Source organism: Dunckerocampus dactyliophorus, chromosome 3, assembly GCF_027744805.1.
Source record: "Dunckerocampus dactyliophorus isolate RoL2022-P2 chromosome 3, RoL_Ddac_1.1, whole genome shotgun sequence".
In the NCBI taxonomy this organism is placed as follows: Eukaryota; Metazoa; Chordata; class Actinopteri; order Syngnathiformes; family Syngnathidae; genus Dunckerocampus; species Dunckerocampus dactyliophorus.
Window position 1 is genome coordinate 25,327,854 of NC_072821.1, and position 121,896 is coordinate 25,449,749.

At 40.7% G+C, this 121,896-nt stretch overlaps 5 protein-coding genes across 14 annotated transcripts; 2 read left to right on the forward strand and 3 right to left on the reverse strand.

Annotated features, from left to right (window-relative positions):
* The first annotated feature begins 9,403 nt into the window (after positions 1-9,403).
* On the forward strand, positions 9,404-20,943 carry rbpms2a (RNA binding protein, mRNA processing factor 2a). 4 transcript variants are annotated; one of them, XM_054771528.1, is made up of 8 exons: positions 9,405-9,868; positions 13,366-13,443; positions 14,884-14,922; positions 15,101-15,163; positions 16,045-16,195; positions 16,587-16,750; positions 17,887-17,959; positions 19,913-20,943. In XM_054771528.1, exons 1-7 carry the CDS (start codon positions 9,815-9,817, stop codon positions 17,950-17,952), a joined length of 615 nt encoding a protein of 204 aa, XP_054627503.1. In that variant the 5' UTR covers positions 9,405-9,814; the 3' UTR covers positions 17,953-17,959; positions 19,913-20,943. The 4 variants fall into 4 exon arrangements, with proteins under 4 accessions (XP_054627505.1, XP_054627503.1, XP_054627506.1 ...); XM_054771529.1 differs by having other exon boundaries at positions 9,409-9,868; positions 16,587-16,735; XM_054771530.1 differs by lacking the exon at positions 17,887-17,959 and having other exon boundaries at positions 9,404-9,868.
* A 7,133-nt stretch (positions 20,944-28,076) lies between these two features.
* On the forward strand, positions 28,077-46,407 carry LOC129178956 (cytoplasmic polyadenylation element-binding protein 1-like). 4 transcript variants are annotated; one of them, XM_054771667.1, is made up of 12 exons: positions 28,077-28,253; positions 28,372-28,543; positions 35,764-35,985; positions 37,444-37,673; positions 38,911-39,163; positions 39,273-39,386; positions 39,832-39,936; positions 41,235-41,371; positions 41,939-42,137; positions 42,426-42,520; positions 42,599-42,679; positions 44,884-46,401. In XM_054771667.1, the coding sequence occupies exons 1-12, from the start codon at positions 28,239-28,241 to the stop codon at positions 44,992-44,994; spliced, it is 1,734 nt and encodes a 577-aa protein (XP_054627642.1). In that variant the 5' UTR covers positions 28,077-28,238; the 3' UTR covers positions 44,995-46,401. The 4 variants fall into 4 exon arrangements, with proteins under 4 accessions (XP_054627642.1, XP_054627643.1, XP_054627644.1 ...); XM_054771668.1 differs by having other exon boundaries at positions 28,078-28,253; positions 39,832-39,921; positions 44,884-46,398; XM_054771669.1 differs by lacking the exons at positions 28,077-28,253; positions 28,372-28,543 and adding an exon at positions 35,226-35,663 and having other exon boundaries at positions 44,884-46,407.
* Positions 46,408-48,373: 1,966 nt separating this feature from the next.
* On the reverse strand, positions 48,374-53,038 carry rps17 (ribosomal protein S17). Its single transcript, XM_054771960.1, has 5 exons — positions 52,962-53,038; positions 52,304-52,455; positions 49,489-49,594; positions 49,153-49,218; positions 48,374-49,005 (listed from the first exon to the last, which is right to left on the reverse strand). The coding sequence occupies exons 1-5, from the start codon at positions 52,962-52,964 to the stop codon at positions 48,928-48,930; spliced, it is 405 nt and encodes a 134-aa protein (XP_054627935.1). The 5' UTR covers positions 52,965-53,038; the 3' UTR covers positions 48,374-48,927.
* Positions 53,039-53,406: 368 nt separating this feature from the next.
* csnk1g1 (casein kinase 1, gamma 1) lies at positions 53,407-103,080 on the reverse strand. Of its 4 annotated transcripts, XM_054770457.1 has the most exons (14): positions 102,850-103,080; positions 84,887-85,276; positions 84,597-84,637; positions 80,354-80,423; positions 71,344-71,495; positions 69,791-70,025; positions 69,591-69,676; positions 68,616-68,700; positions 68,288-68,436; positions 68,110-68,217; positions 65,843-65,953; positions 62,959-63,065; positions 59,613-59,636; positions 53,407-56,768 (listed from the first exon to the last, which is right to left on the reverse strand). In XM_054770457.1, exons 2-14 carry the CDS (start codon positions 85,071-85,073, stop codon positions 56,714-56,716), a joined length of 1,410 nt encoding a protein of 469 aa, XP_054626432.1. In that variant the 5' UTR covers positions 85,074-85,276; positions 102,850-103,080; the 3' UTR covers positions 53,407-56,713. The 4 variants fall into 4 exon arrangements, with proteins under 4 accessions (XP_054626432.1, XP_054626434.1, XP_054626433.1 ...); XM_054770459.1 differs by lacking the exon at positions 65,843-65,953; XM_054770458.1 differs by lacking the exon at positions 59,613-59,636 and having other exon boundaries at positions 53,408-56,768; positions 102,850-103,079.
* Positions 103,081-103,921: 841 nt separating this feature from the next.
* On the reverse strand, positions 103,922-120,781 carry LOC129178930 (sorting nexin-1-like). The gene is made up of 15 exons (XM_054771628.1): positions 120,638-120,781; positions 120,128-120,254; positions 116,435-116,556; positions 116,267-116,333; positions 116,059-116,102; positions 115,827-115,968; positions 114,398-114,476; positions 111,887-111,962; positions 111,621-111,734; positions 109,705-109,798; positions 109,360-109,565; positions 108,585-108,728; positions 105,230-105,310; positions 105,016-105,087; positions 103,922-104,915 (listed from the first exon to the last, which is right to left on the reverse strand). The coding sequence occupies exons 1-15, from the start codon at positions 120,755-120,757 to the stop codon at positions 104,865-104,867; spliced, it is 1,539 nt and encodes a 512-aa protein (XP_054627603.1). The 5' UTR covers positions 120,758-120,781; the 3' UTR covers positions 103,922-104,864.
* Between the last annotated feature and the right edge of the window lie 1,115 nt (positions 120,782-121,896).

The following is a 121,896-nucleotide window of genomic DNA, read 5'->3' on the forward strand; positions in this document are numbered from 1 at the left end:
AAGGCTTCAGAAAACTCCAAACTTCTAGACCAGAACATCATCTGGAGCAGTTTATCTAAAAACATGATAAAAATGTAAAACAAAAATGCATTTACTCACCACAGATGTCAATTTCTCCTCCTCCCGTTTTAACTTCATTTACCTTGACAATATTCTTATTTTCTTTGCCTCCCTGGAGGGGCATATCCAGCATGTCCGCCTGGTCCTCCAAAGGCTACTGGTCAAAGCCGAAAAATGTTTGTTCCACTCGACCCCCATTCTCTTCCTGGGGTTCATAGTGGAAAAAGGCCAGCTCAGAGCCGACCCTGCCAAGATTCATTCAGGCTGTGGTCGACTGGCCTGCTCCTACATCAAGGAAGTATTTACAAAGGTTTCTGGGATTCGCTAACTTCTATCACCGTTTCATCCGGAACTTCAGTCGAGTCGCAGAACCTTTGACTAAGCTCACATCCCCTAAAATCCCTTTTTCCTGGACCCCAGAGTCCGCTTTCACCAAACTCAAATTCCTCTTCACTTCCACACCTGTCCTAATTCACCCTAACCCCTCTGTCCCATTCTTTGTCGAGGTGGACGCCTCCGATACCGACGTGGGGGCCGTCCTTTCCCAGCGTTCGGCCACCGACCAGAAGCTGGCCGCCTGCGCGGTCTGTGCCCGAATCAAGGCCTCCTACCAACCCCCATCCCATCCCAGCCTTGGTCCCACATTGCCCTAGACTTCATAACTGGCCTGCCCCCCTCCGGGGGAAACTCCACCATCCTGACGGTCGTAGACAGGTTTTCCAAGATGGCACACTTTGTGGCCCCGCCAAAATTACCATCAGCCTTGGAGACCGCACAACTCCTTGTCTGCCATGTGTTCCGCCTCCACGGCATCCTCATGGAGGTGGTGTCCGACAGGGGCCCACAGTTCACGTCGGCGGTTTGAGGGGCTTTTTGCAAGACCTTGGGCGCAAGCCCTTGCTTATCCACCCCCAGAGAAACGGACAGACGGAGCGAACCAACCAGGACCTGGAGGCAGCCATCCGGTGCGTGTGCCACCAACAGCCCACCAGGGTCATCAGATCTTCCCTGGGTAGAATACGCACACAATTGCCTCATCAGCTCCGCCACAGGACTATCCCCCTTCCACGCTGCTTACGGCTTCCTGCCACCTGCATTTCCCTCCCGGAATCCAGAGTTCCTTCAGTTACAGCACACCTACGCCGAGCTCGTCTGGCCTGGCACAACACAAGGGCCTCCCTCTCTAGGACATCCGAGCCAACCGCCACCACACACCCGCACCTCGCTACCAGGTGGGCCAGAAGGTGTGGCTTTCCTCTCGCGACCTCCCCCTGATGGTGGATTCCAAAAAAACTCTCTAAAAAACAAAACCCAGATTTGTCGGCTCATACCTCATAACAAGGATTTTCAACCGTGTAGCAGTCAAATTGCGCCTCCCGTACTCCCTCCATTGCAAACCCGGTCTTCCACATCTCCCGCATCAAGCCGGTCACCCTCAGCCCCCTTAGTCCCCCGGAGGTGCCTCCTCCTCCCCCTCGGCTGGTCGACGGTCATCCGGCTTTTACGGTCAAGAAAGTTTTGGACGAGAGAAGGAGGCGCAGGGGTTTCCAGTACCTGGTGGACTGGGAAGTGTACGGCCCCGAGGAGCGTTCTTTGTTCTCGAGGGCGCTCATCCTCGACCCACATCTCCGCACCGATTTCTATCTCCGGTTCCCTGACAAACCAGGTAAGCGGTCAGGAGACGCACGTTAAGGTGGGGGGATACTGTTACGGTCACCTGCTGCTGCGCCCTGTTCACTCGCTCTCTCTCTCTTCCACAGCTGGGCGTGCAGCAGGAGCTGGGACAAGTGGACACACCGGCAGCTAATTGATCCTACCCCCTACTTAACTCGGAGTAGGAGCAGCTGTGACAGCCTACTCGCGGCTCGCCAAATTGCTTAAGCCTTTCAAGATTCGCCGTCTCCATAGCTGGGTGTTCCAGTTGTCCCTTGACCTATCCTTTTGCAAGTTTTTGTGTTTAGGACCTTTTTTCCTGGGGCTCCGTAAGCTTTCTGTTCACTCCTGTGATTACCTCCACGCTGAAAGTCAATTAAAGAACTGTCATCCGCTCACCTTGCTTAAGGCACGCTGGACCAAGGACTTCTTCGGGGAGAATAACATCACTCTTTTGGACCATCCTGCATATTCCCCTCATTTAAATTCCATAGAGAGCATTTGGGGATGGATGGCAAGGGAAGTTTATAAAAATGGCCATCAGTTCCAGACAGTTGATGCCCTTCGTGAAGCCATCTTCACCACTTGGAGCAATGTTCCCACTAGCCTCCTGGAAACACTCGCATCAAGCATGCCCAAACCAATTTTTGAAGTGATGAACAAGAGCGGTGGAGCTACTCATTACTGAGTCCTACTGAGAACATTTTTTGTTCTGGTTTGGAGAGTTTTTTGTTATTTTTTGAGCGATGGTCTTCAACTTTTGATCAGCTGATAAACAGCCTATTTCAGTTGAATTGTTGTTTTCAATAAATTACTTTTTCACAGTGTTTTTTGTCTCACTCCCACTTCTTGTTTTTGCATATTGTAGCTCTACTTAAAACCTCATTAAGATCCAAATGTGATAAATCCAAATTCTAGCAATTTTGCAACTGGTCTTAAGATTCTGATCAGGTCTGTATGTGATGTATTCCAATGTAACCTGTATGCATGTTCAAAATAAAATGAAAACATTACCATTACCATTACTTCATACATTGAATTTGGTGTCATACAAATGTATAAATAAGTTGTCCAGTAAAAGTAAACATACGAAAAAAACAGCGCTTTGAAATGATGACGGTGCAGAGGGCTAATTATTGCACATGGCTGGGAGTTGAGTCTCTTCGCATTACCCTGATACCCTCCTAAACACAGCTGACTTACAGTGTACATTTCCATCTTCCTTTATTAATGTCGTTGATTTATTGTCGTCTTAGCCATATTGTACTAAACAGACAGGACAATGATATCTGTACCTCTTTCCCAATGCCGTAATAATAACTTCCAATTCCATGTTTATGGTCATCATCATATTTTTTGTCTTTGCCATAACTGTTACTCTTCTTTGGTGCAGTCACAAAAAAGAAGAAAAAGATCAAGAAAAAGTAAAGCACGTCCTTTATATAAGTGACTGACAAAGCTGCACATGATCCAATTTCCCCTAATTGGTCCAAAAATGATGATTAATTTAGTACAAATAATGTATCTTTGTTCATCTAGCAAAATTCCAGCGACGTAGCGTGACAAGCAGAAGTAAATCCTCTTCCACGAAATGACAGGCTTTATGTACTTTTATGGGAAACACTGCTTTAAATATCTTACAAGATATGTTTATTTGCTAATGTCTTTTTACTGTTGTGGGCTATTTCACAGAAAGTTTTTGTACTGTACTCCAAATTGCACAACATGCGCCTAAGCAAAGTTATAAATTGTGCTAATTACATATTCTCTAAGTCATTTAAACAGAAAGATTTTTTGTGAATGCGATGATATCACACTATTTACATAGCAATTATCCTGCTTACACAACCAGTGGTGGAGACACAAACCATGTCAGTTTACCGTTCCAAATCGGACTGAACTATATCGCTTGGTGGAAACATTGCTTTGGAGATTTGCAAAGCAGAGGCAGGATTAACGAAAAGAAAGAGGAACATTTTTAGTGTGCTGTCCATTGACTTGAAGCAGAAGTCATCCTCCTGAGGTGTGACAGTGTCTGACAAGTGGTATCCCAGCAGCCCCCCGATAAAAGGCCAGCATCACTGTGGTATTGATTAAAAGCCCTTCTATGAATCCATTACACCGAGACATCTGATTGTGAAGATATCAGATGGTTGAGGCTCAGCGCTTCACACACCAACGCTGATCAGCTTTAATGTATTCATGAGGACGGCGACTTATAGGCCCAACCATTGCCCAAACGTCACTAATGCTTCCTAGCTTCCCAGGCCTCCCTGGCTCTGTGTTGGGGTGAAAAGCTTCAAAGTTTCCCAGGACCTCCAAATGGATGTTTGGCCGTACCACAGAGGACACGGGGAACACAAGCTAAGTGCTTTAGCTGCTGGTGACGCTAACTCAGTGGGACAAGCTCAGTGTGGCGTGAAGAGGAAGAGTGCTGTGTGAGGTGACTTATGGGACAATGGGCCCACTTCTCACAAATAAAACATGAACCTCATCCAGAGTTTCTCGACTGTACACTCTTGGCTTCTGTCAGGTGTTTGGCTGGAAAGAAGGCGAGCCTATATCTGATTTTATGTTCCTGTACTGGTTTAATGACATATTGGAGACAATAAACGGCATTGAGTTTTTATAGCATATTCATTTGGCCTCATTTGGCATCGTCTGACATTATTTATCACGTTACATGCCCCTAAAATCAAAATGATATGCGAAATCTGTGGCATTCTGCTGTGTGATAAAACTGTACATTTTGGAGGGACCTTTTATTGTGGCTGCAATAATGATGCTGTCTAATCCGCATCTTATTATGCCACACCTGTGAGGTGGATGTATTATCTCGGCAAAGGAGAAGTGTTCACTAACACAGATTTATGAACAATGTTTGAGTGAAATTAGCTTTTTGTGTACACAGAAAAAGTTTGACATTTTTGCGTTGCGCTCAGAACAGAAGTTTTGCATTAATGTTTTTGTTGAGTGTATGTTCTGGGGCAATCAATTTAAGTTCTGAAACATAAATATTTTTGGATGATTTTAAGGGTAGGAGATTCAAATGTGCAAAAATCCTGTGCCAATAAACAACAGAAGACAGACTTTTGCGTCAAACAACCCCTCAATTCGTGCAGAGGCACATAAATAATATATACTGCAGTGTGCAAGCTGGGTGCATGTTGATGGAAACAATTTCAGCAGATTACACGTACACATACCACCCAGAGTGTAGTTTTTACTAATACTACTTCAAAAGACACTGTCATGTTTGGCATGACATGAAATGGCAAAAGAAACAGTGGCGACTGCATACGTTCATGTTTTTTTTAATATTTTGAGCTAATGTTTGACCTAATGACGATGATATTTCACTAAGATGTTCATGCAGCTTCATCTATTTGTTACTGAAATAGGCGGTCCTTTGATGGCCTTGCTTCACATGAAAACTTCTGTGCGAGTTGTACTTCCTGAATAAATTCATGATTGTGCTGCAGCAGAGTTAATTTTTCATACGTTGCGAGTGTTGTTGAAATGACAAACAGAGCGTAATATATGGTGCTCCCCCTCATTCTCCAACCAAGCAGCTGCCGACTGCAAGACATCTCTGGGTTTTCTCATGTACACAGAGACATAACTTACATTTTCATGTCTTATTTCTCAAATAGTTTTGATCAAATGGTGGGTCGGGACTAGGGATGCTCCAATGGATCGATCACCAATTAGTATCGGACAATTTCCGTTAAAAAACATGTGATCGGCATATGCCGATAAATGCCTTTGATCACAAAAACAGATCATCGTGCGGCAGCGACATGACAATTAATGTCATGACAACACAAACATGACATGAATGTACGTGTGTGCTGAGTCACACAGGGTTCCCAACATCCGTATTGAGTCGACAAGGGACGCACATTGTCCCGTATTGCCGCGAGAATGAACACTAGTCTGTAAAACCTCAATGGTTTCTGTTTGGCAGCTTGCCACAGGCTACGCCAATCGATGCCAGTGTGTGTGATCACTCCCTTGACAAACGTATTGGTGTTCGACTTCTCTTGCATCTTTCTTTACCAGCTTTGCCTCGCTGGTCACGACCGCAACTAACTAGTTAGCTAACTAGCTAGCTAGAATTATCTGCCTAGCATCTCGTCTTCGTACTCCAAATGTGACTTTTTACCATAGTGACATTTTGGTTTTAAAACAAACAAGCAATGTGGTTAGTTTGGAGCTCGTTTTTGTCCCAAAGTGAAGTGAAGTGGATATTACGTCCATCAGGTACGTACTAACTTGTCTAAAGTACGTACTAAAGTGTCTATTGTTGTCATTATCCTAATTATGTCCTGTCCTCCAAACACTATTTGTGTGTTGTTGGTTAACAAACATTACCTTTTCGCCAAGACCCTGGCCAATACCAGTCATCGTAAATAAATTGAGAAATGTACAGTTAATCCATGTGATTGGTATGGGCCGATCTCACTCATGGATGATTGGTATCGGAATCGGCAGCATAAAACCCTGATCGGAGCATCCGTAGTCGGGACCCATAAGGGCATCGCAGACCCATACTGGGTGGTTTTGGAAAACAAGTCAAAAATTACATTTAAATATTTAATGTACAGTAATTGTCTGATAGTCACCAGTCCAGGGTGTACCCCGCCTGTCGCCCAAAGTCAGCTGGGATAGGCTCCAGCATACCCCCCGCGACCCTAAAGAGGAGAAGCGGCATAGAATGGATGGATGGATGTCTGATAGTCTGGAGGTTTTTTTAACTACAAATATTTTGATCATTTGGAGGATGAGACCATTTGAGAATCCCTGCTGTATATAATATACAAAAAAATAGAAAAGAATACAAAGGTGCACTGAAAAGCACATTCTAGAGAAAACCTGACATAATGCTTAGTTTGAACTGACATTGTCAGAGAAATGATCAATTAAAAAAAATACAGTACTGCAAAAGCCCTTGGCAGCCATTAAATATGTTTCTTTTAGCAGTACTTTAGAGACCGATATTGTTGGGCAAATTACTTTAAAAAATTTAAACAATCTCATAAAAGTGATTGCACCACTCACATTTCTGCAAATATTTTCGATCCTTTCATGCGACAACACTAAAGAAACAAGACTTTGATGCAGTGTAAAGAAGTCCATGTGCAGCTTGGACAACACTGTCAACTTGCTGTCCCCTCAAAATAACTCAACACGCAACCGTTGATGTCTAAACCGCTAGCAACAAAAGTGAAAAAACATACAACAAAATGAAGGGATGTGGCGGCCAATTTTGTACATTAAAGATGCTAAAAACAATCTTTATGTTATTGTTGACAAAGCAAATTAGTGTGATATCTAATAATTAGGGGTGTCAAATCAGTGCATTAATTGCAATTAATTAATTACAGTCATATTTAGTGCATTTTTACATCACGTTAATCAAATTTTTAATCTCCAACTTTACAGTTTCTGGCTTTTTTTTTGCCTTTTTATAAAAATCAGTTTTTATGCGTTGGACTTCTTGTGCTTGAGCGGTTGGGGTTGGAACACAATGGTCAGTCATTCCCTGAAGTGGACATTATTTGGCTGTCACTGGGCTTGTTTAACCTAAGCTGATAGGCTCCCTTTGTAGTCGGGAGGGCAAGGTGAGGAGCGGGAGTAGGAGCAGAGGAGACATGAAAATGGAATAGCATGTCTGAGTTGTCAGTCCAATACATGGGAAATTTACATTTCAAAAACGCCCAGACCAGTGATGTGTCTTCTTTGTAAGGAGTTTGCTTACCACCGACGCAGCTCAAGTTTAGCCTACCACATCAACACAATGCAACCAGTCGCAAGTGCATCCACAGCTACCATTAGCAGCAAAGACGTTAACAATTTAGTGGTGAGACACAAAGCTGTTTTGCCAAACTAAACTCGAGGAGAACACCCCACATACGAGCATGTGTGCGACCACAAACTGCGTCCAGTGACCCATCATACAAGCCACCGTGCAGGACTACCCTGATGACCAAAAACAGCAAGATGTACTGTACGACTGCAAAAAAAAAAATCAACTTACAATTTTGGTAGAGGATTTGCCCAACAGTGTTGCTACATTACGGATACTATATTATGTATGCTATGATTATATTAGCTATATTGTGCATAATATCATTATATTATGTTTTATTTTATTTAGATTTGAAAGGAAATACCACAAGGTGAGGGCTTTTCTCAACAATTTTTAGGTGACATAAAAAAAGAGATGATTTAGACCAATTAATTACAGATCATAATTAACTAATGTCTCATTTTTGTAAACTCTTGACAGCACGGTTAATAATATGTCTCAAAAATAATACATTTTATTTTTACAATATACTGATGTCTGATAAAAGGCTACAAATGGCCCCCAAGCCACAATTTGGACACCACTGTAATAGCTCATCTTATATTATGTTCAGAGCTGACATTTATTTGTTATTAAATTGTACAGACCTTTATGTGAAACGTAAAATAATAGACAATTTAAGAAAATGTTGAAGCAAAAATAGTTTTTGTAGGGATGTTGTATCCCAAAGTCTTATGTGAACCAAATGACTATTATTAGTAGTGTTTTTTATTCAGCACTGAGTGCACTAAAGAGTTGATAGAAAATGTGCACACCTCTCCTCTGGTGAGATTGAATTGATCTGTCTGCAGTGGATATACGCACCCTTCTACATTAAACACACGACTTACTTATCCTATTTTTAGTTGAGATGACTGCAGAGGGCCAGCAACATTATGTAGAGCCTTTCTGCAGCCCCCTCCTCATCCTGCACGTTTGATTGTGTTTCTATACAAAGTCAGGAAGCTGTCTGGCCTTTGAGAGCTGCTTGTTGTGAGGAAACACACATGCATGCTGGGAACATGTCCACGTCCAAGTCCTGGGTCTCCACACTTCACTTTTAGGCAATGCTCTCCACCCACATCCATCCATACTGTAAAACGCATACCGGCAGCATTGTTACCGTGCAAATGCACTGACACCTCAGCCCGTGTACTGTAGTTCATGAACAATAAGTCTAATGGGACAAATTAATTGAATCATTTCATCAAATAATTAAAAAAAAATCATTTTATTTTCCTGTCCAGGATATAACATATTCAAGAATATACGGAGATAATAAAATGACACATATATTCTGTAATTTTCTGCATATGTGTGATGTTATTATTGCTGTATTATTAGTTATAGTTTCATTTGTATATAAATAATAAGTCCTGAATTCCTCATTTAGGTAAGTAACAACTATGACGTGATAAATTGGCTGATAAATCTGTTCTAAGAAATTGTGATATAATATTATTAATTATATACGGTATCAGACACAAACATGCCTTTTTTGTTGAGAAAATGAAAATACTACACTAAAAATTTGATCTCAATTCTATTAAAATTCAGTGTTTTTTTCTATTTGTTTATAGATGATTCATTATTGTCCTTTTAATTGTTTTTTCTTTATGACAAAATAAGCGATGGCGACGGTAAAAACAAGCAAGACAGAGTGAGTGCGTAAGTATTTACAGTTAGCATTTTGAGTGTGTAAGTGCGTTAACTGACTTGCTAAGTGTAAGTACGGAAGTGCGCGACTTGAGGCTGTGAGGTAAGGCCGGAGGAGGGCCGGGTCTTCCTGGCACAGCTGAGGCGGATCTCCAGCCTGATTACGTCCACAGCGGACTGCCACATAATTGATGACCTAATTGAGGAGTGGGAGGAGATGAAGAGGAGGAGGAGAAAAGTTAACTTGTTCCTCCTGCTCACAGTCCCACAGCTGAGGGCATTGATGTGATCGCAGAGGTTTCCAGCTTTTTACTTTCACTTCTTTCCCCCCATCTTTCACCCTCACACACGGAGCACAAATCCACCTTCTCACCTTAGCTGCGTTTCCTTTTTCTCTCACCCCTTTCCCTCCCCTTTTTGGGAACATTTACTCTATCGAAGCACCATTCTCTTCTGAAAATAACTTCACTGCCTCACTTCGCCACCTCAAGTTGAACGACCTTCACCGGACTGTCACCGCAGCCGCAGCCCACTTTGGGGCACTCTCACCCGGCCAGCACGCGCGGCAGCAGCAGCAATAGAAGCATCTTCAACATGAGCCTCAAAACGGACGCGGAGCCCAACAACAACGTCTCCATGGAGGAGGAGGTCAGCTTCAACTTTTTTTTCCCCCCTATCCGCACATTCAGTATATTTTTATACATTTATTCTTTAAGAGTACAATTCCATTTTAGTAAACGGCTCTTTAAACATTTAAGTTTATTTTTTAAATGTCTTTTAAAAATGTTAAACTGTTACCTAAAGGAGTTTAAGAAAGAAATGCTACCTTTTTATATGCTTATGTATACAACAGGATTACCAAAGTGTGGCCCGGGGGTCTTTTTTTGTTTGCCCCTCAGCACAAATAATATACAGCACTGTGGCCTACAGTGATTAGCATGTTGCCACACAGTCAGGACATCTGGAAGATGGACATCTGTGTTTGGACTTTGCATGTCCTCCCCGTGCATGCGTTCTCCGGGTATTCCAGCTTCCTACCGCATTCCAAAAATATGCATGTTGGGTTAATTGACGACTCTAAATTGTCTATTGGTGTGAATGTGTGAAAGGTTGTGTTTTTTTGTTTTTTTTTTTGTCTAAATGTGTCCTGCGATTGGCTGGCGACCAGTCCAGGGTGTACCCTGCCTCTCGCCCAAAGTCACCTGGCATAGGCTCCAGCAACCCTGATGGTTAAGCGGCATAAAAAAAGAATGAACTTTTTTATGAAAGCTAAATGTGGATGCTCTGTTGGTAGCTTGACATATAGATTTTAGCATCTTTTTAATGTACAAAATGCATCAAAATGGCCTCCCAAATCCTTAAATTGTTCTGGATGCGGCCCTCAGTTGAAAAAGTTTGGACACCTTTGGTACACAATATTTATAGTCCCTCATACAATGCAAAGCAAAATTCAAGATAGTTGGAATGCCAACTACAAAATCTACAAGTTAAATGCTTCATTTACTGTATATACAGAAATGAATGACCTTTTTTTGTATTAGATTTGAATTTTTTTTCTTATTTTTTGCGCAAGGTTTGTCATTATTTTAACTCCTTTTTGCTTTTGATCTATTTTAACACACACCTTTCTTACACAGAACGAGAGCAAAATGTAGATGACAAAATGTAAGCAAGTGAAATATTGCAAGTGTCAACATGTAAAATCTTTGATAATTATCAGTAATATAGAGTAGGTGTATAGGATTTAAATAAGCTCCGCTTCTTCCTACTTTTCAGACATGTTGAATTGGGCCAATGTAACAGTGATGTTCCTTAATGTAACTTAAGCATGCCTGAAACAAACATAACGTACATTAAAATATGATGTTTTCAGCAATTACATCCATGGTTTTTTTGTTTTTAAAAAGTTGACATTTCTAAAGAACAGTGTTGTCCAAGGTGCGGCCTGGGGGCCCTTTCTTGACGGGAGCTCTTTTTTTTTTTTTTTTTTTTTTTTATTGCCCTGCAGCATATTCTGAAAAATTAAGATTTTATTAGATATTAATTACACTAATTTGCTGGTTTACATTGGACTGATTTTAGCATCTTCAGTGTATCAAAGTGGCCCCGCATCCTTTTTATTTTTCTGTATGCGTTCCTCCCTGGAAAAACACCCTGGTATGAAGCATATTTCTAGCCACTTATATGATTTTAAAATAAGTGTTTCCCAACTTTGTCAAGAACTTCAGTCTGAAAATGTTTTTGGTTTGTTTTTAAAGATAACTGTTTTTAAAAATGTGTTATTTTTCATGTTGCTTTAAGAGTGAGCATGTTGCCCGTTTGCAGCTGCCATGATTTGTCTTTGTGGCCAGCAAAGTTTTCTTGACTGACTCCTTAAGAAGACACAGGAGGGGGACACTGCACTCTTTTGTTGCTCCTTTGTTCATTATCTCCATCAAAGGTTGTATACTCGCTCGCCTCCTCAGCCTAATTTCCTCAAGACTAAAGCTCAAGCGTCACGCCTGAAATGAGAGAATAAAAAGTAAGCTGCTTTTGTAAATCAATCTTTGAAAACCACTATCATCCGCCAGTTGAGTTGTTCAATATCGCGTCCTTCTCCCTAGTTAAGAAGGGAGACTTTCTTCATGTTGAGTTTTACACCAGGAAAAAAGGCTGACTGGCGGCAGGGTGGGGGCTGTGGGTCAGAGGAAGGAAATGGTGTCACGCTGTGCACTCTTGTCCAGCGCTGTTCCTCTGGCAGCCCCATTGTAGCCACGGCCTCCCCACCAGCTGAGAACTAATGGGTCCCGGCCTGCTCTGTTTGTTTCCACGGCCGTACCGGGCTGCACACAGTATTGGCCCTCACTGAGCAAGTCATGCACAACCAGGGGTCCCCAGCAGGATGAGAGTCATCTTGTTTTTCTTTGCTCATTTTTCTTTTTAGGGTTTATGGATGACCAACTTGTGAACATGTGCGTGTTTTAGCCGCAGTTTCTAACTGTAGCTAATTAGGGTGGAACTTACCAAGTACAGTAAATTCTGGTGTATAAGCCGCACCCACTAAATTTAAAGGGAAAAAACAAATTTGTACATATAAGCCGCACGTGTCCATGTCAAATGGCATAATTTGGCGTGCACGAGTCCGTGAGGACCAGGCAGTTCTTTAGTTGATAGGAGCCAATCATGAGCTATGAAGAAAAAAAAAAAAAAAAACTCACAAGCTTGTCAACTCATTGGAAATCGCTCGAGGTCATATAACAGTCTGACTCACGGTGTCATCTTTCAAAGCAAACTAAATTCATCACACAGCAAATGAACACCCAAAAGGTATACCTAATATACAAGCATGTATCAATACGAGTTTAAAATAAACAAGTTTTCCCATAATGCATTTGGTGTGATCAAAGCATTTTATTGGAGGACAAGCAGCATAGAACATAGATGGATGGCACTGCAATGCTGCCTCTGCCCACCAGAGGAACCCTCCCAGAGTGAGCATGACGTCACTGCAGTGCCCTATGTATGCGTTGCTCAGACACAATGCATTATGAGAACTGTGTTTTTCCATTTTGAACTCATGTTGGTACATGTTTGTATATTATACCTTTTTGAGTGTTCAGTTGCTGTGTGATGAGTTTGGTGCTTATAAAATGACAGTGAGTCACTGTTTTTTTATATGACCACCAATGGGTTGACAAGCTTGTTGTGACTGCAATGATTGGCTCCTGCCAAAGAGCGAGCTATCTTTTCCTGACTTGTGAGCGGCACAATATTTAAACTATTAGTTCTGAAGTAAAGTTTGGCTTGTACACCGGAATTTATGGTATTTTACTGGACACAGCTGCCAGACATCACCATATATAAATGGAGCAAAGAGTAGAGAAGCAACCAAATGTTAACACAAAATGTTTTCATTTGTATATGAAGTTGTGTTGCTACTGTTATGTTTTCGCTGTCACCTAGTTCAAAGGTCACAAAATTACAATAAGAATAGCGTGGGAAAAGTCCCATTTTTCTGTGCATATTTTCTTTAGTGGGTAATCCAAAAAAATGGGGTTAATCAACGTGTAAATTAAGATGCCACTTTAGGCGGTGGTGAAATAAAAAAATAAAGGTGTTAAAAATTGACATTTATGGGGAAAATTAACAGAGTAAACTGTTTTCAGGTACGAACGCTGTTCGTCAGTGGCCTCCCAGTCGATATCAAACCACGGGAGCTGTACCTTCTCTTCAGGCCATTTAAGGTATGTTACAGCATTGTAGGATTTATAAGGGAAAATGTGTGTGCTGTGGAAAAGTGTGGTGAAGAACTTGCAGTTTCCCCATCCTTAAAAGCCAATGTAGCTTCGTGGTGCAAGTGTATCAACAGTTTCTGTGCTTATCACTTGCAGTACATGGCAAACATTTTGGGCCTGTTTAATTTCAGCACCAATTGTGCATTCTTTTCCAGTTTCTAGTCTCCCACAAAGAATGAATCAAGCCCCTTTTTGAACATTGTAGCTGAAATCAAACAATCTTCGTTAATGAGTTCAAATATTTGCATATGGAAATGAGGCCACATCATTGTTCATCCATGGCTGTGGACTCTAAGCTTTATAAACACCCATCCCACTTGTGTCCTAACTAACCAAATTGGAAGTGGTATCCCTTGCACATGGATGACCCTGTGGAATGTGTAAATGAGTAGCCCTCGCCACTGACCAACCAACCGTGCATGCGACCTAACTCGCCCACCGTGGAGGGAAATATTGGAGCGTTCAGACATTGTATAAAAAAAAAAAGGCCTGAAATGTTTTGTTACTCATGCTGACCTGTTGCTGTACGCTCGCTACCTGGCAGGAACGTTGTGAGGAGAGCTTTTTTTGTGTGACACACTCAGCAACGTCCTAACACTCCTAACACAAATGATCCGAAAGCACAAACACCATAAAACACATGCATGACAGCAAATGCTGCAAATTCACAGAACAAAACGAGAGTTAGCCAGGCTACCAGGGGCTCCAGACCTGAGGCACATCAGTCTTGAAAGACATCAGCAGGATCCCCAGAGCAAAGTTGGCAGAATAACATGTATATGTTCGTTTTGTTAAACACTTGGATGCAAACTTTGGTTGCTCAAATACTGTAAAATAGTACATATTAAGTCTAAAGATTTAATGCGCAAGTGTCCCTCAAGTCTGGCACATGTGGTAGCCTGGCTAACGTTTTTGTTCCATGAAATTGCAGCATTTCTCTTATGCAGTTTGAGGTTCGTCTTTTGGGCATTTGCAACTTTCTTTGCATTTGATTTTGATCCTGCACCTTTCGTGAGTGCAGCTTTTTCCCATTGCAAGTGTTTATTTGGGTTTGATTTAGGATAATTTTTGTATTTGGAGCGTTTGATGTAGCTGTGCGTTTGCCTACTAATAGATTTTTAAGTATTTGTTCATCCTTAATTAAAACCCGCATTTTATTTGTACATAAATTTGGTCCATAATCTGCTAGATCTCAGTTAAGACACTGCGATAAATACAGCACACAGTAGCTTTGGTGAGGTAAAACGTTTGACTTAATTTTAGCATAAGAAATGCAACAGGCGTCATGCTGGCTGCCGACTGATCTCCAGCTGATGCCGAGAGGAGTTTATGCCTGACTTCCTGCATGTGACTACACGGTGGATAATTGGCTGTCTTTCTTCTCCGCAGGGTTATGAAGGGTCACTGATTAAGTTAACATCAAAACAGGTGAGATTCTCCCGTCCAAACTAGAAACTGTTGCTGAAACATTGGTTAGAATGTGCGTGTGATGCCAGTGGAGGATGCATCATTTTTAATGGTGATTTCTTGTATGTTTTGATTTTTATTTTTTTCTTCAGCTGTGTGGTTGACTGTCGGGTTTTTTTTTTTTCCTTTTGTCTTCCAGCCTGTTGGGTTTGTAACCTTTGACAGCCGATCTGGAGCTGAAGCTGCAAAAAATGCTCTAAATGTAAGCATTTATTTCTGATGAATGCACATGTTTTGCCATCCCCTTTTAAAATTGTGCTCTTGTTTTAACATAGATATAAAAACATTGGGAATGTTCTCTGAAAAATCCTCCCTCCCGTCAATTACCACCAAGTCAACTCTTTCTGTCTTCTCATAATTCAATGGCAGGGACTTTTTTGGAAAGAGACGACAATCCTGTAGCATTACGGTAGTTTACTTTGACCTTGATACACATCCATTTCTAGTCTGGTGTAGCTTTCCTCATTTTGCATATCACTGCTTTACTATGATACTTGTGCTATAGCCACGTTTTTTTAGTGTTCTTTGGACACATCTTCAGTAGTGTAACCTTATTTTTTCACCAGTAGGCCTAACACACTCTTATAGCCTAGACTTCCTTATGAGCATCACTTCTTAGGCACACCAGCAGCACACACAAACACACACACTCAAATACTTCTCACTTGCATGTGGGCACAGCGCTTAGGGCACAAGAACACAAGCAAGGTAAAACCACCCAAAAAATGCCACTCAAGTCTTGTCATCGGCCCTTTTCCTCGTCTCGCTCTCCTCCTGGCTCGTTGCGGTAGGATGAACTCCTGTCGCATGGGCTTATTGTGAGGGAAAAGAGATGTAACTATGTTGAAATACTTGAGTCTTGTATCCTTTTTTGCTTTTTCTTTTTCTGAAGTCCTGAACTGTTTTGCGGGAGGAAGTGGGTGTATTCTTCCGGTCCACAGGACAGAACGGCTCAAAGGATACATCCCGAGTATTGAAACATGGCTATAGGAAAGGAGACGGTGCGAGACTAAGTACAGCCCCTCAAACGTAGCCCACCTCCCTTACGATTCAATGTCCCCCACCCCTCCGTCTCTCCCTCAGGGCATCCGTTTTGACCCCGAAAGCCCCCAGACCCTGCGCTTAGAGTTTGCTAAAGCCAACACGAAGATGGCAAAGAGTAAGCTGATGGCCACACCGAACCCCACAAATATCCACCCCGCTCTAGGAGCACACTTCATTGCACGGGACCCATGTAAGTTGTACGGCTGCACCACTCTAGGCTCTCTCTCATTCACCCTCACTTGGACAGTGCCAGAATAAATCCATCCTGTATGTTATGGAATTACTGAGGTTAAAGGGTATCTAACAAAAATCTAACCCACCCCGCACATGCATGCATCATCTCGATTCTTCAGCCACTTTGCTTCCTTCCAGAGGGTAATTAACTTTCTCCTGGCACCTTGTAGTAGACATTCACATGTTGAGGGTTATAATGTGGTCAGTTACATTAAGTCCATTTCATGTCAATAAGATTACTTACTGATTGAATGTTTGTACCTGAAACTTATTTTTCGCGGTTCGTTACAAATGCCAATCAAAGATAGGCGAGTCAGCTTTCTTTCCACATGCCCTGTAATTCCCAGATGACCTGACAGGGGCAGCACTGATCCCGGCCTCTCCGGATGCGTGGACCCCTTATCCACTCTACACAACCGAGCTGACCCCCGGCCTCCCTCATGCGGCCTTCACTTACCCGGCGGCGGCAGCCGCTGCCGCAGCCCTCCACGCCCAGGTGAGGGACCAACCGGTGTGTGTATCTTCTATCTTACATGTTTCTTTCTTTTTTAAATACATTCACTGTTCTATCAAGCTGTACACTACAGTAAACAGTAGATTCCCCCAGTAATTGATACGGCCATAAAAATGTCTGACACACAGCCCCCCACCAACGTCCACTAGCTTGACGTTGACGTTCAACATTTGCAATAAAAGTGACGGAAATTATCCCTAAATGTACACAGAACACATGGTCATAAAATAAGTAAAATTATATACAAGAATGAAATGCAACCGTAATAAAAAAAACCTTTTATCCCTGTAGTTGTCCAACTTTTTGATTTATTGAATATACTGCATGTTCAGTTTCTTATTCAGACTATTTTTAGAATAAGCTTCACACATTGCATTCTTATTCGTATTCTTCGGGGGGCGTGTGCTATAGTTCTCGTGAGTTATGGGCCAAAATTTGTTTTTTTAAACCAAATTATGGGAATGCGTAACACTTGAAATGATTTGTGCTGAGTGTACTCTATCTACAAGTCAGTTTCAAAGAACACAACCTATCAACTGTAAGGAGAGCTTTGTAAATGCTTTAGAAATACAGTCATAGGCAGACATTTAGTTAACAATGGAAATGGAAATCACCTCTTTGGGTCATTTCAAGTTCATTGTGTGAACTCTTCATTGTAAGAGCACAAGAATGCTACATCACCAAGCATTGTGACATGGGCCTTTTTGCCTGGAACTTGTGGCACAGGAATGCAAGGTATTTGCTTGGAGAAATACTCCTGACCTAATGTAGCCAAGTGTGTGTAGGGGGGGTGAGGGGCTTTTTAATTAGAATCTGAGAAATTCCTCAAGTGTTTGCACCAATTCCCTGCTATGAGACTTGAGTGGCCAAATGGCTGCTAACCTTTTCGGGTATATGAAGTTGTCTGGTTATGTCACAGCTTCTGCCTTTTTGTGGAAGGAAAAAAGAGACCTCATTCTGTCACGGCTTTGGAAAGGTACTGGGTGGAAATGTTTATCTTCACATTTCCGTGCCTGTTCATTAGTGCAAAAGGTCAAAGTAGATATGTAAATAATTATGGACAAAATCCCCAGAATTAACTGTTTTAAGCACCAAGCCTCATTTTGGTCATGACTATGTTTGTGTTTCTTTAGATGCGCTGGTACCCTACTCCTTCTGAGACTTCCCAGCCCGGATGGAAGTCCCGGCAGTTTTGTTAGATATTTAGTGAGTAACCTTTTGGTCCAATGAGTGTTTAGACTTCCCTAACACTATCCACCTTCCGGTCATTGCTAACTTGATCTGGTGCACACTGGAACTGCAAAATGTGTCGATACAATTCTGAATGAGGGCGAAGACTGAGCTTGGTATTAATGCAACTTTTGGAGAATTTGTCTTGAAAGCTTTACATTTTTATTCTTTTCTTATAGTACACAAGCTGGGACTTGAGCTGAGCCTTTTGGTTTCTCTCAAAACAATTTTTCCCATGTGTATGTCTTTTTATAATTTAAAACCTAAAAATGAAAATATTTGTGACCAATTGACCGTGTAGATGCCATCAGGAACAAATTAGAGCAGGGTTAAGCTGTAGACAAAGGTCGAAAGTTTAACACATGTAATAAACTTAGGAATATTGTTCTTTCGGGTGACATTTCAGGATGAAGGTAAAATGCACTGACTAGGGATGGGGACATCCCTAGTCATAGTGCTGACATTGGCAGAAAAATTAGATCTGTTCATATCAGTATGTTTATCTGTGCACCAGTGAGATGCGCCATAGCAACAAGCTTGCTCCCGTGACCTGAAATCATTTCCAAGTTTCGTCTTTGAATTGTAAATGTGTAATTGAGTCTTAAGATGGCCGCTGCCGTTGTGCAAGATAAGCATGACAAAAGGACGACAGCCATGAAGATTCAAGGCACCTTTTTATTAGCACGTAGCTGTCACGCCAATCAGTCACAACAGCCATCGTGCGCAAAGGCAAAACGACACATTCCGGCCTTGACAAACGCTGCCCTGTCTAACAAAAGGGTCTCAGTAGCGTCACTTCACAATAAAAGTGCTGGTTATGTGATGGGAGTAAGACGTCTCCCTTTAATTGGTCATATTTTTTTTTTTTCAAATGTTTTGTTGCGACAAAATGTTTAAAAGATTATAGGGCACTTTTTCTAGAACTTACTTCATATTGCAGGGTTTGTCTTATTTTGCAGAAAGTGTTTTTGTGAAATGCTCCCAGTAGCCCAATGTTGACATTACGCAAGATGTAACGTGACAATTAGTTTGAGGGAAGAGCAGCTTCCGGTATCGGAAAGTCAATGCTGGACAGGTGAGCTTAATTTGACCCTACTAAACCAATGGTTCTCAACTCTTGGTTAGGACCCAGAAGTGCATTTTGGAGCAGTTGTCAGTGGGGTGGGGGCGCAGAATAATGTAATGAGACAATGTCTGTGAATGCACCTCACATTCTTGTCTGTGCTGTTCGCTTGCTACACTGCCGCGAGGTGCATTGGCATTGGCGAGTTTGTCAAGTTTGAGTTGGAGACTTAACGTGCTGTCCTTCCGACACACAGCTGCAGATATTTGCTGGAGAAGAGCATAAAGAGACAGCGTCTCGGCAGTGCAGCTCACATTGTGTTAGTCCCTTTTTTTTTTTTTTTTTTAAATATGAGAAACCAGTTGAGAACCATTCAACTTTTGAATACACGTGTCCAACTGTTAAGTGTTTCAGTACTTTTTGCACAACTTGCACAAGGAGCGGAATATACAATTTTTAGAATTTTCACAAATGTGTACAGTATGCTCCCTCCTCCAGTCTCTGTATCTGACACGCTAAGCTCAGTGGCCACTTTTGAGAACATTCTGTTTTGAAGCTTGGTAAAGGTGAAGTAATCTTGATCAATTAGGTGTCGTCTTAGTCTCGAACAGCATGACGGAAAGTAAATTGCTCACTTGTGAATTTTATATTCAGTTCTTTGAACAGCAAGTTGTGCAAAAAGTAGTGAAACAATGAACAGTTGGACATGCGCATTCTATAGCTTACAGATCAAATGAAGTTAGTCGGTTCATCCTGAAATTTCATCAGAAAGCTCAACATCCCTACCTTTTTTGAGTAGTGTATCTTTTATCTTGTCTTGTTTTACTCCAGTCATTGGAATAACAATGTTTCCCTGTTTTCTACAGGCCTCTGGAAACCACACCTTTGTCCAGTTGAAGTGAGGTTTGCCAAGCTATTAATTTAATCAGGTTTATTTAATGGACAAATGTGCATTAGAAACAGTATTTATATCTCCTCCCAATTGTGTCTGGGGGGGGGGGGGGGGGAGTTAAACCATCTTTGCTGTCGACAATCACCCATGTGCTACTATTGTGGTACCATCTCAGCACTTGATAGAAACTTGTGTTAGACTTGTCAAAGCTCCATGGACCATCGTTTATGAGGAAAATGAACACCTTGAAGTTATTGTAAAGCTAGTCTCTGTGGCTTACCACTGGCCCGGAAGGTTTAGATGCGTGAGTCGTTGCATGTTAAGTCTTTCTGGCATGAATTTAGAACAGAGTTCTGTTTATCCTGTTTTTGTTTTGTTTTTTTGTTAGTGTTTGTGTTGCCTCTTTCCTTTTTTGGTCTAGACAGCGAAATGTTTTGTTTTTCCCCTGTAGCTCCTTGGTCTTACCTCCTGTCAAAGCGTTGTCTCGCATGGACCTTGTGTAGGCATCCCCACGTTCATGACGACCCCAGTCCCTACGCTCTCATCAGTGTCATTATTTCAGCAAAATAAAGTACAAGTATTTTTGTACTTTTTGCGTAATGTTGTATATTTATGCATTTTTGTGCAACTAAATGAACATGTATAAGTTGGATGTTTAGTCGTCTGTTGTATTTTGGTGTTAAGTTTTGATCCTATAATCCTGTTTAAATAGTTTTAGAGGAAGAAAAGTGCAATTTGTTTAAATGGGAAGTGGGTGTCTGTCAAAATATTCAGAACGTGGCGTGTGCCATTCTGCTAAAATGAGATTGCTGTAAAACGATCTTTCAGAATGTGAAACTGGACTACAAACGTAAAGGGTTGCTTTTTGGGTGCCATTTTGAAATGGGGATGCAGGATTCGAGTGAGGAATTTAGTTTGTGGTTTAGAAACAAGTTTGTCTTCGTATCTGCTGTGCATAAGATGTAAACAAAAAATCCCATCTTATGAATAAAAGAAGTGAATGCATTTTTCTGGTTTATTTCTCCAACTGAAAGTTTGGAAATGCTTTAAAAATGTACACTAACACAAAAAAATGGACTGCATGGTCAGATGTTCACATCAATAATGCATCCCTACTATTCATTTGTAATGCACAGATGCATTAGTGTCTCTCTGCATCATGTGTAGCGTTGACCTCCACACTTGTGGGCTCGTATGCTGGCAAGACTGTTCAACCAACCATGATGGATTCCCACGGGACAGTGTGGACTCTTCTCAATGTGGCAGCTGCCTATAATTGTCGTGCTTAACTGTAAACATTTCCCTCACTGTGCCCTTGTAACATACACAGGCAGAAACAGAAGACTTGAACACTCAAGCAACATCCTACATATACCAGCCATAAAATTAGGTACACTTACACACACTCAACTTCTATCATGGCAGATGTAGGGGTGAGTGATGCCGTACAAACGGGTAAAATATTGCTGTATTACGTAGTTGTTTGAGCAAAATAAAGTCCATAGTGCAAAATAAGTAAACAAAAGCAAAAAAAATACTGTTGGCTCTCATTCAAATCCTTTGGCTTCTTGCCCCCATAGTGTGCCCAATAACTTGTTCCTAGAGTTTTCAACCTATCAATGCAACACACACATTTGAAACTAGAGTTGAAAAATATCACTCATCACACTAGTATTGATGTACTACAAAACTTCCCGCTAGCTTGACGTTGACTTCTGATTTTGGAACATTTGCAATAAAACTGACTGTAAATAGATTTTGCTGCAATGACCCTGTTTCGTGGTCACTCGTGACCCTTTATTTTATGCTACGTGGGTGTTTGCTAAGGTAATACAGCTTGAGTTTTGCATCTTCATCACGGTTTTTCAACAATATATTAAGTCATGCTGTTTGTGGTTGAATACACAGCCTAAACATATGCATATTTAAGTTGTGTTTGCCTAAAGTAAGCATTTTCCAGCATAAAAATATCTAAATGAATGAATACAAATATAAGCCATTCAAAAGAGACGTTGACACTCGTTCTACACTCGGCACGAGTTGTCAGTAATGTTACTATGTTTGCGACACAATCACCAGACTTGATCGCTGGATTAACAGGCTTTTATTGCAGGTTTGAATTATCTCAAAACAGGCACAATAACCCCTAAAAAAAAAAAAATTGAGCCACTCCTACTCCTGACCACCACTCACTCTGCTCCCCAAGGGGATAGTTGTCTTTATGGCTTATTTACTCGTATGTCTACTATACTGTAAAGATGACTATAGGGGTGTTATTTCATGTCAATAGGTGCGGTAATGTAAAAAAAAAAAAAAACATAGGTCGGAAACGGGTTTTCTATGCTCTAACAATGCAAATATTCCAGTTATAAATAAGGAATCCTACTTTGCGGAAATTCACTTACCACGGGTCGAACCAATTGACGAGAGATAAATTGTGTAAGCAAATAAATGGGCACTTTCTTGAAAGCAAGTTTACATTTGACTCTGACTTTTGCCTGTGCCACGCTAGCTCGTTACGATACAGAAGGACACAGATTAACATACTGTAGTTTCAGTACAATACATGCTCATTGGTCGTTTGTATGTACCATACAATCAACATCCTAAAACAACACACGGTGCAGTAATATGCAGTACATAATGCACGATACAAAACACCTTCAAGTATAACCAGGACAAGCAGAGTTCTTGCGTACAACTTTTTTTTTTTTTTTCCTTAAACCAACACTTAACCTTTGTTGCAAACACTTTGATATCAACATCTTCAATAACCTAACATGCATGTTTTTGGTCTGGGGAAGAAGCTGGAGTACCTGAGGAGAACCCACACAAGAAAAGGGAGAACATGTAGACTTTAAACAGCTGCAGAGACCTTGCTGTGAGGATATAGTGCTAACCACTTGTTCACTGGTTTGGATTTTAAATGAGAATATTTTAAAACAAGCTGAACCACAGGCAGTGCCATGGAAGCATATTTTCTGAGAGAACTTGCCTGTGTGTGCTCCTGGTGGAAATCTAAGTGGTTCATTTAACTTCATTTTGACACATATGTGGATTGACTTGAAATCAATACTGAGTGCAAAGATGGAAAGCACCAAGAAGAAGAGCATTTTCTTCTTGCAGATACAGCCTATTTAAGCCTATAAACACAAAAGAGAAAATATGCTTTCTGTAACAACTTCTATATTTAAATATGTATGTTATTTTTATACTGTATTTGTATATAAATACAATTTAAAAAAATCCCTCTGTTTTCATTAATTTTGAAAATATACATTCTATTCATGCACATTGAACAACTTTATATTGCACTACCTGGGCAACAAAGTCTTTTTTTTAATGTATTTCTGGTTTGTCAGGTTTTTGGTAAACAGCAAAAAGAAAGGTTACATCAAACTAGGCAGAAGCTTGTCACACACAAATGCTAATGAAATGGCATTGGAAAGTTAGCTAATTAAATTAAAATTCAAACAGTAAAAAATACAGGGTGTCTCATGTCAATGTGCCACAGCTGTGTGTAAACTGTGCCACATGGTTTAACGCAAGAAAAAAATGTAATAAATAAAAGCCCATGACGGTGAATGACGTGGCGTACATCTTAGAATGCAGAACACTGTTGCCCTCTCCTGGTTCCACACTTGCATGACCATCTGTCAACACATTTTTGGAGGCACTTGGCTGACTCCTGCTGGACTTAATTGCATGTGCACAGGTGGCAACCAAGGTTGCCAGTTTGGAAAATTAATTACAACAAAATGACATTGTTCAGTGTTCCTTTCTACAAAGTACATCTCTTATGCCAATCATATCTAAATGTACCTCCTAGGGTAGCAGAAGATGAAGATACGCTAAGAAGTTATATTTATTTAAAGGAAAAAACTGCCAGCATGTCAACTATGTGCTATACAGTATGTGACAATGTATTATTAGTGTTTTATCAATACTATTAACTGTTCAACTTTTTGTTATGCCTTTTTTCTCTTTTTAAACTGTTGCTATTATTTTTTGTAGTTTTCTTGTTTAATTGAATTTTTGGAATAAAAAAACAAGCACGGGCCTTACTGTGGTCTAGTGGTTAGCATGTTGGGAATTTCATGGTTTGAATCTTCGTTGGGGCCGCACGGTGGTCTAGTTCAGTGTTTTTCAACCTTTATTGCGCCAAGGCACATTTTTTTTATTGAAAAAACCCTGAGGCACACCACCAGCCGAAAATGCGAACAAATGAACTCTGTAGCCTACATTGACAATATAAAGTTGTTCTCATCACAGTGTCAGTGTAGGAATCAAATAAAAGTATTTTAGAACCATTCACAGTAAATAATATTGACATTTTTATGCACTCAGTGTGGACGACACACACAACGCTCTTCCTCAACAACTCTCAGTCTCTTTTGGAGATGTTTAAGCTTACTTGTGACCAGAGCATTGTTGGGTATCTTTTCACCACACACGTAGTTGTTTCCTTGCATCCCCAGTGAAAGTAAATCCAAATGAAAGCCAGCTAGTATTGCCTCGTGGAAGAGATTTTGCTTCAGTTATCCGTCTTTGCTTTCTTTTGACCTCCACTCATACTTGGGCCTTCATCTGGGTCCGATTTTTTTCCAGGGTGCAGTTCAGAGTTGGCATCTTTCCTTTTCAAAAACTAGTCCATCACTGTCATCGCCATCTGACGCATCCATGCATTGATTATTTTGCCTGTACAAAGCAATTAGCTACCTGCTGCCACCTACTGATATGGAAGTGTATTACATGGTTACGCTGCCGATCACTACTAGACAGCACAGACACTCGGCAACTCGGCAACGGCACATTATTTGCGGATAATAATGAGGTGAAATTGGATGCTTTCCCACGGCACACCAGAGAATCCCTAGTGGCTAGTGGTTAGCATGTCGGCCAACACAGTAACAGTCTGGAAATTGGGAAGACCTGGGTTCAATTCTCCCTTGGGCATTTCTGTGTGGAGTTTGCATGTTCTCCCCTTGCGTGGGTTTTCTCCGGGTACTCCGGTTTCCTCCCACATTACAAAAACATGCATGTTAGATTAACTGGCGACTCTAAATTGTCCATAGGTATGAATGTGAGTGTGAATGGTTGATTGTCTATATGTGCCCTGCGATTGGCTGGTGACCAGTCCAGGGTGTAGCCCGCCTGTCGCCCGTAGTCAGCTGGGATAGGCTCCAGCATGCCCCCGCGACCCTGATGAGGAAAAGTGGTACAGAAAATGGATGGATGGATGAATCTTCGTTGGATATCATGTTTTGGCACAACTGGCCCACCAGGCGCAGTTTGGACAACCCTGATATTTCTACACTGTCTGTAGTTGCTGGTACATTCCACTGACAAATCATGTACCTCACTCTGGCGGTCTGTTAAGCTTTGCCGTTCCCCTTTTAAAGTCAACACAATATTAGAGTATTTAATCATTAGTGTTTCTAGAATTATCTTTTGATCATTAAATTATGCCCTTTTTGCTAAACTTTTGCTGTAGTTTTTTGTAGTTTTCTCCTTTAATTGTATTTTTAGAATGTGCCAAGAGCCAATAAAACAGCTGCAGTCCGCAAATGCCCCCTGGGCTGCAGTTTGGACACCCCTGATTTACAGTACATTTGGTATTTCTACATTGACTGTAGTTGCTGGAACATTTTGTTTGTCCCATTCCACTGACAAATCCTGTACACCTCACTCTCAAACCCTATTCAACAAAAGAGCGTTGCTAATTTCACCTTTAAAACTATTGTTTGTTTGTCAGGATTATCTTATCAATCACAAAATATCAGAGCACCACTGGCTATCATATATGGTTTAAAAGAACAGACTGCATAAAAAATGTCAATATTATTTACAATTAATTGAATTTAAACACATAAAAATTGTGGTCATTTGTTGTTTGGCCTGAATAATATGACTGGTCGTCTCATTCTGTCTGGTATTCACATACATGTCCGTAGTGGGTGTTAACAGACACAAAAGCTGTCTCAGAGGAGCGATCAATAATTTGCAGTCATGGTGCTGTTATGATCATATGATAGCTCACATTAGAAGCTAAACTTTGCCAAACTGCTATCATTAGCTGACAACAAACATAAGTAGTACACGTGCGTGTGTTACATAGGGCATCGTTTACGGAGAACATGCAAACAGAGATACCCAACGGAGATTCGAACCCATGTCTTCCCAATCTCCTGACTGTGTAAAATAAAAGCATAATGCTTAGGTCATGCACCAAAGTTATAAAACATTGCAAAATGTACCTGCATTATTTTGTGACTCAGTTAAATAAAAAAGTCAGTTTGTCCAGTTCTATATTTTGTCATTGTAGTTGAATTAAAATAATGTTCAAATATCGTCTTGTCTCATTCTAGTGAAACCAGTATCGTGTATCGTCTTGTCCCATTCTAGTGAAACCAGTATCGTGTATCGTCTCGTCTCATTCTAGTGAAACCAGTATCGTGTATCGTCTTGTCTCATTCTAATGAAACCAGTATTGTGTATCGTCTCGTCTCATTCTAATGAAACCAGTATCGTGTATCGTCTTGTCTCATTCTAATGAAACCAGTATCGTGTATCGTCTCGTCTCATTCTAATGAAACCAGTATCGTGTATCGTCTTGTCTCGTGAGCCAAGCCTATCGTGACACCACTAGTTATTAGTATTAACTTTTTCTTGTTACATAATGCATTTGATGTTCTTTTTTAAACTTTTGCTATTGTTTTTGTAGTCCATCCATTTTCTATACCGCTTCTCCTCTTTAGGGTCGCGGGGGCACTGGTCTGGTCTGGTCGCCAGCCAATCGCAGGGCACATATAGACAAACAACCATTCACACTCACATCCATACCTATGGACAATTTTTAGAGTCACAAATTAACCTAACATGCATGTTTTTGGATGAAACCGGAGTACCCGGAGAAAACCCACGCACGCACCGGGAGAACATGCAAACTCCACAAAGAAATGCCCAAGGGAGAATCGAACCCAGGTCTTCCCGATCTCCAGACTGTTACTGTGTTGGCCAACATGCTAACCACCGTGCGGCCCTGTTTTTGTAGTCATCTAATTAATTGAATTTTTAGAAAGCGCCGCAGGCCAATAAAAAAGCTTTGGGCTGTAGTTTGCAGTATATCTGTTTGTTTTTTTTACATTGATTTTAGTTTGTGGTACATTTTTTTTTGTCCCATTCCACTGACAAATCATGTACCTCACTCTCAAACTCTATGTAACTGATGTTTTTTCCACCAGGTTTGATTTATGATGCACACCAAGGTTGCTTCAGAGTCCCACTTTTTTATATTGCAGGACCTTTACGGAGATCAGGAACAAAAGGGGAAGTACTAAGGTGTGCCTCGTACTTATAATGTGGATGTGTCACATTGATTAGAGCAGTAGGGGTACAAGTTGTCATTGACGTTTCACATATATACATAGGAGAAGGTACATTTGTGAAATTCCAAGTCACATTTGTGAAATTACATACAAAAATTAACAGGACAATACAATGCAACAATAACAATACAAGGTTTTTATAATGGCTAAACTGACCTTGTGACACCTATTTAACAAAAGAGCATTCCTTTTAAAAGGCAAAAAAGAACATTATTTAAGAATAACTTATTCTCCTTACATTTTTCCTTTTTTCTTGTTATCTTGTTTAATTAAATTTTTAAGATGATTAAAAACAAGTTGCATGCCATAATGGCCCAGGGCCACACTTTGGACACCCCTGGTCTACCCCCGTCTATAGACAATAATTGTGGTACATTTGCTATGTATTGAAAATATAATAAAATTGATTATTCTAAACATGAACAGTACATAAGCAAGTTTATTTTTTTTTTGGTATTTTTACATTTGCTTTGAGGGATAAACTAACCTGTCTCACGACGGTCTAAACCCAGCTCACGTTCCCTATTAGTGGGTGAACAATCCAACGCTTGGTGAATTCTGCTTCACAGGAATAGTCGACATCGAAGGATCAAAAAGCGACGTCGCTATGAACGTCGTATGAACGTGATTTAAAATTCTCATACTCTAAAATAATCGTAAAAAATGAAAAATAATATAATATTCTATACTAAGAACAAGGCGATGTATTACATTGATGTGAAAACGTGATTTATTTGCGCGGCGGCAGCTTTGAAGATGACCACGTGAGAAGACGGAGGCTCTCGAGGGCCAGCCATTAGCTGAGCACACGTTCACTGCATTGACGCTAATTAGCAGGCCATCATAAGTATGGCCTTTCATTCCACACAGCCGTTCTTAGCGCTCCTTTTGGCTTAACTCTGTCCACACATCATGGCTTTTTCCTTGGTGAGTGACAAACGTGTCATTAACAATTCAAGCCATCTCACAAAGCGTCGTCTTCACTGTCTTCGTGTTGACTTTTAGTCACTATTGGTGTTAATGACGGTGACTTGTGTTGGCTCAGAGAAACGACCCTCGCAGGCCTGACAGCCCAGACGCAGAGTCTCCGGCCTTGTCGACTTGCATCAACGCAGACATCTTCCGGAGGATGAACACCATGCTGGGGAACTCTCTGGATCTGACTGGTGTGTGTACCACCCCCACCAACGCCAAGAGCAAGACGGACTTGCTTTCTGGTACAGTCTCATTACAATCTTCAACACTTAAAACACGAAGATAGTCCTTGTTCTCCAGGCACCTAAATAACATTGTGTGGAAAGGTGGCCATTTTCTTGTCAGGGCGGGTGATGTGCTGCTACTTTGCCTTGTTCACTTATTTTCATAAGCATTGCATTTCCCCTTTTATTGTAACAGATTTCCTGTATGCACTATTTAGAATTGAAGATGCACTATAAAAAGGCAGGTATCCAGACATACTACTTGAGAAATATCCAATCAGTAGTTTGACGTTTTATTTGATCATATTTGCTTTCAAAGACTTTTTGTATGTCTTGAGTTTTGAGACATTTTGTGCCCAAGTGCACAAAGCAAGGTACATTAAAGGGACAGTGTGCCCCTGGCTCAAGGGTATATATTATTTTCCCCAACCAGTAAGAACACCAACAGCTAGTATATTAACAATTGTGGATTATAAGAACAGCTTGTACAAAATTTTAGTTAAAAAAATGAATGAATGAATGAATGAATAAATAAAATAACAAAATGGTGTCATTTGGCCTGAATAAGGTTGTGCTCGGGCCGCACAGTAGTCTAGTGGTTAGCATGTTGACCTCACAGTCAGATCGGGAAGACCTGGGTTCGAATGAGCATTCGTTGAGCATTTCTGTGTGGAGTTTGCATGTTCGTGCATGCGTGGGTTTTCTCCGGGAGCATGTTCTCCCCGTGCGTGTGTGGGTTTTTCTGTGGGTACTCCGGTTTCCTCCCACACTCCAAAAACATGCATGTTGGATTAATTGGCAACTCTAAAATGTCCATGGGTATGAATGTTTTTGTCTATGTGCCCTGCGATTGGCTGGTGACCAGTCCAGGGTGTACCCCGCCTGTTGCCCGAACTCTGCTGGAATAGGCTCTAGCATACCCCTGTGACCCTAATGAGAAGCAGCATAGAAAATGGATGGATGGAAGGTTGCTCTCTGCGGTTGCTCACCGCTGTCTAGTCAAATTCTTTGTCCACACACAAAAGCAGTCTCAGAGGCCTGTCAACAGTTCACTCATGTTACGGCTGTCATTCAATGATTGCTAACATTAGTAGGTAATAGGGGTTTCCGATACAACTTTGACTTTCAATATGATAATGGTATAGCCTTGAATATTGGCCGATATGATATGGTCCAATATCAATACACATATGTACTTTTATATTTTAGCCTGTACTAGGGGTGTAGCGTAGCCCCCCTAGTTTCGCTTCAGTTGAGATGGGAGATGGGAGGGTCTTCCAGCTCACCACCGACAGGGGTGAATCTCTTCTGTTGGCTCCATTTCTTGTCATCCTGTGGGAGTTTCCTGTGTGGTGATGCTTCAAATGCGCAAGGGGGTTGGTCGTATTAAAATATCCCTGCTTCTGTGCCACCACAGGAAACTTGTACATGACGTGTTTGGACTTTAACAAAAAACACTGGCACATGGCTGACATCATTCCTACACCTTGAAGTTAGCACAGTTGGCACACGGTGTTGCGATTACATGGGCTCAATCCGGCTGGTACTGGATTGAAGTGCTGGAGCAAAGTATGGAATAAACTGCTTATATCGGCGTGCCTACCGGAGATTTTATCTGCAGGCAGATTTTATAATCCGATATTTTTCTTTTTGTGGATATCTGCTCTGGACACCAATTCTAAGCCAAATTGCTATGAGCGAAAACAAACATAACTAGTGCAAGCATTATATCAGGCTTGGTTTATGTAGACAAAGCGGGAAGAGGGTGTGACATGGTGCTTGCAGTATGTTCAATCACCAGCACCCTCTGGGCAGCTGGGGAACTTGCTCTACATGGTCCCTTTTTTTTTAAGGGTGCATTCACTTACCATGTTTGGTCAAAACTAACTAGTCTGCTTGCTCTGCTAGTATGTTTAATTTGGTCAATTGTGAAGTCAGTCAGGACCGAGAGAACCTGAGATGGGTTTTGGGGCGTTTGCCTCTGGACTCTACTGTGAGTGCCGACTGAGCAAAAACAGGCGGTGCATAGCAACGCCCAACAAAATTGAGTGAATCATCCAAAAATAAGATTTGAAGGGATAGTCAAGTTTTTGTCAGGGCGGGTGATGTGGGCGCAAATGGCCCACAAGTTTGAGACCCCTGTATTAGTCTTTTGAATGTAGTTATCCCTCGTTCCAGACCAGACTGCAAAAAATGAATTCCCACGATATAGGATTCTACATACATGGAATATTTTTGTAAATGGAGCATAGAACACCTGTGACTTTCTAAATATAGTTTTAACATTTTAGAGCCCTGTAGATGTGAAATAACACCACATAGTCACCTTTACATTGCTATTTACACCACATTGCGCAACAGTTATGCTGCAGGGACTAGCTAGCGAGCTAACCAGTAGCCTCAAATTTATTTCTTAACTTAAGAAGCAAAGAACTTGCCAATCCACACAGAATGGGAGAACTTCATTCATGTCATGGCTGACTTCATGACCTCATGCAGTGTTAAGGTAATATACTGTAGTATACATGAAAAACGCAATGTAGCACTTGAATATTTTGTGTCATGAGAATATTAAAACATCAAGTTGTCCTATTTCTATAGTTTACAAGACACAGCTACTGTCAGTGCTTGCTTTTCTTTGGACAATTTATCAAACTATGGTAATTCTTTGGCGACGTTTACACTGCAGGGTATGATGCCCAATTTGGATTTTTGTTTAATCCATTTTTTTTTATGTGGTCATTCACATTACTAAACAAATGAGGCTTGTTAATGTGAAGAACACAAAGCATCTGGAAAGTGACATGCATGAAAGTGACTCGCATTTCCGTGTGTTTATGGAAGTAAAGATTGCTGCAGTGTGCTCTAGGGATGAGCAATGCCATTGATTTAATTTCCAATCCTGGGTAAAATTTAGGCTGGTATGCCATGTGCAAATTCACCTAATGTGTCTGCTAAATTTTACAAAGTAGTGTACAGTATTTCATAGCATAAATGATACAAAACATGGTAATTCTATTGATTTTAAACAATGAAGTGTACAGTACATGATAGTGGATGTGCTGCCACTGCTGTCATCAAAAATGATCAAAACTGTTTGCCCCATTTCTGTAAGTTTGCTTCATCCTCATCTTCCCAACAGCTTCATGACAGCAGCCATTGTAACAATGCAACCAAGGCTCTTTTTAAATATGGATGCCACATTCATGAGTCATTTCAGAATTTTATAGACGAGACCCCAGAACTCTACTCATGGGCCTGTGTACGTGTGCGTCTGTCCGTACATCACTTTTAAATGAAAGCCTGTGACTGTAAAAACATACCTGGATTTTTTTTTTTGTTGTGGTCTCCTTGTAGCACATCTATGGGAAAACTTTGTCTTTTATGCAATTCATATCATACAAAAAATAAATAAATAAATCTGCCATAAGAACTTCAGTCTTTGTAGCCTGGCAGGCATGTTTTGGGTGTTTATTTTGCTCTGGACCAGTGTACTGGACTAAGTGTGAACGAACTCTAAAGGCAGTGATTCCCAACCAGTGTGCTGCAGGAAATTAATGAATTTCACTTAACTGGCCTGGAAATAAATGAATATTCATCTCTGTATGCCAGTGACTCATAGTGACAGGCAGAACCATGAAATGCTCTTCCACTAGATGGCAGTATGCATATCACTTCTTGCCATCCATGCTTGGCTTGCTTGGTGATGTTTTTGGATATGTTTCTAATCCTTGCTTCAAAGGTTGGGGTTACTCCCACATTAAGACTTGCTTGGATGAGTTTGGTGTGAATCCAGTACAGAACCCTGACATGAAGCCAATGAAATGCCTTGCTCTAGACCAGGGGTGCTCACACTTTTTTAGCTTGCGAGCTACTTTTAAAATGACCAAGTCCCAAAGATCTACCTACTACTATAAATATAGAAAGTATATATTTACTATTTATTTTAATAAAATGAGTGAGTAGGTATTTATATAAATTATACATGTATATCTAGAGTGCACGCACTTTCTCAGCATGCAAGTACAAGTGAAAATGATGTACCTCTTTCTATAAAACATATACAAAATGTAACCAGTAAACTCTGAAATTCTATTGTAAATATTAATGATTAGTATCACATTCACATTTTCAAAGTTTACAGGTAATCGAAGTAGTTGCTATCATAATTCACTTCAATATGGAAATTTTAATTACACACGACTCAAATGGTTGTGTACATAACCTGAGTATGTCAGTCAAATTTGCGATGTAACGTTCATTAGGGCACACAGTTCATGTATTACATCCAGTTAGCATTTGCTATCAAATATGACCCATATACAAGAATTTTAAAATGATTATGCAAAAGACAATGCAGCCGAAGTCAAGGCAACATATTGAAAAGGTTTCACCAATGGGCACATTTTTAATTTCATCATGAAATAATAGTTTAACAAGCGAATGTGTGGGAAAACACTGATTTCTGTAGTCGTTCATGACGCCAAGCAAAGCCAGTAAACCGTACACTTCACATGACAACTACAAAGTGACGTTTACGCGATCTACCCAAACTATCAGATCTACCTTGCGATCGATGACCACCCCTGCTCAAGAACATTAGCCAGCATCAGTAATGTCAAACTTTTTATTTTTTTTTTTTTATCCTGTGAACAAAGTCCCACTAATCTAATTTCTTGTAGAAAGTCTTGTATAGATTTTTTTTTTTATTATTTCAATTATTAGTGTAACTCCCACTTGCATGACATTTAAAACACAACCAAATGATCGTTGCAGCTTGGTCATTTTGACACCCCCCCCCCCCCCCCCCCCCCCCAAAAAAAAAAAAAAAAATAGAAAACATTCATAATTAATAAGCACTTCAAAATTCACGATTAGACATTAAAAAAAAATCCATAATTTTCCTAAACCCAATTTTTTTCTTTAAAGTTTCACGGTCCACATTTCTCAACCGATTCATGCCATTCCAACATCAAACCGTTCAACAAAGTCAGGACAATCATGCTGAGCCACAGTAATCTTTACCCTTTTTCCTAATGCTGCTTTGTTTCAATGGGCCTCTTCCAATGGACGGCCGATTCAATTTCTCAACCCAATCAAGCTATTCCAACTTCAAACTGTTCAACACGTTCAAGACATTCAGGCTTTCAATATCTATACTGAACAAAAATGATAAATTTTTCCCAAAATTCATACTTTTCAACAAAATTCCCACATTTTTTCCTTGAACGCAAAATGCCTTTTGATCTAAAGACTCCTAAATACTTCCACATTTCTCACCCCCATTCAAAGCGTTAATCAAACCAAACTAATTCAGGACATTCTTGCTAAAATACGCTCATTCTTTTCAATGAAAATTCAAAATGTTCCCCCCAAATTCCACATTTCTGTAAAGTAGTTACTACTACTACTACTACTACTACTACATTTCTCAACCGAATCACGTCATTCCAACATCAACTCATTCAGCGAAGTCAGGGCAGTCGTGCTATTAGTCACAGCTAATCTAGATCTTCCAGACTCTGCGCACCTTCCTGCAGTGATTTTAATTGTTGTAATTTACTACACCCCCGGCCCTCCTCCAGGTACGCCTCCTGCCGAGCCCACTCCGCTGTGATTCCCAAGTGTTCTCGAGGACTTCTAGACAGCTGCCCCTTTTCAGATTACTTACACAAAATAAACAGGACACTGATAAATTGGCTGTTGTGACTCTTCAATGTGATCAGTAACGTTGGAAAGGCGTCTGACTTCAACAGTTTGGTGGATTGTCCACCTTTGTATTGGCCCATGTTCACAAGTCCCGTGTGAAGTGGTGTTGACAGATGAGCATATTTTTCTCTTGCTGCCCGGGAATCAGCAACTCCAACCACTTCTGCCTGATGCTTGCCTCTTTAGGCACACTCGAACAAACATTTCCTGGGAGCAGTACGTGCTAACACGGTGAGCAGAGCGGGCCTCCAGCATTCGCCTGGGCATGCCCATATAAGAAGTCCAGATTGCATTGACATCAATGGAACTCTGTTTTTAAAAAAACAAAAAATTGTAAAACAGCGTGCAGAGCCGTCCAACCCTGCTTTCAGGTCTCCCTTCCAAATGCGCAAACCTTATTATCTGACGCGTTGGCATCGTTTAACAGAATTCAACATCCAATCCAACATCGTAACATTTAGTTATGAAAAGGGGAAAAGCATAATTGGTCTTTTTTATCAAATCTTGCATTTCAACAAGAATTGCCAACTGTTAAAACTTCACATGTCATAACTTGCCATGAGTGCCAGCAGCTGATTCATGCTGCATCACTGGTTTGTAGCATTGCAGCACTGGATTTTTTTGGGGGGGGGAGAATTGGGAGAATTGTAGTTTCTTTGATCAGCACAATTCTTGTTTCTGTTCTTGGAATGTATGCACCTTTTTTTTGTAAATGAGTCTGGTTAAATAAACCATGTGCTTCATGTAATTTTAATGATGTCAAATGACCGTTTGGTTTTTAATAAAAAAAAAAAAAAAAGTGACAAAACTAAAGTGAATTGGGAGCAGAGTCCCAGCTCGTCAGTTGCTGAATCAGGGCTGTAGCTGGTTTTTGGAAGCTTTCCAGGCACTGGAGAGAAAGGAGCTGATGCACATTGGTCTGTTTTTTTTTTTTTTTTAACATCTGATCAGTCAGCTGCTTCCTTACAGCCGGGCTGGGTCGCCCTGTTCCTCCATGCTGCAGTGTGTATACAGACCTTTTATAAACAATTGTCTGACTGGACATTTTCTGGTATGTTTTTGAAGAATCCTCAAGTCTGAATATTTAAGCCTGCTGAGTCATTCACACTGGTATGATGCCGCTGTAGCTGCCTCCCCCTCCCTCACTGGCTCAGGAAACGGGCTAGACAGTAAGCAGCAGCAGCAGCAGCAGCAGCACCATCGGCCGTCCTCTACTGCCTACTGATACCAACTAGCTGATAGCTCTGGCAGGGTTTGTAGTTGTTGGGCAAGGAAGCGGGAGGTGGGGGAAGCTGATGTCAATATCAGGAGTTTGTGAGCGCATCAGCAGTCATGTCACATGCTGCTAGGTGGGTCAGCCATGCAGACGGAGATGCATGGCACATTCAACGGGCGCAGAGGCAGCAGGTTAGCTCCCCCTTCGTCCAGGGTAGGGTTGAAAATGGATTGCTCTTATTGTGACTGTGAATTCTTTGTGGCAGTCTAACACTTTTTCCTTTCTCTTTGAACTGGATCCTTGCACCACCAAGAGTCAGACCTGGCTGCAGTGGGCAGCAGGAGGATGCTCTTTGCCAACTGTGGCGGCATGCCCAGCTCCCAGGAGATTCAGTCGTCCAGGCTCCAGACGAGCATGGCAGACCTTGGCCTGGGCCTGCAGTCTCTCCGTTTGTCTGGCTGGGACAGATCCTGGAGCAGCCAAGAGACGGAGTCCCTCGCTTCTCCCTCCCAGGTTCAGACAAGCTCACAGTCAAGTAAGTACCAGCTTGGTTTACCGCTTTAGTCGAATCATTCGCACTCCCAGCAAAACCCGACACTTTGCCCTTGTCAGGTCTCAACACAGTAACATTTCAGTAAAAGTGTGACAGTCAGACTAGCATATGTCACCAAGATGTAGCATCACCACTAAGGATGATGTGGCAGTTTTGCTTTGTTTCGTCTAGCAGTCCAGCGAGGCAAACAATCCAGTGAAGGCTCATTATTTCCCATCAAAATGTAATTACCATTGTCTCTTAGCTTGTGATTAATAGATACACACAGATGCTAAGTTTGCTGCCTAGTTGCACACTGATTTGAGTGGTTTGAAGCAGCCCATGGAACATGAAATTTTTAGTTTTGTGTTACATTGAGTTGTTGTTTTTTTTTTTTTTTTTTTTTTTGTTCTGACCCACTTGTAGTTCTGAAATGGCATCGCTGCTTGTCTGAATCCACCCAGCATAACTCCATAGAGGTTGCTAAACTGGGCCTACAACAAAGTGGGACAGCGCTTTGAATGCGGCCTGTAGTTGAATATCCCTGCTCCCTGTCCCGACAAAGCCTCATGCACCTCCATGGAGTGCAGTTGATTAGATGGTTGTGCTATGAAGAAACCTGCTGTAATACTTTGAAATAGTTCCCACTCGTGTTTATTTTTGATTCTTGGAATGATATTATGAATAACATGATTTTAAATTAGTATTTGATGGATGAATTCACTCTTTAGAAAGCTGTGCTTATAACTGCTTCCCTTAAACATTGGCAGTGTAAGTTTAACTGAGCGTAAATGCTGTTGCAAATTGATAGATAGCAGCCTGTAACGCTTGACTGTGGCACATTCAGCATTCTTTTGGTTTTTTGGCTGCTTATCCGAGATCGGGGCGCCGGGGCAGCAGCCTAAGCAGGGAGGCCCAGATTTTCTTCTCCCCGGCCACTTCGTCCAGCTCTCCTTGCAGATCCCGAGGCGTTCCCAGGCCAGTTGGGAGACAGTCTCTCCGTGTCCTGGGTCTTCCCGAGGCCTTTTACCGGTCGGACTTGCCCTGAACACCTCCCCATATGCCCAAGCCACCTCATCTGGCTCCTCTCAATGTGGAGGAGTAGTGGCTCTACTCAGTCTCTCCCTGTGCTTCTCACCTTATCTCTAAGGGAGAGCCCAGCCACCCTACGCAGAACTCATTTTGGCCGATTGTACTGGCCATTTTGTCCTTTCGGTCACTACCCAAAGCTCAAGACCATAGGTGAGGGTAGGACCGTAGATCGACCGGTAAATTGAGAGAATCTGCCTTTCGGCTTAGCTCTCTTCACCACGACAGACCGATGTAGAGTCCGCATCACTGCAGACTGCGCAGTGTACCAACAGTTTCAATTTATCTTCAGCTTCTGAAATTTTACCTCCTGACAAATTTATGGTAAATGTTCCTAACCAAGGTTGGCTTATGGCAAATGTTTCTCTGCAGTGCTGGGCATCCTGAACAGTCCCTTTAGTAGCCTCCTTGGAAAGACGCCAGCCTGTCTGCCCACAGAGTCCATGAGCATGACTGCTGACTTCCTGGAGAAGTTCCCCAGCATGGCTCGCATGGCTAACCGTCTGGACTCCAGCTCTTTCTTGGACTCGCGCTCCAGCAGTCCCGAAGACTCTGAGACTAGTGGCTTCAGCTCTGGTTCCGACCACCTCTGTGACATGCTGGTATGTTGAACCACACGTCCTTGCCAAGTAAGGTGGTAAAGTCTCAAACATTTCACAATTAAGCTTTGGATTGACTTGAAGCTAAAAGGCTTTTCCTTTTTTAGCTTCAATTCAGTCCAATTACACAGCTGGAAATGGTCCTCATTTATTGCAGTTAATCGGTTGTAGACCCTCTTGCAATAGATTAATTTCTGCAAAGTAGAATATTTAATTATTTTTATTAAGACTGAAAATGGAACATTTTGTAGTTATAGCATAGAAAACCTGTTTATGACCAAATTTTTCATAAAAATAAAAAATTAAACAGTAGCGCTCTCGATGTGAAAACATCCATAGTCACGCGTGTGTTTGTTAAATAAATAAATAAATAAAATCAGACTTATTGGACATAACGCACTTCCTGCAGTGGCTGTTTTGTTTATTGTAATGGCGGCTTTAAATGGATTTGCACTCTTATTACCCAATATAAACTGTTCAAAAAATAAAGAACACATAATCACGTCAGTCACACTTCTGTGAAATCAAACTGTCCACTTAGGAAGCAGCACATATTGTCAATCGATTTCACATGCTGTTGTGGAAATTGAATAGACAGGTGGACAGCAAAACACCTATACAATAGATTTGATTTCAATGGGGTTTTTTTTTTAGATTGTCAGCACATTCAACTATGTAAAAGTATTTAAGATTTCATTCAGATCTAGTGTTCTGTTAATTTTATTTTTTTTAGCAGTATAGTAGTAAAAAAAATTAAAAAAGCTTGTCACAGCAAATGTGTGCACGAGAGGACCTTAGTGGCAGATGAACAGATGTGAGGGGACAAGATGTAATGTAGGTGGTTCAGAGTTGCGTTTTAGCTTGTCGTGGGTTATGGCCCCAGTAGTTTATTAGTGCCTGAGAATTGAAACTGCAATAAATGCCTGTTCTGGCAATCATGTCTGGTGCTTCTCACGGAACAATTACTGGCACCTAGAGTCCAATGTAGAATACTAAATTCACAATTAGAATGCTTCTTCTGCCTATTTGTTATTTCAGTTCACGGAGACATTTTTAGGCTTAAATTTGCTTTACTATACATTTACAAAAAATATTTTGTATTAAATGACTTTTTTTTGGAAAAAACACGATAGTGAGGTTGCAATGTTCTGACTATAATGTAGCGAGGGATGACTGTACATTTGGAAAAAGTATGGCTTGTCTATCAGTTTTTGTTTTATTATTTTTCCCCATACTCCAGTCTACTCTGCGGATTTCTCCTCCCCTGCCTTACCTTGCATCAAACATGCAGAAGGATCTGCTGCGAATGGGCTCCCGTCTGGACCCCCAGGACACCAGCTCCCCTCTGACCCCACCATCCAGTGCCAGCCCGACCTCTGCCCTTTCCCGCCGCTGGCGCACGGGCTCTCCATGGCCTGGTACAGACATGCTGGACCAACCTGATGATTCATTTAGTATTGAGAGGGAGGCACGTCTGCACAGACAGGCTGCAGGTATTATTATTATTATTATTATCCATAAATCACAATATTGGCATGTTAATCTCGGGCAGATCAAGGGTCAAAGTTTTTGTCTTTCATCTTTTTTTTAAACTGTTCTTAGCTGTGAATGAAGCTACTTTCACCTGGAGTGGTCAGCTGCCGCCCAGAAACAACAAGGATCCCCTTTACTCCTGCAAGGTCTTTCTTGGTGGTGTGCCCTGGGACATCACAGAAGGTAATTGCTGCTTTCAGAACCAGGGTTTAATTGCTCTTGAGACACTTACCAGCCTTTTAGAGTGAGATGGTTAGCCATGCATGAACTAAGTTAAAGTACTTACTAGCTTCTGAAAGTCAAATATGCTTGGTCCTCGAACAGGTCTACAAGAAAAGCTTTGTTGATTTGAGTGCCGCATTTTATAACATTTATCTAAATTGTTTGGTCATGTTTCATAAATCAGTCTTTCAGTCTCGCAGTATGTCTAACAGTCAACAGACCAAAGACCACTGGTACAGACCAGTGGTCTTTGGTCTTCAGGAATCAAACTGTCATTAGTTTCAATAGCATTATCATGTGATCATGAGCTGTTAGTGCTGTCGTGGTGATTTTTATCAGCATATTTGCCATGAAAGTAATGTACTTAAGTGGCATGTCTCTTTCCTCACATCCATCGTTGTTGCAGCTGGGCTCATCAACACCTTTAGTGGCTACGGTCCTCTGACTGTGGAGTGGCCTGGTAAGGATGGAAAACATCCTCGCTGTCCTCCCAAAGGTAATGTGGCCAAAGGTAATGACAAGCTGGTAGGCTGGTATTTTTTTCTTACATTGTTTCAGGGTTGCACTATGGTGGACACACTGGCATGCTGGTGAGTTTAGTGTGAACATAGAGTAAGCTGCCAACAGAAGGCAAACTTTAATATAACCCTCCTGACAAGTTGGTGGAAGCTCTTGTGCACTGGTGTTCCGTCATTTGTTACAATTTGTTGGACACAGTTGCAGTGTTGATAAAACTCTCCACTATCTCTGAAAAGTCATATTGACATCTGCAATATCTGAAAGGGATAGTTCGGATTTTTTGACATGAAGGTCCCATCAGCATATTTCTGTGAAGAACGTAGTTCCACTTAGTTGCTGGGGACAATTAAGTAAAGACTTTGGCTTCTCAAAACAATATGCGTTCAAAAGATTAATAAATTTGCATTACAAAAATGCCTTCTCAAAAAATCTGACCTCACAAAACGCATACACAGATGGGGCTGTGCTGGGAGTATGGCGGGAAATAAATATATAAATTTGTCTCCCGCCGTATTCCCGCCTGTGCATTGGTGTATGTGATGAAGACACTTGCATCTACTTCCGTGATGGAGCGCCGTGGCCATTTGTTACGTATGTGTTCCACAGCAGAAGATGCGAGCGTCTTCATCGCATTCACATGAACGCACATTGAACGCAATGCTTTTTTTTTTTTTTTTTTTAAGGCATTTTTGTGACGCAAATGTTTATCTTTTGAAAGCATATTGTTAGAAGCCAAAGTCTTTATGTGATGGTCCCCAGCAACTAAGCAGAACTACATTCTTCATCACATAAATCTGACCAGAACTGGACTAAAGAGACCAAGTGGGGGTAAGCCACTGTTATTGGACTATAATGCTGATCAACTTGTCAAAATCCGAACTATCCCTTTAACGCTCTGTATGGTAAATTTGAGATCGACTTAACAAGTAGAGCACATGTCGGAAAAGGAGTAGGAAGAAGCAGTGCTTATTTAGCTCTACCTCTTATCACTGTTAATTCCCACCAAATTTTCCCAGATGCATTCGTTTGGTCAATTTCACTTCCTGTGCTTAGTTTGCTTTTCTCAAGACAAATGGAATGGATAGATGGCTTATGCAGTTATGAAGGAAAAGGTGTTGGTAAAAAATGAAATGTAAATTTCAAACTTAATGGTTCAGATCTGGTTTTGTTACACATAATAGAACTGATATTTTTTCGTAAATGTTAGTTGTTGCATAATTGACTAAGGTGTTTCAAAGTGTGTCCAGAGTTGTTGTTTGAACCAAGTAAGGTGTTGTGTTGTCCTCGTAGGCTATGTCTACCTGGTTTTTGAAAATGAGAAGTCCGTACGGGCCTTGCTCCATGCCTGCTCCCAGGACCCATTTCACCCTGAGGATAACAGGGAGTACTACTTCAAGATGTCTAGCCGCAGAATGCGCTGCAAGGATGTGAGTAGTCAAGTATTACTACTTGTGGTGTTGGGTTATGCTTTTGTATAATGTTGTGGCAAATGAGAATGTACAAAGTAGCAGATTAAGATAAGTACTACAATGGAACAATAGAGTGCAGTGTTTCCCACAGGACTGCAAAATACACTCTTGATCACATTTTAAGACTAGTTGAAAAATTGCAAGTAGGGATGTCCCAATCCACATTTTTATTTATTTTATTTATTTATCTTTTGTTACAAACGTGAAAATGGATCTTCAAAGCATTAAAAAATGCCACCAAAGTATTGAATTTACTTTATTACACAGCATGACCAACAATATTGTTTGGCTTTTGTAACAAACCTGAGTCAAGTCCCTAATCCAATCAGAGAAAACTGGGGGGAAAAAGTGGGTGTGCAAAATACTTTTAGGTAGGACTAATTTGAAATGGTTATCAATTTGTGGTGTAATTTTAGAATGACTGACTTTTTTTCTCTCCACCCCCAGTTTGCTTCAGCATACAACTGTCCTGCCAACAACTGTCCAAAATGCACATTAATACATGTTATGCTCCTGTGATTTCAGGTGCAGGTTATTCCCTGGGTGATTTCTGACAGTAACTATGTGCGCTTCCCTGCTCAGCGTTTGGACCCCAGCAAAACTGTGTTTGTGGGTGCACTGCATGGCATGCTAAACGCTGAAGCACTGGCCAGCATCATGAATGACCTGTTTGGAGGTGTCATGTATGCAGGCATTGACACAGACAAACACAAATATCCTATAGGTAGGGACCTGGGATTCTTACTTCAGTTCTTTCAAATGTAAAACATCTAAGAGGTGTTCCATACATGAGCTCAATGAAAAACTCATTTTCCTCAGTGCATGCTCCTTTTGAGGGTTTTTAAAATATTTAAATTTTTTTAGATGCTGCTGAATGGAATAGTTTTGGAATAAGCACTAGGCATAAAAAGCAAAGGGGTGCTAGTGGCTCCCCAGCTGGACTTTGGGACACCCCTGTTATGAGAATGCAAGCTGAGTCCAACACTTGAACCCCTATGGTGTTTGTGTACAGGCTCTGGGCGTGTGACTTTTAACAATCAGCGCAGTTACCTGAAGGCTGTGTGTGCAGCCTTTGTGGAGATTAAAACACCAAAGTTTACAAAGAAGGTATGTTATTGCTAATTTACTTGTTTGGGATTTGCACAAAATGACTCGACATAAAACAAGTTTTGCCTCTCCCTTTAGGTCCAGATTGATCCTTACCTGGAAGACTCAATGTGTCAAGTTTGCCTTCGCCAACCTGGGCCTTTCTTCTGCAGAGACCAGGTGAGTGCAGTCTGCAGTCATTGGAAAGAGTTGATGCACATTCAGGGGCTATCCCCATGGAAACATGTTCAGGTCAAAACCTCAATGCATTGTTTCAGCCTCTCATCCACACGAAACGGCGTTCTGGGTGTCCTGAAACAGTATTTTGGAAAAACTGCTTCCTGAGTGGTGGTGGGGGGGGAATCTGAAAACTCCGGCTTGTCATTACAGTGTAGGCAGCTGATCCACTGTTTTACAGAAACTATGACATCTACCTGTCGCCGTCATGTGACCAGAAGCGAGCTTTGACAACAAACAGAATATTTTGATAGACATGCCTCACCACAGTTGACATTCTTCTGATATTGTCTTATACTATACAACATGACTCGGAGAAATAATTCCACTTCCTAAGTCTCGATGAGCCTTGGAAACCAGAAGACAATGCATTCCTTCTGCTATAGTTGGGTGTGTAACATGGTTCTACCTGTCTGTTTTCCTGATCTGAAAACCTTGTTCAGCAAAGTTCCACGATCATGCATCATAGTTTCTTAAAGAAAAATCCCTTATTAGGTTTTAGATAATGGAAACAGGCCATTTTATTCAGTATCTAGTCTTACAGAGGAGACTAAGCCACACCATTTGCACATTAAAAAACCTACTTTTCTGTTCGAAAAGAGTAGGGAATCTTACAAGCTCTACTTCCTAATTAAATTGATAGATTACACTCCTGAGAAACTGGTTTTGTCATTAACTTGACATATGAAGGTCCAGACACTTGCATGACACTTTGATAGTGTCGTTAAACTTTAATCAATGAATCCATCTGTCTTACAGCGCAACACGTAGGTGTGCCTTGTGTATTACATAGTTTTCACGCAGTGATCCGATGCATCTATTCACTAATCCGGCAAAGTTGATGCATTTTATTTTTTTCCCCCTCCCCCTCAACCACCAAAAAAAATTCCAAGAACGTTCCTGTGTGGACAGGGCCTTAGAGGCTATCCACACGGAAATGTTTTCAGGTCAAAACGGCAAAGTATTATCACATCAGCCTCTCGTCCACACAAACTGTGTTCTGGGTACCCTGAAACGTTTAAGTGCTTCCAGAGTGGGGGAAAACGCCGGCTCGTTTCTGTATGGACTAGCAATCCACTGATCTTTTTAAAACATTGACATCAGAAGTCGCGTGAGCTTTGACAAGCCAACATAATATTTTGAGTGTCTCACCGCAGTTGACATTCTCCTATTTTCTTGTCTTACGCTCAAATAATTTCATTGGTAATTCCATTTGTCGTTAGTCTAGATGAGCCTTGGAAAGCGGAAGAGGACGGACTTTGGCACATGCGTACTTTATTCTTTTATGGTTTGGGTGTCACATGGTTCCGTCTGCATGTCTGTTCACTGCGCCACATATAGGTGTGCCTTGTGTATTACATCGCTTTCACTCGATGATCCGTTCCTATTTACTAATCTGGGACAATGAATTCAAATTGTTTTCAACCCGCCCAAAGTGAGGATCGTTCCCGTGTGGACAGGGCCTTAGTTGCTCTTACCTTTAACACTGGTTAGGAGGCAGGTTGTCATTTTCCATTATCAACGAGAGGTGCTTTATTTTAACACCTGGCTCCAAAAGTTTGATCTGCTTGCATGATGAATTGGAGACGTTGCTTCAAGTAAATGCCAGTCGAGACCTGCCAAATTAACGTAAAATGAACAAGCTTGGGCCCAAACTGGCCTCATTGCTACACTTTGTACACTTCCTGAGTAAGGAGGTGCTTGGCTTGAAATCTTTTTTTTTTAAAAAAACCTTATGTCACACTTAAGTATTTGGTCTTTGTCTCAGTGGTGTTTCACATTTGTACTTCGAGTGCCTTGGTCTCTGAACAGATGAAACATTCTAGCGTTTGTGCTTCTGGAGGGAACATGAACATTCTGAGTATTCTGGGTTAAAGCTAATATTTTGCGGTCCACTTTTTAGAGTACCATGTGTATTTTTGTCTTCTCTGCTTATTTGAATCTTCATATTCTTTCCTCATATCACTACTTTTCCTGTGTCACTCGCTTCTGTCCTTTCATCTCCAGATGGCAATATTTAGCACCACTGCACAGATTTAATTGGCTATGTAGTTTCAGGTGGAATGGTTTAATTGGCATGCAATTGGTCAACCTGATCAACAGTCTAAAGTGGAAATGTGTACTGTGATGACGGTTTTTGCGTGCAGGCCTGCTTCAAGTACTACTGCCGCTCCTGTTGGCACTGGCAGCACTCCATGGACATCCTGAGCAACCACCGCCCCCTCATGCGCAACCAGAAGAACAGGGATTCCAGCTAGATGTCATGGATGGGCTGGAGAAAGTTCCCCCTTTTGGCGAGGCTGCCGATGACCAAGGAGAGCACGTGCCAGACATCCCTCGGCGTGATGGGCGGGGCACTCCACCAGGCACTGGGATATCACTGTAGGAAATGTTCACTTTTTGCACTTGCTACATTTTTGCTGTTCACAGTTGGCACTATGCACCGTGACCTTGTCAGGAGAGACAAGGGACCGTTCACTTTGAAGCATTTTCTCAGCCCTTGTGGCCAGACACACCCTCAAGGGTCAGCAAAAGGTTAGGAAGCAGATGAAAATGCCTTTTTTCTTTTTTCTTTTTTTTGACATATGTTGCATAGTGAAGAGCAATCACGCAAGTCTCATTGCCGTTCATTGGCTAATGCCATACAGTGCCTTTAACTTTTTAGTTTTTCCCTCCTCCCCCTTCCCCCGGTTGGCATGTTTTTCCAGTCTGAGCCAACTGGCGTTTCTTACTTTGGGAGTTGAACGTTGGGCTTCATTTAACCAGTCGCATTTCAGACTTTTACGCAGTTTTTTACTCATTTGTACACACAGCGGTTTTAAGTCAGAACATGAAAAATTTGAACAGAATTCTACCTGGTGGCTGTTTGAGAAAACCCCTTTTTATTTTTTTCCCCCCATTTTTCAGACTTTTTTTTTTTTTTTTTAATTTGCCCTCCCAAATTTCAAGGTGATGGGCAGAAAGTTGCAAGTCCCACCTAACTTGCTTTGTTGCAGTTGTATTAAATGCTTGTTACAATACTGCTTCACTTGCTCATTCATCACGTTTCTATCAACTGATGGATCTTAAAGTGAGTTTTTTTTTTTGTTTTTTTGCACTTTTTAATTTGCACTTGTGGAAAGGTGGCATTGGTTTTAATCACATTTGTACATCAGCAGGGGAACATGCCCATGTCAGCTGCTTGGTTCCTGTTGAGTGTAAGAACTTCCATGTTGCTGATAAATTAGTCCAGCCAGACCTTGAGTAGACAGCCCCCCCCCCCCCCCCCCAGTAAAGCATCCACATTTTCAAAGCCTTCTTTGCCTTCCTGTTGGACATGATCACATCAGCTGTGTGCCAAAGACTTTCTTTTTCCATTCAGTTGATCATGCTGAGCTTATTGTCCTTTTAGGCCAGCTGCTTTTTAGAGTTTTCAAAGTCTACCTCATTGTGGTCTGCTTACAGTTGTGGAGTATGTTCAGATTGGGCACAATAAAGGTGTTTAAGCATTACTCTGTCTGGACTTCATTCAAAGCCTTTTTAAATCTAGTTAGTCCTTGATGTATTATGAATTTGGCAGAGATGGTGTTTGAAGACCAGTGGTAGTCTTTTGGGTGGCTCAATTATTGGACAGTAAAAAGTAGTTTCCTGTCCAACGGGCTGCAATGGATGTCTTCAAGCCAAGTGAGAAATTAGCAAATGTTTGGCCTGGCGATAATGTCTGCCCTTATTTTTCCCCTTTTGCTTTGAGAAATAACTGAAGGTTGATAAACCTACAGTATGTATAGCCTTGATCCTATTGGCCAGTTTTACAGAAATGTAAACCTTGGCTGATAGCTGACAAGATGGTCAAGGTAACCAAGAACTCCACTGGTTACATTTATAAAATAAACAATTCTGATACTATTTGGAAGACACAAACTGGCGTTTCCTCTGTTAAGGATGCCCGTGATGAGCACCTCCCAGCCCACGCATGCCCTCACCTCTTCAGGACGCATCAATACTGCAAGTGCCTCGCTAATGGCATTTCTATGTATTTTATTGTCCGAGTGAGACTGTGGTAACTTGCATTAGAGATTAAACTGTAGGAAGTCATGGTGTTTTGTTTCTGCAACATATTGGCAACACTCACGGTAGCTTTGCCTGAGGCTTCTTCCCTGTATTTGATCAGGAAATGGCAAATTCAGCCTTTTTGTTTTTAAGATGTTAAATGATTGGAATTATACAGAAATGCATTTAATAATTCAATTGATAAATGTTTTGTATTATTCATGTGCCTCCCCCCCAGTTCATGTCACTGGAAGTAGTTAAACACAATTTAAAAGCTTTCAATTAAAAAAAAAAACAAAAAAAAAACTATTTGGTTTCAGTGCTGGACTCAGATGTGCAGTCAGGGGATGCAGAACCGCACCAGTCATGAAAACTAAAAACCTGTCTTCAACTGAGTCAAATTTTAATTTTCAGTAAAAATCACTGAATTTGCAAATTTCCTAATCAAGTGAGGCTGCTGCAAGCACACTGAGTTGGACCATGGCTCCTGCCTGCTTGTCAGCTTGTGGCCCACATGTTGCAGAAGCATTTATTATACACCATGGCTTTCTTCAGCCTGTGTAATGTCGTCATTCTTGCTAACCAGAAAATAAAATGCATAGAAATGTCATTCGGGAGGCACTTCCAGTCCTGAGGGGTCAGGCATGTGTGAGCTGGAAGGTGCTTGTCATTGCTGTTCTTCCACAAAGGAAAAACCAGCAGAAAATCAAATGCATTTGATTATACCCAAACTCACCAGGATGTAAATCATTTCCTGGAAAAGGAAAGGCTTCTGTACTAAATGTACAGCTAAAAGGTAAGGCCACATTTTTCAGTTACAAAGTTAAATTAATGGGACTTAAGTATTTGAAAACAATTGGAAGATTTTTTTTAAACTAAAGTGAATGATCCTGTTGAGAAACCTGTATTAACTCAATTACAGTGGCGCTCATCACATAAGACAATTCTGCATGTTCAAGAAGGAAGAAGCAAAGCTTATTTAATCCTACCCCTCATCAGTTTCACATCACTTGCTATAACACATTGATAATAGCTGATGAAATAGTTGACACAGACTCAGTTTGATGGTGATTACAATCTACCTACCGAAAATGATTTGGTAGTCAGTGTAAGACTGGTTAGATATAGCATTATGTGCACTGTAGCACATGGTGGCCAAGGTGAGACCATTGCTCACATAGGAATGGCAATAAATTGATACCTGACATATCGCGATTGCCAGTGAGGTGGCTGGAGGGTAACTAGGAGTGGCCACGGCCACTGCTGCCACCCCCTACCTCTGCCACTGCTTTTGGACAGTCTATTAGAGCAATTAATAGCTGAGCAGTGGTTTACGTGCCCACTCATGCTGCTACAGAGAATATTAAGATTTATGTGCTGAATAACGCTTCAGAATTTAAGTCATTTAATCAACAGTGAGACAACTCAACCGACCAAAGTACGCAATCCTGGAAAACTTACCTAACACTTGCAGTTAATTTGTCAAGATTGTCCCCCAGCCGTGGGGGTGGCCACCCTGGAGCTCTGCCACTGCTCACCTTGAGAGCCTCACAGCGCGTCACTGGCTACTTCATTATCTACACGGTGTAAAGAACCAGGAAGCAAGGCTCAAAAGTAAACTTTACTTGTGCATACAAGATGCTAGTTGTGTTGACATTTTACAGTATCAGTGTGAAATGTGTTCAGTGGGAGACAAAAAGGGGCTGAATTTTACAAAATAGCACTGATGTATGAAGTGTTTGAGTTAGTCAAAACTAATTCCAAAAAATGGGTTTAAGCCAGAGAATTCGTTTCATAGCATGAATGGACTTCAGCAGTGTTTTAGCTTAGGTGTTTTACCAAGAAGCTCAAAGCTTTAACATTTTTAAATGATATCCAAGATGCTTGTGATGGCTGATGTCAAAGGTCATAATGGAAAATATTACTATCATTTGTGGCCGCACGGTGGCCTAGTGGTTAGCATATTGGCCACACAGTCAGATCTGGGTTTGAATCTGTGTTTGGAGTTTGCATGTTCTCCACTTGTGGGCTTCCTCCCACATCCGACGACTACTTTGGTAAAACTGGGATGGCGTACCTAATAAAGTGGCCTGTGAGTGTAGCGTAAGAGACACTTGTTTGATGAAAAGACTTCTATGACTTTATTTAGGAAGTATGAGGTTCTACAGTCCTCGTGGGGTTTTGAAGTTCATGCCAATAATTGGCTGAGTCACTTGAAGTTTGGAAAGTCCACCAAAGTCCTGGAAAGAGAACAAGCAAGCGATGAACACCTGACCCAAGGCAGGTAGCACACAATTCAGGGTTTAGAGCTTGGGATCACATGCTTGAACGGAACATATGAACATCGCGTGAACCGTTTAGTCAACGTGTGCGCGCTGGACACTTACCAGCATCTTCAGCATGTCTTTAGTCTCTGGGTCCACTTCTATGATCTCCTGGTCCAGAGCAGAGATCTAAAGACGGAGAAAGACAAGCCATTAGCATCACAACCTAAACAGTGCTCACTTTCACTTTACCCCCTCAAAATACTATGAAATAAATCCCAACGTGCACACAATGAAATGACATTAAAAGCTTTTCCTGACCAAAGTTGCTGTTGCATTGTCGTCATCAGTGATTCATTTCATGGATTCATTTTGTCTGTCATTGTCTTTAACAGCTGCTGTGTGTGTAAAATCAATCTTACTGAGGCGAACACAAGAAAACGCGAGTAAAGTTCAGACCTCAGGCACGTAGTTGTCCCTCCTCTCCCTCTCCTCCTCCTGCAGCTTGATGGAGATGCCTCGCACTGGACCACGCTGGATGCGTTTCATCAAGTGGGTCACATAACTGCAACACAAAACACAACTTACAGGCTTTGCTTTGGCCAACTGAAATAATGCTGTTGAAGCCACAACGCTATCAACAATTATTATGACTTAGTCAGAGACGTATACTTTACTACATTATCTGTGTAAAAGACCTCGTGTGGGAACACGTCCCTCATGTAAGCAGTATATAGTCAAACAAATGAATGTTTTGCAGCTTAAATCACAATCATCCAATCATTCATTCATTCATGTCCGCTGAGCTGGCAGAAGACACACAAAAGAATATTTGAATAAAACACAAAAAATGACCAACACTGTTCAGCCAATGATGAGATCCCGTTTGGCTGCGTAAGTAAAGACGCACAATCAATTCATTAACAGCGCGCTACGTGGTACGTGCCACTGTTGTGCAGGTTAGCCGAGTTAAGAGAGCTACTTGCTACTTGCTAACCCTGTAATGTGGCGAAACGAACGGGCAGTGCCACATCCACCCACCAAGCCAACGTAATCACCAAGCGGTGGTTCTTTGAAGGTGGACTGCTAATGGCTGCTCTGGAAAAACCTGCTGCAAAGCCATTCAGTTCGAGTCAGACCTTCCGGAACAAATGAATGACGCTAACCAAGGTTCCACTGCACGAATATGCACACAGCCTTCCATCCATACACTGTGTTCACTTGGCCTGAAGGATGTGCAGTCTTTCCCATACATTCATTCATTCATTCATTCGCAACAGATAGATTTGGGTTTTTTATTTGGTTATAAGGTATTTTAGTGTGACCTGTTTCCCACAGGTGTGAGAGGGTGTGCTCTCATCTCATTCAGCCTCTGTGGAGGCGGGGCTACTAGCTGCTACCCTAGCAGCATACACATGAACAACAGCACAAAAGAGATTTTTAAGGCGGATGCCACAGCCACAGTGTGGGAATATTTCGGTTCTAAACAGAACACGGTGAGCGCATGAACACCGACAGTTTTCTCAACTGGGGAAAAAACCCCTCCAGATGTAGGTGCTCGGGCAGGGGAGCCTTCGTCCTGACGGTCAACGCTCACTGAGGCGCTCGGTCGGCAAATCTAAACAAAACAGTGCTAAGGGGGCGCACTCACAGACGGCGTCGCTGGCTACACTGCGACATGCGTACAGGCAACGTGTGTGGCAAGCTAATGTCTCGGAGTACCACCGAGTGGTTCAAATGTGAATTACAAAAAAATCAACATCCACGATGATTAGAAGCACAGTTATCGAGCAGGAAAATGCGTTATTGTGACAGATGCCATCGTTCTTAACACAACAGACTCACTGTGAGGCATCTGTCCATCGATATAGTGACATACTGGACAACGATGAGTACAGTATCTTTCAAATCGGCGTACACTTACACGGAGCCCACAAAACATCACACTCGAAGAGCGCAGACCTCCGCCAAGCGCCATAGTACCCCCCCCCACACTCCAGACTCCACAGCGTCTTGGCTACTGTATCAGGCGCTTTGTTGCATGTTTATAGCGTCATGTGTTATCTTCCTATGAGGACAATCCCAAAGGTCCCCTATGTTTTCATATTCTGGATCACAGCATCCACAATGATTCCGTTAACTGGATCAGGCTTTGATATTTTGAAGAACCTGTTGGAAACGTGTCCTGTATTTTTTTTCTCTGACCATGACTGGCGACCAGTCCAGGGTGTGCCCCGCCCGTCGCCCCAAGTCAGCAGGGATAGGCTCCAGCATACCCCCGCCACCCTAGTGAGGATAAGTGACATTGAAAATGGATGGATGAATGAATGGATGCTCTGACTATTTTTTGTGGAGTTTTACGCACAAATGCCGAAAATGGTCCTCTCTCGCAATGTTAAAGGATCCTTTAAAAAAAATTCCTAGATCCAGACGGTAATCACTTCTTCCATCCCCCATTTCCATTTCCGACAAGTCCTGAAAATGTCATCCAAATCCCTTCTGTCTGAGAAAAGTGTATGGTGAGGGGTTTGACAGCCTTAAAACTTATATCATCCATCCGTTTTGTATGCCGCTTCTCCTCGCTCTGGTCGCGGGGACAAAATCATTGCAAAAAAAGAAGTTGGCTACTTTGCGGATTTCACTTATTGTGGGCTATTTTGGGAACCTATCCCCAGCGATAAACGAGGGAACATTGTATGTGCAAATTTTATAAAGTAGTGTATTTGGTATCATAGCACAAAGAATAAAAGACATTGAATTGATGAAATAAATTATTAATTGAAATAAATGACTCATTTATTTTAAACCCTGAAGTCTACTGAGGTAGCGGGGTGATAGCCAAGCAACAGAAACAAGACAGAATCATATAAAGTATGTGACACTTGTATTTTACACAATAAAAAACTGGTATTATTATTAAGGACTACTATAAGAATGAAAACTTTATTCACAATTCACACCAGTCACCGTTTCAACAGACAAAATAGTATACAAAAGTATACAAAATACCGATATTTTGATTTGAGAATCGATTTTAGAGCATGAAGAGCTAGTAAGGGAAGCGTCAATATTTCAGCATCGACCCGCACATCACTATCATTTGGTCAAGTGTGAACGCTGTCATCCCGCAGCAGCAGCAAAAAGCATGCAGGAATGACACATGTCGAACAGTAACACATACGGAAGTGTCAGTACGGAATTCTCTTATTAAGCACTGCTGGTGGAAGGAAGGACTGAGACTTGACGTCTCACGAAGCAAAGCTGCCAAACTCACCCGGCGATTTTGTTGCGAAGAGGTTTGCTGGGAATGATGGCTATCTCCTCACACACCCTCTTGTTGGTGTGGAAGTCGTTGCCCAGGCGTGTGTAGTACTTCTCGATGATGACCCTGGCGGCCTTCTTGACCGTCTTCGTCCTGACTCGTCCCTTGGGAGACCAAAACACAAACAAGTGGATCAATGCAAACTTATTTATTCCAGCTGGCTCATCATTGACTTAAACTTTGCACCACCACCTCAGAACTGTGATCAGTAGAACAACATTCATTAGCTTAACTGGTATTAACTGGTATCTGCGTGCCTATCTTCTGACAAGAACGCCCTCCCAGACATTCACGTTGTAGCAAACTACTCTGATGGTGCACATTTAATACAAGAGGCGATAGTTGCCAAAAGTGCTAAAGTAAACGTGCAATTGTGGATGCCAGTGAAAAGCTCCACACGATAACGACTGTTCTGGCAGCGCTAACTTCAACTTGTTTTTTTAAATATTCCATCGCTGTTTGTAGTAGGCCAAAATATCAATAATAATAATTGATATGACATTATATATGCGGTTTGTGTGATAAATGATGCTTTAGACTGCTAAATGATCTCACAAAAGGCGAGGATTGAGACGGATTGTTAAAGCCATGGTGCGTCCTCGATACCCACCATGTTGACCCAAGCCGGTAAAAGAGGATCCAGTCAATCTCATACCGGAAGTTTATGCTTACACTCCACGACGTCACAGCACACGCTAAGAAAAACAGCACCCCCCAGCGGTCGGAGGAGATAACAGCTGTGGGGCGAATGTGAAAATACCAAATGCTGCATTTCTATTCATTTTGATAAAATATACATACAATAAAAGGCATGCATGCGAATTATCATTGCCGAATGATAAAATATCAAATGAAGTAACAGTCTGTGCAACAATTAAAAAAAAAAGTCTGCAAATTATAAAAAACACTTTAAAGTGCCGTTCAGTGCACACAAAGTTTTATTATTATTATTCATATTACCATTTGGAAAAACTATGTTAAATCCTTCCTCTTGTACATCATTTGCATACATCAATTTATATCATGGATTTGAAGTAACACTCGTTACTTCAATGAGTGTATAATGATATCAGAGGTGATAAGATGCTAATTACACGCGCTCGCACACACAAAAAACACTCCCAAAAGGTGAAGAGATCTTTTATTTTACATAAAAAAGGGTGCAAACTGGACTTCCCTTTAGGCATGGAGGGAATAAAAAGTGATTTTTCATGTGACGTATCATATAACATGAATCCAATGAGGGCAAAAACAGGCAACTCAGATTAAAAAGGATCCTTTTCATCAAGTTAAAAAAAATATGAAAATAAAAACTTGAAATGTGGGTCCTTCACGCTTGAAGCCCTTGACTAACTCAAAAAAATACATTTTTGAAGTTGACATTCATATTTCAACACAATATTTATATACAGTTTTAAGATTTCTCTTAATCATAGCTCTGGGGGGGGGGAAGAAAGAATTGTGCAGAGGAGAATTCATTCCTGGAGCTGTACAATTTCATTTTCCACAGTCTGTAAGGGGACAAAAAAAGAGATAAAAATAGAGTACGGCTTTATATGGAATCCCAACAGAAAGAACAGAGACTACGATGGGGAAGTCTGTACAATTTTCAAATAAGCATCACAATATTGCAGTAAATGTCACCCTCTTCTTCAAAGAAAAATATACAGTAAGTCCAAGGTAATTCTACAGTACAGCAACAAGGAAAAGTGCCAGAGAACTCAAAAAGGACAAAAGCCATTCATTGCCACTTGAACTGTCCTCAGCTCTGGATGTCACATACAACCTGAAGTCCAACAGAACTAAATCTAATGTGAGCTCTAGTAGAAGTGGAATGGAACGATGTTGGGTTTTTTTCTCTCCATATTTTACATGAGGACTGGAAGCCATAACGTCTCACAGAGCCGACAATAGACATGTTCCACGGGAGACTGGGGTAAGCCATGCACATACGCACTAACCATATAGTCGCACTGCGGGAGGCCCACAGGTGCACAGAAAATAAAGAAGTATAAGAGGTATACCAGCCGTCAACTTTACAGCACACCCTTAAAGGAAGAAGCGGGTGCAAAGATAAAAAGCTGCAAAGTTTACTTTTGGAGATGTGAACACTTTTCCTGGCTCTCCTCCAACACTTCCTGGTACTGAATTCAACCAATGTGTGCTGTGATTTTTCTAGACGACGTCAAGGACATGAGGTGGAATGAGATGGCCAACAAAAATAAAAAACATTCAACTTTTCCTGGCACGGGTCAAAGGCATGGACTTGTAGTAGTCTCAGGAATGGCACTCTGGGAATTCAGGGGACACATTAAAGGCTATTTAGTCTGGATATCCACCTCACTAATAGGGAGCCGGAATGACACGGTCATGCTGTCACTCAGACCTCATGTCACAGCCCGTCTCCGACCTCGGAGACAACAGGAACGTAGGGCTGACAAACATCACTTGTCCGGTACAGTCAGGACGCACAAAGATGTCCCCAAAGGAATGAATACCTGTCATTCAAATAGCCTTCCCCCCGCCCCCACCATTCCCCTCAAGGACTGTAATAATGATGGCTGAAACGATTAAAAAAGGTCCCGTAGATGTTCATATTCAAGTACTTTCAATAACACAACTTAGGCCCTGGAGTTACTCATGAGAGTAGTGAGGAGGGCTAAGAACAAACCAAAAGCTATACAGTGTAAATACACGCAACACGCATATGGAATCAGTGAAATAGTTAGCGACATCTACAATATTGTATTCGGAAAGATGAGGGCGCAGGTCCACTAAACGCCACGTCTGACCCTCCAGTGAGCGTGTGGATTCACCTACTGTACGTGTGCATGCTTGTGTGTGTGTGTGTGTGTGGAGCAGGGCCAGGGCATGGTACTAAACAAGGAGAAAATGAAAGTGTTTTCCCTGCACCCCACGGGGGACGCCTGGCACATGAAGCAGACACACTTAAAGTAAAAGCACATTTAAAGTATCAACAAGGCGGGAAAGCCGGGGTCAACAAATGTAGTGCAGTCATGGTCTCAAGCTTCTTTTCACATGTTGCTACCCTCTCCTTCCCCTTAAAGCCATGGCTATTTGGATTGAACAAACACATTGCATTTCAAAAAAAGTTCACATTAGCAAGACGTCAAATAAAAAAATAAAAAGGAATTCACTGTGTTAGGAGGATAGGCAAGGTGACGTACTGAGGATATTGTTTCAAGGCAGCCCTCCGTGACACCAAGTAAAAACACTTAACCACATGGGCACGATGCCAACACAATGTCGACAACAGTCAGCATCATCAAGCAATGCTTTGCAGTGCGGGGCTTCAGACTGGACCTTCCGTTTCATCACAGAGTTGCACACAGTCCACAACTTTGGGCTTTTGTATTGTTATCTCTTAACCCCCTCCAACTGTCGCTATCACAAAGCCTTCTTTATGCCAGTAGAGTGAGGTGGTTGTTTGGGGTTAAGGCAGTGAACAGTAGTGTTGACGAGCTAAGGAGTTTGTCTACGCTCCAAAGCAACTACTGGTGGAGAGTCGATTATTTACCGTCTCAATAAGAGCATTGCCCCACATCGACTCCGACTCTTTCCTTACCATGCACAGGACAAATGATATAAATGCTCCAGAGTCATTTACTTTTCTGTCCATACATTCAGTGTGTATGTTGGAGAATTAGTAAGAAAACTGGTTGCAACCAAGAGATAAATATCATAAATACTTTCTTCTTTCAGCCCAACTACAAGTGTTCAGTTCGTAGAATGAAAGAGGACAAGAGTCTGGAGGGATTGTAGTGTGTCGAGAGGGGGGGAGCGAGGGTTAGAAATCCTCCTGTGAGAACACAGTGCAGGAGGTGTGTGGGTGTGGCCTCCTGTGCTCTCTGGTCCCACGGCTCGTCTCTTTGGAGGCAGAAAGTGCAGGAGCCCATGTAGGCCGATTACGCTCCTGGCTCCTCGTGTGTCAACAGTTTACATTCAGTCCCACGTCAGGAATACCCAAAAACTCAACGACGGGGAAATGAAAAGATGACTTAGCGAGTCAAAAGAAACAATCATAAACCACAGTGGGGGGGATGCCAAAAGGATAAAAAAACAACCAAAAAGCATCTTGGAGGGTGGGGTTTACCCCCAAAAATTTATCCTCTGGAAAAGTTCCAACTAAATTTTCACCCCCTCATCCTGGAGGAAAAAAAAAAAAACGTACTCCCGTCAAATGAGAAATCTTCAAAGTTAAAAAAGAAACAAAACGGTCCTTTCAGAGAAGACTGGAATCCAGACCTCAGTTTTCGCTCACTTGTATTCTGAATGGAACCTCGCAGATTTCTGTGGGCAAAAATCAACGGAGCCAGAATGTTTCGGGCTGCTTCTGGATGATCATTTGTGTCGCGGTGTGTTCTTCTTCCGTTTTCGCTTGAAGAAGCAGCAGCACCTGCAGACAAGAGATGCACATTAAACTGCTTAGCACCTTACAAAGAAATGACAACACAAGCAGCTGGCTTGAACTTCCACACAACATGGACCAAAGTGTTGGTGTACCTCTGAGGTTGGGATAGACCCCAGACTTACTCCTGAATCTTACTACTTTTGTCCATAAACTGTGTAAATGTTCAGTGCCACGCTTAAAAGGGGCCATATCCTGCTCATAAATAGATCCCACTGGTGCACTATGGTAATCTGTAAGGGTTGAATGGAGGCAACCGGACGTATCATGTTGTATCCAAAAGGCTTCTTCAGTTCTACATTTTGGATGTGTCCCCTTAGCATGGTCACAACAGAGTTTTGATTTTGTCCAACCCGGCATGGCTGGTGAACGACCATCTTGTATAAGAATGGATCGTTGGCCTGCCTGGTGGCAAAACAGCTCTTTCCGTGGAATGAGATGTGAGGAGATTGTCGTAGGCAGACGACAAGCGAGGGCGCAAACCTCCTCCTCTGTTTAGAGAGGACATTTCTAATTTGACAAAGGTTTCTTTCAAACCAGCAGTGCTCCCTATCCAGAATTTGCACGTCATCCTCAAAGGAATGTCCCTGCTCTCTGAAATGCAAATGAACTGCCGAACTGGACCCAAATAAACGGAAATAACCTCTAATGTTGTGCCATTGGTTTGTATAAGTGGTGTTTGGTCTCGCTAACGTAAAGGCCATTGCACTCCCCGCTACATTGCACTGCATCATCACCAAGTTTGTTGGCGGGATTTCGTCCTTGGGGTGAAGCAGCTTGTGTCAGAGGGTGTTATGTTAGTTATGTTTGGACCAACCACATTCCTGTTTCTATCCTCAGGCTCAAAGGCAGTGGCCCTTCTTCTCCTGGTAGGTTTGACAAAGGTTAGGATACGCCGAGCTAGAAAGAGAATTTGTGATGTGTGTCTGTTCCATCTGTTTTCTCTGCTCTATCCTATCAGACTCCTATCAGCCTCCTTCCACACCTTCCACCACACCTACAGTGCTGCTCTACTCTAACTTCATCTCAACCGGTTGTGTGCTATTGGTTATCAGAAAACAAAGAAGAATTGGATATTGGATACAATTGGATAATTATTGGAGAAACCGGTATCGAACTCTGCTTTTTATTTAGGGGTATCCCGATACAACTTTTCCCCTTCTGGTACGATACCGATATTGCAGCCTTACATATTGGCTGATACCGATATCAGCATGATTCATACATACTTTTATGATTTAGTTTGTAGCGTGGAATGTCACAAAAGGCGTGATCAAGTGATATTACTCACACAGAACAATAGTCTGCAACAATAGGTATGAGAAAAACCGACCCACTTACTTCTTTATGCATCTATAAACCAAATAGTGGTGGCTACGCATTATGCAAGGCATAACGTGCTCAATGAAGCGTTTAAGCCTGACTTCACTCACCACTGATTGGGCTGGTCATCAAGCACAATACATTTCTGTTATGGCTAATGACTTTTTGGCATCCCGTGGTCGTAATGCTGCTTCAAATGTGCAATGAGGTTGGTGGTATTAAACTTCCTTGGTTCTGTGTCACCACAGGAAACTTGTGCATGACAAGTTTTGCACTCAGCTGCAACATCTTTTTTGGACTTTAACATACAAGACTGCCATCCGGCCGACAACTCTTACTGCTTGCTACTTTGTTGCATGTTAGCATACGCCGTTGTTGTGATCACGTGGGCTCTATGCGAGCGCTGCTGAATAGATGTGCTAAGGCAGAGTCTGGAATAATTGCTTGTATCATAATACTTATATCAGAGATCTTAGATGCAGGCCGATATTATCTGATACTCTTTTTTGTTTTTTTTTGTTGGATATCCAATATTATTATCAAATTAAGACACCTCGAGCTTTGTTCATGAAACAGCTGCCCAGGAAGTATTGAGAGTAGAGGGGCAGTGGCCGTGATGTAGGTCCTTAGCTCCCCCTACAAGAAAAAATGATTCCATTGCTGCCTTAGTCTGGTTTAGACCAAAAAAACACTTTCTGGCTGCCCTTTTCAAGAAAAAGGCACCGAGCAATGATCGCTGATTACCACTAAACACCAGGTAAATTGTCATACATTGGGCTTCGTAAAGTTTGGATGTAAGAAATGTAGAAGATTTCGTGTAAATCTCGTGAAATTCTTGTACCAGACAGGCCACAAGATTTAGGAGCAGCCTAAAAATGAAACCAGGGATACCTTATAAAACACACCAACATCATGATATGGCACTTCCACATCATGTACAACATTTTAAACATACACACATGTCTGAAAAGTTAGAAATCTAGGATAGGGCCCCTTTAATTTGGCACTTCAGATTGTTTAAGACCCTTCATGTTAATAACTGCAAGAAAAAGGGGGAAAAGGGTTTTGGATGATTGAAACAGCAGCACCAGAGGTTGAAAAATACGGTGCAACAACACAAACTGCAAAATTAGGTAGACACACAAAAAATGGAGCACACACAAAGTGCAAAGACATGATGAGCCAGAGTAGTCAATAAAACAACAAAGACAACAATGCTGTAGATTACGACATAGGACAGTGACTGGGTCCTCTTATCCATTTTTCAAGATTCAAGATTCAAGAGAGTTTTATTGTCATGTGTGAAGGCAAAACCTATAAAGACTATGTCTGTTGGTTTACTTAGTGCCTGCTTTGAATGATTATTTGGATATATGACATAGTCCACATGTCAAAGTGTTCGAATAGTTGTCTTTTACGATTCAAACCCAACGAGTGGCTTGTACCCAGCCTAGGCTGATCCACTCCCTGTCCCATGAGTCTGAAGTGGACGAGCAGAGAGGGACTCACCACAGGTTGAGCATTTTCACGCAGCTACAGAAGAGAGAGGAAAGAGTGTAAAGAGAAAAGAAAGATAGATTAATACAGCAAGACCCAGATGATGAGGACGGCCACGTGCAACACACACATGCACATATGGACACATTAACAGACACAAGTAAACAGAGGGGAGCTTTGAGCAAGAAAATGATTGTTTCTCAGATTTTCTTGGCACTTTGACACCAAAATGAGTAATTTGTACCTTTTAGTGTACTGACCACAGTGGGACAATACCTAAAGTTAGGTTAGGTAGTCGACAGACTGGTCAATTTCCGTATTAAGGGAATGAAATGGTGATAACACCTTGAACCATACAAAGCAAGTCATCTTATACTAAAGAACAACAAAGGTGCAATATCATTCACTGCTATTCTGTGTTGTGTTGTATTTACTTTGTCACTTGCCTTGCTGAATTCATTGGCAGGATAGGCTACTGCTGACGCAGTTATCACCCTGCCACCTACACACCCTGTGTTAGAAAATGCAAACCAATTCAGGCTTTACCAATTCAAATGGTATTTAAGACGACTTTAAATGACAGATGATCAAACATCTGCACGACTCCTCTGGATTGAAGCACCTGCATTTATTTACTATCCAGACAGTCAATACATGCTACACTCCTTCAAAAAACCTTTGTGGATTAAAAAAAAAACATGTCCCCATCTAAGTGTGCACTAATTTTGAAGATAACGTACGTGTCATTGTACATCTACTATCTCACTATATTGATAAACAGAGGCGTTATAATGTGCAACCAAGTCAGCTGTGGTTAATTATACAGGCTGATTGTGGTGGTGGGTGAATGTGTTTTAATGTGTTAAGATGCTGAGTTTACAATGCCTTCTACTGTACAGGGATGGAACAACAACAGACAGACAGTCCCAAGACAAGACATCGCTTTTGGCGTTATGATCACTTATTAACAGAACTTCACAAGCAAGATCCAAGAGGCAACAGAAATTATTTGAGAATTCCTCCCGACTTGCTCCAAGAGGTGCGGGAAAAGTTAACCCATTCATGAGACACACTTTGATACGCACCACCCGCATTGTTTGCACATTGTTTGCGGCGTATTTATGTTTCATTCACGACTAGTTCACGGAAATTATGCCTGCCACAAATATCAAAATGTTCTTTGTGCACTGGCACACAACTCCGCACAGCTTACACATACGGTTTACCACCGATTGACTCATTGGCACGCAAAATTGGGTACCACTGAGAGGACAACGTGAGTGCAAACGTGTAAACAAGGCTTATGTTTGGCTCCTATTTTTCTTGTGATGTAAATGACGATGTAAATTGGCGACACAGAAGTGGTGAGTGACGCTTCAGCGGGCTTGTGTAGTTGCTTTTCAGCACCTCAGCGCTGTCCACGCTGGGGGAGTTAACTGGTTATGTGAATAAGGCGATGCGGTGATGTTTCAGTGGCAGCTGGCTGCGTTTTTTTTTTTTCATGCGATCAGAATGTTTAGAATGCTGTTGGGAATACCATAAGAATATTCAGAATACAGTAAGAATGTTTGGAATGCAGTCAGAGTGCAGTTAGAATACCTTTCGTTTGAAATTTTTCGCCTTCAAATCCACCTCGAAAGTTTTTAACATTCTAAAAACCTTCAGTCCGGCCACAAGAATGGGCCCTGATATTTTGAATGCACTTAAAATGCATTCAGAATTTTTAGAATGCACTTTGAATATCCAAAAATAAACTACGAATTTTAATTGCGACAACATTGTGGCCTATTCTGCCTCTAAAGTGACGAGAATATAAAGCGGCATTTACACTTGCACACATTTTGCCTCTGCATTGTACTGCAATTTGCAGAGGTAATGCATGTCATTTAGTTATGTCACGACTAAAACGCGCACAGTTTGCGATCTGTTTACCCATAAATTACACACTTGGCATGGAATTTGTGACCGAAAATGCGCAATGGCATGAAATGACCACGCTCCCGCACGACTTTACACCTTGTCAAGTACTGTTTACGTTTAGTGCACGACAACAGTACGCATTGTTCTCGCATGGCTATGCATTGTCACACCACTTCCTGCATCCGTGAAGCAGTCGTGGCATTACTTGGTCTTGCTGTGTCCCGTGTGAGGCCATGCAACAGCAGGCATCACTCCTAGCTTCATTATTCCTCCATTTGCAAGGGACCTACAAGATGTTGAACCCCAGAGAAGAAGCTCTCATTGCAGAAAAGAAAGGCAGGTCTATATTACCTCGCAGCATCAGAAAGAGAATGCGCAAAGAGCAGGAAGCAGGCATAACTTGACAATATCATCAAAGACTTGCAACTCAACGTGGACTTGGACATCCATTGACTCGGGACTGCCTTGAAAAAACTTGAGATTTTCAGTGAGGGTGTTGAGTAAAATGTGTCCCCATCCAAAGTACTCAACTAACGTGATCTTTATTGGGGCATTTGAAGTAGTCACACTAGGTCATATGGGAACTTCTAAAATATACCTTTACTCAAAAGTAGGTCTATTTGACAAAACTGATGCCAAGAGTGTAAAACACGTCAGCAAAGACGCCAATCATCATATCAAACAGGTGCGTGAATGGACACCAATGGATGACGAATCATCATTGGGTAAAAATAGAAACAAGTGCAAAATGACTGTGATTCATAAGGGAACAATCTTTCATTGCATCTCTGACATTCCGTTCGGAAAAGCTGAAACACTACAGTATGTGTACTGCACTGATACAGAGACACTAACAGTTAACCTTTGAGGCTGATTTGACAGTAGATGTAATTAAAGTATCTTGTGTACCAGTGCATCTAATAGCCACTTGTTTTTTTTCCACTGAGCTTCAACGTGAGCTCACCACAACCTGAGCAAGAGTTGCTGCCTGCTGCAGATTGGCAGTTAAAAACCAATGTTAGGTCAATATCAACCAATCAATAATGACTCACTTGTCACCTTGTATGCATTTCAATTCAGTGAATCTGACGTTTTCTGAAATGTTTCTCATATTCTTTTGATCAGCCGGGCCACGTGATATTCTGCAAACAGAGCACTTTGCCGAGGAGGTGGTGACCCATGCTCGATGGCGTCATGGTTGCTCGAGGCGCCACAGAGCGAGTGTGTGTGTGTGTGTGTGGGGTGGGGGCAACAGGCTCCAAATCAAAACCTCAATGGACAATCAAATGGAGTCACTCAAACAGGAATTAAAAGCTCACAATTCCACAGCACAGCAAAAGACAGCAACAGAGAGGCAAAAAGAGGTGGAGAGGAACAGCAGGAAAGAGAAGAGGCAGCTTAGGGACATGGAGAAGAGGTGCGGCTGCATGACACATACTTGGCCTCGTCCACCACTTCCACCTCTGCCTGGGCGGTGATCGGTGCATTAGAATGTGCTGCAAGTGGATCGTCAGCATTCAGCTCGCCGTTGGTTGAGCTGACCACCTGTGGCATACACACACACACACACATCTTAATTTAAAATCTGTTTGCTTGTATTCAACCACGCAACAACTCAGATGTCAACATATTGGCCAGCATCAAATGTGAGCACGGCAGTGACTTTAGTGCGTGACAAAAACGCTGAATTTGTGAGCATGCTACTTTCAATGTATGGATGTGTGTCGAGTCTCACAGTAACAATCCATAACACAGAAAACAATGAATGGGCTGTATTATGTAGCGTGGGCGTGGTGAGACCACGGAAAGTGATACCGTTTCAATTCGTACCTACGGCCTCTCTGACCACCACCGAACATTCATTCGCATTCATACATCAGTGTGGGCAGCACTGGAGGCAAGGCGGGTGTAGTGTCCTGCCCAGAAACACAACAACCATGATTGGGTGAAGGCGGGCGAGGAACAAAACGGCAACCTTCCGGTTTCTGGACGACCTGCTCTACCTCCTGAGCCAGGTTTCCGTCAGACTACCCCAGGGCAGCTGTGGAAACAGATGTAGAATACCACCACCAGTGTGTGGCTGAGGAGTGAATAATGGGTTCACCTCACTGTGAAGCGCTTTGGATGCCTTGAAAAGTGCTATAAAATGTAAAGAAGTACTACTACGACTATTATTGTTATTATTATTATTGTTTCAGCAGTAGTTTGAGTTTATGACAACAAGCAATGGCAATCTGGTTTGTCTCCTATAAGGAAGAAGTGTACAAAACATATACAGTATACATATACAGTACTAAATAAATAATTGCATTCGACTATCTCTGGCTTCTCCTTCAGTAGAGGACAACAACTTTTTTCATCTTGGGTTTTTGGAAACCACAAAGTACTCATTGCTAAGTTGCAGCCCTCAACTGTGTCAGCTGTATTTTGCTACATGGGTATTGCTTGCTGCTTTATCCCTTCTTAACCGTTATGTAACTTATCCCGTAGTCTGTGTGCAGAGCTGCAGGGATACAGATGGGTGTTTGCTGACCAGGAGATGTTCTAATAAAATACCAAAAACCTCTGCGAACTTACTTTTAAAATGTTACGTATATTTAGCATGTAGCAGAATAGGTAAAAGTGTAAACTGGATACAAGTTGACAAATACTTTGTGAAAACACATTGTGGTGTGATGGTGCAATAAACAGTGGAATCTTAATATATCAACGCCCTAAAGTTTGTATCCAGTAACTCTGAAATGGACAAAAATGTTTGTGGAAAATTATGCCCCAAATGTTGCACAAACATGTTTAGGTGTCCAAACAGTCATCGAGGGTGCATATGGTGTGAGCAAGCACCAGCATGTCCCCAGTTTTCCATTAAAATACATCAAACCATGAAAATGGGAGGGCACTAGGGAAGAAGATTTTCCCCTGGAAAAGGGTTAACAGGTACGGGTGGGAGACTTCAGCAAATCTCACAATGCTTAAAAGGACCAAAATATGGCAAAATACTCTAAGTACTACATGTTATCATGAATGTACCTGTTACTACATGGTTAGAGCATGTAAAACTGTAAAACCTCATTGGAGGCGTTTTGATAGCGGTCTTTGTTGACGGCATAGGTGTGTCCCATTACGTGCAGCAATGACCTGTCTCTTTATAACTTTAGAACGCACAGAAAAGAAAAAGCCGTGTGTTCATGTCTCACATAAGGATTGTGGATGATGGGCAAAATAATTTTTTCCCCCGCAAAAAGTACAGTTCTCCTTTAAGTATTTTGCAATGGAGTGTCCAGCATTGCAGAGTATTACGGTGCCATGTCAGTCAGAGATGATAGACAAGAGATGACTGTCAGAAGCCACATGGATGAGCATAGTGAAAACCGGAAGACTGAAGTCCATCAGTGAAGTCGACTGCTAAAGTGTGCTGCTAGAATTAGCTAGCTGCAAACTGACTATACTGTATGTACACATCACTTCACCAAACTGTTTTATGTTCAAACATTAGTATTACAGCGTTTGCTTAAACAAAATTAGTTTTTGTTTTTTCTGATGGTACCAACCAGCCTGCAGATGCAAAGGCAGGAGCTAATGTCATACCACCCAGTTTCCTCATGCCATATTAGTCTAATGTGTGTGTAATGTAAGGTAGAGGGAAATCGTTTAGAATAGAATGAGCTGAGAACAGCCTTTAAGTTCTCCCTATACTGGGAAACGAATGTTTCTCCTTAAAGTCCATTTAAGATTTACAGTAAGAGCATGCACTTAATCGGGTCATCCTGCCATGCAAGAAGCTTCTCCATCTCATGAGAGTCATAAAGGTGTAAAGATCTGCAATCAAAGTCTGACGCTATATCACATCATCATTGTTGACTGTGCTGGGGGGCACCATGATGACATGCGGATGGTGGTGTGGGGAAAAATAATATTCTCCAGCCAGAGGCACAAAAGGTATGGGACCGTAGATCTGTCTCATGCACCTCATCAGTTCTTGTACACATGCTAATTTAAAGTGGCAAAAAATATAGCATATTGCTGGTAATCTTTGACCTTGTCACCTTGTCAGAGTAAATGTTCTCTCCTATAATATTGTTGAATAAGAACTCATTTCAATAATTTTCATGATAATTTGCTTTAAAATAATTTGAATATTGTTCCATTATCACAACTGCACAAAGCAGCTTTCCTTTGTAAATGCGTGCTGAAGCAAGTTACACTAAAGTGCTTCTTTACATATCACCATTACACTTGATGCAATGCCACTGAGTTGCTATGAGACAGATCCGACTCCACAGACCTGGAAGGGGCTACTGGCTGATCAGGTGAGGGGTGTATACCTGCACTGAGCCCCCGTGCCTGTCCGCTGCCAGGTGGGAGGTCAGATAGGAGGAGTTTGCTTGGCGAGTGGGCTGCACCTCCCATGCTCCTCGTCGATCAGAGACTGCTGTCTGCTCAGGAGTCAGGGACGCCGAGTGATGGGAGGGGGAAGTGGGTTTGGGAGTGCAATGGGAGAGGGAGGGGTAATGGAATAGTTGCATTAGGAAAGATGGGTATTTTGAGTGTGCCAGGCCAGGTTCATGCAAAAGCACCATGAAAATTGAAGAAGAACAAAAGTGCAACAAAATAATAGAGTGAAACCAAACCAAGCAAGGCTTCAGCCAGAGAACTGAACAAGAAACACATGTGCCTGAGACCAAATTAGGTCAAGTTATCTAAAACTGGCCTCAGTTTAAGAAATGGACAATGACCAAAAAAAAAAACAACTTACGAAAACAATGTTTGAAATGACCAAACATTGAAACAATGATATACAGTAACTATATGACTACAGTGGTCAAGTCAATAGGAACTGTTTGCGAGTCTTGATTGACAACCATTTAATCAGTCCTTTATCTTAAACCACTTCAAGCAGGGATTTGGAGCCATGTAATTAATACTGTCACACAGGATGGGGAAAAACCTCTGCAAGTTTAATTTGGTCTGAACTGAGATGTCTGACAGCAAATTATGTTGTCTTCTACATTTTTTATCATGGTCACTCTTAAAACCAAAATACAGTTGGTCCTCGGGTTACGACGTTCCGTGTTACAACGTTTCGTGGTTACGAAGGCGTCCCCATAAGAGAGTTGCACCTGTGGTTACACTGAGGGACGATACCACCACTTATCAGTCAATTTTTTGCACTTCTTTATGTCTCCCAAACAACAGTGCACCAAAGAAAAGGAAAGCCATCACTAAAAATGGACATCAGAAAAATCTCTGACAGGAGAAGCTTTATTGGTCTCAACAGCTCGACTATTGTGACCGCCATTAAAGATTATTGAATGCTAATGAATGCTAGAGGGGTCATGGATTCTGCTATGTGTGTGTGTGTGTGTGTGTGTGTGTGTGCGCAACTCAGGCTGGATGAGTATATTTTCACTGTGTTGTGTTTTACGTTTTAAAGGACCATTTTACAATGCCCAGTGACGACGTGTGTGTTCTGAGAGAGAAAAAAAAACAAAAGGCAAATTTATTCTTGCACCCAGGTCGTATCAACTGTCAATTGTCATTCTCAACACAACACACTTCTGGCCTTCAAAGAGCGCTCTTTGTCACATTTGTCGAATTGTGTAATCAGAATAAGGGTGTCATAAAAATGTCTTACATTAATAACACGATTGGGATTGCATCGGTGACTACGTCTTCCTTAATCACACGGACGGGCATTACAGTTTAATGATTTTGTATCAATATGTGCTGAAGCTGATATTCCATTAGAAAAGTTAGCCAAGCGGCATCCATTTCCGAATTACAAAATGGGCCAATGATGTATTGAATCAATAAATGTAAGGCTTTCTTCATTACATTCATGGACATTTTATTCCCTAGCCCAAATAGCACACACTCCTTGCTGGTAAAATAAGCGGAAAAAGTAAAAAACAAAATTCTAAAAAAAATTTTAATGAAAAAACGGAATTTGGGGAAAAAATAAAACGGATTTCATAGGGCCCTAGATTTATTTAATTATTGTATTTAATCATTTTATTACTCTATTTCATAAGTTATTCATGTGTTTACCGCATGTACACTATCGGTGAGTGACTTGGGAGTTAATGTACTGTAGGTATAAATTCGGACATACTGTAAAAGTGGACTTCACAGTCCAGAACCGAAACTCGTTTATAACCCAAGGATCACCTGTATTACACCCCCCCTCCATATTGAGATATTGGGCACATATTGAGATGGTAACTCCACAGAAAAAAGTAAGCTTCCAAATCATTTTGATGATAGAGTGGCTTGTAATAAGGAGAACATACACCATATGTGGCATCACCTACTTTAGTGATGGATGAGCCCACCTAACACCTAACTGCTGTGCATGACCTAAGCTATGCGAGTAAGTTTGTGGGTTAATAAATGAACCTTTATTCTTATCAATTCATACTCAACACAGGGGTATACAGTTATTTTACAAACTGTAGGGGAAGCCCAGGAGCAAAAGCAAAAAAATGTTTGACTCATATTTATAGTACCATGACTAACATGAACGTTCTGACTGCAGTCATGAATGCATAAACCGACCTGACACATAGACCGGATATACAAAAAGCTTTCATACCTGATTTCTTATTGGTGGGTGTGCTGAGGTCCGGTCTCTGTGAGGATGGCTTTCTCTTGTGACTGCAGACGCCCCAGAGTCTATATGGACGGATCCCACCGGTGTGGGCTGCAGGAACAACAACTCATAAAAAAACATGTGCACCACATGATGTTCACATTTGTTGTGTGTTACTTACAATCTGCCTGCCAACCCAGTCGTATGTGTAGTCAAAGGTGTATCCTTTGCGCTCAAACAGTTCAGTGAATAAAGTCCTCAAATATTCATAGTCAGGCTTTTCAAAAAAGTCCAATCGTCTTACATATCGCAGGTAGGTGGCCATCTCCTCTGAATGAAACAATGCAACATGGTTTGAATTCATGATGGGTAAGCTTCTCATTGTGATGTCCTATGAATGATTTGTTGTTGATAATCAAATAAATAAGCCATATGGTTCAAAACAGCCTGTGCAGATTTACAGCTCTATGCATCAGAACAACACCGGCAGATGAATCCAAATCCAGTACCTGGGAAGTTCTCACATAAAACCTCAATGGGAGTGTTTCGTTTAGTGTCTCCGATCTTCTGGTATCGTTCTTTCAGTGTGTCGGCCTGCAAGAGGATCCAACACAGGTATAACACATGTACAGATTCATCTTGGCTGGATGTGATGATTTTTGCATTTTGTCAAAACTGTAGATGAATACATTTCAACACATTCCGTCACAAAAACGACTGAAGACATACAGTACATTGTGTTTATCCTCCCTTGCTTAAAAAAAAGAACAATTCAGATTAATAATTGACCGTGACAATCATGCCAGTGATGAGTGAATGTTAACTTCTGACCACAACTGTATACAGTATCTCATGAAACTGAGTACACCCCTCACATTTCTGCAACCATTTTATTACAGTATATCTTCTCAAGGGACAATACTATAGAAGTGAAACTTGAATATACTGTAACCCTACAGCAGTCATGGAGGTTTGGTGCTGCCAGCTATTTATACAATAAATGTTGCATTATTTAAATCTATTACCGCTTTCCAAGCTGTTCGCTGTACACTATCATTATGGTTTACAATATTTCAGTTACATCCCATAATTAGTTACAGAAGCTGCCCGATCATCTAATACTTTCTGCCATTCTTATGTCTTGACTGTACAGCTTTTTGTTGATTTTTTCCGCTTTTGGTCCAGATAAGAGTGCCGAACCGAAGCACCAAAGTGTTATCGTTTAAATTTTAAGATGATGGTGATCAATGAAGCGGAGTATCAGACAACTGTCACGCAGCTAAGATAAATGAATAAATATCCTGTTTATTATAATTTATCAGTTATTTCATTGATATTGAAAATATGCTTTAGCAAAAACAAAAATGTAAATAAATAAAAATAATATGCCCCCCCCCCCAAAAAAACACAACTTAAAAAAAAAAGACATTTGAAAGGATGTACCAGTACTAGTTGTCATTATTTCTTTTTTAAAGTTGTCCTACCTTTAGTCCTTGCCATGGCAAACTCCCCCGAAGGAAATACATGAACATGTGACCTAAGGCCTCCAGGTCATCTCGTCGGCTTTGCTCTACGTCAAAACATTTCATAACTTTTTATAAGGAACAGGTTTCAAGATCCAAAACACCACTTCAGAGGGCTTCATGCAACAACAAAGACAAAAAGGTGTCATCCCAAAGCGTACCTTTGCCCAGATGTGTGTTGATGGACATGTAGCGGGCAGTGCCAGTCAGGCTCTTATGTTCTCGGTATGGAATGTGTTTTTTGGTCTCAGGGTCGATGTACTCTTTGGCCAGGCCAAAGTCAATGATGTGGATGATGTGTTCCTTTTTATTTCCTTGCCGTCCGATGAGAAAGTTTTCAGGTTTTACATCTCTATAGATGAGGTTTTTAGAATGCACATATTCCATTCGCGATATCTGTTGACAAAGGACAAATGTCAGAAAGAAATGGTAATGGTTTAATTTATTTTGAACATGCAAACAACAACAACAAGTTATATTGGAATACATCACATAGTACAATTCACAGTTCTACATGTCCAAAAAGGAGTAGGACGAAGCAGAGCTTATTTAATCCTACCCCCGCATCCGTTTCACATCAATTGCAGTACATTTGTTCACTTTCTGTATTCCAAGTGTAGTCTTTGTTAGTTTGATATACATATAAAAATGATAAGGTAATATAACAATGTGGTAAAATAGGAGTTAAGGTTCTTGTCATCGTAAATAATTTACATAACAGTCATTTTAAAATAACAAATATGAAATAATAATAAAAATAACTGATGAAAGTGTTAATAGTTGAGAGAACATAGTTGGATAATGAGTGAGTACTGTACAGACAAATTTACTCACAAAAGAACGAAGAGTTAGTAAGTGTAGTAGTGATTCGAGGTCTCTTCTTCCTTGTACTTTGTAAACAACTGCTTGCACTGTTCCTTGAAATCACTCATTTTAGTGCATTGAGTTCCTTACTCAATCCGTTCCATAATTTTATTCCACATACTGAAATGCTGAATGTGTTTACCGTTGTTCTTTCGTAACTTTACAGCTGTCATTAATGTATAGATTGAACAGTTTTGGTCCCAGTATTGACCCAAGGGGTATGCCGCTCACTAAATTTAAACTTGCAGATGTGTATGGATGGATAAAAAAAGTGACACTGTGAAACATTTGACATGTATAACTATTTAAATAGTTTTTGTTTTGTTGGTTTATTGCAAACTACTAAAATTTACAGTGGGGATTTACAAAGATCGACACCAACGCGCAACGTGCAGCATAACAAACTGGATTGCAGTCTGACCTCCACAATTACATTTGACAAACTTTCATAACAGAAAGCAAAGACTCCAAAGTAATCCACAAAGTCAAAATAAAGACGTGTCATTGGATAAATGCGATCGCTCCTCTGCACACAATACAAACAGCATACAGAGAAAGAAATTACATGCCATTGTACAAAGATGAGATAAGGCTATTTAAATTTTTTTTTTTATAAAAAGACATGGTGTAGACCTGTTCTTCATGAAAAGTTATCTTTAAGTTACTTTAGATGTGATCTGGGGCTATTTAGAAAATTAAATTAAAAGCTATATTATTAAGAGCAATATGTGCCGAATGATAATCTTGGAATATTTTAAAATCTTATCGGGGTGGGTTTTATAGATCGCAAAAAGTAAACATTCCTGGAGAAAAGATGTCTGTCACCACAATGCATATTATTACAACTCACCAACTGGATTGCAATCATTAGGACTGTCTTCAATGAAAAGGTCCTGTCACAGAGGTCAAAGAGGTCCTCCAGACTTGGCCCCAACAGTTCCAGAACCATGGCATTGTATTTCCCACAGGGCCCAAAGTAAAAAACTTGGGGCACACCTTCAGCTGAAACACAAAAAAGAACAAATATTCAGAGTCCAAAAGACAAATGTCAACAAAAGCTTGTATACTGGTCTGTATTGTGGAAGCTGAGACAGGAATACTGTTTGATATTGCTGCCTTCTTTGACAAATTAGATATTTATATAGTACTTTCATGTGTGTCCAAAACACTTTTTAATTTATAAATACATCCTCTATTTAAATCAAAAGTGACAGGAGATAATTGGCACATAAGCACACAATATGAAAAGAAAAAAAAGATAATACAAGAGTGTATTGACCACACCACCATATACTGCAAACAAAAAAAATCAGCTACCGTACTAAATACACCAAATAAAAGTTTGTCTCAGGTGATGAAGGCAACGGTTCTATGAAAAACTGGCAGCAGTGTGTTGACCATGTAAAAGTGTGCTGCCATAAAACTATGTACTGTATCCAAATGAAATTTGATCTGATAAACTCAAGCATTTTTAGTAAAATATCCTTGAAACAGCAATTTATGTTCTTACTACGGCATAGAGCAGGGGTTTCCAAAACGTGGTACAGTGAGCCTCAGCTCAAACAACATAACCCTTACTCCTTGAAAAACAGATTTTTCTTCAGCATATTTTGTGTCGTCTTTCTTTAAAAAAAATATCATAAGTTAGCTTAGCAGGCGATATTTTAATTAATATATATACACTGTATAATTTTATTTTGCCTCTTAAGCCTCTTTTGGCTTCCATCCTCTCCTGCACAATGATGTTAACTGTTTATAAATTGTGTTTTTTCCCTTTTTTTCTCCACTGTTTATGATGTGCAAACAAACAAACAATGAATTAGATATTTTCTTTATAATATTATTTGCAGACGATACTACTATATTTTGTGACTGTACTAAAAAAAATGGTTTGATAAAAAAAAAAAAAAAAAAAAAAAGATTATCCCTGAACCTAAGTAAAACTAAAACAATTCTATTTGGTAATAGCAGAAGGGATACTTTTGCGCAAATACAAAATTGATGGCCTGGCCATTGAGAGGGTGAAGAAAAATACATTTCTGGGAGTCATAATGGATGATAATCTGAGCTGGAAATGTCACATTAAAAATATACAACATAAAGTGGCAAGACATACCTCAATACTGAATAAAGCTAAATTTGTTCTGGACCAAAAATCACTCCATACGCTCTATTGTTCTCTGCCATTACCATTACTGCTACATATTGTGTGGAGATATGGGGAAATAACTATAAAAGTACACTTCACTCGCTAACTGTGCTACAAAACAGGTCAGATGGGATAATCCATAATGCTGCTTATAGAGAACATACAAACTAGGCCTGAGCGATATGGACCAAAACTCATATCCTGATATATTTAGGTTGAATATGGATATTCGATATATATCCCGATATTTTTTAAGCAAAGTGAGTTTAGACAATACCAAGCCAAATGTGTGTGTCAAGTTGTTTTATTAAAATAAATACTTAACATGATGTTTTTGAAATTTTAAAGCTTCATGCAGGATTCACATAAAAAAAAAACTATCTAAAAATAGCCTCTAAAAGAAAGTAGGCCATTCTGTTTTTGAAATAAATATAGAAAAACTCAAATATAATCTTTTTCATAACAAAAAACTAAATATGAAGGACTGCCCGGTTAAAGAGGAAATTTTAAAATGTCAGCAACTCAAAAATACTTTAAATTGAACAGTAGTTTTTATTTTAGGTAAACATTTTTAGAAGACACAAGCATGTCCTTATTTTGTGCCAGGAACACCAACCTGTCAACTGCATCAGGCTTAGCAACTGTCTAACTTCCTTGTACATTTGTGGTTGAGCTTGTCGTGCTAAATACTGTAATTGTGACTGCGAAGCTTGCTGTACACCGCAAGTCCATCGTTTTCAGCAGGTTTTTAAAGCCGTTTTTTCCACTGTTGCAACAGGGACCATATCTTAGCATTGCGATAACTCATTATAATAACACTTTGCTTTTCCTTTCATGAGGAACGCGGCAGACAGCGCGCAGCTTCACACATTCCTCGTATTGGAATTTGTGCCAAGTTTTAAGGTGGTTAAATTTTAGTTTTTTTATGCTCTGAATTCGAAGTACCTCCAAATTACTGAGCTACTGCTTATTCCTCGCTCACTAATTCTTCCACTGCAGATGCTGTCAAAAGACAAGAGGCACATTTATTCTTGCACCAGGCTCGTCTTAGCTGTCAACAGACTGCATCTTGTCTAATTGTGTAAACAAAATAAGAGTGTCATAAAATTATCTTACATTAATAACGCGATTGGAATGACATCGGTGACTACATCTTCCTTAACCTCAAACATGGGCATTACAGTTTTTTGAAGATTTTGGAGCAATATGTGTAGAGGCCGACCAGTCCAGGGTGTACCCCGCCTGTCGTCCGAAGTCAGCTGGGATAGGCTCCAGCATATCCCCGCAACCCTAATGAGGAGAAACGGCATAGAAAATGGATGGATGTGTAGAGGCTGACATCCCAGTAGAAAAGTTAGCTGAGCTACATCCATTTCTCAATTAAGAGGCAAAATTGGCCAATGATGTATTGCATCAATAAATGTAAGGATTATTGCATTTAATTAATGGACATTTTATTCACTAAACCCAAAAGTACACTATACACTATATATCTATGCTGGTAAAATAAGTGTACAAGGTAAAAAACAGAATTCTAAAAAATTAAAATGGAAAAAAAGGAATTTGGGAAAAAATACATTGGATTTTATAGGCCCTAGGATGTATTCCAATGTGACTTGTATGCATGTTCAAAATAAATTAAACCATTACCATTTATTTTTCTCAAGCCACAGTGCCCCCCCCCCCCCAAAGAATTCTGCCGCCTCCACAGTGCAGGCCCGCCTCACACTTGGAAAAACCCATGCATAGAGTAATAATCCCCACAGGTGGACTTGTATTGTGGGATGAACGGTGGCATACTACATGCTCTTGCCAGCATAAGGACAAGTAGGAGTCATGCTGTGCTCCATCCTGTGTTTCTGGACATCATTATCCAGTTCTGTGGGTTGCTAATTGTACAACAGGCACCTCATGCCTGTGGGAGGCGTACAATGTGCTGGTTTGGAGATATTGTAAATAAGTGGATAAATGGTTATTCAACAGAAAACACCTGACAGCAGACCCATCATTGTCTGCGATAGAAAGCTTTATGCATCCTATATTTATAAGACACACTAAAACAACCATTTGAAGCTTGATGTCATTATTATAGTCATAAAAAATCATTTATAGTTTCTGTGGGTTTTGTTGCTTTCTTTGGTACATTACGGCACTAAATACAGCATACAGTAAGTGTGTGTTTATCACAAGTTCTAGCATATGCGGCCAATAGGTCCACTACTGCTGCATTTCTCCTACACAATGACAAAACCATTTTGTGGAGATCCAATTATGTTTAAAAATCTATGCCTTACATGTGGTCAATATGAAGTGTGTGAAAGAAGGACTGCTTCAAATTGTGTGCTTGCAGTGGTTAAGGATCTGGTGTAATGTTTCATTCCTGCAAAGACCCAATCACAAGAGCATCCACCTGACCTTGAACAAAACCTACTGATCTTCTCAAACACTGCATCAATTGTGCTGTCTCGAAAAGACATGACAGTGAAACTACTTTTGCAGATTGCACACACAGAAATAGTCTTCATGTTTAGAAAGGCAACGCACAATCGCTAACTGAATAACCCTCATTAGTATCAGGTGACAGCTGGTTGAATGCAGAAAACAACACTTGATTGGGCATGTGAGTCAATGCACATTAATTCAGAAAGATCTACAGGCACGATGACAACAGCATTGGCTGCGCGGAATGAGGTGCAACAGTGATGTCACATTATCCCATCTGGAGGAGACACAAGAGTCAGATTAGTACTAAGAAAGGCAGACCCACTCTCTAAATATTTAATGAATTTCCGCACAGTTGCCCTTTTCCAGCCCTCGTCTTTGCAAAACAATAGACAAAAGGTATGTGCTCCAAAATGTACAGAAATCACACCACAAAAAAACAGTCTTCTATTTTTACGGTTCCAACACTTACAGTAAATAGAACAGTTGAAAGTGGAGTTTGTTATTTTTACTAATATATTTTTAAAATGTCTTTATTGAACCAATCTCTCACTGGTCCAAACCCACAAATAGCATAGTTTATCTCACTATTCTTGTTAGTGGTTATAGTGAGAGAGATGTGTCGGCAAACAGTGTACATGCTTTCATGACAGGCTTAAAAATTCTTAACTGAGTTAAAAGAACCCAAAAAATGTATAACACTGTTTAGCGACAGGTCTAGTGTCTAGCAAAATGTTAGTAAATGGACTTGTCAGTGCTGACAGCCATAATGCTGTACAGCAGTGGTCTCCAACCTGCTGCACAGGTTGGAGGCCGCACAGAAAAAAAATAATTTCCATTATTTCATTTTTTTTATGTTTTATTTTGAAAAGTGGCCGGATTCTCTCTGTTACATCCATCTCACTTTACGCATGTCCATTGTGCGTGTGCTAACTTTATCTCATGCCGCACAGATAGACTACTACTGTATTTTTACCATTTTTCTTTCACCTCATATTTGGTGTCAAATGCTGATACTATGTGGGAATGCATAAAGGTAAGTTTGGATGACTTATTGAGTGCTAATGTGCACATTTGTCTCAAGTTAATTCATGCTAGCAATGTAATAATCTTTCTGGAAAAACTTGGCTGGAAGTTGAACTGGTGGATGGTGGGTCCGCTGGAGATTTGTGGGAACACAAGCCGGTCCTTGGGTCAAAGACGGTTGGCGACCACTGCTGTACAGTATACTTACTAGCCTTGGCCATGGTATGGAAATAAAACATACCTGTATGCTTAAGTCTCAAGCAGGTTTTTACAGTAGAACCCACTTATGTTGTCAACAAGTCTATGTCGAACAACTCGCCGAGTCACCGTCCACCGTGTTCTTACTCAGTCTGTCCAGGATTTCACTGAGTTTTTGTGGGATTGTTGGTGCCTAAAACGACTGATTTCGCAGCAGTTTGTTGAAAAAGTTGCCACATAAGTTATGATAGTTTGAGCCATTGAGGGTTATGCTTTTTTACATTACATTACATTACATCAGCTTGTGATTGTATGCATTTGTTTTTTGTATTTGTATCTCTCGCTTGTCAAACGGGATATCCGGTCGCATCGGTGTATCTTTCACAACCTACCAAAAGCACAACAAAGATTCCAACAAATCTAACAAAATAGGCTTCATTTGCACACAAATGTGTGCATGTTTTTAAAAACAAATATTGATGTTTCACTCGTTTTATTACCACACAAGAAACCTAATTTTCGATAGACACTAAAACAGATGGTAAATGTAAAAAAAAAAAAAAAAAAAAAAGCACATTCTCAGAACCCATTGTCAAATTACTTTATCGTAAACTTTTGTTGATGTTGCAACACACTGCACGTCACGAAAACTCTCAACGGTCTGATTATTATTACCAGGGAGTACCTACTTAAGTCGACATCGACATACAGGCTGGACCACTTTCCTCGACATAAAATCAGACCCGAAGGGGTAATTTCTATAAAAAATATTTCTGTATATTTGGACCGTTTGAGGACTGTCAACTTAGCTTCAAAATGAACGTATGGCAGTACTAATTTGGAGTCTACACCCATTTTCTTTTCTGAGAATGTTAGCCACCAGAAGAAAGATGTATGCATGTACGTCAAGTCAATGTAGTCAAGACGCAACAAATTACCGCAGTAGCTCTGCTACAACATAAAATGCTGTGGCAGAATCAAGTCTTTAATTGGTATCTATAAATCAGCACAGTACAGTGGAATCTTGGTTAGTTATTAATTCCTTGTAGAAGGATGCTAACCAAATATATTTTTCCCAGAAGAAATAATGTAAATCCAATTAATCCATTCCAGAAAGTCAAAAATGTTAACACAAAACAAGCTTTTCTAGCTTTACAATTATAGTGTTACATGCAGAAAATTTGGAATGCATATATAGTCAATGATGAATGAACGGTATAAAATAAACATTTAAGTTTATTTTTACCTTCATTGAAGATGTGATTCTTGACCTGACTGCTCCCAAAGACATGATGCGGCAGAGAGATACCACATGGACACCATCTTCTTGTTTTGTCATTACATCAATACCTCTCATAACGTAAACCTCCTTTTACGTAAATTCCACTGAACATAAAGAATTTATGGAAAGTTTTTGCATCGTATTACGGAAGAAATTCCATATAACGTAAAGCGTCAAGTCGGTGCAAGTTTTTTTGTTTTGTTTTTTTTCAATCAACTTTATTAATGCCTCAAGACGGTGCAAGTTCAGAATTGGTGACGCCTTCTGACGCTTCACACTCTCATTGGCTGATTTTCGGGGCACCGCCTCCACTCTCATGTCATTGGCTGATTATCGGGCACCGCCTACGCTCTCATCTCATTGGCTGACTTATAGAGCACGTACGTGAGTTTGTGTGAGAGACAAGCTTCTTCAAGTACGAACTACGGCTACGAAACTATGAAGAATGAAGGAGGTTGAAGGGACAACCTTCTTCATCTTCGTAGTCGCCCTTACACCAACTTAAACAATTAAGTTAAGTTACAAATTAAAATTTTGCACACAGCATTATCGTGTAGTGCGTGTACGTTTGTCTGTGAGACCACCTGACTCTTAGACTCTTTGAGTCGTGTTTCAACTCAGGCTAGTCCTCCTCCTCCTTCCTGCCTCCACTTGTGTGCTCCTGATCAAGACATCTCATCAATGGTAAGATTGTTTTGGTTTTTCAGTTTTATTAATTTACAGTAATCTTATTTATTACCTTATTTTATATTGGAATTTTACTCTACTATGTTTATGCTAACATTTTCTTATATTTCCCACCATATTTGGTGGACTTTGAATATTTTGAAGGGCCAAAGGGGTGAGTTTGGGAAGATCTTGGAACGGATTAGGCTATTTACATGTATTTTACGCTTCGTATAACATAAAAACCCTATAACATAAAGGTTCTCGGAACGGATTATTTACGTTGTAGGGGCGTCTACTGTAGATATTTCTTGAATTCAATAGTGTTTCTCACCTCAACACTCTAACCCAAAATGTAGCCAAAGAAATGTGTCAACATTTTGATAAAGAAGGTGAGAAACACTATTGAATTCAAGAAATCACTAATGACAAAACTTATGATGATGAAGATGATGTCTGTGTGGTGTCTCGCTGCCATATCATGACTTGAATGAAGGTAAAGTAATGTTCATTAATCCCTTTCAGTGGTCATTTATATGCACCTAGAATTGTTTTGTGCATGTAAAACTATTATTACAAAGTATAAAAACATGTTTTGTGTTAACATTTTTGAGAGTCAACCGCTGATGACATCATAGACGAAGCAGACTTTAGGTTTAGGTAAAAATACAGTAAGAACACAGTTGGACTCATACAGTGTATTAATAACACAACGCATGCCATATTATCCACTAACCGGAAAATGTACGCAGAGGAAAATTTTGGAGTAAGATTTGGCGTATACCTAAAAGCAAGAAGCACTCCATGCTTCAGTGCTTCAATGCTGCCAATGTGACTCAGCAACTCTTCTCTCTCAGGCAAGTGCTAACTAGCAGGCCAACACCACTGGCCCCACAACAATGCAGAATACTCCAGCCGCTACAATATGATATGAATATGCACAAATGAAAAATGATGGCAACAAACTGCCATAGGTTTAAAAAATCCTTTACCATCACCCATTCTCCTTATGTCTCTGACCAAAGTCACAAGTGAAGTGCAAGCAATGGTTCGTTTTAGTTTGATTTCATGTCGACAACCGCTTATGCCAACGTCAACTCAGCTGGTCCAAGGAGAGTCGAGATAAGCGGGTTCCACTGTACATGCACAACCAATCCATGTTACAAAAGGTCAATCAAGAGATGAGTTTAGGACAAAAAAAACATCCACCTACAGTATGAAGCGCATTAGCGCTGCAAAAACTCCAACGCTATGTTTCGTCTTGCCATGAAATGCTCTCTCATCAGCTTCATCCTTGGCTACACAAGGCAGATTACTTCTTTTTACACAATCTGTCCAACACGGTCCCAGTGTCCATGTACAGTTCGCAATTAAATGGCAACTAGAGCGTCACATTACGCTGTTTCGGGGATAAATGCTGAAACTCACTGCCAGGCCAACATGAATGGTTGGTTATATGGGTGTTACCACATCTATGTTATATACTCCAGGTTGTGCTCAAGCCCCTTGTTTCCGGAACAAAGTTAACACCAGGGGTGCACTATTGTATTTTGGAATAGCATGTTGTGGATTTCTGGCCCACTATCTAAAAAAATATCATTACACAGGAAACAGAAGAATAAAGATTTAATTTATTGTTAATCCATGATTATGCTCAGCCAGAACTGGATGTAGCACACAAGCATTACATTATCTCCGATGCACAAATTATTGACATTGTTGACACTTAATATGGCTGCAACATATGCTGCTTTTAGCCAAAAGCTATCACAAGGATGTTTCGGGGAATTACAGAGGAAATTAAATCAGATTATATATGATTAATACCAACTACTTTTTCCCTCAACTACAGTATTTCTTTTAGTTGCACCCCTTTCCTCTCCATTACCCCCCCCCCCCCAAGGTCATTCTCCAAGTACAAAAGGATGCACATGCACACATTCCTGAAGATAAAGTTGAACTGTTTAATATCAATACACTAACACCAAGGTATGGGATAATCACCTGCTATGGAAATGATGTAATCACCTCTATGACAGATAAAATCAGAAGAAGTCAGAAAAAACAAAACACAAGCAAAGTCTCATGTCAGCATACCTGTAGTTCCAAGGGTTTTGTAGAACCGGTACTCTAAATGCAACTGCGGTGCCCTTGACTTCACCGGTTCCTGTGTGCAAGTAAGAGCCAAAGCAGCAGTTAGTCTGAGACAGTGCCACCAAAAGTATAGTTGACACTGAAAGTCAGTGAAAAGTACAAGGAAATGCATGTAAATATATGTATATACAGTATATTTAAGATATTAATATATGTTATATGGAAGAGGCTCGGTTGTTTGAATAGTGTGAAAGCATGACAGTACACGTTTCTGGCCTCAGCATGGGCGACCATGCATGAGCATGTAATGTAGACGTTGAGTAAAATTGATGCATTCAGAACCATCATCATGCCTGTATGAATTTGTCTACAAGACAAGGTTGTCATTTTCACCAGTGTGAATAGTTTAAGTTTTAAGATCAACGTTTGTTGTGCAGAGTGTCTGAAATCACCTCTTTAAATATGATATTACTTACTAACTCTTAAGTATGATATTTACTATTATAAATTGATATTATTTTCTTTATTACCTCCACCAAGCGCAAGGGCAGGGCGGAGGTTATGTTTTTACCAGTGTTTAGCTGTTTGTTTGTTTGTGTTCGAAATAACTTGAAAAGTTGTAAATGGATTTGGATTAAATCTTCAGGAATTGTCGGAAATGGGATATGGAAGAACTGATTAAATTTTGGGGGTGATCTGGATCACCGTCTGGATCCAGTAATTTTTTGAAGGATTTTTTAACATTGCGAGATAGATCCATTTTCGACATCTGTGCATATAACGGCCCAAAAAAAGTTTTTAAAAAATCAGAGCACTTGGGAAAAAAACAGGACAAGTTCCCAACAGGTTCAATAAAAAATCAAAAACTAATAAAAAAAAAAATGTAGGATTATTATTTTAGTGTGAATCACAATATGGGGGGGAACTATGGCGCTTGGCGAAGGTCTGTGTTCTCAGAGTGCTTCTCTAGTTTACAGTATATAGTTATCCAGGAAAGGCAATTGAGAACAAATTCCCATGTGCAATGCCAACCTGGCCAAGAGGCAGTTGAAGGCAGTAAAACAAAGCAAAGTAAAAACACAAATAGCAAACAACAAATACAAAACCATAATAGCACAAGGGGAAGAACACAGGCTAAAACAAAAGAAAACAGGTTAAAAGCAGGTGCAGCGGTCTTGTTACTTGATGAATACAGTGGAACCTTGGTTAGCGTCAGCCCTAGTTTTCAGTTAATGTAAAAAATGTACCCAATTTAGCCTCGGATTGCATGCATTCTATGGTTAGTGTGCGATATGGCACGCGTCATGTTGTCAATATGACCAATAAAAGGGAATAAATGAACATTTAAGCGTACTTTTACCTTAAGAAGTGACTGTTCCCAAAGACACGCATGTGGCAGCAAGATCAACCACCCCCAACCTCCTGTTTTCAGTCATGTCAAGAATCACATCTTCAATTAAGGTAAAGGTAACCTTAAATGTTCATGTAGTCCTTTCATTCATCATTTTGGCCATGGTGCTCAGTTGGAAAAGGGTGGATTGCACCCTGCGGGTTGGGAGACAAGTCTTGCCCCAGGTGGAGGAGTTCAAGTATCTTGGAGTCTTGTTAACGAGTAAGGGAAGGTTGGAGCGTGAGGTCAACAGGTGGATCAGCGCAGTATCTACAGTAACGCAGTCGCTGTCCGAACCGTTGTGGTGAAGAGAGAGCTGAGCCGGAAGGGAACGCTCTCAATTTACCCGTCGATTTATATTCCTGCACTCACCAACGGTCATGAGCTTTGAGTCGTGACTGAAAGAACATGACTGTGGATACAAGCGGCCAAAAATGAGTTTCCACCGCAGGGTGGCTGGATTCACCCTTTGAGATGGGGTGAAGAGTTCCGTCATCCAGGAGGCGCTCAGACTAGAGCAATTACCCCTTCTGATGTGGCTCCAGGGTGCCTAGCCAGGAGAAGGCCCCGGCGCAGACCTATAGAACACGCTTGAGGGATTATGTCTCACCGCTGGTCTGGGAAAACTTTGGTGTCCCCCCGGTGGAACTGGAGGTGGAACTGAAACTGTTACGCCTGTGACCCGGATAAGCGGATGAAAATGGATGGATGGCTGGCATTCATCATTTCTATGCAATTATATATGCATTTCGAATTGTTTTGTGCATGTCAAACTATAGTTGTAAAACTATGAAAACGTGTTTTGTGTTAACATTTTTGACTTTCTGGAACAGAGCAATTGGATTTACTTGACTTCTTATGGGAAAAATGTATTCGGTTAACGTCCTTTTCGGTTAGAATCGAACCTTCTGGAATGAATTAATGCCGCTAACCAAGGTTCCACTGTAGCTGACAGGTCTCTTGAGAGAGCGTGGCTGCTGGGTATCAGGTTTACATCTGCGTAACAATTTTGAAAATTTTAAGAATTGATGATTAATGGCCGTGGTTCAAAGCCCAGCTCCGACTGAGAGAATAACACAGAACGTGACAAAGTATTTCCACGTAGTGGCTGTGTGGACCTCCACTTTTTCCTCATACCGCACAAATGGTATGACAGAAATTTTTTGTGGTTTTCAGACCGTTACAAACCTTGAAACTGGAGTAAGTAAGTAGCAAGGAGTAGGAGTGATGTGAGTCGTGTGTATTTTGTGTTAGCCTAAAAAAGACGTAGCTCAGTACAAAACTTGTAACACATAGGCCTTTCACGATAATCAAATCAATTAATCTCAAGATAAATAAAAATGAAGTCCATAATTTTGTTGGCCTCGATATATTGACGTGTATGCATGTCTGTTTTCTTCCTCTCTTGCTACCAAACAGGCTGGTAAATCTAGCTCCAGCTCCTCTTGCAGAGTTTACCAACCGAAGAAATACCATTGACCGTGTGACAAGAGGATCTGTGAGAGGAGACTGTGTTCTTCCTTTGCGTAAAAGCACATTTAGTCAGTCAGCCTGGCCTGCGAAAGGTGCCAGAGTGGAATGCAATAGCCGATGATAAACGATTAACATTTAAAGCATTCACCAAACATTTAAAACAACGGCCTTAAAACTTACTTATAACATGCATGGGAATCGCCTGTCTGCCGTGTTGGTACTTGCATATGTGCGACCAGATAAACATACGCGTCTTGTGTTGATGTTCACTTTGTTTCTTGTTATCTATTGAAAAATAGTCTGTAAAATGTGTAGTCAATTGACAACAGCTTGTCACATGCTAAGCCAGCGTGTGTGATCGCACACGTTTCAATGTCATTCGACTTTGTGGCATTTTTGTTTACACATTTTGCCTCTCTGGTGGTAGCTAGCTAGCTAGCTCGCTTTTGGCCCATGGGTGAGCTACAAGTGCCTATCACATCCATGCTAACATACGTTTTTAAAATGTCACTTAACGATATTGCTCTATTGTTATCATTATAATACTTATGACTCGTCTTGAAAAACACTAGTTGTGTGTCCAAGTTGTTCAACATAAACACACAAACACATAGTGTCTCCAGCTTTAGATGGCGATGCTATCATAGAGGTCTCGAACAGATAGCTCGTATGCTAGCAGTAGCTCACCAGCTGATGTGGAGTAGTTAAAAAAATATTTGCTTTACCTTTTAGTATTTTTAAGTGTTCTATTCAACATGACACCCATACTTAATGACAAATGAGCACACTAAGTGGAGATGTGCTTTGTAAATAAAGCACAATTTAAATTTAAATTGGCAGTCACATAAAACACAAAACACGTCTCCTTTCTTTTTGTCAAAGTCGTTTTAAGCGAACAGTCCGACATTGTAACAGCTCTCTTTCAGATAGTGAGGAATAATAACAGACATGAGTCACCTTACCAGCATTACCAGCATCTAGGCTGTCTACCACAAATTCAACATGGAAAAACAAAGATTGGTACAAATGCTATGTTAGTTTTATCTCTATAAGAAAATGGAGATGACTAAACATACTGTACATTCTGGTAACAGCTGTGTGTACATTAACCAAATCCCATTGTCTAATGAAACATGTTTCCTGTCTTACAACAATGACAGTCTAATATTAGAAACAGTCTTTCTTTGATCAAGTACACAAGGTGCAACGTGAGGCAAGATCTGACTTGTCTTCATCAACTAATCAACTCTGGCAGTGCCTTTTGTTTCTAATGGATAGAGGTTCACCTATTCTATAGCATAACCATGACTAAGCCACGTTTTTTTTTAAAGACTGGACTCAGAGGTAAGGTTACCAGATGAGAGAGAGAAAATGTTAACTTACCAGTTTAATGGCTACATACTCATTGGTGTAGAGATTTTTACCTGGAGGGGACAAAGAACATTTTTTAAATGCTTTTTTGACAACGAGGAGTGGACCATGTTTCTAACCTCTAAGTTTGTTTGTGGCCATTACACGTAGAAAGTACAAAAAAAGCACACCACCCACTGCGGTGTTAAAAAAATCTCTGTCCACATGAGTGGAGGTCAAAATCTCTCCAAATTCTATTTAGTATATTAAGATATACTGTTACTGACACCGTATATTTACTTTCAGATTTGAACTCAACTCACCCAGCTTCAGTTCACCAAAGTTTCCACAGCCAATCTTCTTGCCAACACGAAAATTTGGGCCCACCATGAGAACCCCAGAAGAGCTTGAGGAGCCCGACGGTCGAGACGAGTGCCCACTGCGACTTCCCTGGGAAACCTTAGTGCTCCTGGCAGGCCGTTCGCCATATTTGTCCCTCTGTGAATCCATGCTGTGAGTGGCACAGGTCAATGGGGGCCTGGAGTGACGTGTACAAAGGCCCCCTGGGCCGGGCCCACGACAGCCACAGCCCTGGTTACTGGCAGTGCCTGGATGGCACACACACACTCATGAGACAAAGGCTGATTTGGACCTTCTCCTCTGTCCTCACACTGGCCTCAACATTTGTCACGGGAGGGTAGAAAGTGGTCACCCTGAAGAGAAAAAAGAAATTGAAGACATTATTGAAAAACAAGAAATTACAGCTCAAGGCTACTAGTGGCATACATACTTCTTTCAAAGTCCAAAATTACAATGAAACTTAAACAACTTAATACAAATTACTTATCAGGAAGGCTTGAATGTACAAAATGAATGAAGAAGGGAGGCCCAAGTCTGTAAAACTACAATGGAGGGATGAAAACCTAACCTTGAGTTGTTCCGTATTAGCCATTTGATTTGTAAATATGTATATGCCAATTTTATTTTTATAATCAACATTTGGGGTGAAACGATTCCTCAAGTAATTTGACTACCTCAATTCCAAAAAAATGATCGAGGACTTTTTTCTGACTCCAGGAATTGTAATGCGTACTTATGTCACCAATGCGCATACGTCACCCACGCAGAGAAAGAAGCGCATGTTTAGTTGAAGGTGTGGGAAGATGGTAGAGGCGAGGGAAAACGACAAAGATGACAAAAGAGAAGGAAAACAAACTAAGAAAAGACAGAAAAATGTCGAAAGTGTGGCAGTATTTCAGCAAGTTGAACACAAGTACATGTATCCATTGTAGCATGGCACTTGCATCCCGCAACAGCTCATCTTCCATGTTGCTGCATCTCTGAAGACACTCAGGATGGAGTGGAAGATCTGAGACCAGGTCAAATTAACGTAGCGCAAATCAGTGATATTAATGTACCTTACTAACATACTGTTAGCCTTTCTGTTAATTGATGATTCCTGTCGAATGTGTGGCTACTTTAACACGATGGTAAGCCCTTGAAGGAAAACATCACTTTTTTGGGAATTTTGTCTATCATCCACAATCTTTATGTGAGACATGACCACATATGTCTCTCTTTTCTGTGCTTTCTAAAGATATAAAAACACATAAAAAGAGACAGCACAGTACTGCACAGAATGGGATCCCCCTATGCTGCCGACAAAGATCACTATTAAAACACCTCCAAAAACTTTCAACAGAGGTTTTATATAGACGCTGTGACCATGTAGTAACAGGTTTTTGGCCATTCTAAGCATTAACGGAACTTCAAAATACTCATATTGATTTCACATAGCGATATAGCAACGAACACCTACACCAGGGGTGGGCAAATTACGGCCCGGGGGCCACATCCGGCCCGCCAAGCATTTGAATTCGGCCCGCCGGTTGCTTCCAAAGTATTTCATTTAAACTTATAACATATAAGCTGGCAACATGACTTGCAAGTAGTCAGTCAATCTGAGACAACCTTTTGATATTGTAAGGAGCTTTTCACATGCAGCGATCCAACTACCTCACCTATGGTGCTAAACAAAGAAGTCAACAACTATGTGACACACAACTTAACCGACCCACTGCACTGTCTGGGAAGTAAAAACAGAGGGTAGTAAAGAAGTAAAGAAACAAAAAAGTGTTTTTATTTTCGAAAAGTACATATGCCATTTTTTTTCATATAATGCCATTTTGCTTTGTTTCTTTATAATGCCATTGTTTTTAGTTTCTTTTTCAGTTGCTGCCATGAATTGGACTGGTGAGCATCATGCTTTCATTGTGGAAACGTTTATCAAAACAAACAAATCTGTAACTGCAACACAACAAGCGTTCCGTTTGCACTTCAATCTTGGTAGACATGATCCCGTACCAGCTTGAAACACGATCTTGTTATGGGTTACCAACTTCAGAGCTACTGGATCTGCATCGAGTGTGTGGACAATAATGGATCCCATTTGATTGATTTAATTTTTAAAACATAATGAAACAGAATATATACATATACATATATATATATATATATATATATATATATATATATATATACATATACATATATACACACACATATATATATATATACACACACATATACATATATATACACACATATACATATATATACACAATTAATTTGAAATAAATAAATATCAAATATCATAAAAAAAATCACTACACTTTATTTTGAAAACATGCGCCGGAATCACCTGTCTGCTCTGTTGACACTTGACAGACAAGGAGCAGAAGAAAATGCTGAGAGAATTAATACATTTGTTGTTCAAGTCTGTGAAAACGATCCTAATGTTGACATTATTACAGACAATAAATTTAAATGTTAAAAAATAAAATTCCTGCCACGGAGACTCAGCAGTGGCACGACACAGCAGCAGCAGTCCGCCTCCCATGCAGCCCATGATCACAGCTTCAAAAAATCCTAGGTGAAACCCTGCATAAGGATTGTGAATTCCAAAAAAAGTGCAGTTTTCCGTCAAGGTTAACGTGACCTTATGCAGGGTTTATTTAATCTGCAAAAATACAGTGTTGTGAGCTAAGAAGATGGAATACAGTATATAGAAACATTCTAGCTTACTAATCAGTAGCTGGTCATTTCTAGCACACAATACTGTATAATGTGTGTCTCACTCTCTTTGCTGAGAGTAAGTAACTACAGTGGGTGTCTTAATTATAGTTTACCACTGTAAAAACTCGAACTCTTATAAAGAATATTTGTCTTATTTCTTCTCAGCCTGTAGGGTTTATAAATGCACAGTCATCGACATACTGTAATATGTCATTTAGTCTTAGTAAAAATGTCAATTATTTCTCTCCTTTTTCAGTAGACCATCAGACCCAATAATATACTATTTGTTCCTATGCACAAAGTGAATTGAACAAATAAAACTGTTGATTAATCTATACAATGAAAACAATTGGCTATTCATTAAGTGGAAGTGAAGTCTTATTTTCTCATGTATTCAAAATTGCTCTTTAACCATGCAAAAATATTTTTTATCCGATTACTCAATTAATGGAAGAATTTTCAGTATCATACCTGATCACTACAACATTTGATAGCTGCAACCCTAACCAATAGAGTCCAACCGATTTATCAGTGGGCCTATTATGACGTATCACTGAGTAATCGTTATCGGCGAATATGTAACTTTTTTTTGCTGCGCGGCGATTCTGTCGCTCGGTTCCTGCGTCTCTGTGCTGCTCCCTGCTCGAGTACCTGGCCCCTCCCCCCCTCACACACAGACAGACCAACAAGGTGTCTGCCTCACTCACTCGGCTGCAGCAGAGGAACGGCGAAACAAACAACATTTTTTTTTTTTACACCACAGTAAGCTGTGACTATATAAAACAATATAACACTACACTTTAATGCCACGCTGTCAGGGCCTGTCAAGGAGAACATTCTAGTTTATTCACGCAAATTTTAGAGAACGTATTACAGTGCTTTAACAGCGTATAAGTTGCATCTCTGTGAGATAAAGATAGATGCAACTGTCAACCCACATACCCACCATTTTCTAATAAGACTATTATACCGTGTTTTAAAGTGAAATAAAGAGATATGCAGATATACACAGCGCTCCACTTCACACTTCCATGTAGGATTTACAGGGGCTCATACATTCACAAGTTAATGTCTTTTTGAAAATGTTCCAAATAACGTATTTAGTTTTGATTTGATATATTGCATGTTTTGAAAGCAGCTAGGGGGTCGCCAACCCGTCAATGGTGAGCTACTAGTCGATTTTGGAAAATAGCTTTGCTGGTTGATCACATCAACATTTGAAAAAAATGTATCATCACATCACTGCCCTCACCTCCCTGGGAGCGACCAACAGGCACACATTTTGTCCACCGCTATCCAGGCAACAACCCGCAAGCCCCAGCAAGGAGCCCAGTCCCCAAATCCCGGCCGGAAGTACACTCGTAAACTGGCTCGCCTCATACACAGACTCGCCCTTGCCAAATAGTTGTGGTTTGCTCATGAAGCCGCCACAACAAGCCCAACCTCGTCCAAGAGCCACAAAAGTAGGAGTGTGGAAGGATGGCCAAAGTACGGCTCAGGGGTCATCTGCGGCCCATGGCTCATTTGTCATTGCATCACTACAGGAAAAAAAAAAAAAAAACAGCAAAAATGATGAAAATACAGCAAAAGGCACAATGAGAAAAAGCTGAAATGTTGACACCAACAACCAATATTTACACAAATCATCTATTGTATGCACTGTATATATACACACACCCTTTGCTGGGGGGTAGATCTTGTTCTCATAAAAGGTTGGTGGCCACTGAACTACATTGCTACATAAAATGTAGTTTAGTCCCTTATATTAAGTCTAGCAATGGTATGTTTTGATAATTTCTTATTTTGTTTGTAGTCAACTTTTTTTCACCACTTTTTAATGTTTGCTTCAGCATTTGTTTTTGAGCTGTTTGAAAATACTCAGTGGCTGCAGGTAGAATCTTTCAATAGCTTGTAAATATGACTGTTATTGGTAAGATATTTTTGTGAATAAGCCTTTTGTAAACACATTATGTTTACAAACACATCACATTAGCCTGTGTATTATCGCTTTCGGACCAGTGCAGCCAATTTTTTTTTTTTATTTTAAAAGGTTCAAACACAATATAACATTCTAAGCTAAATACCAAAATGCACTAACTGTATATATTTTCATTTCAGAGGCAGAGGGGAAGATTAAGGTGTGAAGCCACTTGACAAAAGACTCAACAGGCATGAGATGCAACATCTGCAGCATACAAGTTAGCCAGGACTCCAGCACCAGGGGCCATTTATCCGGGCTTTCTGAATCCCACTTTTGTGGAATGGGCCCCTGCAAAGCAAAGAACACTACAAATTTGTGGCAACACCTAAAAGTAATTCACATAGAGGAATGTCCTTATGTTATGGACAGTGTTACTAATTAAACTTTCTTATTTTCATTTACCGTATTTTCACGACCATAAGGCGCACTCAAAGGTCTTCAATTTTGTCCAACATGGGCAGGGCGCCTTATTATGCGGCGCGCCTTATGTGTGTACCGACTTTCAAAATCTGTAAGTGTTGCTGTGTGACTTTGATGAGCGCTCCGCTCGACTGACTGGGAGCGTCTCCTGCCGACACGCTGCTTATATAGAGGAAAGGTGGATGTGACTGAGGACGCTAAAGGCACACCCCAGGAGTTATATAGGTACACTAGGTCCCCAACTTACGAACACCCGACCAGCGAACACTCGTGGATACGAACACAAGCCGACTGGTCTATATTTTATTTGATTTTGCCTTGTAGTCACTCAATCAGTATTTATACTGCTACTGTACATGCTTGACCAGTAGAGGGCACTGTGACACTGCTAATGGGACCAACAGAGGAAGCCATTTGAGCTAATGAGACCCACAGAGGAAGAGTTATACATTGGGGAGATAAAGCTAAATTAAAAGCTAAATTATACAACCCGGACAGAGCGTGTGACTAAAGTTCATGAAGAGTTAATAGGCCTGCTTAATTCCACACCACCCACAGAACACTACCTCTTTTAGAAGAGTCTAACGACGACGACAATTTGTCCTTTTTTTCCCAATAACTCCTCCTCCTTCTCCACCACTAAGACGTATGCTCGACCACTCCTCTTCAAAGGTAAATAACATTTTTTAATTACGTATTATTATATCACTTTTATTATTGTTTTTTTCTTTAATGATCCTCATTTAATATTACTACTACATCCAAACTCATATTTACATACATACGCATATACTGTATATGTATACACGTACATGTAGTACCTATATAATTGGTAATATTACCTTTTCCCCGACTTAAGAACAATTCAACTTAAGAACGGTCGTCTGTAACTAATTGTGTTTGTAAGTTGGGGACCTAGTGTATATGCTTTAGCAAAGAGATGAGTTTTGAGTTTACTTTTAAACAAGGAGAGTTTGTCTGCCCCCTGGATTTAGTTGGGGAGATGGTTCCATAACAGAGGAGCCTGATAACTAAATGCTCTACTTCCCATTATACTTCTAAAAATTCTAGGAGTGGAAAGTAATTGTACATTCTGGGAGCAAAGTGTTTTACTGGGTTGATAGAGTACCAGGAGCTCTTTAATTCTGAAGAAGTCCCAAAGGAGACTGTACTTCCTGAGAAGACTGAGGAAATTTGGCATGTCCACCACAATCCTGAGTTGCTTCTACAGATGCACCATCGAAAGTGTCCTTACCGCCTCCATCACTGTTTGGTACGGTAACTGTACAACACGTGATAGGAAGGCACTCCAGCGGGTGATCAAGACCTCACAGAACATTGTTGGGGCAGCCCTCCCCTCACTGCAAGACATTTATAAATCTAGAGTCCTACGCAGAACACACAACCTCATCAAGGACAGCACACATCCACAACACTCATTATTCACACTCCTACCATCAGGCAGACGCTACAGGAGTTTGAAGTCCAGGACCACAAGGCTGGCAAACAGCTTTTACCCACAGGCCATCAGGCTTCTCAATGAAGCACTCAGACACGCCACACGCAACACACACTCATAGCACTTTATTTATTTATTTATTTATTTGTATTATTTACTTGCATTAATGTCTCTTCTGTTGTTGTTGCTTAATTTCTTGGTATTTATGTATATGTGTTTATGTTTCTTATGTTCTTATTCTTTCTTGTGTTTTTCTTTCTTTTCCTTGGGAGAATGAACAGAATAAGATTTTCATTGCATGGTATAACTGCTGTTTTACCATGCACATGACAATAAAACTCTCTTGAATCTTGAATCTTGAATCTTGAATCTTAAGATATACTGGTGCCTGACCGTGTAGTGCTTCATGTGTCAGAAAGAGAATTTAAAACTCAACTCTAAATTTTGCAGGTAACCAGTGCAGCAAGGCTAATACAAGTGAGATATGATCTCTTCTTCTGGTTCTGGTTAAGACTCGCGCAGCAGTGTTTTGGACCAACTTATGGGTCTTTAAAGATTTCTTAGGGCAGACTGTTAACAGAGAGTTACAATAATCCAACCTGGAGGTAACGAAAGCATGAACAAGTTTTTCTGCATGGTTTCTGGTAGTGGAAGGAATTTTCTAATTTTCTTTATGTTTCGTAAATGGAAAATAGCTTTTCCTGACACTAGTCATATTTGGGAACTAAAGGAAAGGTCTTAATCGAACAGGACACCAAGATTTCTGACCGTATTGTTGGGAGTGAGTGCAAGACCATCTAGGGCAGTGATATCAGGGGGAGCGGTCAGAAGAGAGCAGTGCATGACATGGTAGCAGTGATGGAGAGGAGGGGCCCGGGGCGTGGCTGGAATAGATAAACAGTTACAGTAATTCAGGTGGCTTTGTATAGGAAACTGAAGGTTAGCTGATAGCATGTAGCTTCCATGGTGGCTTGGATATATATCATCTTGCTTATACATGGAGAAGCGGTTCCAAAACAGATTCAAGTTGTCTATGAATGGAATGTGTCGCATTACGAAGGCAGACTGAAGCCAGACTCAGAATTCTGGAAAAGCATCTGGGTCCTCTGCCAGTTGTGGGGATCAGTCCACTAATGAATACAGCCTTGCCACAGCTACGCAGGAAGTCTAGGATTAATGACGTTAACGGAGGTTCCATTGTATTCTGCTGTCCCTTGTGCCCCATTGATACAATTGAAAACTTAACCCTAAATGTCAAACTCTGAGCACCTGTTTAAATTGATTGTGGGTCCTTTTTGTCACTTACTGCCAGGACATTGTACTGTATGTCACCTAGCATGCACATGAACACATGATATATATGTGATATAAGAGATATCATCATATCTCTTTCTTTACTGACATGATGCTGTCATTCACTGTTAACAGTCCAAATGACAAATGACTTACGGTTACTATAAAAAGGTAGCAAGCTCAAGCACAATCAATGCTTGTGAAGCTAATTGCTGCACATGGCTTTTGTCATAAGTGACCTGACATGTCAGTTGTTGCAGGTTGGATCTAATAGCCTGCACAGGGTTTGATGTGGCATAGTGTCTTGGTTCAACAGGTTCAAATCTTTGTCAGTAAACAGTCTTGATATTTGCATTGCTCTGATTTGCTCTTTTGAAGGTGAAATAATATTGAGCTAAGAGAAGTGTTGGAGACAATGTGTGAAACTACAATATCTCCAAAAATTGCATCAAAGGGTTTTATCAGTTATATGCAGTAATTGCAAACCATTACAAATGATATTCAAAATAATAATTGCACTATAAAATCATTGTTGATCAATGGTACAATCTCGGTTTGGACAATGTCAGATAAGGGCAGCACAGTTTCCCGTCAGGCTGCTGTTGCGATAATCATCTAGTAACGGTGAGTGCAAAGAATCACAGTGAGCATCAACATGGTGCTCATGTCAAAGTGTGTGATCATGAAGGCATCTCTAAGAATCTCTTCCACCCACATCCTTGGCCTAACGGGCCATGTTAGTGGAGAATATTATGTAAACAATTACATAAAAGCTGTCTACTCCCATGGACATAGATGGATGCTAGTGTATTTGCATCAAGTGTTCAGGTACACACTATAAAGAGGAAACGCGCATTATGACACTGTGCAATACAAATGAAGACTAAAAGCAATCTTTAGACATACAATGTTTCTCATCTGCCGGCCTTGTAAAAAAAATATATATATATATATATTTAGCTAATCATCTGCAGCAGTTTTATTGTGGTGCAGCCAACTAAATGTCAACAGTAAATTAGGGAGATTATCATATGTATTAATTCTTAAGCCAAACCGCGATCATAAAAAAATGCTTCAATCTGACTAAAAGGTTGATGATAATGTTGTAATTCCTGTGCATGGAGAGGTTGCTGCAGATAAGTACTGTATGTGTGTGTGGGCTTCCGGATGACTCATGCTCAGTATTGCCTGCACAGTTCTTAGCATCAAAGACAGCTCAGTTGTTCTCAAGGGCAACCGTGCACTGTTACTATTACATAAAACCAGAAACAGAACTGCTTGGCAATAAAACAGGTTTACAGTAAAGACCATTGCCGTGCTGGATCACATCCCGTCGTGTAAACAGTCGTTAGTAAAATACCTTAATCCACAAAGATTAGGAATGCTGGCATCAGGGTTATATGCTGCCGATTCCGATCATCCAGGACTGAAATCGGCCAATACCAATCACATGGATTAATTACACATTTTTCCATTTATTTATGATGAGTGCTATTAGCCAGGGTTCCGTATACAGGGGAAAAGTCAGGACAATTCCAAGGTCCATTGATGACCAGGGGGCCCAAATAAAAGGTAATAAAAATAGGTCTATTCGCAAAGCGATTTTTTTTTCCCATGGGACCCAGAATTCCTGGCTGCACCCCTGCAACTGGCTATATGATATGGAAAAAAAGGAACCATAAAATCACCTTCATTTAGACAAAAACATTTAACTTACTTTATCAAGAGACCATATATCACTCGTGAAACTTACAAAGGATGCGATGCCTTCTTTAAGGAGACTTTGGATGTGAGAGAGTACATTGGTGATGCTCTAGCAGAACTTCCCGGTGAGTGAGAGAGCACGAACCAGGTGTCTTCCACCGCTGAGTAAGGCTGGCCATCTCGTCCGATTAATTCAATTATTTTTCAGCTTCTTTGCTTAGCCTTCTCACTGTCACACACATACGGGCGAGTGCTGTCCACATGGCTGCGTTAGCTGCCGTTTGACTGATGATCACACAGTGAACCTTGAAAACTCACCATACTCCGTCAAGTGTTTGTTCTTCAAATGCTGTATTAAATTAAAGGTTTTAACGTGGTACCCGCACAAGATAGTTTTCGTGGCATGTGCTGGCAGTTAAATTCCACATGATTGTTTTTGTTTTGGCACTCTTGTGCACTGTGAAGGTAAGTGGGAGGACGACACTGTCAAAGACTGCAGTTAAGGCAAGACACTACACTGCAATAGTACTACAACAGGCTTTAAAAGGCATTTATCCGCATATGCCGATCACGTAATTTTTTCCCCCCCCAGAAATTGGCCGATACTGATCGGTGGCCGATCTATAGGAGCATCCCCAACTAAGAGGATTCTCCTGAGTAAGCGTCACTCTACAATTTTTCAAAATACCACCACTGATTAAAAAAATAAAACTTAAACAACACTGACATGTAGGCCTGTCATGATAATCAAAATTGATTAATCAAACGATTAAAAAAGTCGATAATTTTGCCGGCCTCGACAAATTGACATGTGCCTGTATGCGTGTTAGGCTTGGGCATCGAGTCTCGAGCATTGATGGGAACCGTGACTGACATTGTGATTCTCCCGGGGTCGTTCACATTTTTTATATCAATTCCTAGATTCGATGCTTACGTCACAAATAGCTGCGAACACCGACAAAGAACCTCGGGAGCACCAATGAAAAGGAAGCATCTACAAAGTTTGGCTTACCATCATAAAAAAGAGCAGACAGCTCAGTGCAACATTTGCAACACAATATCATGCAAAGGAGGGTCAACATGATTAAACACCTCCTGATTCAAGGTGGGGAAATAATTAAGTACCTCGTCTTTGATGTGCTACCATGGCATTTCATCGAAGCAGTCAAAATAAGGGAAATCCAACAATAACTGACGACTGTCTCATGCCACAGCCGAGGGCTTCAGTGTGCCCACTGATGAGGAAGTTTGGTGTAAATAAAGGACGGGAACTACGGCTCTAGGAGGTAAGGTTATTCATATTTATTCATGACAGCTAGTCTGGTTTACCAACAGTCAAGACACCTTTTCAATTCACACAACACACTTCCGGCCTTCAAAATAAGAGCTCTGTTGGCTACATCCTGTTTATAAATCTAAATAAGGGTGTCATAAAAATAGCTTACACCAACATTGACGCAGCAAACAAAGTACAGTATACTAGTGCTAAGTGATCACATGAACCTGTGTACTTTTCATAAACAAATCTTTTACAAGTTGTTTGAGTGCCTGCAACATCACACACTAACACATAAACAGCATATGTGGATTTTTTTTTCATTAGCTTTTCAAAAGTAAACATCTTTTGTGAAAGTGTACTCCTGCAGAAAGAAAGTTCATAACATTGATATTCAAGTTGAATGGTTTGACATTTATAAACTAGAGTACCCAGCCTTCTTGGAGTCCATCAGAGGGGTGCTGGAGAGCACCCCAACTGGGGACTCCATCGTTTTGCTAGGAGACTTCAACGCCCATGTGGGCAATGACAGTGTGACATGGAGGGGCGTGATTGGGAGGAACGGCCTACCCGATCTGAATCCGTGCGGTGTGATGTTGTTGGACTTCTGTGCGAACCACAGTTTGTCCATCACAAACACCATGTTCGAACATAAGGATGTCCACAAGTGCACATGGCACCAGGACACCCTAGGCTTCAGGTCTATGATCGACTTTGTAGTCGTATCATCAGACCTGCGTCCGCATGTTCAGAACATGCGGACGCAGGTCTGATGAAGAAAGGGGCGGAGCTGTCGGAGCTGTCAACTGATCACCACCTGGTGATGAGTTGGATTAGATGGCGGGGAGGATGCCGGACAGACCCGGGACATCCAAACGTGTAGTGAGGGTGTGCCTGTTCGAGTCTTCAGCTCTCACCTCCAGCAAAGCTTCGCCTGTATCCCGAGGGAGGACGAGGATATTGAGTCCGAATGGGCTCTATTCCGTGCCTACATTGCTGAGGCAGCCAACCGGAGCTGCGGCCACAAGGTGGTCGGTGACAGTCGTGGCGGCAAGCCCCGAACCCGACGATGGACACCAGAGGTTAAGCTGAAGAAGGAGTCCTATCGAGCATGGATGGCTTGCGGGACTCCTGAAGCAGCTGACAGCTACCGGCAGGCCAGGCGGCACGTGGCTTCAGCGGTGGTGGAGGCAAAAACTCGGGTATGGAAGGAGTTCGGTGAGGCCATGGAGCATGACTTTCGGTCGGCATCAAAGAGGTTCTGGCAAACCGTCCGGCGCCTCAGAAAGGGGAAGCAGTGCCCAGTCCACACTGTTTACAGTGGGGACGGGGGCCTGCTGACCTCGACTGAGGATATAGTCGGACGGTGGAAGGAATACTTTGAGGCCCTTCTCAATCCCACTGACATAACTTCCGTAGAGGAAGCAGAGTCTGAGGACACAAACGCAGACAGTTCCATCACCGTGGCTGAGGTATCTGTAGTAGTCAAAACGCTCCCCAGTAGCAAAGCTCCGGGAGTGGACGAGTTTCGCCCTGAATTCCTCAAGGCTCTGGATGTTAAGGGACTGTCTTGGTTGACACGTCTCTTCAACATTGCGTGTCGGGAAGTCGGGAAAAGTACCTCTGAATTGGCAGACTGTGGTGGTGGTCCCCCTTTTCAAGAAGGGTGACCGGAGGGTGTGTTCCAACTACAGGGGGAATCACACTCCCCAGCCTCCCTGGGAAAGTCTATTCCAGGGTGCTGGAGAGAAGGGTACGACCGTTAATCGAACCTCGGCTACAAGAGGTGCAATGTGGTTTTCGTCCTGGTCGCGGAACACTGGACCAGTTCTAGACCATTGCAAGGGTACTGGAGGGTACTTGGGAGTTTGCCCAACCAGTCTGCCTATGCTTTGTGGACTTGGAAAAGGCATTCGACCGTGTCCCCCGCGGTGTCCTGTGGGGGGTGCTCCGGGAGTATGGGATTGGTGGCGCGCTATTACATGCCATTCATGCCATTCGGTACAACTGGAGCAGGAGCCTGGTTCACATTGCCAGCAGTAAGTCAATCCTGTTTCCAGTGAACGTTGGCCTCCGCCAAGGCTGCCCTTTGTCACTGTCATTCTGTTCATAATTTTCATGGACAGAATTTCTAGGCGCAGCCAAGGTGTCGAGGGAGTCCAGTTCGGGGGCCTTAGGATCTCGTCTTTGCTATTTGCAGACGATTTGGTCCTGGAGGCCTCATCGGGCTGTGACCTTCAGCGTTTACTGGGACGGTTTGCATCTGAGTGTGAAGCTTCTGGGATGAGACTCAGCACCTCCAAATCTGAGGCCATGGTTCTTAGTCGGAAAAGGGTGGATTGCTCCCTCCGGGTTGGGAATGAGGTCCTGCCCCAGGTGGAGGAGTTCAAGTATCTGGGGGTCTTGTTCACGAGTGAGGGAAGGTTGGAGCGTGAGGTTGACAGGCGGATCTGCGCAGAGTCTGCAGTAACGCGGTCGCTGTACCGGACCATCGTGGTGAACAGAGAACTGAGTCGGAAGGCAAAGCTCTCAATTTACCGTTCGATCTATGTTCCCACCCTCATCTACGGTCATGACCTTTGGGTCGTGACCGAAAAAACGAGATTGCGGATACAAGCGGCTGAAATTAGTTTCCTCCGTAGGGTAGCTGGACTCACCCTAAGAGATAGGGTGAGGAGCTCGGTCATCCAGGAGGAGCTCAGAGTAGAGCCGCTGGTCCTTCACATTGAGAGGAACCAGTGAGGTGGCTCGGGCATCTAGTACAGATGCCTTCCGGACGCCTCCCTGGTGAGGTGTTCCGGGCATGCCCAGCAGGGAGAAAGCCTCAGGGCAGACCTAGGACACGCTGGAGGGAATATGTCTCACAGCTGGCCTGGGAACGCCTTGTGTCCTCCCGGTGGGGGTGGAGGAGGTGGCAGGGGACCGGCAAGTCTGGGCTTCCCTACTGAGACTGCTGCCCCGTGACCCGGACCCAGATAAGCGGAGGAAAATGGAATGGAACGGAATTTATAAAGTAGTTGAAATAGCCCTGTGAGAAATTCATATGAAAGTTGATCCAAAAAAAAGGTTTATATCAAACAATTCATGGAGAAGTTCAGACATTTCATCCAAAAACAATTCTGGTGATGTGCTTGGTAAATAAAAGTAGTGTAAAATTGAAATGTCATAAATAAAACACAAAATAGTTGACAGCTCTAATAGTGATGAACGTTGGAGACCGCTGCAAACTGGACACTGAATTTATGCAGTTTTAAGTTAAGCAGGACAGATTTCCATTTAATAAAAGATATTTATTTATATTATTTTAGTCTTTAAATTGTGTTATCTTGAACTAAAAACAAAATTATTGAACAATTTATTTCCCATGTATTCGTATTACGGTACTCCAAAACATGCATCAAATTAAATTCAGGTTTGTGTCAAATAGTACAAAAATCGTTTCACAAAAATAAATACAAAAAAAAAAAAAAATATTGGCCTAAAAGTTTATCGTTTAACAATTACCTGTTTGCAAAGGGGCCGCTGGAACTGTCTAATAACGGCCCTGGCCAATAGCACTCATAAATAAAATGAAAAAGGTACAGTTGATCGTTTTTATCGGTATCGGACGATCTCACTAATGGATGATAGGTATCGGAATTGACAGCATGAAATCCTGGAGCATCCCTAATGTAATGTAATTCTTTTTATTCATTGTGTTGTGTATAAAACTAACACAAGCACAAGGTAACCGAGGGTCTTTTTAAGATGACCATTTAAATTTTGAAATTAAGACGATTCAAATTATGAATGTAGTATTCCACATTTGTCACTAGGTGTCAGTAATTATTAGGTGAGACAAGCACCAAACTTGATTGCCGGAACAACAGGCTTTTATTGCAGCCTTAAATTATCTCACAACAGGCACAATAACAATAACAATAATAATAATAATATAAAAACAACAACAGTCATAATAACAGCAACACGGGCCACTGTTGCGGCTGTAACCCACGACAAGCTAAAACTCAACTCTGTTTGATCTGACACATAGATGGTCTACCTAGCTCTAACTCTGCAGCCTCGATACGGCTTCTTTACCTTAATGGGTAAACAGGGAACCACACCGATGCGAGACCTCGCTCTCAAGGCACAGAAAAATGTGCTTGAATAGACACGTCTCAACGTGGGCAAGTCCATATAACACTTAAGAGAGGAATCCTACTTCACGGAAATTCACTTATCACGGGTGGACCAATTAACTGCCATAAACGAGGGATTACTGTACTTCATTTTTCATCAAACCTGGTCTTAACAGAACTCCAAACACTAATGCAAAAAGACATGACACACAACTACTAATGAATGTTTAATGAATGTCTGAAGTCTGTCTGAATTTAAATACAACAATTTGTACGTTTATTACTTCATATTTTCAGCATTTAGGTATACTATTCATTTGTACAAAATATACCGAGCATAACTTGTGTATTAATCTAAATTAAAAGGAGCAGAACTTGTCTATTGCATTACAAGTCATATTGCATAATTGCAGCAACACTGTATTTGTACATGTCGAGACATGTCTGGCATCAGTGAAAATAGCATCGGAGTTGGATGAAACCTTTATACATGAGACTATAGGGTGCACCAGTTAACCAAGCATTAAGTCAGTATTTCCCTGCTGGAAAGAATGGTATTGACATTGGTACAGCATGACAAGAGAGAATTAAAGTATTGTGTCTTTTTCAAAAGGTAGAAAGCCTCCAGTGATCACAATGCAGTGGGCACAGTGCCTGGCCAGGCCACTCCCAGATGGAGGAGCTGGAAGCACAGAGTACAAGCTACGTAGCAAACTGAGCACTCGTCATTGACACATATTGTACAGTGTAAATGTGACAACAATATAAAGCTGGTTTAAAATGGCAAGGTTTTAATCAAAACAGTGCAGCTTAAAAATGGCTCTAAGGAGATTTTTTTTCCTGGTTTTGTCAAAGCAGGGAAAGAGCAGATGTATTTAATATTAATGATGACTGCCTTCTATTTCAGTAGGACAGTTCAAGGCCCCTGGTGTCAATGATGATATGACTTCCACGGCTACTATTTTCATGATGAAACCAGGGTTTTACACCGCCTCCCATTTACGTTGCTCCGTGTGTTAACACGTTAGGTCACTGGAAAGCGTATTTCGTTGGGATTTGATTGAGATACAGCATTCCAGGATACAATCACAACTGCAGGCTCCATGAACACAAATGCTAGACTTTTCGCAAACATAAACCGGAATGTAACTCACCTTCACACAACCTAATGAACTCTGCACGGTTAACATTTGATTGACACCTCACTCGACCCAATAGACAACTGCTTAACCCCCTCCTTTAGCACAACAGCCAATGAATGATCTTCTGTGTACTATTAGGCTATTGTATTATAAAGCTGGATTCTATACACATTTATACATTTTTTTAAGCTTGTTAGCTGCCACAAGACAGTTTTGTTCATGTACAAAATATTTACTGTGATTGTAGTGAAGACATAGGAAATTACTGCAGCAGCTCTGTGGATAAGGTTATAAAATATTGTAATGTTGGCGGAATGACAATGAGGCAGGATGACAAGTCAGCCTTTTATTGGCATGTACAAAATATCACTGCATACCTTCAAGCACGACGCAGTCCACACTTCAATTCGGCCAATGCGGCTCGGTAACTCTTATTCTCTCATTGTCTGGTTGCAATTAGCAGGTAAACGCCATTGCACCCTGTAACTCCTGAGTAACTGCTCAGAACCATACACAATACTTCCATCGCTACAATATTATATGTAAACAGAAGACACAAACTGAAAATATGGACAAATGGATGAAAACAAAGTCAACAAACATCCTTTATCCATTCCTGTCTCTGGCAAAAGTCACAAGTAAATGTGCAACCAATGGCTAGTTTTGTTTATGTCAACAACCGCTTATGTTGACGCCAGTCAGTCAGTCTGAGGGGCGTCCGGATAAGCGGGTTCCACTGTACTAAAATGAGAACATCTGAAATGTACCTAATGTTGATCAAAAACAGTCTGGAGGAACAGAGATGCTTCCAAAAGGTATGAGCCAGTGCATCTTTTCCTTCTCCCAGAGAAATCAAGGATGTGAGTGGAGTGATTTAACCTTCAGTGGAAAGAGCAGCCTGAGAGGGGGCCTGCCAATAGTGCACACTCCTGCTGTGCAAGCAGCAAGCTAACACTTTGACGAAACTGGGTGGAAATTGAAAAGGAAGTTTATCTAGGTGAGCTAAAATCGCATGCATAACACACCACTTAGTTGCAAACCGTATAGCAGAGCAGCTTATAACAATGTGCATAGAGACAATAGCATTACGCGTGGTTCCATATGATTATAGATTATAACATTATAGGTAAGCTGTTCATTGGCGTGATCTCATTCTTAAGTCAACCAACAGGCGACCAACAACACTAGCAAAAACAGCCATGCTGAGGAGAGGCCTTGACACAGATGACAGAATAAAATGATGTGATATCCTGATTTGTGCGGACAGAGACTATACTTGAATGAGATTGAGCGCTTTGTTGAAGCAGCGAGGTTTCATTTTAAATTGAGCGGCAAACATTTTTTGAACGTCGCTCAAAACAAAGAAACGAGGCAATGTTTCATGAACAAAGCGAGGGATAGTAAGATAGTGATGGTCACCATCGATTAGTGGACGAACACACCGTTAGCCAAGTTAGCAACAGAAAACCTGACCAACCTGCCGTAAAGCTAAATGTTAGCCATATTGGCTAGCCATATCGTCTGGGCCAATTTATTTATAAACTGACAATATGGTAAACATTAATTAACACACATTAATATGACATATTTTAATAGTAGATTAATGGACAAGGTTTCCAAACGATAACGATTGAATGAACAGTTGTCGCCGCTTGTCGTAAACGCCTTCGCTAACATCTCCTGATGGCTAAGTGACAGCTGGAGCGAGCACAAGGAAATTAGCTCAGTTAGCAATAGAAATATTAGCTAGCAACCAAAAAGCACACACACAAACATTACAGATTTGTGTCCGACTGCAAACACAAACAGGCTCACCTTGGTTGAGATAAATCCAGATGCAAAGGACACACACATATGCGCACGGCGAGTGTATTTGTCGTTTGGAGGAGGGTGGTAGCGATGTTTGACTGAGTCTTGAGACGAGGTTCTCGGTGATACTTGTTAGTAATGTTTCATGTTAGCATCTCCATTCTTCAGCGCTTGTCTGCCTTCTGGTGAGAGGTTCGAACACACCGGAAGTAGACGGACGGCACCGCCCGCTTCCACACTCACACTTCCAGGTCAGACTGAAACCGGCTAAATCACTAAAGTAGTTGCTACAAAGATGTCCTGCTCACTTGCAATACTCATTTATTACATCTTGATTTCATAAATGATTAGGCTGATCTTATTTTGCTCCAAAACAAACTCAGAACTCTTTATAATCTAGCGCCTACCCTCTGAGCTCACACGCTTAGTCATGATTTAAAGGGATTAAAGCAATGTAACTTGAATCCAGATGACATTATTTTAAAACACAGCAAACACTGAATGATACTAGTCTCATGAACTGGCGACTTTTTCAAAAGGTAACAAAGTAAACTAGGCCAGTAGATAACATCCATAATACTCAGGGTTGTTTATTTGATCAAATCCCACAACTTCCTGCGTGACCATTAACTACAGTACAAATAAAATGTACAACTTACCAAAGGCGTTTATCTCAAGATGTTTACTGGGCATTCAATGTCACATTTCAGGACCTATTTTAAGCTGTCACATTTAAATTTGTCTATTTAAAACTTTATTTGCATAACCATCATTTTTAAGCTTTTCTGTCCATTAGAAAATGGAGACACCAAATCACAGGAAGTAAACTTCATGACGATCTGTCAGCATGTTAAAAATATGGTGTCAATAAATCAGTAATAGATATGGAGAAGGGGTAGGATTAAATAAGCTTTTTCTTTCTACTCTTTTTCTGACATGTTGAAATGTGCAAGTGTAAACAAGTCAACCACACCATCTGCTTGAAACCTGAAAGCCTCATGTTAGAATCCAGGCACCACTGATGCATCAACACCATTCTTCAGGATCTCCTACAAACACAAAAACTGTGTGCAAAGCGTAACCAAATCATATTTATTTTTTCCATCCACCTGTATAGCATTTACAAGAAATTGTGTGTGCTAATGTGAGGTGGTTACAAAAATAAAGCACATTTCCATGGAAATATGACAGAACTGAGCTCACAAAGGTTGAAGAAGAAATGAATTGTAGATAACCTTTAATCTGTCTTTATACGGTGGTAGACCAAAGTAGGGTTTCCAATCAATCCACTCTGCCTGGATGAGTCACTTTATAGACTGCAAATGTTTTTGTAACCTCAGCAGCAGCTCCACAGGACTTGCATCGCTGACACAGACATGAGAAAGCGATAATTAATATGACTACAAGGTCATCATCATACACATTACCAAAAGTACTGGCTATTTCCACTTGTAACCTCCTCATTCTTTGTAAGTTTGGAACTACTCTGACAACTTTGCCGCTGTCAATAAAACTTAAAAATTTTCTAATCCACAGTAACAATGTGCTAAGCCTCCCAGTTAGACCTCCACCCGTTCGTTTAAGTGCATCAAAACATAATCGGACATGCATCCACGACCAAAATGGAATGTCCGTCACACATCTGAACTTTTATGTAAACTATGAGCAGTGTTACTCTAGGGCGGTACCGCAGTGTAAACTCATATATGGTTTCAACAAGTAACAAAAATACATGGTTTATGCCTCCCTCTGTCCAGAAAGACTGTTTTTTTTTTCTTTTTACAAATGCGATACCTACAGCATGGTTCATCTCTGCTGAATCTCATTTATCATTATAAACAAGTGGTTATACAGAGCACCGATATCAAATAACCGTACAGAATTATGGAATATACTAAGAATCAGAAGACAAGAGCAAACTGATGGAAGTCTCTTGTGTTTCAAAATTGTTCTCTCTCAGTTCCTGGTCGAGGTATAGTGTTCAGAAAAGGCAGATGGGCTTTAAAAAGTGTCCCTCCTCATTAAGCTATTGCCTTGGCTTCAGGAAGGAAAGCTTCCCAAAACTTGATAAGCTGGAATAGAAATAGGATAAGAAGAATGAGAAAAAGATACACAAGCACAACTTATACATATTACATCACTATGTATACATAATCAATAAAATCATATTACCCTTTGCTGAGACTGAAGCATTGACTCCAAATATTTGATGATTTGACTCTTTAAGTCCTTGGCTTTTGCTTTCTGAAAATACAATTACAATTATATAGGTGATGTCTATGTTTCCTGCCAGTGAAAAATAATACAAATACAATTTTGAGGCATGCTGTTTTTTTTTAACTCATTCCATACAATACAACAATATAAATGAAAGTGACACACTTACTTCAAACCTGAGGACTTCCTTGCGTACGGTCATGCCAATCCTGTCAAAGTCTCTCTCATACTGTGTAACTTTGGCCTCCCACTGCACACATACACCAAGGCAAGGATGACAACACTATTAACTAGGGGTGTCACGTGATCCCACAAGATTAAAAAGTGAAAAGATTCATTCTGAAAAAAAACAGTCTCACCATAATATTAATCAATCAGGCAATAAATTAAAATGAACTTTATAATTTTGCTGGCCTCAATATATTGCCATTTGCATGCATGTCTGTTTTCCCCTTCTCCTGCCTCCAAACAGGCAGGAAGAGGGTTCACTCTGTGGCTTGTTTTCAGCCCCTGGGCGTGTCATCAATCCATCCATCCATTTTCTATGCCATTAATCCTCACTAGGGTCGCAGAGGTATGCTGGAGCCTATCCCAGCTAACTTTTGGGAGGCGGGGGTACTCCATGGACTGGTCGCCAGCCAATCGCTGGGCACATATATACAAACAACCATTCAACCTCTCATTCATGCCTATGGGCAACTTGGAGTCTCCAATTAACCTAATATGATTATTTTTGGAATGTGGAAGGAAACCAGAATACCAGAAAACCCACACACGCACGGGGAGAATATGCAAACTCCACACAGAAATGCCCAATTAGAGATTCAAACCCAGATCTTCCCAATCTCCTGTTTGCTTGGTAAAACAAAGGCTTGAACGAGGTGAGCCCTCTTGTCAGTCATACCGCCTCTTTGTCTCTGTGAGGGAACGGGGGCGCCAGCATACACACAGCAGAAAGGAAGAGGGAGAAAGATGCTTGCAAAGCCAAATGCCACAGCCTTGGTGTGGGAATATTTCTGTTTCAAATCAAATGAGCAAAATGAATTTGTCAACACGGACGAGCCAGTATGGTGAATTTGTTCCAAAGTGGTAACAACAAAAAGGCAACGCAACAAACTTCCCCACCAAAAACATAACCACCGACCCAGTTTTCCAATGGGGAAAAAACTACACATGAAGATGCAGAGCCTTCGTCCCGATAGTCAACACTCACTGAGACCTCTGGTTGACAAAATAAATAGTAAATACAAACGAAACAGCACTAAATGGCGTGCGCTCACAGGAAGTGTACATGACAGCCAGTACCAACTGCCCGTAAGAAAATACATGTCACAAATAGCAATTCCACAACTTTACAACAGTGAAAGATGACATATTAAAGGAAATATTGCATTATCTTGACATATACATTATTATTATGATACATAATCACGTGTTGAATTGCTACAGCTTCTGCTTGGGCATTAACACGGTGGCAACTGTTAGACTGCAATGGTATAAAAAGCAAGCCACCCACCAGAGCAAACAAGTGACTCTGGGAACTCCAAATGCAGGTAGGATTGCAAGGTCTATAGTGTGCGCAGCCTAAGTGCAGCCTATATATGTACAAAAATTGTTTTCTTTTTAAATTTAGTGGGCGCGGCTTATATTCAGATGCGCTCAACAGTCTGAAAATTATGGTAATTGATATTCATAAAAATGTTTATTTTTGACACGTGACCTGCTCCCTTCCCTCCAAATGCTCCTGCTAGCTTGATGTTGGCGTTCTCCTCCAATTTTGGGTCAACATTTGCAATAAATGTGACTGTTGTAATTACTAGATTAGATTCAGCTCCAGAACCCTCCCCTTGTCTCGTTTAACTGTCATTGTTCATTCACAACGAATTCCAGGTTTAAGCCCTACACATGGCTCACACACTTATTAAATGCATTTCAAGTATTAAATGTAGGGGTGTCTTAGAATAGTCGACTATTCGACCTTCGCTCCGGACGAGTGTGATTCGACTATCAGTCTCACCATTGAATCACGAAAATGGCATGTGATCAAGATTGTATCATTCTGACTATATGGGGGTACCCACGGCTGAGGCTGAGCATACATTTGTATATAGAATGTCTTTGTAATAAATAACCTATTTTGATACAAATTCAGTCTCATTTGTGTTATTAAAGTATTGAAAATGACATGTATCTTTAACAGAAGACCTATTCTTAAGCAAGATGGCGGCGCGTATACACACAGCAAAGCCCAGCATCTCTTCCAGATTTGCAGTTTTGTAGTTATTAGTTTGTTCATATTGTGTCTGGTTTAACATCTTACACTCGACGAGATCTTTTGGATAATGGATTTCATAGCACCAACATTTTAAATCACCTATGTTTGACTCATCTCTGAGAGCTCCACAGTACCAGAGTCTACACAGACCACCCATCCAGGCGGAAGTGCTTGCAAGCGACGTCACGAACGTAAACAAAGGTGCGGAGGAATACAAGCTAACACCAAGCTAGTACATCGCATAGACTCTCCTTACCACACATTATTTTTGCTAATGTGTGGAGTACCGCACAGTGCTGTTAAGACAATGTTATTGAGCTAGTCGACTGCTACACACTTCAGGCTGATAGAACAGCAGCTGAAATAGGCAAGACAAGAGGCGGAGGACTGTGCATCTATCTGAACTCCTTTCTGTTTTCTGTCACTAAATAAAGACCTACCTACCTAACATGTTAAGTTGTTTTTCTGAGTGTTATCTATGACTATGAACAAAATCTAACAAATTACATTCGACTATGAAAATCCTAAGTTGAAGACAGCCCTACAGTACATACATATATGCTGTTTTATTTCTACTACCTTACACTCTTCTGCACTGTGCGTATGCACTAGTGGCCCCGCCTCCACCCACCGAGACAAAGCAATTGTATGACTGACAAAAGGGCTCACTCCATTCATGCAGTTGTTCTATGGCGCAAATGGTGCTATGACCAATGCACAGAGTAAACTCCAGTCTGTTTGGAGGCAGCAGATGAGGAAAACAGAAAAACATGCATGCACATGGTAATATATTGAGGCTAGCAAAATTAAGATTTCATTTTCATTATTTATTAATTAATTAATTTATTTATTATTGTCACAGGCATAGTGCCCGCGAGACAATTTTTCCTGAACAAGAAATCTTGTCACATTTTAATCTCAATCAAAGTCTTGTGACACCCCTATCAGTGAAGCATAAAGACAAACATGTAAAAACTGTGGGCTTTCTAACAAGTATGCTGTACATTTTACCTGCATTATCATATATTTATACATGATTACAGACTTATGGTGAATGAGATGTGTTTTCTGCAGAAAAAAATGCCTATTTTCAGAGAGAAAAATATACCTTTTGGTACAAAATCTGCAAACTTTTGGGCTTGTGAATGCTGAATCACAAATGTGTGGGGATCCACTGTATTTTAGCTGCTGATTTGTAAGTAAAACCTGGATGTTTTTGTCTTGGCTAACACATGACAGTGCATGTTACCTCACTGATCTCTTCCTTGGCCTGCTGCAGTTTGTCTGGCTTGTTGGCCCACAGCAATTTGGCCTCAACTTCCCTCTTCTTCTGAAGTGTGCTCTGAGCCTCCTGCCATCGCTGCCACGCCCGCATGCGCTGGTCAAAACATCCCTGCAGACATCCAGCTAATGGTTAAGGTGTCCGATCGAGCTGACAAAAAGTAACACAACACCAAATGCCTTGGCCTACTAAGAAGGGGTGTGGCATGTTTGAAGCCCAGGAACTGGTTCAAAAATTGCAACGTAGTCAATATTAGCAATTGCTCTGACAGAATATACTGTAGAAGTTCATGAGAGAGGTAAACAATAGTTTATTTCCAGTATGTATTTACTTTACTTAGTTACTTCCATGCTTCCATACTTCCATTCATGGATAGCATTTTCATGTACATCCTCACTTTTCGTGGGGGTTACGGTCCGGGAGCACCAGCGGATGGCAAAAAAACGGGAATAATTGATACAAATAAAGTCCCATAAAAATGTCTTATTTTTGACACACTTATCTCTCCTACCCTCCTGCTAGATTGACATTGATGTTCTCCTCTGACTTCAGATCAACGTTTATTGCTTTATTATTAAATTATTATCTTATTATTAAAAACTGTAAACTTTTTCTTTTTTTTTTAAACCAAAAAGCCGCAAATTTACGAGGCCATTAATTCTGAATCACAAATGTTTGGGGATCCACCAAACTTTGAATTGTTTCTGCTTTAATACAGTACATTGTGTCGGTGTGTTCTTACCCGCACAGCACCCAGCAAACGGATGTAGTCAGCCAGCATCTCTGCAAAGATGAAGAAGTCACTGGATGCCTGCTCCTGATGCAGCTGCTCCATCTTGTCCTCCACTTCTGCCAGCTGGGACAGGGCCCGGGACAGTGCCGTGTTGTCCTCAGAGTTCCCCAGCATAGCCATACTTTTGGCAAATACTGCTGTGTTTCCGCATAGCTCTGGTGTTGGGGGGTGAAAATATTTACACATGTATTATCAACTCAGTTTCATTCTCATAAGACCTATGTGGAACATTTGGAAACTCCTGTTTTTTTTATCTGTTGAGTTATGTTATTCTGTTAGAATGCAGTGGCTCACCCTTCCTGTGATTGACCAGAGAATCCACCACAGCATGGAGCTTCCTTAACTGCTGCTCCTCATTCTCCACCTCCTGAAATTTGTCCTCAAACCACTAAGAAGGGTAAAAATAAGACTGGTAACACAACCAAGAATACTATACAAACCACTTAAGAATGAAATATATTTATACAGTACAGTTCCATTGTACAGTACATTGAGTTATTATAAGCATGTGATCTAATAGGTGTTACTACTGTGTGAAGAAATACAAAAAAAATTCTTACAATACACTAGCGAACTTTGCTGGATTCATATTATATTCATTGTAATTTAGTACAGTGATGTAAAGTATTCGTCCTGCTGTTAAGTGTTTGTGATCAATAATTTTTTTTTTTAGATTATAAAAAAATGAGCTCCACTGAGCTTGTATGGAGCCATGCTGTGATTGTTTGAATAAATGAATGCAGTTTATGGGTCACTAGACATCAAACATGTTGGCCTTTCTGATTAAGGCTAACACCCTCAACTGGTACTGGTAGGGAAGTATGAGAAGCACAAATCCATTTTATTCTTGTTGATATTTTGTTAGTGTGGGGTAGTTTTAGTGTACTGTGAGTGCCACACCGAAAACCAATAAGCCTTGTTGGTAAGTGTTCTTAGGGCCAGTGTGACATATTGTACACTCAACGAAAATATAAACGCAACACTTTTGTTTTTGCTCCCATTTTTTTTTTTAAGAGATGAGATGAAACTTTTTCCACATACACAATATCACCATTTCTCTCAAAATTTGTTCAGAAATCTGTCTAAATCTGTGATAGTGAGCACTTCTCCTTTGCTAAGATAATCCATCCCACCTCACAGGTGTGCCATATCAAGATGCTGATTAGACACCAGGATTAGTGCACAGATGTCCCTTAGACTACCCACAATAAAAGGCCACTCTGAAATGTGAAGTTTTGAAAACCGCTTACCCACACGACGCCACACACGCTGTCTGCCATCTGCCCTGAACAGTGTAAACCGAGATTCATCCGTGAAGAGAACACCTCTCCAATGTGCCAGACGGCATTGAAGGTGAGCATTTGCTCACTCAAGTTGGCTACAACGACTAACTGGACTCAGGTCGAGACGCCGATGAGGACGACAAGCATGCAGATGAGCTTCCCTGAGACGGTTTCTGACTGTGCAGAAATTCTTTGGTTATGCAAACCAATTGTTTCAGCAGCTGTCCGAGTGGCTGGTCTCAGACGATTTTGGAGGTCAACATGCTGGATGTGGAGGTCCTGGGCTGGTGTGGTTACGTGGTCTGCGGTTGTGAGGATGGTTGGATGTACTGCCAAATTCTCTGAAACGCCTTTGGAGACAGCTTATGGTAGAGAACATTCAATACACGAGCAACAGCTCTGGTTGACATTCCTGCTGTCAGCATGCCAACTGCACGCTCCCTCAAATCTTGCAACATCTGTGGCATTGTGCTGTGTGATAAAACTGCACATTTCAGAGTGGCCTTTTATTGTGGGCAGTCTAAGGCACACCTGTGCACTAATCATGGTGTCTAATCAGCATCTTGATATGGCACACCTGTGAGGTAGGATGGATTATCTCAGCAAAGGAGAAGTGCTCACTATCACAGATTTGTCAACAATATTTGAGAGAAATGGTGATACTGTGTATGTGGAAAAAGTTTTAAATCTTTGAGTTCATCTCATAAAAAATGGGAGCAAAAACAAAAAGTGTTGCGTTTATATTTTTGTTGAGTGTATTTTTGTTGTGTGTGTGTGTGTGTGTGTATATATTGTATTTTGGGGGTGAAAAAAAGTGTAATTTGGAGCCAAGGAGGGATAGCATCTTAAGTACTGAGTAATTTGGACCCTAGCATTGTCCCAAGCTTCTGATTTAGCTCTTCAAATCTATAGGCCACATTTCCTTACAGTGTCAGACTCATTCATCTTGATGGTCATCTTGTTGACAGCATCTGATGCCTTATTGATCATTTTAAGAAAGCCAGCTCCACTCAGTGCCTGTGTGTTTGAGGCTCGTGGTAACTGAAAGGAAAAAAACACTGATTTACAAATAGGTGAACAACTTACTGGTCTTAGATGAAACAATCAGTGATCCAATTCTATTCGAATCCATAATTCCAAAATCCTGCAACTGTATTTTTGTTTCGTCTTCATCCATATAGAAACCTACTCACATCTTCTCTTTCTAAGAATTCTCGCACATCAGGATCTTGTATCAGCAAAGGGTGAGACACAACTCTCTGAAGATACCTGCAAAACCACACACTGGTGTCACAAAGATGTGAAACAAGTAATAGTTTTTTGAATTTTTTATTCAACATGCATACAGGTTAAATTTAAATGCATCACATATCACAATTCACAATTCCACATGTTCAAAAAGGAGTAAGAAGAAGCAAAGCTTATTTAATCCTACCCCTTCTACGCTTCACATCAATTGCTAACACATTTGTTCGCTTCCTGTATTCAACATGTACCGTTTACCAATTCTGAAATAACATAAGGCTGTATAACAATGTGTTACAGTCACATAATGTATGTAATGTGTAGCTAAATTAAGTAACATAATAAATATATAATAATTAGTGCTGAAAAGTTAAAAGTTGACAAAAACATAGTTCGATGTTGAGTCAGTAAAGACAGGGCTACTTGAAGTATTACATTAAGAAATGAGAAATCAGAGGATTAGTTTTGAATTGGGTTAAAAGTTACCTAGCAAACAGGAAGCAATTTGTAAAGCTAGGAGAATACACATCTGCGAGTTTTTTGCGGATGATACAACTCAAACAATGAACAAATAATGTACTGAGATGAGCGAATCCAAAAAACAATACAAGCAGTTGATGTTTGCTAAATACACGGCAGAAGAGTCTTGATTATTATAGCCTACTCATTGTTCTGTCATGCTTGTTTTTATGTTTTATTATTTATTATTACACCGATTATTATATGGAATAATATTACATGGAATGCAGGAAGTGAACAATATGTCCTGCACAAGATGCGGAATGGATGGGGGGTAGGAGAAAATATGCTTTGCTTCTTCCTACTCCTTTTGGACATGTGGAACTGTGAAATGATTCATGAAATGTATTCGATTGTAACCTGCATGCATGTTCAAATAAAATTAAACCAAACCAAACCAAATAAGTAGTAAGTGCAAAAGTGGTTAGACATGGCATTGGATGTACACAGCGGTTCAGGACTCTTCTTTGTAATTTGTAAACATAAATTTATTGTACTGTTTTGTCAAATGGCTTATTTTAGTGCATTTTTGGACTTATTTACTCAATTACTTCCATAATTTGATTCCACATACTGATATGCTGAAGGTTTTAGAGTTGTTCGCACGTATAAATGTTTTAATTTTTCCCCCTTAGGTCATATTTCTCCACTTTTACTGATAAGAATTATATTACGTTTTTGGATAACAGGTTATTGTTTGCTTGTAAACAATAACAATGTAAAATATTAGCTGTTTGAAGGTTTACCAGATCAGCAAATTGTAATAATTGTGAATTTAGGAATGAAAGGTTTGTATGCTCTCTATAACCAGTATTATGGATTATCCTAACTGATCTTTTTTGTAGCATAGTTAGTGAGTCAAGTGTACTTTTGTAGTTAGTGATTTTTGTTCCAGAACAAATTTTGCTTTATTCAGTATTGCTTGACATTTTATGTTGCATATTTTTAATGTGGGATTTCCAACTCATTTTGTCATATACAGTCAAACCTGTCTTAGCGGCCACCTGTATATAACGGCCACTGACAAATCCCCCGCAGAAAATTTGCGTGTTATAGACCCTGTGTATAGCGGTCACCTGTCTAACGCAGCCAGCGGCCACCCATTTTGTATCCCTTGGCCAATATCTGACCGCATATAGTGGCCAAAATACAACTCAAGCAGAAGCTTCATGTGACGGTCACCTGCTGCTGCGCCCCGTTTTCTCGCTCTTTCTGTCTCTCTCTCCCACAGCTGGGCGTGCAGCAGGAGCAGGGACAACTGGACACACCGGCAGCTAATTAATCCTTCCCCTACTTAACTCCACTTCTTTTATTAGAACAAAAAATTTCTTCAAAAAAGTTTAAGATCAGCCAACCAAATCCAAATTCAAAAACAAAATATTAAAAACAAACATAAAAGACAATACCAGCAAAGCTTTGTTCTGTGGGTGGTGTAGAATAACAAGCCTAGTAGTTCTTTACAACTTTTAATTGCCAGCTTGGCTCAGTTGCATCATATCATTCCAACTTCCTACTTCCTTTTCTCTCATTCACTTGCTCTACTGTTTGTCCCATCCGCAGTCCCACAGTGCCCTCTACTGGTCAACATGTAACAGTATAATTATATGTATCTGCAAACACAACAAGCTTCTAATCACAGACATGTTAATATCTGCGCGCACAAATTCAAAATGGCTGCCAACCTGTCTATAACGGCCACTTTTGCCGTTTCCCTTTAGTGGCCGCTATAGACAGGTTTGACTGTATTATCACGCCTAGAAATGTATTTTCGTTCACTGTCTATGCCGTCTATTTGTATGTGCACATGAATGTCAGTGACAATGAATGACAATATAAGTGACAATGCCTTGGGAGCAAATACAACAATGACGGCATTGGAAGAAGGTGCAAGTATTGACCATCTGTTTAATAAAAGCACTATACAAAACACAAGCTCTTACCTCTCTAGAGCGGCTCTTCTTCTTTCCACAAATTCCACTGATGATGGATCATCCATCCCCACTTTCACTTTGGTCATTCCTGTCAATGGAAATAAGGATCAGTGTATAAGTGGTCATACCACTTCATGTAATGGTAATGGTTTCATTTTATTTGAACATACAGCACATACAAGTTACAATGGAATACATCACATAGTTCAATTTGCAGTTCCACATGTCCAAAAGGAGTAGGAAGAAGCAAAGCTTATGTAATCCTACCCCTCGTCCATTTCATATTGATTGCAATACATTTATTCACTTCCTGTATTCCAATGGGAATGGGAATACATGGGAAAATGATGCAATGGAAAATGACAAGGTAATGTAACAATGTAGTAATACAATTGTCAAGGTTTTTCCTCAATCATAATAATCACATAATTAGTATAATAATAAATAATAATCAGCTTATTAATTGTAATAAAAGATTAGTACTGACAATGAACTCACAAGAATGAAGAGTAATGAGTGTTATAGTGATTAAACATAGCATTTTTTACACAGTGGTTCAAAACTCTTCTTCCTTGTATTTTGCAAACATGAACTGTTTGTATTTTTTCTTGAAATCGCTCATCTTGATGCTTTTAGTTCCTTACTCAATCCCTTCCATAACTTGATTCCACATACTGAAATTCTATGGGTTTTTAGCGTTGTTCTCACATGTAAGTGTTTTAACTTGTTTGCTTTATGCAGAATTTTAGCTGTTTGACAATTTACCAGATCACTGAATTTTAATATTTGTGTATGTTCTTTCTATGCGGCATTATAGATTATCCTGATCTAATCTTCTTTGCAGTACATTTAGCGAATTAAGACTTTTATAGTTCTTACCCCATATCTCCACACAATAAGTTAGATATGGTAATACCAAAGAACAGTAGAGAGTATGGAGTGATTTTTGATCAAGGACCAATTTTGTTTTATTCAATATTGAGGTATTTTTCACCACCTTATTTTGTATGTTTTTAATATGAGATTTCCAATTCATGCTTACATTTTATTATGATCCCCAGAAATGTATTTTCATTCACCTTTTCAATATTCACGCCGTCAATTTGTATTTGCGCATTTGTATCCTTTCTGCTATTAGCAAATAGCATTATTTTAGTTTCACTTAGGTTCAAGGATAATCTATTTTTATCAAACCATCTTTTTAGTATAGTCATTTCCTCTGAGTATGTTTTAATAATATGCACGTATGTATGTTTTAATAATACTGTATGCATGTATGTTTTAATAATATGCATTTGCAATCTTTCAATAAAGAAAACTAAGAAAACTATAGAAAGAAAACTATAGCAGCAGTATGACAAATAGGGATTTCAACATCACCACCTAAAAACCCATAATGTCGAAAAAGAGAATGAAATTTCCAATAAGACTCACTCACCTACAACACTTTTCTCTGGTGGAACCGGAATGATGCAGCCATGGAGCGACTGTTTGACTGACAGCTTCTCATACAGACCCAGGAAGTCACTGAAGCGCCTCCTCACAGAGAATGTCTTATTCCTAAACATGGGCAGGGATGTCTGCAAGTATACATACGGATACGCTATCAATACGTGATGGCCACATTTTAAACTGAAATGTCATGAATGTGCTCAAACATGACTACAAACCCTGGTGGATACTTTGTAGGCCACATATGCATTCATTCCATCACCTGAGAGCATGGAAACATTGCAGATAAAGATCAGGTCAGGAAAGGTTAGGTGATACTTCCTTTCAGTGGAATAATAGGAAAACACAAAATCCTCAAAAAGTTGATTATTTCACTTCCGCACATTGTTCAAATACTAGAACAAACGGACTTGAAAAGACACTGACCGACTTTCTCAGGATTGGTGATAGCGATATCCACATCAAAAGTATCCTTGTCCTCCTCTTCCTCTAGCTGTAATGAAGGACAAATCAGTTGAATGAAAACAGTTTGAACATATGGCGGTTTAAGTTTGTAACCACAGAGAGGCAATTAATTGTATCCACGATCTGTACCTGCTCCAAGGAAGTGGTTGGCATTGCCGCAGGAGTGAACGAAGAGGCGGGATGTGTGCCAGAGGAGCTGGAGGGCTCTTTCCGGGCAGAGCTGCCTGATTTATCTATGCTTAGCTGTGCCTCTGCAGAAAGAACAGAAATCTTACACACAGTGCCATCCAAAAACACAGACGTGATCCATGCATTGACACCAGTGGTTCCCAAACTTGTCAAAGTCCCGTACCCCTTCACAAATGTACCTACAAACTGCAAACGAAATACATAAACCACAATAAACACACAATACATCTTAATTGTATATACTTAATTCATGATTACATAATTCCTTTTTGGAGAAAAGGAAATCTTTACAGAAGAGCATGTCCTCCTTAATTGTCCCTTCATAAATATACGCACATACATCATGACATGTTCCAGCCCGGTGCAAAATTCAATGGCTCGTATGTGCTGTAATAGCCATTTGAAAACATATCATGTATAACAAGAAGTTACAAGCTGTGGTAAGATTTGGTGAACTGTGATCTTTATGCTATGGTATGATCTTTATGCTTTATGCTTCCTGTGGTCTACAACAGCAATCACTAAAACAATGCAACTAATGTCATACATAAAGACACAAAGCTTAATACTGAGCTAAATGGACGTATGAGCTCAGTTTTCATAAGATTATGCACCAAACAAAAATGCACACTAGGACTAGAACTAGCGCAGAGCTAACAACATTATTAAATCTCACTTCTATGTATTTCTGCACAACATTAACATCTGTAAATAAGGACAAGTTGAAAGGAGGAATAGAAAAACACGTCTGTGTGTGCAGCGTCGGATTAAGTCATACACTCAAGTCTCAATCTGCGTCACATGACCTGTAACCATGGATCGCCAAACAGAGTCACAATATTAGTGAAGCATAAACATAAACATGCAAAACTGTGCGCTTTCAAACATAGTCAGTGCATCCGAGAAACAAATTAAAGGCTCATACAGCTAAGGAAATGCAAAAATTAGTCACCATGCCACGTAAAATGACCAGCTCTTGTTTAGCACATGATATACAGTTGGGAGATAATGCATGTGAACCCTTTGGCATATCTTAAGTTTCTGCATAAATTGGTCATAAAATATAGTCTGATCTCCATTTATATCACAAGAATAAACAAACCACACAGTCGGCTTAAACTAATACCACATATACAGTACAATTACAGTGGTGTGAAAAACGTGTTTGCCCCCTTCCTGAGTTCTTTTTTTTTTATTTTGCATGTTTGTCACACTTGAAATGTTTTAAATCATCAAACACATTTAAATATTAGTCAACAACAACATAACTGAACGCAAAATGCAGTTTTTCAATGAAACCTTTCATTATAAAAGGGAGAAAAAAAATTCCAAACCTACATGGCCCTGTGTGAAAAAGTGATTTCTCCCTAAACCTAATAACTGGTAACTTAGCAGCAACAACTGCAATCAAGCATTTGCAATAACTTGCAATGAGGTTCTTACAGTGCTGTGGAGGAATTTTGGCCCACTCATCTGTGTGCGAAATTGTTGTAATTCAGCCATACTGGAAGGTTTTCCAGCATGACTCGCCTTTTTAAGGTTATGCCACAGCATCTCAGTAGGATTCAGGTCAGGACTTTAACTAGGCCACTCCAAAGTCTCCATTTTGTTTTTCTTCATCCATTCAGAGGTGGACTTGCTGGTGTGTTTTGGATCATTGTCCTGCTGCTTGGTTTCTGCTTGAGCTCACAAACAGATGGCCGGACATTCACCTTTATGATTTTTGGGTAGAATTGTAGCAGAATTCATGGTTCCAATTCTTACAGCAAGTCTTCCAGGTCCTGAAGCAGCAAAACCGCCCCAGACACATCACACTACCACCATCATATTTTACTGTTCTACTATCTTTTTATGAAATGCGGTGTTACTTTTACGCCAGATGTAATGGGACACATACATTCCAAAAAGTTCAACTTTTGTCTCGTCAGACCACAGAGTTTTTTTCCCCAAAGGTCTTGGGGATCATCAAGATGTTTTCTGGCAAAATTGAGACGAGCCTTAATGTTCTTTTTGTTCATCAGTGGTTTTCATCTTGGAACTCTGCCATGCAGGCTGTTTTTGTCCATTGTCTTTCTTATGGTGGAGTCATGAACACTGACCTTAACTGAGGCAAGTGAGACCTGCAGTTCTTTGGCTGTTGTTGTGGGTCCTTTTGTGACCTCTTGGATGCGTCGTTGCTGCACTTTTGGGGTAATTTTGGTTGGCCTAACACTACTGGGAAGGTTCACCACTGTCCCATGTTTTTGCCATTTGTGGATAATGTCTCTCACTGTGATTCGCTGGAGTCCCAAAGCTTTAGAAATGGCTTTATAACCTTTTCCAGACTGATAGATCTCAATTAATCTCAGTTACGTTTTAACAGTGGGGGCAATAACCCTTTTCACACAAGGCCATGTGAATTTTTTTCTTCCTTAATAATAAAAAGCTTGATTTAAAAACTGCATTTTGTGTTCAGTTGTGTTGTCATTGACCAATATTTAAATTTGTTTGATGATCTGAAACATTTAGGAATACAAAATCAGGAAGGGGGATAAACACTTTTTCACTTTTTATAAATGATGTTACAGTGGGCCACATGGTGGTCTAGTGGTTAGCATGTTGGCCAACACAGTAACAGTCTGGAGATTGGGAAGACCTGGGTTCGATTCTCCCTTGGGCATTTCTGTGTGGAGTTTGAATGTTCTCCCCGTGTGTGCGTGAAATTTCTCTGGGTACTCCGGTTTCCTCCCACATTCCAAAAACATGCATGTTAGGTTCATTGGAGACTCTAAATTGTCCATAGGTATGAATGTGAGTGTGAATGGTTGTTTGTCTATATGTGCCCTGCCATTGGCTGGCCAGGGTGTACCCCGCCTGTCGCCCAAAGTCAGCTGGAATAGGCTCCAGCATACCCCCGCAACCCTAATGAGGAGAAGCGGTATAGAAAATGGATGGATGGATGTTACAGTGCTGGCTGTAAGCTGTTATTTATTAGACTAGCACAGTTTGTAAAAATGTTTTCCTTTTATTTTTTTTTAAATGTGTTCTAAGTTAGGCTATATAACAATGAAGTGAGGTAGAAATGTAAGCAAGTTTTATGGTAGGAAACATTTATTATGAACACTTGATTGTCTCATCTGCCTACGTCACAGTCCGAAAGCGGTGAAGGGTGATGACTTAATGAAAATCAAGTGGCATCCCATTTCTTAGTGGCTTCTTCCCCTTGGCCCCTGGTTTTAAGGAGTAGGGGTCAGACAAGGGTTAAGACGAGGGGGAAGGGCTAGGGGGTGGAATTGGGATTCAGCCTAAATAATAATGACACTTGATGTGAACATTGCACTACTGAATTTATCGGCAAGTACAAGTCGGGACCTCAATACATGTGTATTCTGCTTTCACGTATTTGCTTGTATTACACCATAGGTTTATTTTGATTCAGTAGGTTGCACAAGTCAGTGTGGAAAAACTTAAGCCCCTCTGGCTCTATTGCCTTTTGATTCTGATTATACTTCTTTTGTTTAAACAATTACTGGCAGAGGTGTCCAAACTTTTTCCACTGAGGTCCGCCGACAGAAAATTTGGAAGGATTCGCGGGGCTAATAAAGGTCAATATCTATATGCATGCAATGCTAACTTTCCGGAGACTGTTCTCACCGGCAAACAGGTCGTTGTCCTCATCAGAGTTGACTCCGTTGGACTGGGTGCTGGTGCAGCTGCTTGCATCCCCAGTGGGGAGCTCTCCTCGGTCAGGCTGAGATACTCCTCGATTCACTAATTTACTCTACAGTCAACAAAGAGCACGTTAATGAACAAAAGCACCTTGCACAGAAACTGTCAGCTTTCTGGTCAATAAACTGAGATTGAGATCTTGGCTGGGAGCCAAGTAAATCCAATTCAATAACAAACTTAGGAGGAGCTTGAGAATAAGAAACTCAACTACATGACACAAATGCTCATCGTCATCGGCAAACTCAGTCGTAGCTTGTGGTTATGAATAAACTGGCGGGGAAGCAATATAATTCAAACAATATGTCGACAATTAAAACATTAGCAGAATTAAGTCAACCCAAGAATGGGAGTCAGTTCAGTTATGCTAGCTATGGCTACTACACATAGCTACACAAAAATAGAGGGATTTACAGAGAAACGGAGACCCATACTTACATTACTCAGGAAAATATCCTCTCCCTCGTCACTGTCTCCATCTGCCAAATCAGACAATCCATCTCCTGTCTCGTCGTTTGTGGGGAAGGGAGGAGGATTACGAATCGAACTGGACGCCATTTTCCTTGCTCTGAGGGTATATGACGTCACAGAGAAAGAATGCGCGAGGAAAGGGACAAGCGTGACTCAGGGACCAGAGCGACCCCTGCTGGTTACATTACTTCAATTCACTGCTAGTATTATACGGTATACACTAATTGCAGAACATTGTTAACTTTTAAATAATACCCACTACTGAAAAAAATAAACATTGAATGGTGGCTTTGACCATGTTACCAATATATTGTCTAGTCTTTCCAATCGAGTCCGTCTTTTCATCCTTCAGCATTTTTGCAATACTGAATTGCAAAAATGTAATATTAACATGTTTCTCTCCTGTCAATCGTACCTAAATTTGCATTAAACTACAGTAGAAAAAAACATATTATACATATATATTTCCTTTTTGTGAACCTATTAGGATTAACAACACATTTTAGTCTGCAGGTCTTGAAGGGAATTGCTTGTTTAGTTTTCAAGATGGATTGTTTTTTAATGGAAATTTATTCTCAAACTCACTCCACTTTTTATATCCCATCCTCCAGAACTCCTTAAACTGATGTGAACACAATTTCAGATTCAGTTATCAAAGCCGATATTTTTAGCACACAGCCCATTTGCACCCCATAAGGGAATTCTCACTGCAAGTTACAAGAGAAAAAAACTCTTCCTATTCTTGACTTTAGTTGGCTTTTTCATGGTCTACTGCTTTTATAGTGTTTGCTTTTTTTCCAATAATATTAATCCCAATATGGAGATTGTGCAATAATCAATGAAAGAAAACCAGCTACAAAAAATCCTGATCACAATATTTACTGTATGTAACTGAAGCAGGGGAAATGATAAAACAGTTGTCTTGTGCATCAAGCATACAACATATTCTAACTTTAAACATGAACATGTTTAAAGCATTGTTTTTTGTGTGTGTGCGTGTTTCATAGTTACTGTGTTGGATAGAAACACAATACAGTGATGACACAAATTCATTCTTTAATTTAATACCAATCATTGCCGTTGCTGTATATATTTTTTTGTATTTCAAGTTTTCTATTGTTTAAGCCAGGGCTGTCCAAACTTTCCCCTCCGTGGGCAACATGCTGAAGAATCCAATGATGAGCGCGCCGTTTTGATATTTGTAATTTTGTAAACCAATTCCATGT

Bases quoted from the DNA above. Each gene is read 5' to 3' on its own strand.
- rbpms2a (XM_054771528.1), top strand. From the start codon at position 9,815: ATGAGCCTCAAAACGGACGCGGAGCCCAACAACAACGTCTCCATGGAG. The intron at 15,164-16,044 runs GTAAGCATTTAT...TCTCTCCCTCAG, and splicing joins CTGCAAAAAATGCTCTAAAT to GGCATCCGTTTTGACCCCGA. The intron at 16,196-16,586 runs GTAAGTTGTACG...TGTAATTCCCAG, and splicing joins CTTCATTGCACGGGACCCAT to ATGACCTGACAGGGGCAGCA.
- LOC129178930 (XM_054771628.1), bottom strand. From the start codon at position 120,757: ATGGCGTCCAGTTCGATTCGTAATCCTCCTCCCTTCCCCACAAACGAC. The intron at 115,969-116,058 runs GTTTGTAGTCAT...GTATACTTGCAG, and splicing joins CCTACAAAGTATCCACCAGG to ACATCCCTGCCCATGTTTAG. The intron at 105,088-105,229 runs GTAAGTGTGTCA...TTGTATTTTCAG, and splicing joins AGGAAGTCCTCAGGTTTGAA to AAAGCAAAAGCCAAGGACTT.
- rps17 (XM_054771960.1), bottom strand. The intron at 49,595-52,303 runs GTGAGTTTGGCA...TTTGTGTTGCAG, and splicing joins CTTCGCAACAAAATCGCCGG to TTATGTGACCCACTTGATGA. The intron at 49,006-49,152 runs GTAAGTGTCCAG...TTCTCTTTCCAG, and splicing joins AAGACATGCTGAAGATGCTG to GACTTTGGTGGACTTTCCAA.
- csnk1g1 (XM_054770457.1), bottom strand. From the start codon at position 85,073: ATGGATTCACAGAGGGACAAATATGGCGAACGGCCTGCCAGGAGCACT. The intron at 69,677-69,790 runs GTACGCTTTGGG...GTTTTGACGTAG, and splicing joins CAACACACATCTGGGCAAAG to AGCAAAGCCGACGAGATGAC. The intron at 68,437-68,615 runs GTACTGGATTTG...TGTTTCATTCAG, and splicing joins TTTATGTGAGAACTTCCCAG to AGGAGATGGCCACCTACCTG.
- LOC129178956 (XM_054771667.1), top strand. The intron at 28,544-35,763 runs GTACAGTCTCAT...TGCACCACCAAG, and splicing joins CAAGACGGACTTGCTTTCTG to AGTCAGACCTGGCTGCAGTG. The intron at 39,937-41,234 runs GTAATGACAAGC...TTGTCCTCGTAG, and splicing joins CAAAGGTAATGTGGCCAAAG to GCTATGTCTACCTGGTTTTT.